The sequence below is a fragment of the Oncorhynchus clarkii genome, chromosome 5 (assembly GCF_045791955.1).
Source record: "Oncorhynchus clarkii lewisi isolate Uvic-CL-2024 chromosome 5, UVic_Ocla_1.0, whole genome shotgun sequence".
NCBI lineage: Eukaryota > Metazoa > Chordata > Actinopteri > Salmoniformes > Salmonidae > Oncorhynchus > Oncorhynchus clarkii.
The window spans coordinates 38,819,966-38,964,144 of NC_092151.1; the positions used below are offsets into that span (position 1 = coordinate 38,819,966).

The 144,179-nt window shown below is 42.5% G+C and overlaps 5 protein-coding genes and 4 non-coding genes across 10 annotated transcripts; all 9 read left to right on the forward strand.

Moving 5' to 3' along the window:
* Window positions 1-7,595: 7,595 nt before the first annotated feature.
* LOC139410001 (protein phosphatase 1 regulatory subunit 3B-like) lies at window positions 7,596-12,105 on the forward strand. 2 transcript variants are annotated; one of them, XM_071155421.1, is made up of 2 exons: window positions 7,596-7,669; window positions 9,596-12,099. In XM_071155421.1, exon 2 carries the CDS (start codon window positions 9,627-9,629, stop codon window positions 10,479-10,481), a length of 855 nt encoding a protein of 284 aa, XP_071011522.1. In that variant the 5' UTR covers window positions 7,596-7,669; window positions 9,596-9,626; the 3' UTR covers window positions 10,482-12,099. The 2 variants fall into 2 exon arrangements, with proteins under 2 accessions (XP_071011522.1, XP_071011521.1); XM_071155420.1 differs by lacking the exon at window positions 7,596-7,669 and adding an exon at window positions 7,678-7,932 and having other exon boundaries at window positions 9,596-12,105.
* A 4,441-nt stretch (window positions 12,106-16,546) lies between these two features.
* On the forward strand, window positions 16,547-19,253 carry LOC139410002 (3'-5' exoribonuclease 1-like). The gene is made up of 7 exons (XM_071155422.1): window positions 16,547-16,946; window positions 17,067-17,239; window positions 17,407-17,629; window positions 17,778-17,861; window positions 17,983-18,092; window positions 18,204-18,318; window positions 18,427-19,253. Exons 1-7 carry the CDS (start codon window positions 16,869-16,871, stop codon window positions 18,667-18,669), a joined length of 1,026 nt encoding a protein of 341 aa, XP_071011523.1. The 5' UTR covers window positions 16,547-16,868; the 3' UTR covers window positions 18,670-19,253.
* A 1,628-nt stretch (window positions 19,254-20,881) lies between these two features.
* LOC139408792 (multifunctional ROCO family signaling regulator 1) lies at window positions 20,882-48,528 on the forward strand. Its single transcript, XM_071153123.1, has 3 exons — window positions 20,882-24,205; window positions 46,778-47,120; window positions 47,321-48,528. The coding sequence occupies exons 1-2, from the start codon at window positions 21,250-21,252 to the stop codon at window positions 46,906-46,908; spliced, it is 3,087 nt and encodes a 1,028-aa protein (XP_071009224.1). The 5' UTR covers window positions 20,882-21,249; the 3' UTR covers window positions 46,909-47,120; window positions 47,321-48,528.
* Window positions 48,529-53,446: 4,918 nt separating this feature from the next.
* LOC139408793 (ribosomal protein L17) lies at window positions 53,447-58,748 on the forward strand. Its single transcript, XM_071153124.1, has 7 exons — window positions 53,447-53,509; window positions 53,957-54,006; window positions 54,254-54,294; window positions 54,598-54,732; window positions 55,179-55,277; window positions 58,105-58,296; window positions 58,670-58,748. Exons 2-7 carry the CDS (start codon window positions 53,967-53,969, stop codon window positions 58,715-58,717), a joined length of 555 nt encoding a protein of 184 aa, XP_071009225.1. The 5' UTR covers window positions 53,447-53,509; window positions 53,957-53,966; the 3' UTR covers window positions 58,718-58,748.
* LOC139410322 (small nucleolar RNA SNORD58) lies at window positions 54,103-54,172 on the forward strand. The gene has a single exon (XR_011634485.1). It is a non-coding gene; the product is annotated as a small nucleolar RNA SNORD58 (small nucleolar RNA).
* Window positions 54,996-55,065, forward strand: LOC139410320 (small nucleolar RNA SNORD58). The gene has a single exon (XR_011634483.1). It is a non-coding gene; the product is annotated as a small nucleolar RNA SNORD58 (small nucleolar RNA).
* On the forward strand, window positions 55,403-55,463 carry LOC139410323 (small nucleolar RNA SNORD58). The gene has a single exon (XR_011634486.1). It is a non-coding gene; the product is annotated as a small nucleolar RNA SNORD58 (small nucleolar RNA).
* On the forward strand, window positions 58,507-58,576 carry LOC139410321 (small nucleolar RNA SNORD58). The gene has a single exon (XR_011634484.1). It is a non-coding gene; the product is annotated as a small nucleolar RNA SNORD58 (small nucleolar RNA).
* A 9,325-nt stretch (window positions 58,749-68,073) lies between the features above and the next one.
* Window positions 68,074-70,259, forward strand: LOC139410004 (NK6 homeobox 1). Its single transcript, XM_071155423.1, has 3 exons — window positions 68,074-68,626; window positions 68,991-69,163; window positions 70,014-70,259. Exons 1-3 carry the CDS (start codon window positions 68,074-68,076, stop codon window positions 70,257-70,259), a joined length of 972 nt encoding a protein of 323 aa, XP_071011524.1.
* The last annotated feature ends 73,920 nt before the right edge of the window (window positions 70,260-144,179 follow it).

Below are 144,179 nucleotides of genomic sequence, written 5' to 3' on the forward strand. Positions count from 1 at the left end.
CCATGGTTCCTTACTTTTTTAAAACTTTCCTATCTATCTAAAGAAGGTCCTCGTCCTACCCTTCACCATTTCCACCACTGTGCTTGTGTGTCAAAGAAGTCCTATAGCGTCTGTCACTGGCTGAACTGCTTCCTGTACTGACTAACTACTCTATCATTTTCTAAAGGGTAGCAGTTCAGTTTCCAGGGCCCTCTTCCCACACCCAAAGTTGGTGAAAAGGTGCACGTCAGCATTACGTGATCTGAGAAGAAAGCAGGGGTTATTCTAGCATCAGTTGGGGGACAGTCCCGGGTAAACAGATAGTCAATGCGAGAGGCTCTGGTGCCGTCACCACTGGTCCAGGTGAAGCCCTCCTCTCTTGGATGCAGTGTTTTAAAACAGTCAGTCAGTTTAAAATCCCTGCACAACCCTTGCAATAAAACACTTGACCTATCTACCTTCAAATCCTCTCCGCCCCTCTCCTATCTGCTCTACTTAAAACACAGTTAAAATCCCCACCCACAACTAGAGGATCCCTCCCTAGCATGTGGGACTGCAGGTCTTCTAAAACTGCGCACTGGTCATGTTTATCGTTAAAACCATACACATTTAGCACATTAAAATCCCTCTTCATAAAAGTGCAATTGGCTAAAAAAGAACACCCACCAACCACCACCGTGCTCCCCCTCACCACCACCTGTGGGGTCTTGATTAAAATGGCAACACCGTCATTTTTTGTTAAAATTGGAACCACTCCAACTGGAGGGCCCGTGCTGCCACTTATCCTGCCATTTACTGTAAGAGGACAAAAAGGGTAGACCGCACTCCTGTAATAAAAACACATCTGAGTTAAACCTTTCTAAAAAAAGGATATAACCAACTGTGCCTGTGTCTCTGTTTTAACACTCCTTACATTAATAGTTGTAAGGAGTGAGTAAAAACAGTGCTAAAAGAAAATAAGGCATTGTGAACAGTTAAAAGGGGTCACTTTCCGGGTACTTTCTCTCTCCCTCCGGGGTAAAGGGGATGGCAGGGAGAGGAGGTTAAAACAGGACTTAAAAAGGAGATTTGGTTGGGGGGGAATGTTCTAGATTCTTCCTCCCCCTGGGAGCTCTCCCATTCCAACTTGCCCTTTTTTTCCTCACCCTGTTCAGGGGTCAGAGAGCTCCTCAGCATTTCTTTTTCGTGGGGAAGGTGTTCCTCCAGAATCTCCCCCCGTCTCCTGTATCTCCTGACACCGTCCCCATGCTGTTTGACCCACTTGGGGAGCTCTCGCTCAAACTCTCCGGAGCCGTCTTTCTCGGCCCTTTCTCCTTTAGGGGTCACAGCAGTCTGGGTCAGGGGGATTGTGGTGGGGAGGGTTTTTTCCTCTCCTCCCACTTCTTCCACAGCCGCAGATGAGGTGTGACCGCTCACCACAGAGGTCGCATGACCTTCCGTTCGTGCATTCCTCGTAGCGTTGGCCCACCTCCCGGCACTTCATGCAGACCACCTTGTCGCAGGCGTCTGCTAGGTGGCCATGTTCATCACACTTACGGCACAGCTTGGACTGGTCCTGGTAGTGAACATGGCCCCTGTTCTCTCCGAGGACTATGGTGGATGGGATGGCTTTCAACCACCATAGCCGCCGAGATCCTCCCTCTGCTGGACAGTGACCCTCCAGGCCCCTGTCCAGATCCCATCGGGATCCTTCACCTGGACCAGGGGCCCCCTCACATTGCAGTACCTGCTCAGCCACACTGCAACGTCCTCCGGTTCTACAATTTCTTTGTATATACGAATAATAACGGTTTGAATACTATTATCCATCAGCTTGGTCACCTCAAACATTACTGTCAGGGACCCCTGGGTGTTCAGGGTGTTCTGGAGTTTACCCCAGAACTCCCTCAGGAAGCTGGCACAGGTAAAACTAAAATTGAAGCCTTAGGGGAGGGCCTGGAGATATCAGGAATCCTCTAGCTACAGAATGAAGCACCTTTGGGCTGCCCACACTGGGCAAACTGGGCGCATTTCACAAGAGCAAAGGCGCATTTCACAAGAGAGCAGATTCAAATAATTTAATGTCTCCATAGCGAATTGCTCTATTCAGAAATAAATGTTTCTTTGTCTCCCAAACATGCCACCTCCCTCTCAGCATTACATTGGTTCTCACTAACTAGCACCATCCTAACTAACTAGCACCATTTTGTCACACAAAATTATGAAATAGGCAGAGTGTGTTTGGCAGATTTATGGGCCACATGTCAATATTGATCCAGTAATTTATCAGCAGCCTGGTGAAGTTCAAAGAGGCCCAGGTTTGTGATAAGCCAAACATTTGCACTGGCAGTCAGCCGAGGTAGACTCTGAACTTGTCAGACTGTGAGCCTAAAATAGCCCCTCAGTAGCATGTCCCTTGGCTTTGGTGGGCTTGATGAAAGCAAAGGACAGGGATACATGGGTGTAGTTCTATGGTCACACGTTCCCTCTTGTGCAACCGTTACTGAGAGTATCATTCCAGTTTAAGTGTTCTGTTGTGTAATGTTTAAAAAAAGATATATTGTACACTGCCAATTATGAAGTCTGTGTCCAGTATGAAGTAAGTTAGCTTCTCTGCCTTTTGGCTAAGATCAAGTGTAGTTTCTTTAACAGTTGCTGCATTTGATCAGAGAGACGATCATAAGCCGGAGGGTGCCCGGGAAATTGTGTTCCAAGATATTTTTGTTAAATTTATTACTCTTGTTCTGTTTCACCATTGTTTTCTTTGGTCCTGGATTAGGTGGTGGTTTTGGTGGTGGAGTTAAGTTAAGGCCCTCTTGTCCTTTTTCTTTATTAATTCAATTTTTGTTTTTCCTTTTGCTTCTCCTGTTTTGCATCTCCCCTCCCCCAGTGTATCCTACAGTCTTCCCTTAGCTCCTCCCACTGTCTTCAGTTTTGTGTTGTCTGCTAGCTGGGGTGGCTTTCAGGCTTGCCGGCCTGCTAACTTTAACTTGGCTTGGCCTGCTAGCCTCCTGGCCCCTTAGGCGTGACAGGCATTGTTTGATAGTCTTTCGTTATCCCCATTTGACCACACCCATCTTGTACCCTTAGTTTATCCCACAAATTGCCCATTGTTTCAGTTTCTTGTTGTTTTGTGTTGTCAACTGAGGGACCTTTTTGCTGGCTGGCCTGCTAGCTAGCTGGTTAGCCTAGCCTGGCCTGCTGGTGAGGCTTGCTAGCTTTCTCGTCCCTTAAGTTTGGCAGGTAAAGTTGGTCAGTGTTTTTGTTGTCCCCTCATTCCCCTTTACCCCAACCATCTTGTTTCACTAGTTTTAACCCCTAGTTTGTCCCTCCTTTTGGTTTGTGTGTTTTGTTTGTTTTTGTTGTGAGGCCTCTTGGCTGGCAGGTCTGCTAGCTGGTTAGCTTAGCCTGACCTGCTGGTGTGGCGTCCTAGCCTTTATTTGGTTTGTGGTGTGCTTTTGTCTTTCCCCTTTGTGGATATTCGAAATTCCCCTCCTAGTGTCCCTTCCCATTGTCGATAAGATTAGTTTGGTGCTGCGCTAGATAGTTTGTTGTGTGTCACGTGGTGCTGGATGGCCCTGTTAACATAGCCTAGCTGATCCTGCTAGCTTCTTCGGTTGCCTACACCCCTCCCCCTTTCTCCCAACCCCCTCTCCCTTCCCACTCCCCTTTTTTCCTTCCCCTGCCCCCGCCCCCTTTTCCATTTCCCCTTCCCTCTTTTCACTGGTGTTTGGATTTAAAGGGAGTGGGCCTCCATGTCAGCAGCACAGGCTGGCATGAGGAGGCACCATGATGTGCGCCTCCTCTTAAAGGAGAAGGGAGTAAAATGTATGAAGTTAACCCGATTGGATTTCTCCAGAAAATTCCTCCAGAAAGAGCTCGTTTTCAAACCTGCGCATGTGAACTGCGTCCTAGGAGTAAGGGGCAGGGCAATTTGCGCTGATATTGTTTTGGTAATCAGAGGCTGTATTGGAGAGGGGATGGTTTCTCCTCTCATAGGCAATTAGTACCGGGAGGTGTGCTCTTTACCTTTGAAAAGCAATGTGTATGTTATTGTGGGTGTAGCGAAATGCATGTGTTCCTAGCTCCAACAGTGCAGTAGTATCTAACATTTTTTTAAATTTTACCTTTATTTAACTAGGCAAGTCAGTTAAGAACAAATTATTAAATGACGGCCTAGGAACAGTGGGTTAACTGCCTGTTCAGGGGCAAAACGACAGATTTGTACCTTGTCAGCTCGGGGGTTTGAACTTGCAACCATTCTGGTTGCTAGTCCACCGCTCTAACCACTAGGCTACCCTGCTCCCCATCCACACATGTGGAGATCATCCGTTCACCCACACCGTGTCTCACAAAGACATGGCGGTAGGAACCAAAAATCTCCAATTTGGACTCATCAGACCAAAGGACAAATTTCCGCCGGTCTAATGTCCATTGCTCGTGTTTCTTGGCCCTAGCAAGTCTTTTTCTTATTGGTGTCCTTTAGTAGCGGTTTCTTTGCAGCAATTCAACCATGAAGGCTTGATTCACGCAGTCTCCTCTGAATAGTTGATGTTGAGATGTGTCTGTTACTTGAACTCTGTGAAGCATGTATTTGGGCTGCAATTCCTGAGGCTGGTAACTCTAATGAACTTCGTCTGCAGCAGAGGTAACTCTGGGTCTTCCATTCCTGTGGTGGTCCTCATGAGAGCCAGTTTCATCATAGCGCATGATGGTTTTTGCGACTGCACTTGAAGAAACTTTCAAAGTTCTTGAAATGTTCCGCATTGACTGACCTTCATGTGTTAAAGTAACGATGGACTGTCGTTTCTCTTTGCTTATTTGAGCTGTTCCTGCCATAATGTGGTATTTTACTGTATAACCCCCTACCTTGTCACAACACAACTGATTGGCTCAAACGCATAAAGAAGGAAAGAAATTCCACAAATTATCTTCTACGAAGGCACACCTGTTAATTGAAATGCATTCCAGGTGGCTACCTCATGAAGCTGGTTAAGAGAATGCCAAGAGTGTGCAAAGCTGTCATCAAGGCAAAGGGTGGATATTTGAAGAATCTCAAACACAGTAGGGAGAACAAGCATTTGATACACTGCCGATTTTGCAGGTCCTACTTACAAAGCATGTAGAGGACTGTAATTTTTTATCATAGGTACACTTCAACTGTGAGAGACGGAATCTAAAACAAAAATCCAGAAAATCACATTGTATGATTTTTAAGTAATTAATTTGCATTTGATTAATTTGCATTTTATTGCATGACATAATTATTGTGTTCAAGTCCGGGCTCTGGCTAGGCCACTCAAGGACATTCAGAGACTTGTCCCAAAGCCACTCCTGTGTTGTCTTGGCTGTGTGCTTGGGGTCGTTGTCCTGTTGAAAGGTGAACCGTCACCCCAGTCTGAGGTCCTGAGCGCTCTGGAGCAGGTTTTCAACACTCTGTACTTTGCTACGTTCATCTTACCCTCAATCCTGACTAGTCTTCCAGTCCCTGCCGCTGAACAAGATCCACACAGCAGGATGCTGCCACTACCATGCTTCACCGTAGGGACGGTGCCAGGTTTCCTCCAGACATGACGGTTGGCATTCAGGCTCAAGAATTCAATCCTGGTTTAATCAGACCAGAGAATCTTGTTTCCCATTGACTGAGAGTCCTTTAGGTGCCTATTGAAAAACTCTAAGTTGGCTGTCATGTACCTTTTACTGAGGAGTGACATAAAGGCCTGATTGGTGGAGTGCTGGAGAGATGGTTGTGTTTCTGGAAGGTTCTCCCATCTCTACAGGGGAACTCTGGAGCTCTGTCAGAGTGGCCATCGGGTTCTTGGTCACCTCCCTGTCCAAGGCCCTTCTCCCCCGATTGCCCAGTTTGGCCGGGCGGCCAGCTCTAGGAAACTCTTGGTGGTTCCAAACTTCTTCCATTTAAGAATGATGGAGGCCACTGTGTTCTTGGGGACCTTCAAGGCTGCAACAATTCCTTAGACCTCATGGCTTGATTTCTGCTCTGACATGCACTGTCAACTGTGGGACCTTATATTTGTGCCTGTCCAAATCATGTCCAATCAATTGAATTTACCACAGGTGGACTCCAATCAAGTTGTAAAACATCTCAAAGATGATCAATGGAAACAGGATGCACCTGAGCTACATTTTCCAGTGTCATAACAAAGGATCTGAATACTTATGTAAATAAGGTATTTCTGTTTATTATTTGAAACACATTTGCAAAAATGTTTAAGAACCTGTTTTTGCTTTGTCATTTGGGGGTATTGTGTGTAGATTGGTGAGGGAAGACATTAATTTAATCAATTTTATAATACGGCTGTAATGTAACAAAATGTGGAAAAAGACAAGTGGTCTGAATACTTTCCAAATGCACTGTATATCCAGGTATCTCTGCCCTAGCACTTAATCCCATTACATTACACATAAATCATTGAATAAAAGTGTCTTCTGTAGGGGATGAGATTTGTTAAGAGCAGTGATGCATGGTCTGAATATTAACACGCATTGCTTGTGGTATGGTTTTGGAAACATCAGGACCTTATCTTTAATATCAGAGAGAAATACTTTTCAAAAAACAGAAGGTTGTTGATACACACCTTTTAAAAGGGCTAGGGTTCCCACAAGGCCATATTTCCATGTTTACAGTGCAGTGTTTACAGTGCTTGTTTACGGAAAACAGACAGAAGACCATGGACTACCTGTACTAGTTAGTGAATTTGGCTGTTTTGGCTTCCAGAGTCAATTCACCCTTTAAACAGAACATGTAAGATCCTTGGACTAAGATGAGTAACGTTAGGCTACTTTAGTCCAATATTGGGCATCCTTGCCTTAAAATGCTTAAGCAAAATAATGGTAAACGGCCTAAGTGGGACATCTTCATTGATCCACCAGCTTTGATTTAGCTTTAGGACCTAGACAGAAAGTAAGATGAGAAGCGAGAGGGTTTGCTCAGCTTAAAATCTGTCCACGATAATAAGACCAAGAAGTGAGGATTTTTTTTATGATAGTCAATGAGTGTCGAATTTGGTCAACAACCAAAAATGTAATTCCTAATTTGCTACGTGAGGTTTATTTGATCGAATAGAAGTTGTGTGCATACCTCACAAGACATGCCACAAGAGTGACTACATGGAACTCTATTCCACATCAAGTAAATCATGACAGCAGTAAAATTAGATTACAAAAACACCATATGGGACAGCGGGGACTGCGAAGCAACACAAACATTGGCACAGACACATGCATACACACACGATAACATACGCACTATACATACACATGGATTTAGTGCTGTATAAATGTGGTACTGGTGGAGTAGGGGCCTGAGGGCACACAGTGTGTTGTGAAATATGTGACTGTATTGTAATGTTTTTTAAATTGTATAAACTGCCTTAATTTTGCTAGACCCCAGGAAGAGTACCTGCTGCCGGGGATCCATAATAAATACAAATGGTTAGGTTGTTAATAAGACGCACGTGGCATTCCGGCAATTTACAACAAAAAAATACTATATTGGTGTTGTGCCAGTTGTTGACGAGCAAAACTGCCCTCTCATTTGCTAGAATGGTCCCGCCTGATCTTGCCTGCCTTCTATCTTCGAGGACATGTATTTCCATCGTTAGAGCGGTCATTCGACTATCTCTAGATATTCTTTCACCAAGTTGACGATTCACCGAGCGCTCCTCCACGGCCCACTTGTGATTGGCTACAGGTAGGCCTACATGTTCACTTGAACCCAGCCTGGTGTTTGAAACGGTGGAATGACCGAATCTGGATACAGTTTGAAGTTGCTATTTACTTTTGATTTGTAGCAATAGTAGAGTAGCATTGCAGCAAAATTTAATATAGCCTACATGTAAACGGCAAGGAAGAGGAGCTTTCACCGCTGAGATGGTGATTTCTGACTAGTAGACGTAGCCTATCTTGTCAATCCTTCCTGAATTCATTGCAAATGTTACAAACCAATTGCACAAGGTAAGCTTGTTTCATGACTAACGTTAGATAAACACAATTATCACTTTTGCAGGATTGTAATCCAATTCGCAGTGGTAGTTTATAACATTGAGTTAGTTCATAGCCAAGGAACTCAAACCTCAGCCTCTGAGGTCGAGAATACATAGTCTCTGAAGATGGCCCATAGACAATGCAGTCATGCAACATTCAACTAACCCTTTACCTTCCGGTACTTTCTTCGTTCTTGATTCAGAAAGCTGCGGTGTATTATAAACATCTGTTTCCAGTTGCAGGTGGAACGCCAAAAAAAAGAAAATATCCAGGAAAATCTTAAATCCACTTTTTGTATTAAGTGAGATGCGTCTTGCATGTGTGTAGATCTTTGTTTGGGTTGCGTGGCCTCTGCATTGTCACTTAAAAAAAACTGGATAGTTTATGGAAATAATTTGGAAACGTAAAATGTCTCCTCACTCTCTGCAAAAAGTGCTTTTAATATATTTTTGATGAATATTACCTCATTATTGGGGTTCTACTTGCAACTAGAACAGGAGATTGATTATAAGACAATGCGGGCTTCTGAATCGAGATTTAATAAAGTATCGCCAAGTAGTGTGAATGAATGGCAAAACATTTGCTGATTAGGCAAATCCTTAAGCAGCACCATCATATCAATGGCTATTCGCAAGCTTTAACATGTAATGTTGGGTATAGTTTATTGGCTAGTTAGTGTACCGTGTTTTTTATTTCACAATGAACTTTCAGAAAAACTGAAACCAGAAAGAGAGACAATTATGGGTCCTGTGTTGCTCAGTTGCAACACCAGGGTTGTGGGTTCGATTCCCACGGGGATCCAGTATGCAAATGTAGGGAATCACAACTGTAAGTTGCACTGGATAAAATTGTCTGCTAAATTGCCCTTGTTTGGCATATTAGAAATTAAAGGACAGCATGTGTGTAACACTGAGTAAGTAATGATCTGTAGCGTTTCAGTTCTGAAGTTCATGTTAGTAAAGTGAGACAAGTTTAGTGCAGTAAGAATGGGCTTTAAAGTGATATTTTGGCAATGAGGCCCTTTATTTACTTCCCAAGAGTCAGATGAACTTGTGGATACTATCAGATTAAATACTTTCTTAACTCTATTTCTGTCAGATATCAGTTGCGTGCTTATGCCTCACCTCAAGACAAGGCTATCCAATAAAATAGGTCAAGTACAAGAAATGTGGATATTATGGAGACCTCAAACTCATTTAGCATTTCAGAAGAACCCCCACCTCACCCCACAGCATTTCAGGATAAGGCTATACATGATCACCTTCCCTTTTCCAAATGATTGCATGATGGATTGTACAAATGCTAAGGCATACCCATGATTATACACATTGGGCAAGTAGGTTAGAGAAGACCTTTTGACAACTTAAACAGTGATATTATACGGCAGACAATCAAATGCATGTGATGGTTGGCTGAACATGAGTAACTTGGGGGTTGATCTATCAGCTGATGAAATTTATGCAATGTTTGCTCTGGCCATGCACTTAGCCTACGGTTGCTTAATGTTTCACATGCAAATTCAGCAATAAAGATACTGTATACATTTCACAAGAGAATGTGTATTCTGTCAAACATTGTTTGAAGCAACTGGACGAATGACAATGTTCTGGTATCTTTGTTTTTTTCCCCTCAGTCTATTCAGCCTCTTTCCTCACAAGTCCACCATGCCGATTGAATTGGCCATGCCGCTCTACCTGTCAAACGATGACTTCTGCTACACGAGGTCCCCAAAATCACTACGACCCTGTCTGAAGCCCTGCATGCGGTTCAAACCCTCTGCCCCTCCTATGCAGACTGAACCAGATTTGCTTCATGAGAAGAATGGGAAACCTAAAAGGCGAGTGTCCTTCGCCGACCACAAGGGCCTGGCCCTCACCAAGGTGAAGTTCTTTTCTCATTTTGACACTATTAACATCCCACTCAACATCACAGAGCTGTTCAGCTCTTCACTCAAGTTACCAAATGAGGAGGACAAACTGATAATGGGCTTCACCCAGCCCTCCTCTGATTACCTGCTGTTCCGTCAGCGTCTGGAGACTGAGCTTGTCTGCCTAGAGCACTGCATGCTGAAAGAGAAGGCACTGTCTGGAACCGTGAAAGTCAAAAACCTGTCCTTTGAGAAGTCTGTCAAGGTGCGTGTAACCTTTGACACTTGGAAAAGCTACACAGACTTGGAGTGCCAGTACTTGAAGGACACCTACACAGGCTCGAACTATGACACCTTCGCCTTCAAGGTTTCCCTTCCAGCTGAGCTGAGGCCGCACAAGCACATAGAGTTTGCCATCTGCTACGAAGTCAATGGCCAGACATACTGGGACGGTAACCAGGGCCGAAACTACAGGATCATCTGGTCTGCTCTGAAGATGGACGGCCAGGGCAGCTTCAGCAATAACCAGCAGAGACACTCGTTTGATCTTGGAATTCAATTAGACTTCTATGGCAGTCCTAGATGCTCCCATGGGATGTTCCCAGAGTGGCCAAGTTATGCAGGATATGAGGATATTAGACCGTACTACTGAAAAGCCGTCATCCTTAGAGTAAAGTGTTTTTTGTTCAGAGAAAGGGCTGTTCCCGAAAATGAGTGATTCTTTTTTTTCAGGCCAGGCCAGTCTTGACATGCTCGGGGGAACAAAAGCAATAAGAAAAAGAAATACGTTTTGGGATGGGGGTTGTATACTCTGTGGATTATCAGAACTAGAATATTCAGATGTGACATTTACTGATTGCATAGCAGGTTTAATTAACAGGCATATCTCAGTGTAGATGTTGACTGAACCAAGAGAAGAACATAATTAATATCTAGCTTTTGTACTTGATCTACAGTGGGTTCTGGAATTATTGGATCCCTTGATAAAGATTAGTAAAAAAACGAAAAATTCAAACTGGTCTCTATTCTATGCTCAAAAAATGTATAAATTATATTTTGTACTAATACAATTGCTCAGACAAAGATTTTGTTTAACAAGTAAAAAAAACCCGCAAAGATGAGGTCAAAATTTAGGGATCCCATGTTTTCAATATGCCATTACCCTTCCTTTGCGAGGATAATGACAATTGAGCCTTTTTTCAAAAATGTTTTAGCCCCATAACAACAAAGATGCACCACTATATTTTACAGTAGGGATTAGGTATTTTCTGCATATGCGTTGTTCTTTTGAAGGCTAAACCCACCATTGGTGTGCGTGGTCAAAGAGCTCTATTTTCATGTCGTATGACCACAGCACCGCCGGAAGTTTGCTAGACGGCAATGGCACTTGGATAGGAACCAGTGCTATTGTCATAAGACATGAAAATAGTAGTCTTTGGCCCGCACACCAATGGTGGGTTTAGCCTTCGAAAGAACAATGCGCATGCAGAAAATACCTCAGCCCTACTGTGAATTGTGTCGTTATCCTTAAAAAGGGATGGACAAACACAGGGATGCTGGACTATTGAAAACAGAGGATCCAATCATTTTGTCCCTTATCTTTTTGAGATTGTTTAACAAGTAATATATATATATATATATATATATATCTCTGAGCAATTGTATTAGTGTAAAATATACATTTCATGCAATATAGCTCAGTATTTATTTTATACAGTGTATTTTGCCCCTCTTTGTCAAGGGATCCAGTAATTCTGGACTCCACTGTATGTATGGGATAAGCCATTACACTAACTGGTAAAACTATGTACACTGTTATGTGTGATGCAGGTCAAAATAATTGGAAGAGCAATGTTTACGATGAAACTTTCAATGATTTTTAACAAATAGATTTGGAATCAAAATGTCTGTACTTTCACATCACATCTCTTGTACTGAGTTCTTTAAGTTGATTTATGTTAAGTGATATGACTTCAGAATAGACCGGTATTTTTAAGTCCCTTCAGGATTTGCACCATGTTTGTACTGAGCTCATTCTGGTATGTGGGTGTATTGAGTTCAAATCCTTCAATTTTTAAAGGGGTGGGAATGTCAGGAATTTACTTGGGACTGGAACCTTAGAAATACACATTTCTGTCTGCTCCTGTTGATGATTTAAAATGTTTTACCGTGTTCACTATGCTGCTCTATGTAAATAAGAGTCATTGGATATGTTTTTAAAGGAACAAGTATGAAGGATGGATTTTTGTATGTCAGAATTAAATATGTTTTGCAAGAATATTACATTGTTTGTTTATTTAAACTCCTTGTTGAAACCTCCAGCACAGAGGTGGTATTACTACTGTGGGTGATATGAAACAAGACTTTTGATGGCAATTCAGTGAAATGATAGGAGAGCTAACCAAAGGTTTGTTTGACTTATCAATCCCATGACCTCGTCACTATGAACTATGATACTCAAACAGATGTCTATAGAAGTGACTGATGAAGCCTGTTCAACGCATAGCAACCTGTACAAAGGTCTGCCAGCTGAACTATATTCAGCAAGACCCTTAGACACCATTCACCAAGCCATACATTAACAGATAAGACTGTTTACTGTAGAGTTCACTACTATATCAAACACACTAAAAACAAAAATGAACTGAGTGAGGGGTAAGAAATCTTTCTTGGTCACTAAGAACAATTTGCTGCCTTTTATAAAGGGTCTTATAAGAGTTGGCAATTTTAGCATGTCAATCTTGGGGCAAACAGAAAATATAAGAAATTTGAAATTATTTATACTTTAACTTCTACTTTTGATACTTAAGTATATTTTAGCAATTACATTTACTTTTGATACTTAAGTATATTTAAAATCAAATACTTTTAGACTTTTACTTAAGTAGTATTTTGCTGGGTGACTTTTACTTGTAACTTTCTATTAAGGTATCAACTTTTACTCAAGTATGACAATTGGGTACTTTATCCACCACTGACAAACGGTACCCACAAACTGTTAGGGCCCACATAAAGCTTTCCCAACTGTGGAGTACCAACATCAGTCCCAACACCTTACCACTGCCACACCTGGCAATCAGCGGAGCCTTGTGTGGAAGCAAAACAGTTCATTCAGCCTCATTTACTGCCTTTCAAAAAAAATCATGGCTGACTTGCATAAACAAATGTGTTTTCTACTGACAATTGAGATGTACAAACTATGGCATAAGGGGACGACAAGCGGAAAAGAGGCAAATACGTAATTTTAAGACATCAATGAGCGAGCTAGGTTGGAGGTAGCCATAACTATTTGTCCACCACTTTTGAAATGTACAGCGACAAAATTCAGAACATTGGCCATTGTTAGTGTTCTCCCTGTACACCAAGTCAGAACCGTAGGATAGATAAAGGAGGCATATAAGCAGACAATGAAGGCTCTTACAATATTCAATGATTACATTTCTCTAAAACTTGAACCCGAACGAACATGTCTGGAGAGACCTGAAAATAGCTGTGCAGCTACGCTCCCCATCCAACCTAACGGAGCTTGAGAGGATCTGCAGAGAAGAATGGGAGAAACTCCCCAAGTACAGGTGTGCCAAGCTTATAGCATCATACCACAAAGGCTGTAATCGCTGCCAAAGGTGCTTAAACAAAGTACTGGATAAAGGTTCTGAATACTTACACTACCGTTCAAAAGTTTGGGGTCACTTAGAAATGTCCTTGTTTTTGTAAGAAAAGCATTTTTTTGTCCATTAAAATAGCATCAAATTGTTTAGAAATAGTGAAGACATTGTAAATGTTGTACATTTCTATTGTAGCTGGGAATGGCTGATTTTTAATGGAATGTCTATGTAGGTGTACAGATGCCCATTATCAGCAACCATCACTCCTGTGTTCCAATGGCACGTTGTGTTAACTAATCCAAGTTTAGCATTTTGAAAGGCTAATTGATCATTAGAAAACCCTTTTGCAATTATGTTAGCACAGCTGAAAACTGTCCTGATTAAAGAAGCAATAAAACGGTCCTTCTTTAGACTAGTTGAGTATCTGGAGCATCAGAGGAGTGGGAGTCCCTGGTGCACAACTGAGCAAGAGGACAAGTACATTAGTGTGTCTAGTTTGAGAAACAGATGCCTCAACTATCATAAGTCCTCAACTGGCAGCTTCATTAAATAGTACCCGCAAAACACCAGTCTCAACGTCAACAGTGAGGAGGCGACTCCGGGATGCTGGCCTTCTAGGCAGAGTTGCATCGAAAAAGCCATATCTCAGACTGGCCAATAAAAATAAAAGATTAAGATGGGCAAAAGAACCCAGGCACTGGACAGAGGAACTCTACCTAGAAGGCCAGCATCCCGGAGTCGCCTCTTCACTGTTGATGTTGAGACTGGTGTTTTGCAGGTACTATTTAATGAAGCTGCCAGTGAGGACTTGTGAGGCATCTGTTTCTCAAACTAGACACTCTAATGTACTTGTCCTATTGCTCAGTTGTGCACTGGGGCCTTCCACTCCTCTTTCTATTCTGGTTAGAGCCAGTTTACGTTGTTCTGTGAAGGGAGTAGTACACAGATCTCGTACACAGCTTTGCACGATATCGTCAATTTGCTTTTCTTTCAAAAACAAGGACATTTCTAAGTGACTCCAAACATATGAACGGTAGTGTATGTAAATGTGATATTTCCGTTTTTAATTTTGTATACATTTGCAAACATAAAAAAAACTGTTTTTGCTTTGTCATTATGGGGTGTTGTGTGTACATTGAGGAGGAAAAAAACGATTTAATCAATTTTAGAATAAGGCTGTAATGTAACAAAATGTGGGAAAAGTCAAGGGGTCTGAATACTTTCCGAATACACTATGTACAGTACCAGTCAAACGTTTGGACACACCTACTCATTCAAGGGTTTATTTTTAATTTTTTACTATTTTCTACATTGTAGAAAAATAGTGAAGACATCAAAACTATGAAATAACACATGGAATCATGTAGTAACCAAAAAAGTGTTAAACAATTGAAATATATTTTATATTTGAGATTCTTCAAATAGCCACCCTTTGTCCTTTGCCTTTCTCTCAACCAGCTTCATGAGGTAGTCACTTGGAATGCATTTCAGTTAACAGGTGTTCCTTGTTAAAAGTTCATTTTTAATGTGTTTGAGCCAATCAGTTGTGTTGTGACAAGGTTGGGGTGGTATACAGAAGATAGCCCTATATGGTAAAATATTAAAAAGTCCATATTATGACAAGAATGAGTAGTTGTGTCCAAACCTTTGACTAGTACTGTATGTGGAACAAAGCCTTACAATTATGTTTAGTTATTAATTTAATTGGAGAATAATTCACATCCCACTGTTAAATCAACTTTCCATGCACAGTGTAAGCACCAGTATTTCTGCATGAGTTGTGCTGTGACCACCAATGTACTGTAGCTTCACCATTATTGTATACTGAAGGACAATATCAACTTAACATACAACAATTTCAAAGATTTTACTGAGTTCCAGTTAATTTAAGGAAATCAGTCAATTGAAGTAAACTCATTAAACCCTAATCTATGGATTTCACATGACTGGGAATACAGATATGCATTTGTTGGTCACAGATACCAACAAAAAAAGAGGTAGGGGTGTGGATCAGAAAACCAGACAATATCTGGTGTGACCACCATTTGTCTCATGCATTGCGACACATTTCCATCGCATGGAGTTGATCAGGCTGTTGATTGTGGCCTGTGAAATGTTGTCCCACTCCTCTTCAATTGCTGTGCAAAATTACTGGATATTGGCAGGAACTGGAACATGCTGTCGTACACATTGACCCAGAGCATCCCATACATGCTCAATGGATGACATGTCTGGTGAGTATGCAGGCCATGGAAGAACTCTGGTATTTTCAGCTTCCAGAAAATGTGTACAGAACCTTCTGACATGGGGCTGTGCATTATCATGCTGAAACATGAGTTGATGACAGCAGATGAATGACACGACAATGGGTCTCAGGATCTTGTCACGGTATCTCAGTGCATTCAAATGGTCATCGGTAAAATTAAATTATGTTCATTGTCTAGTTTATGCCTGCCCATAACATAATCCCACAACCACCATGGGGCACTTTGTTCACAACGTTGACATAAGAAAATCTCTGGCTCACACAATGCCATACATGTGGTTTACGGTTGTGAGGCCGGTTGGACATACTGCCAAATTCTCAAAAATTATGTTGGGTATGGTATGGTATGGTATAGAAATTAACATTCAATTTTCTGGTAACAGCTCTGGTGGACATTCCTGCAGTCAGCATGCAAATTGCTCACCCCTCAAAACTTGAGACATTGTGTTGTGTGACAAAACAGCACATTTTAGAGCTGCACCTGTGTAACGATCATCCTGTCAGTTTCTTGATATGCCACACCTGTCAGGTGGATGGATTATCTTGGCAAAGAGATGTAAACAAATTCGTTTACAACATTTGAGAGAAATAAGCTTTTTGTGCTTGTGGAAAATGTCTAGGATATTTTATTTCAGCTCATTAAACATGGGACCAAAACTTTATATTTTGCGTTTATATTTTTGTGTCGTAAATTAGATTGATTGCTTGTTACTTTCTAGTGCCTCCTTGTTTAGATTCAACTAAAAAGAGGAGCCTGGTAGTCGATTTACTGATGTAATGGTCTTCCCTGTCATTAGGTGTCGCTAATGTATTTTAGGCTACAAGTTTAACCGGAACTGCAACCGGAGATTACGTTTGATTGTTTATATTTTCCCACAATTTTATATGTATATGTAAAATGTGTATTGTCTGAATAAGGTTGGAAATATATGAATAAAGGGAAGTGTCTAATATCGTGTAACGTTAACCTTGTTCCGCGACAAACTTCGGATAAATATTTGTTTTAATCGCTGACCACGGACACGCGGGAAGAACGCGCGGAAACAGAGGACATGACAGGAGGATTGTTTGCTACAAGAGACCAGTTAGCTAGCAAGTAGCACGCAAACATTTTATTTCCAGTCAACATACTTGGATTAGTTGGTTGAGACAATCCTATCCCTCAATAATGGAGGAATACAAGGAGAATATTCAAGACAAGGGTGACAATGTGAAATTGTCTTCTAAACCCGAGGAAGATGACAAGGTGAGTAATTTACTGTACAGCTAACGTTAACTCTGCTACAGTAGGAATAACAGCCAGGTGATGTTTTAAACGAGTTACCTACTTGTGAGACTAACGTTATATTCCTTTCTCTACTTCAAGTCTTGCAACAAGGTGTGTAGTAACATTGGCGAACCTGTCCCTCAAGTATCTTCTACTCGTGGCGAGTTCAGTGATCCTGTTTACAAGGAGATTGCTCTTGCAAATGGACATATCAACCGCATGAACAAGGATGAGCTTCGGTCTAAACTGGCAGAGTGTAAGCTTGACACAAGGTATGTAGGAACACTTGTTTCAGCAGGAGATTGCTACAAACGTAATCCATTGGAGATCAGGATTTCTACGTTAGGAAATCCCAGAGCTGCTTGACATGTCACTGGAAAAATATCTGTATCACTGAACATGATCCCAAGTGTGTGTCTCTCTCTCTCACTGTGTGTAGAGGTGTGAAGGATGTGATGAAGAAGCGATTGAAGAACTACTACAAGAAGCAGAAGCTGTCTTTGATGCAGTCAGTGACAGAGGGTGGCCCAACTGATGCCTACTACGACTTCATCTGTGTGGTGGACTTTGAGGCAACGTGTGAACAGGACAACCCCCTTGACTTCACGCATGAAATCATTGAGTTTCCAATGGTCCTGTTCAACACCCACACTTTAGACATTGTAAGTGAGGAGGGGACATTGTTAGAATCAATGCATTGTAAGGCTTGCGTGTACTATCAGATGTATGGCCCTTTTGAGTTCACATTAGTAGTTGATGCAAATAATACACATGTTTTGTTATCATGAATGACACTTGATTTCATTGTAGGAGGACAGCTTTCAGGAATATGTCAGGCCAGAAGTCAACACACAGCTGTCAGAGTTCTGCATAAAGTTGACAGGGATAACACAGGTGAGACACCAGACAGATTGTTTTCTAAACCAATTTTGAAGGACTAGAACACTATGATCCACAATACTTCACACATTGTACTGTTAATATAAGAGTTTTCTAACTGCTTTTTTTGGGCCAGAAAATGGTGGATAAAGCAGACACGTTCCCCGATGTTCTTAAGCGGGTGGTGCTTTGGCTTCAGGAGAAAGAGCTTGGCACAAAATACAAATATGCCATTCTTACAGATGGGTACGTACGTGTTGTCAGAGGGCACTAACACTGCTTCTATGTATTAATGATAACTAGCGAGATATTACGTGTTCTCATTAGTACAACTATGTGCCTTTGTTATTTCCACAGATCTTGGGACATGAGCAAGTTCATGAACACCCAGTGCCGTTTAAGTCGGCTCAGATATCCACAGTTTGCAAAGAAGTGGATCAACATCAAAAAATTCTACGGAAACTTCTATAAGGTTGTGATAATAAGATGATCAGAAATATCTCTCTAAATGTAGAGACATGTTAGACACAATCTGTTGAGTAGAACAATAGAACTAGAATCCTCACTTTCTTTTTCACAGGTCCCTCGTACCCAGACCAAGCTGAGCAGCATGCTAGAGAAGCTGGGACTTCAATACGAGGGCCGCCCTCACTCTGGCCTGGATGACTCGCGCAATATTGCTCGCATTGCGCTGCGCATGCTGCAGGATGGCTGCCAACTGCGCATCAACGAGCGCATGCACGAAGGACAGCTGCGGACTGTGCCCAGCTCTGCCCCTGTGGAAGGAGCCCCACCCCCACATAATCCTCGCAGCAGAGTCTAGCCCCCCACCTCGACTTCAGCTCCACATCCCCTTGCTCTGACTTCCACATTGGGGCCTTCAAGCAGGCATCCCATGTCTGTTTTACTCCCATGACTTGAAAATAATTCATTGCATTTTTCCCACTCAATCTGAGTCTACTTTTTGTCCCAAATTGTGGGACTCTGTGGATAGTTTTTTAATTTTATTAGTAGTGCCACTTACCACAATAAAAATGTTGTTTCTGCCTTTTGACAACTTCTGTAGATTTCCACAGTAGCACTCAGACATGGTTTGCTACAAGTTTCTTTAAAGAATAATTGTTATTTCGCTGGGCTTTTGTCTTTCGTATTGTCTGAAAACAAAACAACCTTGCTGACCCTCAAATGTACTTAACTGTGTCTGTTAGAGGCCTGGCTTCAGTTTTTTTATTTTTATTTTACAGTGCATGCCTGTGTACTTATTGAACTTGAGTCCTCTAAAACAGGTTCAAGAAAATTGAGGATATGTTTGGTGTAAGCAATGCACAAACTCGTGGCCTAATAATGTATGAGCTATTGTCTTAAACCATTTCTAGTTTAATACTAATAAATATTTCCTTCGTTTTAGCCTGCTTTCTTTACTTTCTGGGGGGTAGTATATTTTAAATGGCTTTTGTGGGAAAAATACCCAATTGTCATACTTGAGTAAAAGTAAAGATACCTTTTAATTGAAAATGACAAGTGACAGTCACCCAGTAAAATACTACTTGAGTGAAAGTATTGTGCTTTAAATATACATAAGCATCAAAAGTAGATGTAATTGCTGACATATACTTAAGTAGTTAAAGTATAAATAATTTCAAATGTCTTATATTAAGCAAACCAGACGGAACCTATACATTTTTTTTACATTTACGGATAGTCGGGCACACCAACACTCATCTTTTAAAAACGAGCGTTTGTGTTTAATGAGTCCGCCAGATCAGAGGCAATAGGGATGACCAGGGATGTTCTCTTGATAAGTGTGTGAATTGGACCATTTTGTTGTCCTGCCAAGCATTCAAAATGTAACGAGTACATTTGGGTGTCAGGGAAAAATGTATGGAGTAAAAAGTGCATCATTTTCTTTAGGAATGTAGTGAAATATAAATAGTAAAGTACAGATACTCCCCAAAACGACGTATGCTGTACTTTAAAGTATTTTCACTAAGTACTTTACACCACTGGTCCTTAACATGTATCGTCTATCTCGGTTTTTGTTTGTGCTGCGTTTTTTAATCGGTTTGAACTTCATGGACTCAGAATGAAAAGTAGCATCGCATTTGCATAAAATATAATTTACAAATGGTACAATATCTAACATTACTGTGCTTCATGGTAACGGGTTCACGAGAAAATCATTATGCCCTTTTTATGTTATGTACAAATCCAATCAAATTTCAACTTTGGGGTCCCGAGTGGCGCAGCGGTCTAAGGCGCAATAATGTGTTCTTAACTGACTTGCCGAGTTAAATAAAGGTAAAATAAAAATGTCTAATTTCAACACATAATGCAATGTGATATGGTGACGTAATGGTTTTTTACCAAATCCTGTGCATTCACATCATTTCCGTTAGATGGAGACAAATCACATGTAACTCGCGGTACAAAGAACACGCAGTTTCCCGTCAAGGAATACCAAGAGAAAGTGGTACAGTATTTTGTATTTGCCCGCGATGAGACATCAAATCAAATGTTATTTATCACATCCGCCGAATACCACTGGTGTAGACTTTAAAGTGAAATACTTGCAAACGAACCTTTCCTTACGATGCCTTGAACTCATTACATCATGCAAGTTTCAATGTCTGCTACTAAAAAATACATTTGGAAGGGGGACATTAAATATGGTGTTTGATCAAAATAACATTCCAGAAACTTAATTCGGTACTATTTGGTCTGTATTTCTTATAAGTATGTTATATCCCATCTATGACCAGAATAATTATGGGGGAAATGAGCTCAATATAGAATCATTAATTCAACTTTTACAACTCATCAGTTGGTGGGGAAAATATATCTAAATAAAATGAAAAACAGTTGTCTTCTCTGGATTAAACATACGTAGTCCTTTATTTTTCTTGCCAAGCAATAATAATAGCTTTCCCTCATCATGGTCAATATAATCAATAACTTAACCAAGGTGTGCTCAAAGGCTGACGCAGTGTGTTCTAGGCGTTGTTGCTCTTTCCACACGTCCCTGAGCAGGAAGGACTGCAGTTCACGAGAGAACACGGACAGAGAGAGTAGCAACTAGCGAGACATAAGGAGTGACGGTTCCCGTTGTTTGATTTAATGCATTGTTTGTTTGAATAAGGGACGCGATTGGATGCTACGATACCAGCTAATGCGCTGGAGGGGCCAGCCGAAACGCATGGGTTTTAAAATAGACTTGAAATTGCGGTAGGTTTCCCTTTTCATTGTGTGGTTCGCGGCCGTAGATAAAAGAAGATGCGTGAAGCGCTGCTGCCCAGGTCCAATCGTCTTGATAGGATTGAAAAGCATGGTTTCTTGCTCCTACTCGAAATGGAGTTACTATCGATTTCCCCGTTGTTTGTATTGTTGATGATAAGAACAATAAACGATGAAACAAGCACCTAGACCACCATGCGACCAGGATAACAAGGAGGGGTCGGTCTGCAAAGCCATGGAGGACAAGGAGAACAATCTCAAAACGGCTACGCTGTGGAGAGATGCTGCTGTCCGCTCTAGGAAGCTGCGAAGCAACCTGCGTCAGCTCACTATCTGCTCCAAAGACAGGGAGAGGATAATTCTACCTGAAAATATAAACGAGATAGAGGTACTCAATCTGGGCAATAACTCGCTGCACGAGCTACCAGAAGGATTGGGGGCTACCCTCACAAACCTGCGTATCCTTATCCTCCGCAGGAACAAATTTGTCACAGTTCCTTTTGTGGTGTTTGAACTAGGTCAACTTGTGGAGCTGGACATGAGCCACAACTGCTTGAGCCACTTCTCTGAGGATATAGGCCTGCTGAAGGGGCTGAAAAAGCTCTGCATCAGTCACAACAAGATCCAGTACCTGCCGTCACAGATTGGGGCACTGCAGTGCTTGGAGGAGCTGGACATAAGCTTCAATGACATACGTGATTTCCCCAGGTCCTTCTCACAGCTCAAGAGGCTCCGTACTCTGGATGCCGACCACAACAACCTGGACCAGTGTCCCCCGGAGATTCTTGCCTTCGGTGACCTGGAGGAGCTCGACTGCTCTGGGAATACGTTTGCGTGTCTACCAGGGGACATCATGAAGCTGCAGTTCATCAAGATCCTGTGGCTCAGCAGCATTCACATCTCCTCATTACCTGACACCTTCTGTCAGCTGCACAACCTGGAGAGCCTGATGCTGGACAGTAACAACCTCTCAGCTCTGCCTCGTTCCTTTGGCAACCTTCAGAGACTTAAAATGGTCAATCTTTCATCTAATGAGTTTGAGGTGTTTCCCCAGGTTATCCTGAACATCACAGGACTAGACGAGCTTTACCTGAGCAGAAATCGACTGTCTTTTGTCCCAGAAGAGATAGGCCAGTTGCATAGGCTGGCAAACCTCTGGTTGGACAATAATAAGATTACCTATCTGCCTGACTCCATTGTGGAGCTAGAGAGATTGGAAGAGCTTGTTTTACAGGGTAATCAAATAGCCATACTTCCAGATAACTTTGGAAAACTCTCCAAGGTAAACATTTGGAAGGTGAAGGATAACCCCCTCATCCAGCCTCCCTATGAGGTCTGTATGAAGGGAATCCCCTACATCGCTGCCTATCAAAAGGAACTCACACATTCCCAGCTCGCTGTAAAGCCCAGATTAAAACTGGTCCTGATGGGAATGAAAAATGCTGGGAAAACACGGCTCAGACAGAGTGTGGTGAGTGAGCAGCAGGATGCCAACTCTGCTCAGGGGAACAAAGGGATTGATGTGACTAACTGGGTAGCGGACGCCGATCGCAGTCTTACATTTTTAGTGTATGACCTGTCAGGGAAGCCAAATTATGACCTCGTCAAAACGTTTTTTCTCTCACCCGGTGCTCTGTACATCCTTGTTGTGAATCTGAAAACGTACTCGCCCAAGAGCTTTTACGCCCACGTGGGGTACTTCCTCCACCTCCTCAGTGCCAAAGTGCCCCACGCTGTGGTCTGCATGGTGGGCACACATACAGACCTGTGCGGAGACATGGAGGTGGAGGAGAAGAGCCTGGATATTCACAGACAGATTGCCCTGCAGGAGAAGTGGGACAGCCATTGCCTGCGTACCCTCGCCCAACAGGTGGACCAGGCCCTGGAACAGGGCTACAACATCCGCACCTCCAGCCCTCACATCCTCTTCTACGGCGTCACAGACAAGAACCTGAGGCGGAAGAAAGCCCAGCTGCAGTACATGCTGAACCGCAGGCTGCAGCTCCTGTCCCCTGTCCTGTGTGTCAGCTGCACGGAGAGCCAGAGGAACATCCAGAGGCTGAGGGAGAAGCTCATGTCAGTGGCTGACCACAGGGACATCTTCCCCAACCTCCACCGCGTGCTGCCCAAGTCCTGGCAGATGCTGGAGGAATTGCACTTTAAGCCCCAGGACCTGTGGCTCTCGTGGTGGGACTCGGCCCGCTTGGGCCTCCAGGCAGGACTCACAGAGGACCGCCTGCAGAGTGCCCTGTCCTACCTGCACGAGAGCGGGAAGCTACTCTATTTCGAGGACAGTCAGACACTAAAAGAGTACGTCTTCCACAACCTGCCACGCTTCATCGCCATCCTCAATGTCTTCTTCCAGAGTGATGAGTCCACTCTGCTGGAGAGGCTACTGTCAGATGGGGAGAGGGGGGACAAAAGGAGGGCCAGTGTGGTTACGGAGGGGGAGAAGGAAGAGGACCTCCGGGCTACCCATCTACAGCACCATGTGGAGGGCTTCCTCAGCCACGGCCTCCTGCCTTCCAACGTCATCCGGCTGCTCCTGAGACCTCTCATCCAAACCCAGCAGGACCTCCACCTCATCATGGAGCTGCTGGAGAAGATGGGGGTCTGCTACTGCATCAACAAGCCCCGCAGCAAGCCTCTGAACGGGGCCACCGTCTGGTACAAGTTCCCAAGCTATGTCAGCAATGAGGAGCCCCATGCCGAGGCCTGGGTGAACGGGAGCTCAGTGGCTGCTAGTCCGTTCTTCTCTGTGGAGCAGCTGAAGATTGAATACAGCTTCCCCTTTCTCTTCCCACCTGGACTGTTTGCACGCTACAGTGTGCAGATCAACAGCCATGTGGTTCAGAGATCAGATGGGCGGCACCAGATATTTGCCTATCGTGGTAAAGTGCCTGTGGTAGTCAGCTACCGTCCGGCTCAGGGCAGACTGCAGTCCGAGACACTGTCCATAGCCAGCCATGCCTCCCTGCCAAATATCTGGACTGCTTGGCAAGCGATAACACCACTGGTTGAGGAGCTGAATGTCCTTCTGCAGGAGTGGCCCGGGCTCTACTACACTGTTCATGTTCTGTGTTCAAAGTGCCTCAAAAGAGGGTCACCCAACCCACACACCTTCCCAGGTAAATATGATTTCCCCTCTAACTCTCTGACTCTTTGATTCTCTGTCCCGCTCTTTCTCTATCACATCCCTCTCTTTCTCTATCACATCCCTCTCTTTCTCTCTCACATCCCTCTCTTTCTCTATCGAGTCCCTTGTCAAGCCTCCCAGAAGTAGGCACATTTTCATTGTTACACTTCTAATTTAGCAAAGATGTGTAAAGGACTTTGTAGTTTACATTGCCCCACCCTAATTTTCATTATTTTAATGACAATATTGGGGCTATATGTGGTGAGAGCAACTGGAAGTGTAAAATTACCAGTGGTTTAGGATCATCATGGCATTATGGAAATATCGCATGGAGGGGACATCTGATACAGGTGTTTTTTATGACATACTCCTCTCCTGGGATTCATTTGAATGGATGAAAGAGAATAATGAACTGCTAATAACAACAGATTTGAGTCAGCGTCACGCCGTGGAATTACCCAACAGTAATATGGTCTGACCTATTATGAATGCGTCAAGTAAACTTTGGAGGTTTGAGTGAGAAAGTGAAAGCCGTTCTGTACACTCAGTCACTGCTCTTGTGCTCTAGTCAATCGAAATAGGGGTTTATTGCTGTGTTTGTGTGAGGATGACTCATTAGGTTTAAGGTCAGTCAGTCAGTGGGGGATGGAGGCTACACAAAGGCTACAGTGCCGCTGTAGGTGACATTAGCTCAGCTAAAAGAGGGAGGGAGAAACAGCTCCGTGGGGCTCAAGCCCCACCTCTGATACACAAATTGGCCTCGGAGCTGTCTGTTCTCGGCCTCTGGCTGAGTTCATGGACAAGTTCTGACATGGTGGTGTAGACTGAGGGTTGCCATGGCAACACAATGTGCCTTTATTTTCTTGGAATGTGACCATAGTAGATGGATCATACAGCATGAGCAAGCCCAATCTCAGCTCTTTTGTTATGATGCACAATGCCACCCAGACATCAGTAGACCAGTGTAAGCTCAAATGGCGAAATCAGTAAAGGTCTCCCTATTCATGCATTCATTGGGAAGAAGTGTAGGCCTACAGTACATTGTCTCCTTACTGCTGCTAGTATGAGATTGATTTTGTTGTGATGTCATTGTATTACCTCCTTCGAGTGCACTCTTTTGTATGAGAGTAGAGCGCCTACTCATTTTCCTGATCCTATGAATGACAGAATATCTGCCAGACTGATATCTTTCCCTTTTCTTAAATAGTGCTTTTAAATGGGCCTTTTTACACTGCAGATCTTGTTTGTATCTTCTGCTGAAGCAGTCTGTAGTGCTGGAGCTATGCGCCAATCAGGATTGCTGATATCGTAAATTAGGTGTGGTCCTGAATTGAGCAGACAGCTGGGTCTTGGCTGGGTCTTACCCTAATTTTATTTCTCCCTCTTTTCTTCTCTCTGTGTCAGCTCCTCACACTCTTGTTTTCACGCTTCAATCCCCTCATCCACCTCTCCCTCTCTCTGGCCCATGGAGGGCTTTGGCGGTCTTTTGTGGATTAGTTCACGTCTGCGGCGTTGCTCGTTTGAATCATTAGACGTGAGACCGTGCTTTTTCAGAGCTGTTTCACTGGCATGCCTAGGCTTCCGGAGCAACCGTCTGTCTGACTGACACGGGAGCCGGGACACAGACCAGCGCCTGCTATACTAATACACTGGAGCTTAGCTAGGCACATAAACTGGCCGGTAGATTGAAGTAAGGCATTTCTCTGGCAGATAGACTAGATGTCATATACTGTAGTAGAGACCTAGGAGGAACATACGCACTGTTGTAGTTTGCCACATTTCGGAAGGCACAACATATAGGGATTAATGTTGTCCTGTAGACACCAACAGTTTATTTAACTGACTAGTAACTAGATTGTGACTGCTTTGTGCTTGTGTAAATGTGTCACATTTCATTGCAAGTGTCATTCTAATTTCTGCTAGATAGGAGTGAGAGTTACTCTACCACAAAGCTAGTCTTTCTGCTTGGGTATTTATTGAAGCAAGGCTGGATGTGATATCATGCTTGGGAGACTTTGACAAAGTGAATGGGGTGGGAGGGAAGGGAGGAGATGGTTTTGTATGGTGGGGGGTGGGGTGGGGGGGGGGGGGGGGGTGTAATGTGTTGTAGGTTAGTGATTTGGAATTCAATTAATGGAACTTTAGCCCTGTGCACTGTCGCCTTCTTCCGACCAACCCCAGCTGTGCGCTTCTTCATTTAGACTGGCCAATAGCTGAACTTGAACAACTCACTCAAGTAGTGACTTTGCAGGTGACTTTTGTTCAGCTGCACCTGCCTGTTTCCATGGGAATGTGCCCTCTTGTTGTGTTCACTGGAGCAACTCAATGGTCGCTATAGGTTTGCTCTCCTGTAAAAACATTGGTGATTCAACTCCTATAGAATGTTCCTTTACCCCTGCTTTGTGTCTGTGGAAATGAAAATGTTCTACCTTTTCCACAACCTGTGTTCCTCCTCCATTTAGCTGCACAGCTTTTCATATGTCCTAATATGGCCATGTTTTTGTCTGCTGCAGCTTGTTGACTCAGTGTTGGGGCTCCTCTCTTTCCGGCAGACTAAACATGGAGGACTCTTGAATATAATCTTTCTTCTGTGGAATCTAGAGAGACGACCTCCATCGCAATAATCGTTTCCTTGCATCTGTTTCGGCCTGACATCTCTGAATCAAACAAAGGCATGCACTCCCCTTTTTATTCATGACCTGATCTGCCTTTATATGGCTGGAAAAAATCTCAGCAATGCAGACTAATTTCCTCCATACACGATGCAACCCCACAAACCTTGTATTGTGTGTGTGTGTTTGTGTAAGTGAGTCTGTTTGTGCTTGTGTTGAATGTATGTGTAAAGTGACAGAGGGTGGTGAGTGAGTAATTAGTAATGTGCAGATAATTCTTTCCTCTTCCACACACATCCAGATTCGTTTGTTGCCTTCTGCTGATCTGACAGATAATGACACTTGTCGTAAGCAGAAAGAATGTGATCCTTCACAGGTTATCCTTAAAATTGATGTGCCCACTCACTCCTGACCACACAAATGGTGTTTTTAAATACTGTTCAAATAGCCCTCATTTTGGTGGCACTCTTATTGACCTCTTGAGTTTTTTTTTGCGGGGGTACAGTACACGTTCCTGAAAATCGTCTCAAAGTGTGTTTGTGCAGACATCCAAGCTGCCGTCAGTCGACCCTGAGTGGAAGATGTGTGAGAAACCAGAGCATGATCTCTGGCTGGGCGCCCAGGGTCTGCCCTTCTCCTGTACTTTGCTGTACCTCATGTAGCAACCTTCACCCCTGCCCAGTGCTTAAGCCTACCCTGTCAATTGTAGTACAGTAACAGCACAACAAATAAACCTACTGGCCTATATATCTGTTTGTCAACATGTGAACTTTGAAACATGCTTGGTGCAATTTACATTCCAAGCTGCTAAGTCCAATAGATTTATTTCAGGTGCTTACCAAGATGCCTTATCTCACAGATCATTCGTGCCCATCATACAAGTTCAAAGGAAAAGGATAGTATTTTGTGTACACCTGCTCTTTTCAAATCAAATTTGATTGGTCACATCCAAATATTTAGCGGATGTTATTGCGGATGTAGCGAAATGCTTGTCTTCCTTTTTACATTTTTAAACATTTTATTTTAATTTTTTACCCCCTTTTTCTCCCCAATTCCGTGGTATCCAATTGTTAGTAGCTACTATCTCGTCTCATCGCTACAACTCCCGTACGGGCTCGGGAGAGACGAAGGTCGAAAGTCATGCGTCCTCCGAAACACAACCCAACCAAGCCGCACTGCTTCTTAACACAGTGTGTGCATCCAACCCGGAAGACAGCCGCACCAATGTGTCGGAGGAAACACTGTGCACCTGGCGACCTAGGTTAGCGCGAACTGCGCCCGGCCCGCCACAAGAGTCGCTGGTGCACGATGAGACAAGGATATCCCTACCGGCCAAGCCCTCCCTAACCCGGACGACGCTAGGCCAATTGTGCGTCACCCCACGGACCTCCCGGTCGCGGCCAGTTGCGACAGAGCCTAGGCGCGAACCCAGGGTCTCTGTTATGCTTGTCTTCCTAACTCCAACAGTGCAGTAGTATATAACAATTCCCAACAATACATAAATCTCAAGTAAAACAATGGATTGAAGAAATATATAAATATTAGGACGCGCAATGTCGGAGTGGCATTGCCTAGAATACATATGAAATGAGTAAAACAGTATGTAAACATTAATGTGACCAGTGATTCCATGTCTATGTACGTAGGGCATCGGCCTCTAAGGTGCAGGTTTGAGTAACCGGGTGGTAGCCGGCTAGTGACAGTGATTAAGTTCAGGGCAGGATACTGGGTGGAGGCCGATTTAGTGATGGCTATTTAACAGTCCGATGACCTTGAGATAGAAGCTGTTTTTCAGTCTCTCTGTCCCAGTTTTGATGCACCTGTACTGACCTTGCCTTCTGGATGCTAGCGGGTTGAACAGGCTGTGGCTTGGGCCTGTCCTTGATGATCTTTTTGGCCTTCCTGTGACATCAGGTGCTGTAGGTGTCATGGAGGGCAGGCAGTGTGCCCCTGGTGATGCGTTGGGAAGACCGCACCACCCTCTGGAGAGCTCTGCGCTTGTGGGCCGTGCAGTTACCATACCAGGCAGTGATCCAACCCGACAGGATGCTCTCGATTTGTGCATCTGTAAAAGTTTGAGGGTCCAAGCTGAATTTCTTCAGCCTCCTAATGTTGAAGAGGCGCTGTTGCGCCTTCACCACACTGTCTGTGTGTGTGGACCATTTTCAGATTGTCAGTGAGGAACCTGAAGCTTTTCACCTTCTCCACTGTGGTCCCGTCCAAGTGGATGGGGGCGTGCTCCCTCTGCTGTTTCCTGAAGTCAAGGATCAGCTCTTTTGTTGACGTTGAGGGAGAGGTTATTTTCCTGGCACCACTCCACCAGGGCCCTCACCTCCTCCATGTAGGCTGTCTCGTCATATTTTGGTAATCAGATCTACTACTGTTGTGTCGTCTGCAAACTTGATGTTTGAGTTGGAGGCGTGCATGGCCACACAGTCATGGGTGAACGGAGTACAGGAGGGGGCTGAGCACGCACACTTGTGGGGCCTCAGTGTTGAGGATCAGCGTAGTGGAGGTGTTGTTTCCTACCTTCACCTGGGGGAGGCCCGTTAGAAAGTCCAGGACCCAGTTTCACAGGGCACAGTTTAAACCCAGGGCCCAAACTTAATGATGAGCTTGGAGGGTACTGTGGTGTTGGAAGGCTGAGCTGTAATGAACAAAGTATCTGTTGTTGAAGGACAGAGATCTAGGGAGTGGTGTCCAAAGCCGGCTTTGATTCTTAGTGTCGAAGGCGAGCCCTCCAGCACTTTCCCTCTCTGTGTGGATCCTCAAGCCCAACTTGACTCTGTACTACTGGGCAAACCCCTCTAATCCAGTTAGGGGATCTGCTCGGATCAGGCTGCTAGTGATAATGGTCATGCAGGGGACTGGCCAAGAAGGCAAAGCTGAGTTGGTTAGATTATCACAGAAACACAGACACACGAACAAACGCATTCATCATTTCACTTACCCTCAAGCTCCTCACAGCCTCATCCACCCATACCTTTAGAGGTATAGTAGTTACATTGAACTTTACCCAGTTTTTCCTGTATAATTGCATCGTTCTTTTGTATTCTAAAAATGAAAGACATGAGATGACTGAAAGCTCACAACTTTAGGCTGCCTGCCCAGCAATGACAGTATGAAGACATTTCAGTTCACTGGAACATTTGTTGGGACATGTTCCGACATTATTTTAATTTCATTATGACTTTTTAGTGAATAAGAAAACTGACTTTTCACTGTGGACGAGCTGCTAGCTGCTTGCTGAGTAATTGGATGAGTAGTGGTGAGCCGTAAGTGCCCATAGGGCTCCCTGCTTGCTAGTTATTATAGTCGCACAGGCAGTATATCCTCTTCGTCCCAGTACACCATGGATATACTGTATCAAGGAGGAGCATAGATCAGTCATACAATCAAGTATTGTTTTCTCACCACATGGCGGTCAATTTAATTGGACTCCTTACATGTTATTTAGATCCCCTGGGGAATATCTGGAAAATTCTTAGGCCAACTTTAGATAAATTATTGCGCTTTACCCCAAGAGACAGAACTGGTGGGTGCTCCAAATATAGCCAAAGGCCTCCAAGGCTTTACAAGAAAGTAAGACGAGCCACTACATTGATACCTGTCACAGGAATCACAGAGAAGATGTGGCAGTATCGGCTAAGTTTCATTGTTCATTGTTTAAAAATGTAGCAAACCACCATCTTGAAATCTTGAGCAATATGGAGCTGTCATTACCAGTTATGGAGTACAGGGATTGGCGATGAAGTCTAAATGAGGAAAAAGTTGAAAACATGTCTCTTGCAACTCTTCGGCTGGAACTTCTCTGTCCGTTTATGACTGTGTGTGTTTTGCCCATTAAAACATGCCACTGGTGGAAGTGCTGGGAAATGACGCAGCTTAGACACTTTGGCCAAGGACTGACAGCAGGGTCAAGAGGAAACTCAGAGGCTGGTGATGATTATTAACTCAGTAACAGCCAAGCACAAGGTACTCTGGAAGAATGAGACTGAATCTAACAGCTAAAGTAGAGCTGTTTTCAGGTACTGTTCAGAGACTGGAGATCTTGAGAGGCACAGACTAAACTACAAATGCAGTGTATTGGTTAATACAAACTTAGTAAGCTGCTGAAGGGCCTGACTTGTTGCTGAGTGGCTGTATCTAGTGAATGTGGGCCAGTCACAACTGTTGATGCAGAGAGAGAGTAATCATATTAGTGATTGTGGCAGGAAACCTGCTGGTTCTGTTATAATGGAGAGGTTCAGATGTCTTGCGCTCAGGGACAAGGCTGGAAGTGAAAGTGATAGAGCTCATATTGCCCCTCTGACTGATGTGCTGTTGTGGCCTTCTGAATTGTCTGTCTGTTCAGTACAGTTAGCCTAAAGTGTTCTTCTCGGTTGTGTATGTTCGTGTGTGTCTGTGTTGGGGACGTGAATGAGCTGTTGACCTGAAAGAAGGTTAGCCTAAAGGGTGTTTTGTTTTTAACTCTGTGGACATCACATGGGAAATGGTCTTCTGGATATCTCACATTAGATGTGACCCTCTGATGACCTGACCATAAAGTTAAATAGGCCTACCTATGATTGTCTTCCTGTACAGCTCATGCTGACATGGTTTTATTTTCTACCTGTGAATTCTAATTCTCGCTGTATTCTGAGGAATTACTCCTGTCTGCACCTACCTGTGCACTCTCTACCACACACTAACTACACTTAGGTGGATAAGACACTAGTGAGCTAAATTCGTTTTTCAGAGTTGCTGTGTGTTTTGAATGGTTTGGTCTGCTCTAAATGTTGTTTTCCATATCACCAGCTTGTTTTTTAAAAATGTATTGTGCTGTATGAAATCTGTCCTCAACGCAGCCTAGTAATCTCTAAGAGAGGACGTCAAATCCTGTTATGTCACCAGTTGGCTGCCCAACTGGAGTTGTGTGCAGTAAGCCTGTCCACTGTATTATCTCTTAGACATGTGACAGACAGTGGCTGTCGGGTTTGGATGGGTTCATCGCTTCTATCCTGTGGGAACACAGAGTCAATGGTCACCTGGCCTCCACCGAGCCCCCAACAACCGGCTGTTCAGGTTTTGTTGCTGCATTCATAATGTATGGGTTTTGCAAGCCTGGTTGCCAGCCCTCGTTTTGTGGTGATGATGTATATCAAACCCTTTTCAGCTATAGCTTTCCCCTTTTCCCCGCTAGCATCAGTCAACATCCTGAATGTGTTGACCAAAGCCATCAAAGCTCAAACTTGTAGTTTCCTAGAAGGGAGCAGAGTTTAAAAAAATAAAAAATAATAATTCTCCATTTGGCAGGCCATTGTCTGCCTTGAAAGGGAAATGGTGTCTGGAAATAAAATTAGGGCACTCTCATTTATAGTTCTTCACATTCAGGCTTTCAGGCTTTTCTTCCGGTCAGCGCACACTCCTTTGACGTGGTCAGAGGTCTAGAGCTGATAGCAATGGTGGAAATGGGCTGTTTTGGTCACCGTCGGACAGTTCACGTCCTGGATGAAGCATGAGCACAATGTTCCTCTAGGCCAGGGATAGACCACTTTGATGGGGCTGGGAGCCATAAAAAAAAATCTGAACTGATGATGAGGGGCCGCAGTTGCTCACGGGTTAGCCTATCCACAACCCCCTCCCCCCACTGCAAGCAAAACATTTTAGTGACCTCCCCCCTCTTGACAGCACAGATATTTTGGGGTTTGTTTTAGAGTTTTTTGCAATTCCACATATTTTGCCATGGGATGTAGAGAAATGTTTGGTTTACAGCTCATTTCCTGCAGTTCTACACATTTTGCCGTAGGGTGGATAGAAATGTTTGCAGTTTTAAATATGATATCGATGTCAGGCTAACAAAATCAATAGGGGCCCCCTGGCTGGTAATTGAACCATGCTAACACGGAGAATGAACCTGTCCTCAGATCAGTTCAGTTCCTGGCAGATTGCCTTGCCAGCTGCCAATTACTCAGCTCCGCCTGAGGAATGATGTGGGGGGTGATGATCAGGCTGTCTGTTTTAATGACCATGATAACCTAGCTATTACTGTTAGCTGCTAATTAATACAATGTTCAGCAGCATCCTGCCTCAAGGAATGGACAGCTATTTTAGGAGCCCCTCTTGTTGGTTCTACTATTTTCACCATTGGTGGACATATACAGTTGAAATCAGACGTTTACATACACCTTAGCCAAATACATTTAAACTAATTTTTTCACAATTCCTGACACTTAATCCTGGTAAAGATTCCCTGTCATAGTTCAGTTAGGATCCCCACTTTATTTTAAGAATGTGAAATGTCAGAATAATAGCAGAGAGAATGATTTATTTCAGCTTCTATTTCTTTCATCGGATTCCCAGTAGGTCAGAAGTTTATACACTCAATTAGTATTTGGTAGCATTGCCTTTAAATTGTTTGTGTCAAACGTTTCGGGTAGGTTCCCACAATAAGTTGGGTGAATTTTGGCCCATTCCTCCTGACAGAGCTGGTGTAACTGAGTCAGGTTTGTAGGCCTCCTTGCTCGCACACGCTTTTTCAGGTCTGCCCACAAATTATCTATGGGTTTGAGGTCAGGACTTTGTGATGGCCACTCCAATACCTTGACTTTGTTGTCCTTAAGCCATATTGCCACAACTTTGGAAGACAGAACGCGTCTCCTTCCTGAGCGGTATGACGGCTGTGTGGTCCCATGGTGTTTATACTTGCGTACTATTGTTTGTACAGATGAACGTTGTACCTTCAGGCATTTGGAAATTGCTCCCAAGGATGAACCAGACTTGTGGAGGTCTACAATTTTTTTTTCTGAGGTCTTGGCTGATTTTCTTTTGATTTTCCCATGATGTCAAGCAAAGAGCCACTGAGTTTGAAGGTACATCCACAGGTACACCTCCCAATTGACTCAAATGATGTCAATTAGCTCAGATGCTTCTAAAGCCATGACATAATTTTCTGGAATTTTCCAAGCTGTGTAAAGGCACAGTCAACTTAGTGTATGTAAACTTCTGACCCACTGGAATTGTGATGCAATTGTGATACAATTGTTGGAAAGATTACTTGTGTCATGCACAAAGTAGATGTCTTAACCGACTCACCAAAACTATAGTTTGTTAACAAGAAATTTGTGGACCTGACCCCAACCTATGTAAACTTCCAACTTCAACTGTATCTGGTTCTCTCATGTTGTGATATTACCGTGTAATTTAATGTATCCATGCTCAAGCTGATTTTTAAGAGGATACTGGATGTGTCCATTTTCAGTGTTTTGATAAGGGCTACATTTGAATGTGACAGATTTTATGAAAGACATTTACACACTGGAATTTTTTATTTTTTTGCTCGAGTGGACAATAATTGCAAGAATTTTTGCTGTAGGGAATATATATATATATATATATATATTTTTGTCTCTCCTGCTCTCTCTCCAATTTTCCTGGGGCAGACTGAGGCATATTTGCCTCACATCACATGGTGTATTTTCCTGCGTTATACAGTCGCCAGGTGTTACCATTAAACCCATATTTAGTCATTTTCTTGTTTGCGTATATGACCTTGCTACAACAACCCGATATACAGCACACGTTGTTTTAAAACGGATATCCGTTTAATATGCATTACTCTATATTAGCGTTCCTTTAGCTAAGCCCAAGGATTGTCTCATTCAAAATGAACATGATTGTGATTTAGGGCCTTAGCCCTAAATCCCCACCAGCCAGGCCCATCAGTGTGAGTGGGCTGATAATGTGATTGGACAGCTTCACTGTCAAAGGAAGAGGAGGGCAGTGGGGCTGGGGCTGTTTTTGACTGCTGTGCTGCATCAGGGTGATCATCTCATTATGCACCAGATGTTAACATCTGTCCCTGCAGCACGCACACACACACGTTCGCTCGGGCATGCACACACCACTGTCCGAACAGATGAGCAGCAGCTGTCTCTGTGCGCACAATATACAGGGGAGAATATAATGGTCTGCTAGTAGTTATTCCATATCCTGCCCTGGTTATAAGAGCCTGTCTGCACTATGCTGCTACCCTGGCTATGATGGGAGCCTGTCTGCACGATGCTGCTACCCTGGCTATGATGGGAGCCTGTCTGCCACTATGCTGCTACCCTGGCTATGATGGGAGCCTGTCTGCACTATGCTGCTACCCTGGCTATGATGGGAGCCTGTCTGCACTATGCTGCTACCCTGGCTATGATGGGAGCCTGTCTGCACGATGCTGCTACCCTGGCTATGATGGGAGCCTGTCTGCCACTATGCTGCTACCCTGGCTATGATGGGAGCCTGTCTACACTATTCTTCTACCCTGGCTATGATGGGAGCCTGTCTGCACTATGCTGCTACCCTGGCTATGATGGGAGCCTGTCTGCACTATGCTGCTACCCTGGCTATGATGGGAGCCTGTCTGCACTATGCTGCTGCCCTGGCTATGATGGGAGCCTGTCTGCACTATGCTGCTGCCCTGGCTATGATGGGAGCCTGTCTGCACTATGCTGCTACCCTGGCTATGATGGCAGCCTGTCTGCACTATGCTGCTACCCTGGCTATGATGGGAGCCTGTCTGCACTATGCTGCTACCCTGGCTATGATGGGAGCCTGTCTGCACTATGCTTCTACCCTGGCTATGATGGTAGCCTGTCTGCACTATGCTGCTACCCTGGCTATGATGGGAGCCTGTCTGCACTATGCTGCTACCCTGGCTATGATGGGAGCCTGTCTGCACTATGCTGCTACCCTGGCTATGATGGGAGCCTGTCTGCACTATGCTGCTACCCTGGCCATGATGGGATCCTGTCTGCACTATGCTGCTACCCTGGCCATGATGGGAGCCTGTCTGCACTATGCTGCTACCCTGGCCATGATGGGAGCCTGTCTGCACTATGCTGCTACCCTGGCCATGATGGGAGCCTGTCTGCACTATGCTGCTACCCTGGCTATGATAGTGCAGACAGGCTCTTATGTTACTGCCTCCTCTCTCTTTAGTGCAGATGTGTTCATGTGCAGGATAATGCTGCTGTGATTAAAATCTCTTCTCTGCCTGCCAGGATTAAGCTCCACTTTAACCACAGCCATCTTAAACACACAAGTGCTGCTGGCTGGTTCTCCCGTCTTCACCTCTTCATCCTAAAGGACCCCAGAAGGCTGCCTTTGACACTGCCAGATTCTCGTCTGGCCTACTTGCTGTTTGCCAGGCAGGCCCAACTCAGTCTCCAAGGCAACCCACTGTGGAATGGCCAGAATGGGTTATTTTTGTGCCATCTCCTCTGGCAGAGAAGTAGGGCACACATTCCTCAGGCTGTGGGCCTGTCCGTGTCAGGAGGCAGGAGCCACTCGCTGTTCAAAAGGGATTAGTCTAATTTAACGTGTTTGAGAGACTGGTCACGATATCTTCCCGTCTCTTTGTTAAGCTGCCTCTAAGATAGAGGGAGATAGTCATGTCTCCAATCTGTCTGTGTAACCCTGACTCTTATCAGACTAGTCAGCAAAGTGTTTCTACATTTGTGTCTAGTGTTTGATTTACCCCACATCTTGTTCTATAGCGAACTGCAGTGCTTTAAATAACTGATAGGAGCAACTATTTTATGATTTGGTCAATATTTCCCTCCTTTTGGATTTATGGAGTTTGTTAGAACTAGACTAGAATGCCAAGCAGCAAACTCTGATGTGTAATTATCCTCCCCCCACTTTCTGGCAATGTGCATTGTTCATAAACAGTCAGTTACCTCATCAGACAAATGATGATCTCATCGAGGTGGTGGTCCAAATTGATGCAGCAACTTAAACTGGAACACTTACATGTGCTGGCCAAGGAAAGCCACTTCAACACTCAAAGCCAATCAAATTGCAGGCTTTTTTGTTGTTGTGGAGACTGAGTTAGGTCTTGGCCGAGGCTACCAAGACCAAAGTTTATGCTCCACACCAGACGTCACAGACATAGGCTAGTAACAACAGAACGTTAAGTGATTTAAAACCCTTGTTATGCAGTACGTGTAAGGTAATGACTGACCCTGGTGATCAAAATGTGTGTTAAAGTGGAAAGAATGTGGTTTTCATTGGGACATTTTAAATGGCGTTCTGTTTGGGCCTCATCCTGGGCCTTCTCACCTGCACAGCACAGACTGGGCAGAGCAGACAGCTGCCTATGTGGAAATCTCATTCGCACCCAGCCCTAACTCAAACGCATCTGACCACCAGACGGCTGCTAGACTCTGTGTGTTTGGGTGTCATGGAAAACTGAATTTTGTGTGTGTGTGTGTGTGTTTGAGTATATTTAGCACTGCTATATGTCGGTCTGTGTCAGTGAGACAGAGTGAGTTGTCTGGCCATGTTTGTTGATCATGACCAGCTGCTTCATGTGACGTGCTTGGCCTGACTGTTTTAACACACTGTGGTGCTAATCCTCTGACTGAGCTGTTGGCCTCTGGATCTGAACTCAGGGCAGCTGCCTCTGCCCTATGTCTACCACTGACTCACTGCTCTCTCTCTGCCTGCCCTGGGCACTACCGCTTGGTCTGACGCTGCACAGGTGGCAACCGGAGAGCTGTGTCTACTGTCCAAGATGTCTGATCTGTTTACTAGAAACTCAAAAGGTCAGTAGTATGCCAGTACTCTGGCATCCAAACATCATAAGTTCCTGACTGTACGAGCCACACTGTCTTTACTCAGGAGGAACCTGAACTGATCGGACTATGTACAGGCAACCTGAGCTCTCTTTCCCTGTGCTAGTGTAGATTTCCGTTACTGTTCTCTGTGAGGGGTCAAATGGTAGGCTGCTGATGAGGGACATATAGTTGAAGTCAGAAGTTTACATACACCTTAGCCAAATACATTTAAACTCAGTTTTTCACAATTCCTGGCATTTAATCCTAGTAAAATTACCTGTCTTATGTTAGTTAGGATCACCACTTTACTTTAAGAATGTGAAATGTCAGAATGATAGTAGAGAGAGTTATTTATTTCAGCTTTTATCTTTCATCACATTCCCAGTGGGTCAGACGTTTACATACACTCAATTAGTATTTGGTAGCATTGCCTTTAAATTGTTTCACTTGGGTCAAATGTTTCAGGTAGCCTTCCACAAGCTTCCCACAATAAGTTGGGTGAATTGTGGCCCATTCCTCCTGACAAAGCTGGTGTAACTGAGTCAGGTTTGTAGGCCTCCTTGCTCGCACACACTTTTTCAGTTCTGGTCACACATTTTCTATGGGGTTGAGGTCAGGGCTTTTTGATGGCCACTCCAATACCTTGACTTTGTTGTCCTTAAGCCATTTTGCCACAACTTTGGAAGTTTGCTTGGGGTCAATGGAAGAGCCATTTGTGACCAAACTTGAACTTCCCGACTGATGTCTTGAGATGTTGCTGCAATATGGCCACAATATTTTCCTTCCCCATGAAGCCATCTATTTTGTGAAGTGCACCAGTCCCTCCTGCAGCAAAGCACCCCCACAACGTGATGCTGCCACCCCCCGTGCTTCACGGTTGGAATGGGGTTCTTCGGCTTGCAAGCCTCTCCATTTTTCCTCCAAACCTAACGATAGTCATTATGGCCAAACAGTTCTATTTTTGTTTTATCCGACCAAAGGACATTTCTCCAAAAAGTACGATCTTTGTCCCCATGTGCAGTTGCAAACCGCAGTCTGGCTTTTTTATGGCGGTTTTAGAGCAGTGGCTTCTTCCTTGCTGAGCGGCCTTTCAGGGCATGTCGATATAGGACTCATTTTACTGTGGATATTGATACTTTTGTACCTGTTTCCTCCAGCATCTTCACAAGGTCCTTTGCTGTTGTTCTGGGATTGATTTGCACTTTTCGTACCAAAGTGCGTTCATCTCTAGGAGACAGAACACGTCTCCTTCCTGAGCGGTATGACGGCTGCGTGGTCCCATGGTGTTTATATTTGCGTACTACAGTTTGTACAAATGAACGTGGTACCTTCAGGCGTTTTGAAATTGCTCCCAAGGATGAACCAGACTTGTGGAGGTCTACAACTTCTTGGCTGATTTCTTTTGATTTTCCCCTGATGTCAAGCAAAGAGGCACTGAAATACATCCACAGGTACACCTTATGTCAATTAGCCTGACAGAAGCTTCTAAAGCCATGACATACTTTTCTGGAATTTTCCAAGCTGTTTAAAGGCACAGTCAACTTAGTGTATGTAAACTTCTGACCCACTGGAATTGTGGTACAGTAAATTATAAGTGAAATAATCGGTCTGTAAACAATTGTTGGAAAAATTACTTGTCATGCACAAAGTAGATGTCCTAACCGACTTGCCAAAACTATAGTTTGTTAACAAGAAATTTGTGGAGTGGTTGAAAAACAAGTTTTAATGACTCCAACCTAAGTGTAAACTTCCGACTTCAACTTTTTGTGTGCCAGTTGAACTGTAGGATAGAGGACACTCCAACTGAAGAAAGGAAATCTTCTGAACTAATTTGAGGTTGTTGAAAGACTCGTCTTCTGTCATGATAAATCACACTGAAAATACCACAATTATTTAGGCCTGGTGGGGATTGCCTCTGAAAATATGTCTCTCCTCATGATCAGTGTTGGCTAACTGTGAGCTGAATTTAGACAGAAAATAGAAAATTGTTTGAGCAACTATATTCCAGTCACGCATACGGTACAGTTGTTTTTGTCCCATGAACACTTAAGGTACATACCTGGAGAGCTGGAAATACTTGACCCAAATTTGACTGTAAAAAGTTTGACAGAAGCATGTTTCTACTTGGATGCGCTGGTGAAAACGTAATGGTATGTCAGGACTGGATAGTTATAATAGGATATTATTACAACACAAACATTACAGTAGTAGCTCTGCCATTATCTCAGCTTTGTGTTTGTGGGTCCTAGTTCAAATACAGTAGGTTTACAACACAGTTAGTCAGTTATTGTGTTGGGAGGTCTGACTCATTTCTGTAAAATCATATAAAATCAATTACCCTGGTTAGTCGAGGTTATTAAGGTAATATGTACAGTACATGTAGGTAGAGTTATTAAAGTGACTGCATATATAATAACAGAGTAGCAGCAGTGTAAAAGGAGGGGGCAATGCAAATAGTCTGTGTAGACATTTGATTAGATGTTCAGGAGTCATGGCTTGGGGGTAGAAGTTGTCAAGTAGCCGTTTGGACCTAGACTGCGGTACCACTGTTGTGTCACCTGCAAACTTAATGATGGTGTTGGAGTCCTGCCTGGCCATGAAGTCATGAGTGAACAAGGAGTACAGGAGGGGACTGAGCACAGACCCCTGAGGGGCCCCCGTGTTGAGGATCAGTGTGGCGGTTGTGTTACCTACCCTTACCACCTGGGGGCGGCCCGTCAGGAAGTCCAGGATCCAGTTGCAGGGGGAGGTGTTTAGTCCCAGGGTCCTTAGCTTAGTGATGAGCTTTGAGGGCACTATGGTGTTGAACGCTAAGCAACTAATAGCATTCTCACATAGGTGTTCCTTTTGTCCAGGTGGGAAAGGGCAGTGTGGGGTGCAATCGAGATTGCGTCAACTGTGGATCTGTTGGAGCGGTATGCAAATTGGAGTGGATCTAGGGTTTCTGGGATAATGGTGTTGAGATGAGCCATGACCAGCCTTTCAAAGCACTTCATGGCTACAGATGTGAGTGCTATGGGTCGGTAGTCATTTAGGCAGGTTACCTTCGTGTTCTTGGGCACAGGGACTATGGTGGTCTGCTTGAAACATGTTGGTATTACAGACTCGGACAGGGTTGAAAATTGAAAATGTCAGTGAAGATATTTGCCAGTAGTAGGTGAGCGCATGCTCGGAGTACTCATTCTGGTAATCCATCTGGCACTGCGGCCTTGTGAATGTTGACCTGTTTTAAAGGTCTTATTCACACCGGCTACGGAGAGCGTGATTACACAGTTGTCTGGAACAGCTGATGCTTTCATGCATGTTTGTGTTACTTGCCTTGAAGCGAGCGTAGAAGTAATTTAGCTCCTCTGGTAGGCTCGTGTCACTGGGCAGCTCGCGGCTGTGATTCCCTTTGTAGTCTGTAATAGTTTGCAAGCCCTTCCACATCCGACGAGCACCGGAGCCAGTGTAGTACAATTCAATCTTAGTCCTGTATTGACACTTTGCCTGTTGGATGGTTTTTCGGAGGGCATAGCGGGATTTCTTAAGTTTCCGGGTTAGAGTCCCGCTCCTTTAAAGCGGCAGCTCTACCTTTTAGTTCAGTGTGGATGTTGCCTGTAATCCGTGGCTTCTGATTGAAGTATGTACGTACAGTCACTGTAGGAACGACGCCATCGGTGCTCTTATTGTTGAAGCCAATGACTGGTATAGTGTACTCCTCGTTGCCATCAGGAGAATCCCATAACATATTCCAGTCTGTGCTAACAAAACAGTCCTGTAGCTTAGCATCTGCTTCATCTGACCATTTTTTTTATTGATCTAGTCACTGGTGCTTCCTGCTTTAGTTTTTGCTTGTAAGCAGGAATTGGGAGGATAGAATTATGGTCAGATTTTACAAATGGAGGGCGAGAGAGAGATTTGTACATGTCTCTGTGTGTGGAGTAAAGGTGTTTTTCCCGACTAGTTGCACATGTAACATGCTGGTAGAAATTAGGCGAAACGGATTTAAGTTTCCCTGCATCCCTGCAAAGTCCCCGGCCTCTAGGATCACCCCCTCTGGATGAGCATTTTCTTGTTTGCTTATGGCTTTATACAGCTCATTGAGTGCGGTCTTAGTGCCAGCATCGGTTTGTGGTGGTAAATAGACAGCTACGAAGAATATAATGAAAACGTCTTGGTAAATAGTGTGGTCTACAGCTTATCATGAGATACTCTACCTCAGGCGAGCAAAACCTCGAGACTTCCTTAAATTTCATGCACCAGCTGTTGTTTACAAATATGCATAGACTGCCACCCCTTTGTCATACCAGAGGCGGCTGTTCAATCCTGCCGAAACAGTGTACAACCCGACAGCTTTATGTTATGTATGTTATTCATGTCTTATTCAGCTGTATGTTATTCATGTTGACTAATAGGATTGATGGTAAAGGCAGATTACCCTCTTGCCATCGGATCCTTACGGAACCCAGACCCTGATATCTCCGTGTCTTTCTCCTGTGAATGACGGGGATGAGGGCCTTTTCAGGTGTCTGGAGTAAATCCTTCGTGTCAGACTCGTTGAAGGAAAAAATATATATATCTTCCAGTATGGGATGAGTAATCGCAGTCCTGATATCTAGAAGCTCTTTTCGGTTATAAGAGACGGTGGCAGAAACATTATGTACAAAATAAGTTACAAATAACGTGAAAAAACATTCACAGTTGGTTAGGGGAGCGTAAAATGGCAGCCATCTCCTCCGGCGCCTTTCTCAGATAAACCTATATGTTTTTTAAGTTACACGTGACGTGGCGAATTCAGTGTGTAGGTCGATTCTCTGTCCGATTATTCTGGCTGTGTCAACAGAACTGCAGTCAGTCCCGTGTGACTAATTAGAGCCCGGGAGCTGTTGGAAATCCTCCTCTGGTGTGTGTGCATGCTAATGATGGTGAGTGTGGATACAGCGGCGGGGGTTCCAGGAACTCTCACACACAGCCCCTCCCAGTTGTAGTGCCATTGTGTCCACACAGCCCCCCCCCACCCCCACCCCAACAGGACTAAAGCTGCAGGGGTGTAAGCTTGAATACAGCCACTGCCGTCCTTTGTCCCCCTGCCTCAGAGAGGCTGGTGCTTCCTCCCTGTTTCAATCCACTTGAGTCTCAGTGGTATCTTTGTGTGCACAACACACACACATACACACACACACACAGAGACATTAGTTATACATCTAGAAGGCTAGACCTGTGGGGCATGTTGTTTTGTGAAAGGGGCGGGCAGTGGCAGGCTGTAGTGTTGTTCTGTTACCCTTTGTGTGGATATGCTCCAAGAGCATAATAATGTAATGCTGCAGTAGACGGGTGGGGCTGGGACATGTGTAGATGCTATCACGAGGACCATCATCCTTGGGGTTGGGGATTCAACTGTGGAATTGGTTTCTAAAACCCCTTTTCTGTGACCTAAGCTGATTTCTAGTATTGAAAACAAATATGATCTTTTGTGCTTTGTCCAATCCCCCCTCTGCCCTGTTTATCCCTAAAGGTGATTATGAATATGGCTATGACATGCTCACTGTGTTTGTCCTGTGTGTGTTCTTCTGTTTGGTGTAGTGTATGTATTCCATGGCGGTTGTGTTAGCTCTGAATAGGCCAATGAGGGAAGAGGAGTTCTCCTCTCTCTTTACCCTTCATTAATATGGAGTAACCTAATGTAGCAGGCGTAACATAAATGCCTGAGTCGGGTCGTCAGAACCCGCATGCATCGGGTTTTCAGGCTTCACCTCTCCTTTCCCCCTGAACTGGGTGCTTCCAGTTTCTACCGACCCCCTGAGGGTGAGTGTGGATACTGGGCAGAAGGCAGCTAACTGCCCGCCCTGTTTGCTTTAGACCTGGGCACACTGCAAGCTTTGTCACGGCATTGGCTGTTACTCAGTCCGCGAGGGAAAGTCGCCTCTTCTCGGTGGCGTTGCCTTTGTTTCTGTTAGAACAGCTGTGAAGAACTCTGGCTCTTTATCGATCTCCTCAAACCCCAGTGTGAGTTCTCACCTACCAGTGTGGAGCGTGGCAGATGTGGAAAGAGGGAGGAACCCCTCCTTTTTGTTGTATAATGAATGATGTCACCTGATGAGTAAGAGGAAATTAGTGTGTAAGAAGATGATGATTGAAACTTGGGGAAATGTTGATGTGGTGACAGAATGGAGGAGGGACAAGGCCCGTAAAATCAGTCTTGATTGGATGCTGAGGGTCATTCCCTTTGCGGGGGATGGGGGCTGACTACAAATGGCCCATTTGATCTTCCTACAGAAACATTGTGTACAGAGAAAGATGTATGAACGAGAAAGTAATTGAGTCCGACACCCTCCGAAACCAGGCCCTTTCATGTGTTCATATGCCCCTCCACCCCTCTGAGTGTGTGTTGTTATCGATCATTGTCAATAGCCTTCTTTGAAATGAACCCCCTTCTACGACCCCGCCAACCCCTCTTCGCCCCTCTCCCTCTCTTTCCAATGAAGCCCAAAGCCGGGAAAAAAGGGGAAGTGGAAGCGAAGGACTGAGTCCATTGTGAAAAGACCAGACGTGGACATTCTCAGCTAGACTCCTCCTGTGTTTTTCCAAACACATCCAGCATCCTACTGGGACATTCTTGGAAACAGGAGAATATATAAATATTTTTTTCTTTTCTTCTAGCAAGCCTGGAGAAATAGCAGTTTTCCTTTTATGGTGGTAGAGTTCAGTGGAGAGAAAAAGAGCAGAAGTGGACAGCCTGGCAGAAGATCAAGCCTAGTAGAGCAGGGCAGCAGCACAGGAATGTACATGCTCATTATCCTACCTGCTTGCTGATGCAATTGTGAGTAGGGGGGAGTGGAGGTGAATAGCACATTCCTAGTCCTTGATGTCAGGGCCAACAGAGTCCTCTGTCCATCTGCACACTGTATAACTAGCCTTCACCCAGTGAGCAGTGAAGGAGGTGAGACTGGAGTGAGCGTTTCTTTACTGTCCTCTGTCTGACTCTCTGACCCAGATGAGGGGAGCGGCAGAGATGACTAACTGGCTGTGTGATTCAGCACGTATGCTTCCTGTAACAGACTCCCCACTGTTTCCACACAGAGAGATCTGGTGCCGGCAACATTCTCAGGAATGAACCACTAATACATCACATGTCAGGACGTCCTGTATATAGCAACACTGTGATGTTATACATTCCGACTGTATTGCAGTGAACAGCAGCACTACAAGCACAATACTGTAAAAATCACATATTTTTAACCAGGACAAAAAATACCATGACTTTAACCTTTTTATTCCAGTCTGTCTGTTTCCGGTGCTAAACGACTCCAGCATGCTAGTTGGACCCCCTGCTTTGTCCTGATGAGAAGAGAAAATCAATGGGTTAAGTGCTGCTAAGGACAGGCTATTAGATAGGCCTTACACACCCAGAGGGAAGAACAGGCATTGAGATGAATCCTATACATTGTGTTGAGTGTAGGGAAGAAAATCTGTGTGAACTAAATTGTTTCAGGACTAAGACACGCTGAGAAATGAACAGTGCTTGAAATGATCAGACATACCAAGACCAGAGCAAATATCAACCATGGTAACAAACTATATATTTTTTGCCATATCCTTGGTAACAAAAAAAAACCATTGCCTTTTGGATAGGGTTGCCATGAAGGTTTTAGTTTTACAGCATGGTGACAGTCATGGTCACACAGACACAGCCTCGGAGACCATACTGGATCTGAACAGTGTTGATGACGATATGAGGTGCAGATAGTAAAACCAGGTCAATCTTTTTGTGTAGCAGATAAGCCCAGATCAGACCCTGCCGGTGATGGGGTAGTACAATATTAGTGAGCTATCTAGGCAGTCTAACAAAGACAAACAAGAGGGGTGCATCATTATTTAACCAAGGAAAAGGATCATCGGGCCTAATCCATTCTTACAGCTAAACCATTCAAATCATGTGAGCTCTGAGCATGGTACACGTCAGTGAGTATAAATGATTCTGTCAAAGTAGCATGCAACATCTCCCCCCACCCTAACATATTGATTGGGGTTGCCTTTATATCACACAACAGAGATTTTATAATAAAACCATTAATGATAGAGAATGTATGTGACATTGTATTACTGATGGGATTTAACCACTGTTTGTCTCATGGACTTCCAAGCACTATGTGACTACATTATCCAGTTGGCTATAGTAGCAGTGCGTGGTCAGGCTGTCTGTGTACAGACAGAGCATGTACTAAACCCACTCACTGTCTGATGGGTGTAGTCCAGTGCTGCACTGCATTACTGTCAGAGGCGGCCAGCCAGGCAGGATGACCGTAATCTTATTCCGTGACGGATGATGTAACAACTCATTGTTTCTGCCTGCCTCAATCGGACCGATACCCCGCCATCATCACAAACAGACCTATGCACAGCATCCCAACATGCCCTGTCAGTTGCGAACTGGCTGACAGTGTTTGGAGGAACCCTGGCTGTGCCACACAGGACTTCTTTTAGAACCATTAAGGATGCAGTAGAGAATGAAGGAGACTTGGGATGTTTGTTTTCACCTTTTTAGCTGCCTTTCTGATTCTGTTCGTGCTGCACCTGCTCTGTTTCCTGCTATTGTGTCTGAAAACGGAAAGAAGAGGTCTTTCAAAAATGTTCTGCATAGATAGATCCCTCCACTCAAACCAACTAAGGCTTTAAGGGCAATAATTAAGGTTTAGTTTTCTAGAAGATGGCGAGTAAATTGACTATCCTGGATAGAGAATGAAGTTCAGGCATGTTTTTCTGTACATTCGCGATCACACAACACAGTGGTTAAAAGGCCTGCAGATGGCCTGTTAGTGAGGCAAATGGGGCGTTTTTGTTTTCCCCATAATTAGAAGGCCATAACATGTGACGTACAGCCTGTTCTGTGCTGATAGTCAGGAAATGGCCTTGGTTACAGAACATGTGGTGATAAACACCCATGCACGTTCACATGCACGCGCATATTCAAACACACGCAGGCATCCACGCACAAGCTCTTTCTCTCACTAACATACATTCCCCAACAAACTGCTAGTACCTTGTGATTTTGCTGACGAGGACACACCCTTTGAATATGAGGGGATCTGCAGCTATTAAACAAAGCCTGTTGGAGCCCTCCACTCCACAGAGGTCTCAAGGGAAATGAACATGCAGTTATTTTTCTCTGTAGCAGGCTCTGGCAATCAGTGGTAATGCAGTGAAATTGCCATCTAGTGGACAAATAGAGAACTATTTTGTTACAGCTCAAATCTTGGCAAAACATTGATTTTGGATCCTGTACAAAATCCACTATATCCTGATATCATTGGATAAATAATCTCTGTCGGTTGGATAATTTGAGTATTATTTTTAAACTAACTCTCCCCCTGTCTTGCTCTTTCTTAGGTGAGCTTCTAAGCCAGCCACGCCCTGAGGGGCTGACTGAGATAATCTGCCCAAAGAATGGTTTGGAGCGGGTTGACGTGGCGCTGGTTTACCCACCTACGCCCACTGTGGTCAGCCCCTGTCTCAAATGAGCCACGAGGCCTGGCCTCTACTGTCCTGTCTGACTGTACCCTCACGCCCGACTCTCTAGCCAACACCTGCTGCACACCTGAGTCTGAACCCCACAACCCAGCTCTCCCTCGGAATCCCCTCAACCCACCCAGGCAGCAGCCAGACTGGACACACAGCCATGCAAGGTCACAGAGATATGCACCGTCAGCTGGATGCAGTAGAGCTGATAACTGTAAGTATCTTCCAGAAAGGGTCATAGGTTGGTAACTAGAGGGTTCGATGCTTAGAAGCTTCTATATACTGTGTAAATGGATCAACATCTAACCTATAATTGAATATACCTGATAAAATTGATGATAGTGAAGCTGTACTACAAATGACAAAGTATATAAGTAAGAGAGTGTTATATTCTTTGTATTTTTTTATTTGCAGGTTATCCAACTGTTCTTACACTGCCTCGCTATGATGACAAAGGCCATATTACAGGACTTTGGCTGAAAGCAAACCTTCACCTTGGTCGTTTTTAAGACCCATCAGCAAGCAGTGTCTTTTCCAACTCTCTTACTCCACGCTGCCCTCCAGATCTATGACAAACCTCTGCCTATAACCTAACCAAGACGAAACACAGGAAATCCACCGTATCAACTATCAATTAAACAATCGAGAGATGAGTGGGCAAAGACTTGGACGGATTTCTCTCTTTACTACTTAGTGGAGTCATGAAATGTTGGAAACCTCTTGGCTGGACTGCTACCCCATTCTAATTTCCCGTAATGCTCATTTTTAATGCTCATTTTCCACGTGTCCACGTGTAAAGGCTGTGATTTGAAGAACATAGAAAAGAGAACTGACTGAACCTCCTACTATATCAATCTATGACTGACAGTTGTGGGGTCTATCTGCCTGTCTGTTTCTATGTCTGTAAACCAAATACAGCCTTGTATAGCCAAACACATGAACACCACCTACTCTTAAAGAACACAACACACGTTACCCATGTACGGACCTTAACCTTTGCTTTAGCTTGCAAAGGGGCAGATGTATCATATGAAGTAAATACTGGAAAGACATATTATGTGAGGTCAGTGGACTGTGTTTATGCCAAGGAAATCCCACTTCAGCTGTACTTGTTTCTTTGTAGCATATCCTGACTATGGTGTGATGTATTCGTGATTTGCCATTTCAGCTTTAGCAAGAAAAGTACTCAGTTTCACTTTAGACTCGTTCAAAAATGATCATTGTATGTAAATAAAAGATGATCATGTTCTCTAAAGGAAACAGAAAAAGATGTCTGTAGGTATTGAGTCTGAAGTCTTCACAGCACCTTTGGTCGTGTTGGAATAGAGGAATTTATTTCAAGATGGTCTTCACTGGTATGGGGGAGATACTGCAATATGTTTAAAACATGCAAGAAAAAAGTTTATAACTTTTGTATATAATATCTTTATTTTTGTATATTGACTTCAGTTGTCACCACCCTCTTTCAACATTATTTGCAGTGCAACGTTGTGCATGGCCTCACTTAGCCATTGTGAGAGTGTAGGCTACGCACACTTTTATAAGTAGCAGGTCAAACTGTCTCACAGCACAACGTAAAAAGCACCAAATACAAAATAAACCAACTACTGGTTTAAATATGACCACGTTGTCTTTTTCATTTGTCTTTCTCTACACACTAATACTGATTATACATCTTTATGGGAAAGATACTTTGCTATTGGTCGCTGTGTTTAAATGACTGCATAGAGTTATGACTGATGGCAGCAAACGGTCTCCCAGCACTGTATATCACGTTTGATTAAAGTCAGAGTGTAGTCTCTGTATGCTCTCTCTTAGTAAAACTGCTCTAGCAGTAGAGCATGGGCGCTTAGTTGCAACACCGTGATAGTGGGTTCAGTTCCCAGGATGACCCAATATTTTCAAGTGCACAACTACGTTGCTTTTGAATAAAAGTGTCTACTAAATGGCATATATTATATTGAATGACCACTCTCATCTCCGCCAACTACACACTCCCAGTTTAAATAGCTGAGGTCACGTTCCTGACCTGGACTCCCAGTCCAGGCCAGAACTCAAGGATATTACACCGATTAGATTGACTAGAGTAAAAAAAAAAAAAAGATGACCTGCCATTTTTGAACCTCCTAATCTATAATCTAGATTAGATCTACTTAGAGGGGGCACCTCCACTGCAGACTGATCAGGTCAGAGATCAATAATGTTCGAGCCAGGGCAACAAGAGAAGAGGGGGTGAGATACAGGATATTGTGCTGCTAAGGTGAGGTATTCCACACAACATATGCGCTGGAATCATATAGGTGATCGAGACAGTCTAGAATCAAGGGGAAAAATATGACATGCTGCATAGACCATCTATTTTACAATCTGAATTTCACAGACTAGTTCACAGCACTTTCTGATTAAAAGGAGCTCTCTTGTATATCAGTTACTTACGTCACAGTTGGTCCAATGTTGACTATTTGCCAAGGTAGCAGCACCACAAAATCAGAGACTCCTACAAGAATTTGAATGGTTAGCCCCTCTAGTGATAAAACAGACCTCAGCAGCACACCTAATCATTTGAGGTAGAGATGAGAGGTCCCAAAAACTTAGTGGTGGAAAAGGTACCCAATTGTCATACTTGAGTAAAAGTCTAAATCATTTCAAATTCCTTAAATTAAGCAAACCAGACAGCACAATGTTCTAGTTTTTTTTAAACAGAAATCCAGGGGCACACAATGTTCTAGTTTTTTTTAAACAGAAATCCAGGGGCACACAATGTTCTAGTTTTTTTTAAACAGAAATCCAGGGGCACACAATGTTCTAGTTTTTTTTAAACAGAAATCCAGGGGCACACAATGTTCTAGTTTTTTTTAAACAGAAATCCAGGGGCACACTCCACATCATGAAGCATTTGTATTTAGCAAGTCCACCAGATCAGAGACATGTTCTCTTGATAAGTGCATGAATTTTCCTGCTAAGCATTTTTATTTTAACCTTTATTTAACTAGGCAAGTCAGTTAAGAACACATTCTTATTTACAATGACGGCCTACCCCGGGCCAAACTCAAACAATGCTGAGCCAATTGTGCACCACCCTATGGGACTCCCAACAGCCAGATGTGATAGAGCTTGGATTTGAACCAGGAACTGTAGTGGCGCCTCTTGCACTGGGATGTAGTGCCTTAGACCACTGCACCCCTCGGGAACCCCAGCATTCAAAATGAAACAAGTACTTTTGAGTGTCAGGGAAAATGTATGGAGTAAAAAGTACATTATTTTCTTTAGGGATGTGGTGGATTAAAAGTAAAAGTTCTCAAAAATATAAATAATATAAAAAAACTACTAAAATAGTACTTTGAAGTATTTTTACTTAAGTACTTGACACCACTGCAAAAAAAACTCCAGTACAAAAACATGAGCTTATATTAAATACATATAAAGGTAGTTAGAGAAATGTGTGGTTTATGAAAAACAGGGCATGTTGTCCCCCACGAATGATGCAGCCTCCCACCTTATAGCCCCTGCCTTGTACCAATCAGTGGAATTTAGTAAATGCCAGATCTCTATGGCAAGATGCATCATTCACCCAAGTTTCGTCAAAATCCAGATAGTGCTGTCTGAGATATCACATGTGACTCACATACAAACGTACTAAAGAACGGAGACAGATGCACAGTTACCTCCCCGATTTCATCGTGGGGGTTAATCATTGAATTACTTACAGTATATGAACCCATCAAAATACTAGACTATTGGTCCCATCAGGCCTTTATGCTTATATTGATTTAGACAGGGGTCCTGAACTGCTTTGACTGAAAAACAGAAACCAAAATATATATTTTTAAAGGCAACAGTAAATCTGTTGCATCATTCGTCCCCCCACGAATGATGCAGCACCCCCTTTGGGCCAATCAGTGTCATTGTCTAAGTGATGGATCCCCTTGGCAAGACGCATCATTCACCCAAGTGTCATCAAAATTGAGCCAGTGGTGTTTGATATATCACATGGGATAGCTAGACTTGTAACCCTGAGAATGTGTGCCAAATTTCAGCACTCTGAGTCAAACAGATCAAGCGATATTAACATGTGCCCATTATAGCGCCACTGTGTGGTCGATATTAATGTTCTGTCATGTACTGAGTCTTGACAGTGTTTACAAGATGCGTACCAATTCTGTTGACAATACGAATATCCTTGACTGATTTATATGCATTTATGTGCCAGACCACGCCAACTGGAATGTTTATTGGTCAATATGTTGTTTTAGGTACTAGTCTGTAAAATATTGCGTTGAGAGATCTTTGTCCATAGATGCCACATAATCAAGTTTAGATTATTGATTATTTGGTGCCAGAAGAGTAGAGTTTAAGTGTTTTTTACAAAATAAAAATCCATCATGGCGGACCTTATGGCTCACTGAGGCAAATTTGTTCCTTGTGAGGAGAGGGGGCTATGTATTGAATTTCATGACTTTAGGTCAAACGGGGTGAGGGGCGTGACCTTTCAAATAATTTTAAATATCTTGTTATAGTACCACCATCTGGCCAATCAGTGTATTTTAGTAAATGCTGGATCTCTATGGCAAGACCCATCATTCACCCAAGTTTCGTCAAAATCTGGCCAGTGCAGTCTGAGATATCATGTGTGACTAATGTACAAATGCACTAACGGACGGAGACAGATGCACAGTCCCCTCCCCGATTTAATCGTGGGAGACAATAATGTCTCTGTTGATGGTGGTACTGTACTTGAAATAATCAGAGAACATCATTTTCCTGCTCTTTGAGCCCATCTAGTCAGGGGGCGACTTAGTGATTTGGAGGGCCCAGGCAGAGGATTGAAAGTAAAGACGTAATTTAACTATAATAATGTATTACCTTTTAATGTGCCATGAACAGAACCAGTCATGATATTTTCATCTGATTGTCAAACAAATCACTTAAAAAAGTAAGTTACCCTTGCACGTTCATCCAAAATAATTCCAGCATCCGAACAGTGTGCATTGTGCACTTGCCAACTTTCCTTCAATTCGCAAGTGGCTGAAACTATCTCAGTGTAGTGTAGCAGCACCCCTCTGTCTTACTATACAGTATGTAGCCCATGTATCTGAAGCTGTCTGGCCAGAAAGAGTCTGGTCTGGGATTAATTTTTTTAATAAATTCAATAAAAATAAAGGACAAAACACGACAAGAGACAACACAATATTACATAAAGAGAGACCTAAGACAACAACATAGCATGGCAGCAACACATGGCAACAACATGGTAGCAACACAACATGGCAGCAACACAACATGGCATGTAACATATGGAATTGTTTTAAGATTTTTATACCAAGGATAATTTAGCAATACCTGTAAATATAAAAATATATATATTTGATGAAACATTTGGCCTTACCCCTTAGTACCTTGTCAGCTCAGGGGTTTGAACTTGCAACCTTCCAGCTATTAGTCCAACGCCCTAACCACTAGGCTACCCTGCCGCCCCAGTATATGTATATACTGTAATCTATACCATCTACTGCATCTTGCCTATGCTGTTCGGCCATCGCTCATCCATATATTTATATGTACATATTCTTATTCATTCCTTTACACTTGTGTGTAAAAGTTAGTTGTTGTGAAATTGTTTGATTACTTGTTAGATATTACTACATGGTCGGAACTAGAAGCACAAGCATTTCGCTACACTTGCATTAACATCTGCTAACCATGTGTATGTGACCAATAACATTTGATTTGATTTGATAACTTTTTACGTGGAAATTCCCTATTCAAATCAAATCAAATCAAATGTATTTATATAGCCCTTCTTACATCAGCTGATATCTCAAAGTGCTGTACAGAAACCCAGCCTAAAACCCCAAACAATGTAACACGGTGGCTAGGAAAAACTCCCTAGAAAGGCCAAAATCTAGGAAGAAACCTAGAGACGAACCAGGCTATGAGCAGTGGCCAGTCCTCTTCTGGCTGTGCCGGGTGGAGATTATAACAGAACATGGCCAAGATGTTCAAATGTTCATAAATGACCAGCATGGTCAAATAATAATAATCACAGTGGTTGTCGAGGGTGGAGCAAGTCAGCACCTCAGGAGCAAATGTCAGTTGGCTTTTCAAAGCCGATCATTAAGAGTATCTCTACCGCTCCTGCTGTCTCCAGAGAGTTGAAAACAGCAGGTCTGGGACAGTTAGCACGTCCAGTGAACAGGTCAGGGTTCCATAGCCGCAGACAGAACAGTTGAAACTATTCAATTCCATTCATTTTTCAGCCCGGTATTGGTTTACCTTCAGACGGGCCCCGTGACCCTTATTTATTTTTTTGATGCCCAGATCATGAGGCCCCTTGATGATGTGAGGCCTCTTCTGACAAATGTCCGCCAGTGCATCTAGTTCATAAACGTTTCACAGTGCTTGTTCAAAATGAGAATGCAATATCTTTGTAATACAAATGGTGGCGGTAAACTCTTTCTATTGGAATAAATGCCTGTCAGAAATTACACCAAAGAAGAACACCTAATCTCTTTCAAAGATCTCTGAATATCTCGCGAGACGACATTTACGATTTCCACTCCCAGAATGCTTCTTTCTACCTCTTCCCTTCCGCGGCCTTAGAAAGTAAGTGAGCCGATACACATCTGCGGCCGAGAATCCATGTAATCGCTTTAATATCTATGGCATCCCGACTCTTAAACGTTCAATTTACATGTATTTAAACCACTACTTAGAAACGCCGGGGTCTAATCGTGTATCGGTGGCTATTTTCACCAAAAGTCATATTTGTGATATGCTTGGCCTCCAGCCACTTTAAGCATTGCTAACGAAACCATGACCATGATGTCCCCGGCCCTACGAATGAGTCTTGATGAAATACATAGTCCCAGTGATGTAGTCGTATGTGATTTGCTCGATGTCTTGGGTTGGTTTAATGTTTGCTAGCTATCAACTAACACGTAGCGCATCCTCCAAGGTGTCTGTCTGACTTGTTTCTCAGTCAAGCAACACACTAACACGTTCTCCGACTAGTTTTAGTTAGCTAGTTAACAACCCGTTTATCTTTTGCAGATCTCTGAAAATGGTCCGCTACTCGCTCGACCCCGAGAACCCGACTAAGTGTGAGTACCGGTGTGATTGTTGCCCTGGATTTATTCATTAGCTCGCTAATGCAAGTTAACTAGCTAAATTAGCTAGCTTATCAGACTTAACCATGGTTGTAATGATGACTTTCTTAGGACACCTTTAGATTACCCATGAAAAGAAATATGAACGAGGCTGAGCAACCACACATAAATGGTTTATTCACCATGTAAGGTTATTTCTGTCTTGTGACCTTACTGATCATTGCTGTATTTTCTTCTGAAGCATGCAAGTCGAGGGGCTCAAATCTCCGGGTTCACTTCAAGGTAAGGTGTTCTCTTTTCTGATTCACATGAGAAGTTGCCTTCAGACATTTTGTCTACTGTAGTTGTATCCGTGTGGGAGTTAGTTGCTGTTGGTTGATATGTATTGGTAGTCATAAATGTGTGCAGGCTGAAAGGTATGATGCTTTGCTATGATGACAACATTGGAGACCTTTGGAATCAAATGTGACAATATCTAACAAATAACTGAGCAATTTTGCATTCATGCCTATCAAGACAGTTATAACAATATGTTATTGATATAGCTAGCTACTTCAGTAATGCTTCTTGTTTGTTTCCCATCAGAACACCCGTGAGACAGCTCAGACCATCAAAGGCATGCACATCCGCAAAGCCACCAAGTACCTGAAGGATGTTACCATCAAGCACCAGTGTGTTCCCTTCCGTCGCTACAATGGGGGTGTCAGCAGGTGTGCCCAGGTAAACGCCAATCCAATTACATTTACTCTAGCCTTAATTTAAATATGTATAGGGGACTTTGGTTGGTTATCTTCTGACAATGTTTACGCTTTATTATATTTCCTATGTAAAGTATTGGGATTAGCAGGTATGAAAGGGATCCCAATAAAATAATAATACATTTGTTCAACATGGGCTTTGGAGAGGGGCACAAAATGACTTAAAATCTTTCTGGCTTATCAGACCTTGCACTTATGGTTTTAATGCATGTCTGTATGAAATGGTTGCAATGATGACTTTCTTAGGACACCTTTGGATTACCCATGAAAATAAATATGAACAAGGCTGAGCAACCACACATTTGCGCTTATGTCTACATACATTTTCCCCGATGTTGACCAGAAATGAGGGCACCTATTCTGGCCCAGTGTTGTATGCACACGACTGACCCAACTGTTCCTCTGCAGGCCAAGCAGTTTGACTGGACACAGGGCCGCTGGCCCAAGAAGAGTGCAGAGTTCCTTCTCCACATGCTGAAGAACGCTGAGAGCAACGCGGAGCTTAAGGTAATGTTGGTATTTTTGTTGGGCCTGCCTCTTATTGTGGCATGCCTGTAGTGGAGAGATTTGTGAAAAGTATGATGCTACCAAGCTTGTTGGGGTTCAAACTGTGAAATGGGCACAATTCATGATTGCAACGATGACCGTTTAGGACACCTTTGTATTAACCATGAAAAAGGACATCTAAGCCACCGTGATGCTTGTATGAACAATATAATTTAAAGCTGGAATCCTTCATCGAGAAGATTGTTTTGGTCAAAAGCTGCATGATGGGCCTGAAATGTTAACCCTCTCAAATTCAAAGCGAGAGCTTTGAATGCATGGACTGACATCCATGATATAAGCATTGGTTTCAACCATGTTTTGAGGCTTTAGTATTTGTTTAATATACTTTTTCAAACATTGGACCATAACAAGCTTATTCTGGGTTCTGATTGGGTACAGCAGTTGAATTAAGCTCATGAGGCATTTAGAAAATATTTTCTTCCTGAATCAATAAGTACATATTATTCATCCTAAAATTGATGTAGTAATTAAGGATTCTAGCTTTGTCATTTTCAACACTTGTACGAGTGTAAATAATTAGATTTGTGTGTTGATACGCCCCTAAATTGGAACGTAGTGGCTGTACAGTGACATGCGATACATGCCACTGCGCAGAGTTCTGGCTCTGCGCTTCACAGCGCTGTATGGGTTTTGACTGATGGCCGTTCTGAACTTGAGCACCACGAATGACAAGTTGCTCCATCCCTCCTGCTGTTTGAGGAACTTTTGCAAATTTTGCTTGAACGAGGGAATTGCTTTAAACTAAGATGACTACGTATTTTGACAGATGAGATGTTGAGGATTATAATAAATACCGCTTTGATGTCGCGAGCCAAACAGATGTCCAAATGTGCACTTCACATGTCCAAATCATAAAACTCATGTCTTATAGTGTCAATGTTTATGATCACTATTAGCTGTAAAGTTACAAATATGACATGTCTTTGAACAGAATTAGCTTGTTGATTGAGAACAAAATTAGCTGCAGCACACACACCTGAATGCACTCATGACTCCTTTCTACTGTGCATTAGGGAAGTATTCAGGCCCCTTCACTTTTCCACATTTTCTTACATTACACCCTGATTCTAAAATGGATTACTTTTTTCCCCCCTCATGAATCTACACATAATACCCCATAATGACAACGCAAAAACAGGTTTTTAGCGCTCGGGTGCATCCTGTTTTCATTGATCATCCTCGATGTTTCTACAACTTGATTGGAGTCCACCTGTGGTAAATTCAGTTGATTAGACATGATTTGGAAAGGCACACCTGTCTATACAAGGTCCCACAGCTGAGGATTGTGTCGAGGCACAGATCTTGGGAAGGGTACCAAAATATTTCTGCAGCATTGGAGGTCCCCAAGAACAGTGGCCTACATCATTCTTAAATGGAAGAAGTTTGTAACCACCAATACTCTTCCTAGAGCTGGCCACCTGTCCAATCGGGGGGGGAGGGAGCTGACCAAGAAACTGATGGTCACTGACAGAGCTCCAGAGTTCCTCTGTGGAGATGGGAGGACCTTCTAGGAGGACAACCATTTCTGCAGCACTCCAACAATCAAACCTTTATGGTAGACTGGCCAGACCAAAATTGATCTCTTTGGCCTGAATGCCAAGCGTCACGTCTGGAGGAAACCAGGCACCGCTCATCACCTGGCCAGTTCTATCTCTACGGTGAAGCATGGTCGCAGCATCATGTTGTGGGGATGTTTTTCAGTGGCAAGGACTGGGAGACTAGTCAGGATTGTGTGGCAAGATGAACAGAGCAAAGTGCATAGAGAACCCTGATGAAAACTTGCTCCAGAGCACTCAGACTGGGGTAAAGGTTTACCTTCCAACAGGACAATCCCCTAAGCACACAGCCAAGACAATGCAGGAATGGCTTCGGGACAAGTCTCTCAAGGTCCTTGAGTGGCCCAGCCAGAACCCGGACTTGAACCCGACCGAACATCTCTGGAGAGACCTGAAAATAACTGTGCAGCAACGCTCCCCATCCGACCTGACAGCTTGAGAGAAGAATGGGAGAAACTACCAAATACATATGTGCCACGCTTGTAGCGTCATACCCAAGAAGGCTCGAGGCTGTAATTGCTGCCAAAGGTACTTCAGCAAAGTACTGAGTGAAGGGTCTGACTACTAATTTAAATGTGATATTTCAGTTTTATTTTTAATTAGTTTGCAAAAATGTCACCTGTTTTTGCTTTGTCATTGTGGGATATTGTGTGTCGATTGAGGGGGTGCAATTGAATCAATTTTAGAATAAGGCTGTAATGTAACACATTTGGAACTCGTGAAGGGGTCTCAATACTTTCCAAATTCGCTTTATGCCCACCAATTACGATGTTTCTCTGAATTACCTTGTGAAAGGTTAACACCCAAAATGTTATTTTATTACTTAGCTAGTCATGTTGGCAATGGAACAAGCTTTCAAATCATGCCCACCTTACCCAGATTGGGACTTAAAATAGACCGTTGTTGTGTTCCAAAAGAAACCACTACAAGTGTGCCTGCTCTAGTTCAACGGCACAGCTAGGATAGCTCAAAGTACTTCATAAGCTAGGTTCCTATCTAATTGGCAACATAATTTTATGCAAATATTCTCAAATCTTTACTTTGCATGTACTTTTCGTATTTATTTTGTAAGAAACATTGTAATTTAGCTCTATACTTATAGGCCAATTCCCACAAGTGTCAAAGTTAAGTACTGTATCCCACAGACAACTGGCCATGTATGTGGATTATTTGACTTGCTAACCAGTTTAATCTGTGCTCTATTCTGACAGGGTCTGGATGTAGACTCCCTGGTGATCGAGCACATCCAGGTCAACAAGGCCCCCAAGATGCGCAGACGCACATACCGTGCCCACGGTCGCATCAACCCCTACATGAGCTCCCCTTGCCACATTGAGATGATCCTCACAGAGAAGGAGCAGATCGTTCCCAAACCAGAGGAGGAAGTTGCTACTAAGAAAAAGGTACGCATGCCAACGCATTTTGCAGAAGACTGCTTGGTATCTTCCTGAAAATATGCACTCGTCCCCAAATTTCCTGTGTAAAAGCAGTGTGATTAGAAGGTACAAGCTCTTGAACAAGAGCTCTGTAGACTGGAACGAAAGAGTTTACTATCCTTCTGGCATTACTCGTAAAATCTTATCAGACCTTTCACATAAGTGTGTTTGAAATGGTTGCAATGATGACTTTCTTAGGACACCTTTGGATTACCCATGAAAATAAATATGAATGGGGCTGAGCAACCACACATTTGCATTTAAGTCTACATCATTCTGTCCCCATGAGGGTATTATCAGAATCGGTATGGTGGCCTAATACAATCTCTTTGTCCTGCAGGTTTCTCAGAAGAAGCTGAAGAAGCAGAAACTCATGGCACGGGAGTAATGTAAATTAAATGGAACCATTCTTACCAAAATGGAATGTCTCTGTCTTTTCATGCTTCTTCATAAGTATTATGAAATCCCTACACCTCATGTAAAGTTGGCTTTAATCCATCTAAAGGCTCCGGGTTTGATACGACCCAAATAGATAGGATACATGATTCATGACTAAGGACAATCCTGTTAAAACGTTGCAGGTGAGACAGGTTATTTGGGTTACTTACTGAAATGACACGTGCTGAACTAATATTCTGGTTTAAAGAGATATATATTATTCACATCAGTATGGACATTGTAAAATCAAGTTGTTGACACTTGTGACTCCAATGCTGTCTTTCATATGAGGGGCAAATGGATGTATGTAAAAATGGAAGTGCTAGGCCACAATGTGCTATGAGGATTACATTTCAGATTAGTGCACATGACATTTCCACCTCATTTTCATTATTTCTAGAACATCAGTGGGAAGGTGTTTATTTTAAATAGAAACAACGTGTTAAACATGTATACTTGACGACATCAAAAGTTTAAACATTTTAACCTCTACGTGATCTCCAGCCGCCCCTCCCCCCGCTGGACGGTCTTATATGGGCAGAAAGCTTAAATTCTTGTTAATCCAACTGCACTGTCCAATTTACAGTAGCTGTTACAGTGAAAAAATACCATGCTATTGTTTGAGGAGAGTGCACAACTTTTATTACGGCAACTGGTTTGATGCATTCGCCTCTGAAGGTAAATAATGTACTCAAGTCATCTTGCTCTGATTTGTCATCCTGAGGGTACCAGAGATAAAATGTAGCACAGTTTTGTTTGATAAAATACATTTTTATATTAAAATGTAGGGACTGGGTTCTACAGTTTGAACCCATGCTGTGTCTGCCCCCCCCCCCCCCCATCTAACTCAAGGTTGGTGTATTTTCTGTAGGGAAGCTAATTAGCCATTTATGACATTACTGAGAGTATAAACACAAATGTATTATCATATTTGTATGTTCTCTAAAGTTTTGTACTTAAATGTATCAATTAACCAATTTGGCACATTTGGGGGGACTTGATACATTTTGAACAGTAATGCAATGGTTCATTAGATTAACATTTTGAACAGTAATGCAATGGTTCATTAGATTAGTCTAAAACTTAAATATACAGTGCTGTTGTCTAGTGGCCAAAATCTAAATTGCGCCTGGCATTTGCATTTCAAAGATGGAACAACAAATAGAAAATGCATGTTTTTTTGTTCTATCTTATACCAGGTCCAATGTGTGTTATTCTCCTACATTAATTTAATATTTCCACAAACGTAAGTGTTTCCTTTCAAATGCTATCAAGAATATGCATATCCTTGCTTCAGGTTCTGAGCTACAGGCAGTTTGATTTGGGTTTGTAATTTTAGGTGAAAATTGAGGGGGAAAATGATTGTCAAATACTGATTCAAGGTTCTAAAGTTGTTGCAGGTTATGAAAATTTACTTTTAATCTTACCATGTGATGTCAGACAAGCATTGTTGAAGGACCTAATCCTTTTTAACCACAGATCATAGAAAAGCTCTGTTCACGTGTAGATACTGGAGTTGATGAATGAGGATATTGGCAGAATTGGCCTTTAATCCATTGACTTGGAAATGAGTCTACACCAATGATTTATTTAAATGAACAAAAAAAACAACACGTAAAGTGTTGGTCTCATTTTCATGAGCTGAAACAGTGAGTAGTTCTCCTTTGCAAGATAAACCATCAACTTGACAGGTGTGGCATATAAAGATGCTGATTAAACAGCATGATCATTACACAGGTGCACCTTGTGCTGGGGACAATTAAAAGCCACTCTAAAGTGGATGTCTCAAGTTTTGAGGGAGTGTGCAATTGGCATGCCGATATCAGGAATGTCCAACGGAGCTGTTGCCAGAGACTGTAATGTTAATTTCTTTACCATAAGCTGCCTCCAATGTCGTTTTAGAGAATTTGGCAGTACATCCAACCGGCTTTGCAACCGCAGACCACTTGTAACCACTTAAGCCCAGGACCTTCACATACGGCTTCACCTGCAGGGTCGTTGGGGGAAGGGGGGTGCTAAGGAGTATTTCTGTCGTAATAACCTTTTTGTGGGGAAAAACATATTCTGATTGGCTGCTCTGTCATGGGAAATCTATAGATCAGGGCCTAATGAATTTGGTGGTGGCAGCATCATGCTGTGGGGATGTTTTTCAGGGACCGGGAGACTAGTCAGGATCGAGGGAAAGATGGAGGGAGCAAAGTACAGAGAGATCCTTGATAAAAGGTTGCTCCAGAGTGCTCAGGACCTCCAACTGGGGGTGAAGGTTCACCTTCCAACAGGACAACAACCCTAAGCACACAGCCAAGACAACACAGGAGTGGCTTCCGGACAAGTCTCTGAATTTGGAACAAGTCAAGGGGTCAGAGTACTTTCCGAATGCTATATATACACTGCTCAAAAAAATAAAGGGAACACTTAAACAACACAATGTAACTCCAAGTCAATCACACTTCTGTGAAATCAAACTGTCCACTTAGGAAGCAACACTGATTGACAAATTTCACATGCTGTTGTGCAAATGGAATAGACAACAGGTGGAAATTATAGGCAATTAGCAAGACAACCCCAATAAAGGAGTGGTTCTGCAGGTGGCGACCACAGACCACTTCTCAGTTCCTATGCTTCCTGGCTGATGTTTTGGTCACTTTTGAATGCTGGCGGTGCTTTCACTCTAGTGGTAGCACACAAATGGCTCAGGTAGTGCAGCTCATCCAGGATGGCACATCAATGCGAACTGTGGCAAGAAGGTTTGCTGTGTCTGTCAGCGTAGTGTCCAGAGCATGGAGGCGCTACCAGGAGACAGGCCAGTACATCAGGAGACGTGCAGGAGGGCAACAACCCTGCAGCAGGACCGCTACCTCTGCCTTTGTGCAAGGAGGAGCCCTGCAAAAGGACCTCCAGGAGGCCACAAATGTGCATGTGTCTGCTCAAACGGTCAGAAACAGACTCCATGAGGGTGGTATGAGGGCCCGACATCCACAGGTGGGGGTTGGGCTTAACAGCTTGGCATTTGCCAGAGAACACCAAGATTGGCAAATTCGCCACTGGCGCCCTGTGCTCTTCACAGATGAAAGCAGGTTCACACTGAGCACGTGACAGAGTCTGGAGATGCCGTGGAGAACGTTCTGCTACCTGCAACATCCTCCAGCATGACCGGTTTGGAGGTGGGTCAGTCATGGTGTGGGGTGGCATTTCTTTGGGGGGCCGCACAGCCCTCCATGTGCTCGCCAGAGGTAGCCTGACTGCCATTAGGCACCGAGATGAGATCCTCAGCACATCTGGGACATCATGTCTCGCTCCATCCACCAACGCCACGTTGCACCACAGACTGTCCAGGAGTTGGCGGATGCTTTAGTCCAGGTCTGGGAGGAGATCCCTCAGGAGACCATCCGCCACCTCATCAGGAGCATGCCCAGGCGTTGTAGGGAGGTCATACAGGCATGTGGAGGCCACACACACTACTGAGCCTCATTTTGACTTGTTTTAAGGACATTACATCAAAGTTGGATCAGCCTGTAGAGTGTCACTCCAAATCCAGACCTCCATGGGTTGATACATTTGATTTCCATTGATAATTTTTGTGTGATTTTGTTGTCAGCACATTCAACTATGTAAAGAAAAAAGTATTTAATAAGAACATTTCATTTATTCAGATCTAGGATGTGTTATTTTAGTGTTCCCTTTATTTTTTTGAGCAGTGTATAGTTCTGAAGCCACCGGCAGCTATGTTGGCACTCCATTGTGAAAAATATTTTGCAAGCTATAGAAATGCATTTTAATGTCACATTTTTTGCCACTTTTTCTATGAGCTAATCATGAGAAATATACATTTTCCTTAAGCTACAATATGTAACATTTTGGCCAACTGACCAAATTCCCCTAGAAATATGAGTTATAGATGTCACTTATTAAAAGCTTCCCTTGCATAAGTTTCGTTTTTGCGTCTCCGTTTTTTACACCAGCTTCAACAGCTGAAAATAAAATATTTTTGGTTATGGAAAAGATTTCACAATGGTTTAGATGGTACATTGATTATATACACTATAGGTGCTTGTGTTGTCACAAACTGAAAATAGACCAACTATTAGAATTTTTGGACCAGGAAATGGTCGAGCGATTTCTGCGTAGTGCAGCTATAATCTCAAGTTCTAATGTTGCTGTTGCCACTACAACAAAATACTGAACTGTAATTTTGTCCTTAACTTTAAATTAAATGCTATATAATTACATAAATTCCTGTGGTGGAGAGCCAATAGAGAGAAATATTAATGGCGTCTTTTTGTAGGCTCTAAATCGGACATGGTTCGTTGGACAAAGCTTATGGGATAATGAATGGCGTTTGATAAATGCCGAAAATGTCTGGCAAACACAGGTTTAGGAGATCTTATTTGTTTTAATCTATGAGAATCTTAATCTGCTAACAACTTTTTTTTGTGAATTCTGACATTTATGTAAAAAATAAAAAAATAAAAGCACAAAGGCTTCATAATTCATAAAGGTTGTAACTGACTGCTATTATCTTATAGAACGATCTTATTTTCTGCATTTATTCCAAACCCTATTCTTTCCCCATTCATTTTTCCCATAGGGATGGATTCACGAACCAGAGGTAACTCATTTCTGGGTTTTAGAACTACAAACTGAAGAGCTCTATAAGGCTGACAGGTGGCATCAAAGCCTCTTTGGTCAATAGAGCCCCACAGTGGAGGTGTCATAATATCCAACAGGGAAATGGTTCCAATTGTTTTTCCACCATTCATTTTTCCCATAGGGAATTTTAGAAACACAAAATAAGGTCTGTGTTTCATGTAGGCTTACCCTGGAGTGGCATTTTGATTACCATGTAAATCTCTCTCGGACAAGGTAACTCAGTATATTCGGCTCTATTTTCTCTGATTCGAAAATGTTAACTAGCATCAAAGTAGACATCATGCAAGACTACAAATCTCTGCAAACTCGCATGTAATCTCTAGCTGACACCTTTGATAACAGGTATTGTGTCAATTTAAAACTAGTACAAGACAGTTCACAGAATTGTCAATTTAAAGAAATGTAGCCAATTTATTCATTACTAAATGTAGCTAACATTAGATAGTTAATCCAGAGATTCTTATCCTTGCCTCGATTTAGCAGTCTAGTCCAGATCATCATTACATTTATAGATCTTTATGATAGCCACATTAGCATCTAATTAGCATTTCATTTTTGGGGGGTAAATACAGGTGTTTTGATAGCTGTGTAATTCTCTCTTGGATAAGGTGAGTTTTAACAATATATTTGCCTCAATTTACTCTCAAATTCAAAATGCTTATTAGAAACAGAGAAGTCCTCAGCAAGACTATACATTCCTACAGGAAGCTCCTGCACGTCATCTCTAGCCGACACTGTCAGCTACCATTCGCCAGTTCAATCAGAGGGACCTGTGCTCAATCCATGATGAATCCATGTGCTGTATTGAAATTAATTGAATAAAGTGTTGAACTTCTTCCATTCCCTGCTCTCTTATAGCATCAGCAATCCAGGGTTTACATCAGAGATCTATATATAATGACGAGATGCTCATGTCTCTGCCCTAACAATGGGAGTCGTTGTCCCAAAGACGAGAAGGCAGGCGACAAGCGCAGTGAAACCTCTCGCTTCGCCTCTCGCTTCGCCTCTTCCTCTCCGTTTATATACATCGTTGGTCTACACTGGGATAAAATCTCAACTTGGTTGTGCCCATGTCCAGACTTCTGATCCCTACACTGGATGTAGGCTTCAATACAGGTTTATCATGGCAAAATTGTTACCTTTTTTTATTCAGAGAATAAAGAAACTTGAAAGAGTCACATCACATGAGTAACATCTGCCCATGAGTAAATAGGTCTAAATCATTTCTGCATTTTGTCTACAATTAGTTTTCAACTTCTCATGAATCTGTCTATCTGTTAACTGGTAAAATGGTATAGAATCAGCTTGATCCGCTCTGTCAAATGCGCTTAGACCTTTTTTTTGAAGGAAAATGAGAATTAAAAACAGGTTCAGTCGTGATCTTGCAGAGTTACTCCACCTCAAGAATTGCATTTGGCAAAAGGCTTGGCACACGCATACTCAGGCTGACTGGCTATAGTTCAGGCAAATTATAAATAAGTGCACTCAGGCTATCCGGAAGGCCAAAATGAGTTACTTTAAGGAGCAGTTCTCTCTCTGTGGGTCTAACCCCAAGACGTTCAGGAAAACGGTTAAAGACCAGGAGAATAAACCCTCCTCACAGCTGCCCATGTCCCTTAATGTTGATGATGTGGTTGTTACTGACAAGAAGCACATGGCTGAGCTCTTTAATCACCACTTCATTAAGTCAGGATTCCTATTTGACTCAGCCTTGCCTCCTTGCCCATCCAACATTTCCTCATCTCCCACCCCTTCTAATGCGACTATCCCCGATGCTTCTCCCTCTTTTTCCCCTGCCCTGCTACAAAGTTTCTCCCTGCAGGCAGTTACTGAGCGAGGTGCTAAAGGAGCTCCTTAAACTTGACCCCAGAAAAACATCTGGGTCAAATGGTTTAGACCCTTTCTCCCTTAAGGTTGCTGCTCATGTCATTACCAAGCCTATCTCCAACCTTTTTAACCTGTCTCTCCTTACTTGGGAGGGTCCCATTGCTTGGAAGGCAGCCACAGTTTGTCCTTTATTTAAAGGGGGAGATCAAGCTGATCCTAATTGTTATAAGCCTATTTCTATTTTGCCCTGTTTTTCAAAAGTGTTGGAAAACTTGTCAATAATCAACTGACTGGCTTTCTTGATGTCTATAGTGTTCTCTTGGGTATGCAATCTGGTTTCCGCTCAGGTTATGGATGTGTCACTGCAACCTTAAAGGTCCTCAGTGATGCCACCATTGCCCTCGATTCTAAGCAATATTGTGCTGCTATTTTTATTGACTTTGCCAAAGCTTTTGATTCGGTAGACCATTCCATTCTTGTGGGCCGGCTAAGGAGTATTGGTGTCTCTGAGGGGTCTTTGGCCTGGTTTGCTAACAACCTCTCTCAAAGAGTGCAGTATATAAAGTCAGAAAAACTGCTGTCTCAGCCACTGCCTGTCACCAAGGGAGTACACCCAAGGCTCGATCCTAGGCCTCATGCTCTTCTCAATTTACATCAACAACATAGATCAGGCAGTAGGATGCTCTCTCATCCATTTATATGCAGATGATACAGCCTTATACTCAGCTGGCCCCTCCTCGGATGTTGTGTTAAATGCTCTACAACAAAGCTTTCTTAGTGTCCAACAAGCTTTCTCTGCCCTTAACCTTGTTCTGAACACCTCCAAAACAAAGGTCATGTGGTTTGCTAAGAATGATGCCCCTTGTTCCACAGGTGTTATTACTACCTCTGAGGGTTTAGAGCTTGAGGTAGTCACCTCATACAAGTACTTGGGAGTATGGCTAGACGTTGCACTGTCCTCCTCTCAGCACATATCAAAGCTGCAGGCTAAAGATAAATCTAGACTTGGTTTCCTTTATTGTAATCGCTCCTCTTTCACTACAGCTGCCAAACTAACCCTGATTCAGATGACCATCCTACCTATGCTAGATTTTGGAGACATAATTTATAGATCAGCAGTTAAGGGTGCTCTCAAGCGGCTAGGTGTTATAGGACACATCACTGCACTCTATACTCCTCTGTAAACTGGTCATCTCTTTGTACCTGTCGCAAGACCCACTGGTTGATGCTCATTTATAAAATAAAATATTAGGGAAATGCAGCATTCCATTAAGTGCAGCATAAGATTCTACCACTGGGTGTCACTAGTGTCTGTCTTGCAATCCTTCAGTCGTTCTTTAGGAACAGCTTGCAATGTGGCATAGGGAGGCCTACTCAAACGTTGATCCATATCATCCATATATGAGCCATTTAACTTTTTTTCCAATGCAGAATAATATTATTCGATTTTTAAATCGTCAGTAGACAATTTACTTAATGGTTATTGGTGCATTTGATTTTGCCACTCTGGATTGATAGGCTGGAAGACTGGGCATAGGCTATGATTGATTTCAAGTCAATACCTGTTGAACAATATCCCAATAGATAATTTTACAATTTTGTTGGCAAAAAGTCCTAGTATGAATTCATATTCGAATAGTGGAAGTGTTGTACTCAATTGATCTTATTAGGCTGATCACAGACACACGCACACACAAACTCGTGCCCTGTTTTCTCAAATAGGAAGCAATCAAATAACCTATTGTTTCAAAGTAGTTTTGAACCTAAATAAGTGGACTACAAAACTGGATACAAACGGCTAGGCTACTCAAGGCTATATTTATTCCAAATTTTGTTTGGGCTTCATTTTCATGATGGCCCTCCAACATAAACGAAAACGTTAGGGCTAGCCTACTATTTGATCTTGTTGAACGGAAAATAAATATGTCATGAGTCATATTTAGGTCTATGGCTGAAAGCATCTGTCAATAGCCTAAGCTACAGCTTCTTCAATATGAATAGGTATGGATAGACAAAAGCTACATTTGGATATAGTTACCTAGGCTACTAGGCTATGTCACATGATGAGCACATGCAGATAGATGTCCCTTTATCTAAAAAGTAGATCTAGAATTGACTGGATTGATTCTGTTGCTTTTGTGTTTTGGCTAATAGTGGGTCGGGTGGCAACTCTTTTAATGTGCAAATCAAAGCTATGATGGAGAGCCAATGAGGACACACTCCTAAATCCTGTTGGCGCTCACGCTTGACACACCGACCACGTCACCGTTAGGTTACCCAATCGCAACAGAAACACCCCGTCTACTTTCTGTTTTCTACTCTCAAAGTTTTTACTTTTGCGGTAAAAGACAGCGGAAAGTGATGATAATGTTTTATTATCTCAATGATCGTCTTGTGCATCGGAAAGAAATGGTGGCGTTTTATCAATAGATTTCAAATATTCAGTAATATCATCTCTAAAGCAGTCTGTCCAAGTTAGCGAGGACGACGTGGGAAATTCATCCTATTTGAACGACTTTATTCTCAAGATTTGCAAGGTTGAAGAAGCGGAGTTATCCCTGTAATAATGGGTATTGGATCTCGGCTAAATTAATCTGGGATTTCGTCTAGCATGGTTTCGTTTTAAAACACGACATTTTCATTTTAGAGACAATTTTTCAGGCGCTCAGTTTGCAAATGTTGAAGTTGGGCTAATATAGGCCTACCTCCAAGGAAACTTGTATTATTCTGTCTGTTTAATGAGAAAAACTTTGCATTATCACTTGAGAGCGTGAGCATTGCGGGTATTTTTGTTGTTGACCAAACCGTCGCATTTACCTATTCTCGGTTATGTTAGCCGTGGGACAGATGGACGGGTCCAGACAGAGCGCTTTCCTCTTAAGCACCCCACCTTTAGCAGCTCTGCATAGCATGGCGGAGATGAAGACCCCACTCTACCCAGCCTACCCGTTATCTTCCACCGGGCCGGCCTCTTCTACCTCACCTACTGCCACCTCTCCAAACCCCGGTGGCATCCCGGTGTCCTCACCGGGGATCAAACCATCCTCCGGAATGTCATCTCTCGGATCCCCCCATCAATGCAGCGCGCTAGGAACACCTCATGGAATAAACGACATCCTCAGTCGTCCCTCGATCCTTTCCCCAGGAGCTGCTGCTGCCGTTGCTGCGTCCTCTTCTGCCGGAATCTTGTCCGGAATGCCCCGCTTCAGTAGCTTGAGCCCCCCGCCACCCCATGGGCTCTACTTCAGCCCCAGCGCTGCAGCAGTGGCAGTGGCTCGCTACCCCAAGCCGTTGACAGACCTTCCAGGCAGGACCCCGATATTCTGGCCAGGAGTCATGCAAAGCCCACACTGGAGAGACGCCAGATTCGCATGTTCACCCCGTAAGTAACTAGTCCACGTTTTTGAGCTATCTGAACTTCAATTTAACTTATTTTATTTTTTATAGTTAATGTATAGGCTACAGGGGTTATTAATAATTCCCCAGTAGCCTATGGTATTTATTCCTAAAAACCGAAGCTGATCTGACTTGAATGTCTAGCTGCAATGTGCATTATTATAATGTCCCGAACAAAAGTTTATATTATAACAGCTCAAATTCAATTGATTATGATATCACATGAGAACATTCTAACATTAGGCCTATTCTAATATCATATACATATTAAATAGCCTACTATTGGCATATTCTATCAATAGGCTACATTTAGTTTAATGGACTAGATGCTTTATGTTTTACATTTTCAGATCAGAATTCTGTACTGCTCGACAAAGATGGAAAAAGAAAACATACACGTCCCACCTTCTCTGGACAACAAATCTTTGCCCTGGAAAAGACTTTTGAGCAAACGAAATACCTCGCTGGGCCAGAGCGAGCACGACTGGCCTACTCGTTGGGAATGACAGAGAGCCAAGTGAAGGTAAGACATATTCTGAAATAGTCTTTATAAAATCCAACAATATGCATAATAATATTGTTTGATAAGTAGCCTATAGTTAACCTGCAACTAAAGGGGAGCACACTAGCCTCTTGTAGACTGCTACTCAATTTGAACATTTCTCAATGTGAACATTTCTCAGTGCCTCAATGGTTTGTCTTTCGTTTCAACATTCCTATATAGAAAGATATAGCCTACACTGTCAGTTGAAGTGCCTCGTGTATTTTAGACAATGGTTTGTCTTTCGTTTCAATATTCCTAAATAGAAAGATATAGCCTACACTGTCAGTCGAATAACAGCGGTCAACGAATCTAAATATAAATGACTGTCTATTGCATTTCATATGAATGCATCGCCAAATAGGCATAATTGTTGTTATAGGCACAACTATAAATATTTCTAAAATATTAGTATGTATATTTAATAAATTATTAATAAAGTAAACTACAATTTAACGAAGCATTTTGTTAATTTTTGTCATGCAAATGAGTAAATAATGGTAGCAACGTTTTGCAGTGCAGAGCAGCATGTAGATGTTTGCCAACAACATGGATGGACGCAAATTAAACCTATATTTTCTCTTTAGAAAAATATTTTGTCAATTTTTCTAAACGAACGATTAGAATGAAATATAACCTACTATTATTTGGACATGTGGTGACTTCACGTGACCTAGGTATATGCCCTTTTCATTTGGCATATCAGCAACGTTTGTAGGCCCAGGCTACATAAATGATATGCAAATTATGTCTGATGCTTGTTAATCAATATCTTTGCAATAGATTAAGAGGTTCTTTATTTGCATGTAATCAATGAATATCAACTTTTTAGGTGTGGTTTCAAAACCGAAGAACTAAATGGAGAAAACGGCACGCGGCTGAGATGGCTTCGGCAAAGAAGAAGCAGGATTCTGAGACCGAGAGGCTGAAAGGGGCTTCGGAGAACGAAGATGATGATGATGATTATAACAAGCCGTTGGACCCTAACTCAGACGACGAGAAAATAACACAACTACTGAAAAAACACAAACCAAACTCCTCACTCCTTATTCATACGTCAGAAAACGACAGTTCGTAGACAGACAAGGGGGAACGACTTTTGACGCAACATTTCAAAGTGGAACTGGTGCAGGTTGTCCCTTTTCTCGTCCAAGTTTTGAAATTAATAAATTTGCACGAGGACGGAGGACGCATGCCAGATCAAAGGAATAGACCGCTATTTTGTAGTCTGGATCATTGGCCAAAACATGGACTCTTCAATTTATAGAAGTTTCAGCATTAAGAAGATGGTACTTACATGTAAATATAAACGTGAGTTGTATTAAATAGAAATTATATTACTGTGAATATTTATGTGTAAAAAAAACTTTTTTTTGTATCAAGCACTGCTGAGTCTCTTCTGCTCAGTTCTGACGTCTGACATTGTTATAGCTTTGTCAATTGTTAAAAGCGTAGCCTATATTTTCATCTTCATTTTCCTTTAGTTTTTGAAATTTGAAATTTACATTACATTTCATAGTGAAGTAATAAGATACACCTGTTTATAGGACCCAATTTTCAACCTTTATGGACTCCGAAACAATATCAGAACAAGCTTACCTAAACCTATTGCCTTTGTATACTGAGTATAAGAAAAAAAAATGAAATGAAATTAGCCACATATTTTACGTGTAAAAAATACTGGTTGTGACACAATTGAAGTAAATTTGTAATATACATGAATACTGTTTGTCTCCCTAATGGTAAAATGTTTTTTCCCCCCACATGTTACTTAATTTATATAATGTTTTAAGTTTGTAACAGTGATTGAATCCTGCATAAATGTGTAGGCCTAACGTTACCGCAGGTTCATATGTAATGCACTTTTATTTAATAAAAGATAAAATGCATGAACGTTGCTTTACTCTGGACATAAAACAATTAAATGTTGTTCTCGGCAGCATTAAGCTAATGGAGAACATAATGGAAAAAGCATAGGGGGAGGGTCAACTAATTTATTTAATTTAGTTTTATTTTATCTACCTATAGGCCTACATTTCTATTTGTGTACATTAACGAAAGACATTTGAAGATATAAACAGGATTTGAGACACTGTTACTATTCATCTTAATGTAGGGGTAATCTCTCTTTGCAGGGCAGCGTTGTATATTGTATATTTGTTTATGTAAACAGTGAATATATGAATCATTATTATTGTTATTATTATTATTATTGCTGGTGATGTCATGCCACGTTTCCTTGCTATGATATTGCACCAGCAATATGCACATCTATTGTTGTAGGCCTATAACCATGCTATAATAATAATAATAATTTATAGTAAATCAATAACAGTATTCACTTTGCAGTGCTTTTATAAAAATGATTCTGCACTCTTTCCCTAGATTACTGGATCATAGAATAGATTTTTGAATATCGAATCGAATAAGTAAGTTTAGACCCCAGAGGGTACAACTAGTATGGACTTGCGTTCACAGTATCGTCTGACGCCGATATTAATGAATTATAATTTTCTATCTGGCTGAAATTGTTCATCGTGCGATGGCGTGAAGATACAGTCGATGGGCAGAATATTCCAACAGTCACAGACAGTTAAAACATGGCCTGAAAAGTTCATAATTAATTTATCTGTCGAATAATCTAGAAATCTCTCCGCAGTGTCTATGCGTCTTCAGATTCGCATGATTACATCAGCATGTTCTTTTAAAATTGGAAATCACTCAACCGATTCACAGCGCTAGTAAATATTTAATTTATCAGATGTGGATATAAGTAAATTGAGGCATTTGCAAAGTCATTTTTGGAGAGACTCACTGTTATTAAATGCTAGATTTAAGACTTTAGCCTATTGAGAAGGGTATGTGATAGTGTCATCAACATTTGGTCTAAGTTATATAGACTAGGTCTAGAGATAAATGCTAATTTTTAAATCTAATCGGCAATTTTATTGTACATTTGCAATATGGTAGTCTTAATAGCAACCTACATAGATACAATGAACAGTTTGAAATAAAAGTAAGTTCAGGAAACTGAAAGAACACAACGATGTCTCTCAGTTAGATATGATTTCGAGTGCAGAAATGGTTAGTTACTCTGATGTAAACCTATACGAAATATCTGCTACCAGACAGAAGGACCTGTAGCTTATGGATGTAGTTTATGGACTTGAAAGGTAGGCCAATGCGTGCCAGTAGAGGCTGCTATTTGTATAACCATTTGAGATTCAGGCTATAACCTACTAAGTAACTTTCTCAATTAACATCATGTTAAAAATGTGGTGGCAGTGTATTTTGGTTGACCACTTTTTCTGTCCACTTTCTCTTTGAATATGTAGCACAACTACAACTGCAGGATTTCAATAAATACATTTTGATCTGCCATTTTGTCTCAAGTCTGCAGTGCCACCACATTGTTTAACATGAAGTTAATTGTTAAAAGTATGCAATGATGGAGAACAACAGCTGACAATGAGGATTTGTATGTCTCACATTATAAATATTATTGTGGCATATTTTCGAACGTCATTAGCAATTTTTTAGCCTACTAATTCAGCCTATAGGCGATATATTTGATGCCATTTATAGACCGCACTAGGGCATAACAGGAACGTAATAGTTCCGACCTTCATGTTGCACAGTGCACAGCGTAGCCTCTTCAGGGTTTAAACTTTTTTTTTATAGCTGTCCGGTCGCAGTGGCGGAAAAGTCGAATGAAAACTGCACAGGTAAGCATGTTTTTATATTTTCACAGAAATTATGTGATCGTCAAATGACAAGATCATGAACACGTGAAACATCCGACCCGTTCAAGTTAGATATTTGGGCAATAGGCCCACTGTAGGCTATTGTCGATCCTATAGTCCTATACAGAGCATCATGTTTGTAGGCTATGCCAATATGACTGGAATGCATTTTCTATGTGTACTGGAGTAAAATGCTTACCATATTATATTTTTTTGTTTGATGAAAAAGGCTATATTTAACTTTTAGCCTTTTTACTCGGTTCCTCCTATTGCTCCCATGCTGCTTTTGTTCACACTTGCAGTGAACATGAATCTCTCTAGCACAAAACTGGGATTAGTTCCTTAAAGGCATCCATCCCAATAAAGGAAACTAACTCCAACCTAGTCCATCCATGGACGCTCACTACCTTTAGCGCCTAATGACGATAGTATCTTCTGGCCGTGTTTTTTTAAGAGCCCCGATACTCGTTCGGGACATTAAAACGCATCGCATGCAATAAGGGTTTGGAAACATAAGGACAGTATATTTTATACCAGCTATAAATAATTTAAAAAAACAAAATGTTCAATTATCTCACACCTTTATAGGGTTAGAGTTAGTGTTCCCACACGGCCATATGATGTCTACCTACTCCATTATTATTACATTGAGTAGCTAGGTCCTTTTCAGTGGCCACACTCAATGGAAGTATTTCAGATTGGGGGCGGTATGGCGATGTCAAGTCATGGCGTTTGGGGATAGCTCCTCCATATAACTGGCATCTCACACTGCCACAGGGGTCAGTGCAGCCACTGCATTGTGTGCTACTTGTCATTCTTAGCGGCTGCTTTTCAATTTGCTGCCTGTGCTATAATATCAGTCAGCACCAAAAGCACTCAACATGGGCTTTGTCCCGTCCACCTCTTCAAATGGATTTTGAATGAGGAATTAAATACAGACTCACTCTGGGTGAGATCTAAAGAGTGCATGTTTGATGACAGAAATGGAGTTATGCTGAGAAGCAACAACAACAGTGGTTATCACTGGACATGGTTTTCAAGTTGTCACGATAAGGCCACAATATTCTAACACTGGTGATTTTATTCTTGTGAGATTTTGATAAGATGTGATTTTTTTTTTTAGCACAGATTGTTTTATTTGGGGGAAAATACTATTTGTTGATGCACCAGATAACACTGGTTCTGTGGATTCCAGGTGTAGGCCTAGTGAACACTGGTTCATTGGTTTGCATTGTGGGTACCACCAGACCTATATTATTTAGGGTATTTCAATTACTTTCAAAGTATTTAGATATGTTTTATTTGAAGAAACAAGTTGGCCTAGTTGAATATTGAAATGTATCTTTAAAATAATACTAAGTACACTCGCATGCATTTAACCCAGGTATTTGAAAATAGTATTTGAAATAAGTATTTGAAAATACTTTCAAATAGTTGGCTATTTATATGGAATTATTTGAAAATACTTCAATAGAAGTAGTTGATTCGGGACATATTTGAAGATATTTAAATACACAGAAAGTAAGTATGTAAATAACAAATAATCAAAAACATTTTGAACCCAGGTCTGGAGAACACTGGTTCGGTGGTTTCCAGGTGTGGAGTACTTTGGTTCTGTGGGTTCCAGGTGCGGAGAAGACTAGTTCTGTGAGTTCCAGGTGTGGAGAATGTGGGTGGTGTTCCTCAGGGACTGGCGGCAGCATCTGTTGACCAACTGCTCTGCCAGACTGCCAGCCAGCATGCTCGCTGACAACGCTCACCTACACCATTCTGCCAACCACAGCTATTCTGCTACATCTACCCAGATGCTACGGAGTCTCCAGCTTCCCACATGAAACACATCCTGGAGGAGAGGTTAATTAGTAGAGAAATAAATACCCTGCTTCTAAAAAGGGCATTTGCACTGTCTCACCTGCACAGTCTCGCTATGCCTCATCCCTTCATGTACACTGTTATATACAATAGTGTTATTCTTATGCCACTTAGTGAATTTGTGGTATTTTGTCTTCAAAAACATTTAGCTTGGAGCAATGTAATGGCAGGATGACTAACTGCATGGTGTTGAAAATAACATGTTTTTGGGAAAGTGTTGCTGAGGTTCAACAAAACCCCCAAATGGATTCATCATAATACCTCAAATATACAATACAGTTGAAGGTTTTAACTCTGTCTTCATATCCCTGCCTGTTGAATTCCCAATTGGCCAAAATAATTAGCTATTTAGTGGTGCAACTAATGTGTTAGCCTTACCCGGCTATCTTTATAAAGAGCCCATTGATGGGGCTCTCAGTTGACCATGTACTACAAGAGATTACGCACAGCGACATGTGTCAAAGGGGACTGTAGATCCCACACTGTGAATTGTGGCTCACATTTGCCTGCAGCCTTATCTCTCCCCTCTCCCGTTTGGAGGCTTGTGATAAGGAGCGCCTTGGGAGCCCCCATTATGAAAACCTATCCGGCCACACAGTAATTGACTGTCAGAGAGGAACAGAACAGGGGCTTTTCACAGTGTTCACATTAGAGACTGATTCCCTTCTTTATGTTGTAACTTCTCCCCTGTTTCTTCCCATTTATGCTTGAATAAAAACTTTGTGTGGTCTAGAGCTCTGATTGCACCTCGTTCCATAAGAATGTAACTAATTCATTCTTGCAGTGTTACACTGCTCAGTGAGCGTAGTAATCAGTGGCCCATAGGGCCTGGAAATAAAGTAAATGTTAATTGCTCTGTCTGCTTGAGCAAATAAATTACAACTTATGTTGATGATTAACTTGATCCTACAGTGGATGAGCGTTTATGCAGGTGTCAGGTGCTTCTGGAATCTAGAAGAATTTACCTGGTGTTGTGAGTGTGTGTGTGTATTTGGTCAGTCAGATAAAATCTACCGTCTTTAGGCTTTGTGGTGTTGTCACCATGTTCCCCGACTGTCCCCTGACTCTGTTTTTGGGGAAGACACCCAGGGGGGGAGGTTCTCTCAAGTATTTATTCTGAGATAATCTCCTCTAATGATGTCTCTCCTCTGTGCTTCGGTCAATGCCACCGCTTCTTCACAGGCTTATGAACAGATGTAGATGCTCAAATATAGAGTTTTGTGTAAACATGATTATAACCACACTTCAGCCTAATCCTTACACAGAGACACCAGCACAGTGACTGTACAAACTTAGAAAAAAAGGTGCTATAGGAGAACCCTCTGAAGAACCCTTTTTGGTTCCAGGTAGAACCCCTTTGGGTTCCATGTAGAACCCTTTCCACAGGGGGTTCTACATGGAACCCAAAAAGGTTATCTTATGGGGATATTGTGTACGTGTACTAGTAATAACAAATTCTCACTTTGTTCTGTCGGTGCACAGCTTCCCATTGCTGTAATGTTGTTTCTTATTAAAAAAGGGACACAAACTGCTGTGATTGATGAGGAGGCTAAAGTTTGTTATGGCCTTATTCAAAGGGCTCTGCGCAGACGCTCGCTGCTTGGTGAAAGACTGTGTCATTTCTCCTGCTTTGGAGTAGGGGAAGGAGGGCAAGGGTAAGACTGGGCTAAGTAATGACACAATGAGCACCTTCAGTAGACTCTGGCTGTGGAAAAACCTGCCCTCATCACCCAAGTATTTTGTTCTGAATTTTATTAGCACTAGCCGTGCTAAAATAACCTGTTAATACGTATCATAGTGCAGCAATAATAACCTCTTCAATCATATTTTAAAAGTCACGTCAAGCCGGCCCAGTATAATTCATCTCTATGCAAATACATCAGTGTCAGCCCATTAATGTATTGCAAAGGGGTTTTAATAAAATGCATTCTTCCTTCTTTTTTTGCTCAGGAACAATAAAACACAAGCCCTGTTGCTCAAGAATTATAGCAACTATTACAGTAACACATGGACAGCATGCACTCTGAAAATAAAAACCTACAGATAAAGTGGCAGGGTCATGGTGGGGTGCAGACACTTAGGAAAATGGCAGTGAAGTAATAGATTGCGCCCTTGCTGTCTGAGGAGGCCTTAGCCTGCCTTGGAAATCAAAGCCTGATTATACATTCATTTGGGTCTGGATCCCCGACGTAGGATGCATAGCCCTCACTCACCAAGGTGGAGTTATTGCCAGCACAAAGTATATTGAGGGTAATGAATTAAGGAGGCAGTAAAAAGGTGATGAAGTGCATTCAGAATGTGTTATGCCCCTAATGAAATTAAAGCAGCAGTGTGTTGCGGGATATGGAGTGTATAGGCTCTAGGTATAGAGAAGGTAGGAAGGGAGGGAAAGTGTCCACTGGTTGGTGTAGGTTGAATAATGGGTAAAAGCTTACGTGTAGAGTTCCCAGTTTGGCGTTGTTAATGGGAGGTGTTATTTTATAGCAGTAGTTGCTAAGTCGTGTTGGAGGAGTCCAGGTCGGGAACGTTTACCTTCTGTCTGTCTGTTGTAATGCTCACACCATGCTGTCATAAGACTGCTCTTTTCTTGTTTCATATACATAATGATTGAGGCTCAGTTAACCTATCAAATGGCATGACCCAGCCCAACTGTACTCCAATTGGTGATGGAGTTTCAGTGATTTAGCATGTGTTGTTCTAAGAAGATCGTTGTATGTAACCCCCAGAATAGCTTCACAGCATGTGTTCTCTGACTTATATGGCCTGATGATGAGACGCCCCACCCCCTGATTATCTGTCATTTAACGGTTTATCAAAGTCCCAAGATCCTGTCATGGCTGTGTGAATGGTGGATTTCTCTTTTTTATGGAGTCATTAATTTCATGTGGATCATTAGCTTCTATACACATCCTGTGTTTTGACAAATGCAGCCTGGGAAATAGGAAATATGTACATAATGTCCCTCCCACGGCCGTCGTCGTAGGCCCCCCTTCCCATCCGGCAAATGCATCACGTGATAAACAGGGAAGTGCCCCCCCCCATATTACCCAAATGTGTTTCGAGGGGTGTCTCTGCTCATGCCCATCACTCCATTGCTATAGACGGCTCATTCAATAGCAACCGCGGTGTCGCTGTGACACATGTGGCCATTGACAGTGTTTTCATTGTGACTATTGGTGCGTTTGGGGGAAGCAGCATTAAATATTAGGTCTGTATGATAAATGATGAAACGGTGAACATCCTCTGTAGCCACAGTAATATTATGATCACATCTGATGTTGCTTTACTGTGACCAGTGATGTTTTGGGGGGAATAAGGGGTTCACGTCTCATTCAAGATGCATTTGGTTGGTTTTAGAGGATTGCTCAGATTAGTAATTTGTCTGTGGTCCCAAGGTTGTCGCGTCTGCATGAATAACTGCATTTGAAAATAGTGATTTTAAAACTTTCCCCCTGAAATTCACTCTGTCCCAAAAGTATTATTGGGCTAATGTCTTTAAAATCCCTTTACTGTGAATAAGTCATTGCAGCAAGTAATGGAATTTTCAGGATGAAAATGGAATTGAAACCATTGCCTCTAAACACCTCCACTATGTTATTGAACCTGGGGTGGAGACGATTGTTGTAATGTTATATTTTTTGGCGACTCATTGTAAATGTGGACGATTCACCTATATGTTCTCAGAGTTTATTGCTCTGGTGAAAGCTTAAGTGAGAGGCAGGAGCATGAACTCCAGACAGCCTCACTTTGTAAAGCGCTAATATCTAAAATGCTTCTTATGACGTACTTATGAAGTCAATCTGGGAGAATCTATTGATCTGAATGCCAAATCATAGGATGTCTGTCTATGCCAAATCAGGCCGGACCAAGAAGAGAGGGGTACTTAAGTGCATGGGCCTGACCTGGCTCTCCTTCCTGCGACCCTCATGACTACTGCTCCAGACGCTCCCCAGTGTCAAAGGGCAAAGGTCAAACAACCCGCCCCAAGGTCACCTGACATTAACATTGCTGGGCATTTCATTTCATTTTCAAGACAACATAGTGTATACACAAAAAATGAAATCCTTTTTAACAGTGGTGATTTCGTGCGTTGAGGGGGAGAGGCTAATTGAATAAAACTCTGATTTAACTGCCAAAGTATTTTCTCTGTTGTGTTTAATCAATACTTAAGACTCATAATACCCCAGTTCATCGGGAGAGACATTTCCATAATCAATGATAAGAGGCTCTCAAGTTCAGCAGGTTATTGTGCTCTCCCTCCTTCCTCATCTTTCATATACTTATTTATTGTCAGGCTGCCTGTCAGATAGATAGGGAAAACACTACAGGAGCCCAGGAGGTATCTCAGAGGACTCTCAGCTGTGCCAGTTGCCTGGGTAACCAACCACTCTCACTCTCTCTGTGTGGCCCTCTCACTCAGAGGTCAGAGTGAGATCACTGGTGCTGTGGACCTTGGTTCAGGCCTGACCTGACGTAGTAAAGGCTCTTTCTGTGAGGACTTGGGATGACCTCATCTGACACTGTGCTTCTATGACCCCTCATTCTGGTCAGAGTGGTCATTTTGGTGGGGACAGTTTTCTCAGACCAAGTAGCAGTAATGGAAAGGGGTTTGTTGTCAGATGGTTAATGGTACCCAGGTAAAGCCACTCCTCTGTTAGGCACTTGAAGTGCTCAGTATAGTGTACCTTTTGTAAAAAAAACGGAAGAATGTGTAAAATATGATATGGTTTTGTAAGATGGTAATGGTGGCATTGTAACACAATGTTTTCACACAAAGTGCATATTCAGTTGTTACGCATGTCGTTTAAGGTATGAATTGTAGATACATCAGCATATACAGTATATCAACAGCAGCTGTGTATTCCTGTTGTAAGTCATCACCTAGTGTAAGCCCCATGTCCTCTCTGTCTGTTTGTTCTCAGTGGACGTCATCGCATGTCCCGCTCCTGACTGTTGTTCTTTACATTTTTATTTCATTTCGTTTTATTTTTACGAGAGCCAATAAAACACACATTGATGCCCCGAGCTGTTAAACTCGTAAGAGCTTCAACAAAACTCCTCAGTCATTGGCCTGCCAATAAAAAATGAAAACCCATTTAACCCAGTGGAGGTGCTGTGGTCAGTCAATAAACCAAACAAGGCGGAGTGCAGGTTGGACCGGGCTGCGCAGGCCTCTGGTGGAGATGGCAAGGTCAGAGAAGAGATTGTAGTGAAAGGTTCAACAGACAACAAAGAACAATCCGATTCTAATATGGATATGTGCGGACCTAGTCGTGTGCCAGGGGAGTGGCGAGGGAAAGTTGGGAAAGTCGTGCTTCTCTTGCAGTTACAGAAACATTGACGCATATCCTTTTGGTGTACGGTGTGTTGTGTTTGTGTGTCAACGTGTGGGCGGGAAGGACACTAGAGAGATCCGTGAAGTTGATTCGGCTTTGCATTTTCGAAAATCAACTGCAAGCCCAAATGACTTCGTTGATAAAGACCAATAGCAATTGTTCCTCTGTACATACAGAGAGAGAAAAAAAGCACTGGGCTTGGCTGTGGTCTTTAGTATACTCTCTGAGGTATCTAGGCTAATGGGGCCTGCAGCTTTTCCCTCCTCATGTATGAGAGGAATGAGGATAGGGGCATATGATCACATTCATTCACTAGTCTTTACACTATCTCTGGTATCATTGACCAGCAAACCTTAACAAATGATCTGTAGCTAGATGTGGTCACATGTTCTGTGCTGTAACTAGAAATAAGCCTCCAGGATGCTGTTTGATTTCATTACAGAAGGATGTTCTCTGTTTGAGAGAGAAATAGGGAAATAGTGACACGTTTCTATCATGCATAGTAACTTTCCCAGGCAGAATCAGGTCCATATGCTGTAAGGCCCTGTTCCTGTGTGTGAGGTGATGCATCAGGCTTACGGCATCTTGCCTCTCTCTCACCTCCCTCTCTCCCAGCACAAACAACAAGCAAACAGACACAGCTCCTGTCTATTCTCAGGGATGCACGGCCCTGCAGGTCTCTCAAGCTTGTGGCAGAAACTAGGCCACCATCTCAATCCTGCTCTGTTGACCTACTCACTTACGGACTTACTGAGGATAGATTTAATTGCTACTTTTTACTCAATTTCTAGATACAAATTCACAGGTGCCTGTTCATTTATCTAATTTATTTATTCTCAAAATATCCAAAGGCCAAAACCTGTAAAAAATGTAAACGGTCACTTAACAACGTCCTCTAAATCTTTATGGCATCATTGCAATACTTTTACTCCTCAAGTCAATATCATAAGAGTATACCTCAGTAACAGCATTACCAGCATTAATGTACCATTGCACGTCAGGTTGTCAAGGATCAGAGGTTGTCAGTTGTCCTGAGGTGTCGCCGTATGGCCTGGTCTGGCTGCAGGGTAAGGAGGGGACTGACCCTGACAGCAGTTGGCAGCTAATTCCCTGAGCCTCTTTGTTCATTAACAGCCCGTGTCTCCCTCCCTGCTGCTGCTGCTGCTGTCTGCTGGTTCTGTCCCATGGAGACGACCGTTAGGGGCCCTTTTGTAATCCTATAAAGAGGAAAAATACCAATTTGTCACAATTTGTCTCACAGCTTTGTAGGATGTTAAAGAGGGGGTTGATAACTCCTCTCTCTGCCCACCACCAGCTCACATCTCACAAACTCAACATGGGATCCTAGTTGACTGTCACCTACTACAGATATACACTGGGAAAGTCATTGGAAGGGTTAAAGTGGCGGTTGGTGCCATTCAAGATTAGGGATGACAAAAAACATTTTTTATGAGCATGGCCTTATTTCTATTACAGCATATTGGATGACTGTCATTCATATTCCATTCACCCAGCTCAATTTAACATTGATATGTTTAGGCTACTATATATTAAACTAGAATTTGCTGTATCCCCATCATAAGACAAATTGGAGAAGTCAAGGTGACAGAGAGTGACACATTCAATATCGCCTTGAACACTCTTGCGTGCATCTGATCACTCGCACACACAGTTCATTTTCATAGCAGCCGTGTACAGCACCATCACTTTGCTCACATCTACGCGATCTGCCGTTCCCTTCACTTGTGGACTTCACAGCACAACAGAACAGCTGTCTGTGACAAGGCGCAATAACATCTCCAAGCCAAACCTTCATACCATAACCGCTAACCTCTACACAGCCTACAGCATAGTTGTCACCATATTAATGTTATAGTCAACAAACTAGAACTAACGTGTTAGTAAACACATGTAACGGATGTGAAACGGCTAGCTTAGTTAGTGTGGGCGCTAAATAGCGTTTCAATCAGTGACGTCACTTGCTCTGAGACCTTGAAGTAGTAGTTCCCCTTGCTCTGCAAGGGCCGCGGCTTTTGTGGAGCGATGGGTAACGATGCTTCGAGGGTGACTGTTGATGTGTGCAGAAGGTCCCTGGTTCGCGCCCGGGTATGGGCGAGGGGACGGTTAAAAATTATACTGTTACATTGATGCTGTTGACCCGGATTACTGGTTGCTGCGGAAAAAGGAGGAAGGTCAAAAGGGGGGTGAGTGTAACGGATGTGAAACGGCTAGCTTAGTTAGCGTGGGCGCTAAATAGCGTTTCAATCAGTGACGTCACTTGCTCTGAGACCTTGAAGTAGTAGTTCCCCTTGCTCTGCAAGGGCCGCGGCTTTTGTGGAGCGATGGGTAACGATGCTTCGTGGGTGACTGTTGTTGATGTGTGCAGAAGGTCCCTGGTTCGCGAGGGGACGGTCTAAACTTGTACTGTTACACACACAATCCAATCCATGTGTACAATCACGCAGGACAGTGTACAGCAAGCAGTTTAACAGTTACACAGGCAGTGGCAATACCTTAATAAAACCGAAAGCTTACCTTGACTTGAAAGAGTTTCAGTGTTGGATAGCCTTAGCCATCTAGCTAACATAAATTGTATTCCTCGCTGTTTGAGTCAGGTTGTTGAGTAGGCTAAATTAGCTGCATTACTTAGCTAAGTAAGTGAAAGGTAAACTAAGAAGAATAAAATATGATGAAATATAGCTCTCCCTATCTCTCTCTGCTCTCTAGCTAGCTAGCTGTAGCTTATGCTTTCAGTACTAGATTAATTTTATGATCCTTTGATTGGGTGGATAGCATGTCATGCTGAGCAAGAGCTCTAATAGGTTGGAGGATGTCCTCCAGAAATTGTCATAATTACTATATAAGTCTATGGAAGGGGGTGAGAACCATGAGCCTCCTAGGTTTTGTATTGAAGTCAATGTACCCAGAGGAGGACAGAAGCTAACTGCTACACCATGGTGCTACCCTACAGAGTGCTGTTAAGGCTACTGTAGACCTTCATTCCAAAACAGTGTGTATTAATCAATTATTTGGTGACGTGAATATATTTATTATCGTTTCATCTAAAAAGGCTAACCTTTGTAATGTTTCACTATTTTTATTTTTTGAAAATTCACGATGGATGATGATCCTTCCATTCCTCCTCTGAGGAGCCTCCCTGGTGTGAGGCTACTGTTGACCTTCATTGTAAAACAGTGTGTTTTATTCAGTTATTTCTTGATGTGAATATAAGTTAGTATGGTTTTATCTAAAAAGGATAGCTTTGTAAATGTTTCACTAGTCAAATGTTTATGAAATTCACTGAGTTAGATGGTCCTCCCCTCCCTCCTCCGAGGAGCCCACTGAAGGGTTATGTATGGCACTACTTTTGTTGAGTACGGGCGAAGTAAGTTTAATATGAATGTTACATTGTCTTATAAACTTAAGATCTTTACAAAATAAGCTAAATATAGAATGTGAATGAAAAAAGAAACAACACAGCACATTGGTCTGTTGGTCTTGCGAGTGAAAGAGGTCTCTGTGGAATGTTTCTGTATTTAATTACAGCCCGTGTCGTCTTTCAATGGACAGATCATTTTATATTTATTTATGTTTAATGGAGGGCTGCTTCATAGCTTTCTACTTAATTCCTGAATTCAGTAAGAAATAGAGTATACGTCACATGGAATAAGGAGTGCAATGAAAGTATATGAGGCAGGGGCTGTATTTATAGAATTGGTCATTTGATTTCCATACCAATTTAAGGACAGATGAGGAATTTATAATATAATGATAAACAAATTATAATGATAATGGCATAAGGAGAAGCAGAAGCAGGCCAGCCAGACATTCTTAAAGTAAACCATTATAGAATTACATACTTAAGGATCAATCCATTTTCCTTCCAGAAGACCCAAGACTCAGGGAAAACACACGCACGCATGCACGCACGCACACACACACACACACACACACACACACACACACACATAATCTAACTTTAAGTTACCTCTATTCTCTATTAAAATACAGTAGGTCCATAATAAAGGCACAGTGGGACACAAAGCAATTTGTACTAAGAATTAAATGCAGAATGAGCTTTCCAGAGTTATTGGAGTGGTGCTGTTGACTTATTGATCAATAGACAGACCAAAACTTCAAACCGTGTTGCAAACAGCATGGATCTCCTGGAATGATCTGCAACTGTGACACGCTGACTCATGAGAATCAGAGACATTTCATTGGTTTTTGTACCACAGAAATACTCAAAGCTGCCAATCAGCAACATGTAGAACACGGCAGAACATCAGCATAGTTAGGAGCTGTATAGATGGAGCAATCAATCTATCAATTGGTCATTCAGAGCTACCCAGACCAGAGAGGAGGTGTTTAGGCTGGTTCAATACATTGGACCCACAGTGCGATAATTAATGTGACAATGACCTTAAATAATTCAGTTTGCTGTATATGTTTGCGGGGAACGACGACAGGAGTGTTAAAAGCAAAGCAATCCACAGTCCCCACAAAGCAATACTTCACATGTTCTAAGCAATTTCTTCACCTGGTCACTCTCAGGCAGATTATAATGGGTCTATAAAGTCTGGTGACCTCACAGTCTCTCTCATTTACAGCCAATGACTTTAAGTGTGTCCAATCCAATCCTCAGGTATTTATTGAGAGGGAAGCACAGAGCTGCTATCTAAGTAAATTGAAATCTTTCCTCCCCCTTGGGATATCTTTTCAACTGAATCTGATGACTTGAAAATAGCCTCAGGACTTGAGGGAGGCAAGGGATCATGCACTTCAGTGCCTGGAAATCTAAATATGTGTATATTTCTACCAATATTTGAATGATTCTATATTATTAAAAAAGTGAATATTGTCGTTTTAGGAGCTGTGTTTGATCGTCTTTCGAGAAAAACCCCCACATTTGAACAATTTAGATAATACTCAATAGCTAGTGTGACACAAATTCTGTTGTTAAACATGCATTTAGACCATACAAGAAAATGCAACTTGATGTATATGAGCCACTTCTCACATGATGTAAAGTGTGGGTTTGAACCATATAAATCTGTACACAAACTCCCTCAGCTGTTGGGAGTGAGTGTCCAGCTCTGTGGCCCTCCAAGGCACTCTGCTGCAGCTGTATAAATGGGTTATGTGTGAAATGTAAGCTATGCAGGTCAGAATGGGAAAGAGTCCTGCTAGGCAAATAAACAGTGTGATGTAATAACACAAAGAGACTTTCTCAGCCCTTCCAGGTTCAACCCACACTTCATTACCAATGAAACAAGTTTAACCCCATACAAGAACTCTTATGTCCCCATGGCCCCTTTCAATGACGAGGCATCAATCAAATAATGGTAAATATACTGTTCAAGAGGTGCACTTTAGTGTGTCTATGGTGGGTTATAATGCAGAAAGATGGATCCTAAAATCAATACAGGATATTCTGTAGAATGGTGTCAGCATTTAGTATTATGGATCATTTTGACAGATAAGCTGTGGCTATTTTAAAATGAAAACGTTATGGTTTTGTCAATCGATGAAGGGTCCACTCCTTTTAGCATGGCCCCTTTTCACAGAGCATTCATCTTTTTAAGTATACTTAAACAGGTCACATCCGATTCTCTGGATAGACTAATGGTGATTTCCGAGGCAGAATTCTCTGTCCATTTAAGGCTAATTGAGGATATCTGTGTAAATGTAATATGCTTTATGCTTCGTTTTGCATTTTGTCCCCTCAACCCCTCAACCCATAGGTTAACACTTGTCCTGCTTTCATCTAATCTTTTGTCCAGGGCATTACCCTGGAAGGATCGAGAGAGAGAGCAAGAACTAAGGGGAGAGGAGAGGGTCAGGTGGTCTGGTCCCTATCCAGAGGGTCAGGTGGTCTGGTCCCTATCCAGAGGGTCAGGTGGTCTGGTCCCTATCCAGAGGGTCAGGTGGTCTGGTCCCTATCCAGAGGGTCAGGTGGTCTGGTCCCTATCCAGAGGGTCAGGTGGTCTGGTCCCTATCCAGAGGGTCAGGTCGTCTGGTCCCTATCCAGAGGGTCAGGTGGTCTGGTCCCTATCCAGAGGGTCAGGTGGTCTGGTCCCTATCCAGAGGGTCAGGTGGTCTGGTCCCTATCCAGAGGGTCAGGTGGTCTGGTCCCTATCCAGAGGGTCAGGTGGTCTGGTCCCTATCCAGAGGGTCAGGTGGTCTGGTCAGGTCGTCCTATCCAGAGGGTCAGGTGGTCTGGTCCCTATCCAGAGGGTCAGGTGGTCTGGTCCCTATCCAGAGGGTCAGGTGGTCTGGTCCCTATCCAGAGGGTCAGGTGGTCTGGTCCCTATCCAGAGGGTCAGGTGGTCTGGTCCATATCCACTTATCTGCTTCTTTCATTCCATTTTATCGATCGCACAGCCTCATAAAACACGTCTTTTTTTGGGGGGTCCGATTCTTTGAGAATCAGTGATTGCTGTGTGTATTTGACATCCTGTTTCACACTGCCAAGGAGAAAAACATCCACCAAAGCCATGGAGGATGAAGTTGTTTCAGCACCTGTGAATTTGATTTGACGTTGAGTTCTCGTTTGGGTGCTTGTGATAGTGCTTGGCATTTCCACACGTTGACACAGTTCTCTCTGTCTTGTGGTTCGAGAGATGCAGACATGTATATGAAGACATTAATGGTCCAGCACCTCCTTATTGTGATATAAACCAAGTGTAGAGACAGACAAGCCAATCTCAGATTGATTATGCTGTTCCTCTCCATTGATTGTCCCGCTGATCTCCTCTGAAGTGTGTAAAAAAACAAGAGAGAAAGTATTATTCAGAAAAAAATGACAAAAACACTCATTTCTATTTGTATTTATTATTTTCTACCATGAAGAGAGGCAAGTGATTGAAGAATAGTTTTTTTTATTAATTTCATGGATTATTTGCTCATTATGCATTAATCATGGTGCCCCATCTGGAGGGTGCAGGCGTGACTGTGTGAGAAACAGCCATTCTGATCTCAATTAGATTATGCCTCTCCTCTCCGTCTAGCCATAAATCACTTCTCCAAAGTGAAATTAACAGTTACTGGAGCGCATTAATAACCCGCGTCAGGCATGAGGGAAGGGCAGCCACTGGAACCACCACCCATCTCTCACAATGTTGAAAACATAATTTTGTTTGTGAAATATCAACATTTCACGCCAAGGTTGCTGCCCCCCTCGCTCGCTCTCTCTCGCGGCGCTATGACAGGGAAAAATGACGGTACGTGGAGCACCAGACATCCACTTACCCGGTCACCAGACACTGGCTGCATGTGCAGCGTGTGGTGTGCGCAGCAGCTAAACCAGACCGCGGTCCATATGGGCTCGTAGCTGAACATAAACTCAACCCACATAACAACCTCTGGATGGAATCCCCATCATTGGTGATGTCTTAATCCCAATGTAAAGTCATTAAATAGATCATCATTATTTGCCCTAGAAAATAGCTAATACTTATTTGCTTAAAGCTGGAATCCATAGCGGTCAAACTGCCACGTCCGTTTGCGATATGTTACTTCAAACAATAAGCACTGTTTTTCCCATCTGCCGTCATCGAACATCATTTCACGCAATAGAGCAGCAGAATATTTTTTTAAACCACTATGCTGGATTCTAATTTCCTCAAAAATGAAAATAATAACAAATGCTCCTGGGGCAGCCAGTGAGGCTGCTTTCGCATGTGACAGATCTCAACTTGAAAGAACTAGTATAAATAATATTAAGATCGACATCAACAACCCAAGAATATTGTGTGTTGTCATCATTATGGGCCATATAAATAATCCTCGTGGGTGTAAATCCAGAGATAGACATTGGTTGCATTCAAAACACTTAAAAGACACACCCTATCCCCAGCCCTCAAATTAAGTGGACACTTCTGATGACATGACTTCTGACCAGTATACACTTTCACTTCTAATGATGTCTGACCAGTATACACTTTCACTTCTGATGGCATGACGTCTGACCAGTATACACTTTCAGGGAAAAGGGCGAGGGAGGGAGGAAGGAATGATTTTTAAATGTACCGTCCTTGCCCGGAAATTCGTCACTAGTTCATCCCGCGATTAATGCGTTTTCAGCCATCGGTAGCTTGTGGGTTTATTTGCGCTACAGTCAATTATGATTGCATGTCTACTTATATTAACTATATAATTATTAATACACGCCCACTGCATGATCGCTAGCAAATAAATTAGCTGACTAACGTTAGCCTGCCCAGCTGGAACTTCTGAAGAAGGAAAGTGTTTTATTTCTACAATTTCCAAAAGATAACCAAACAAAACATAATTACTTTTACGAGATGTATTTGTGCAGTAGTAGCACAATTTAGAACCTTTTTACATTCGTTTTTACTTTGTATGTTGACTTATCCATATTGACGTTGAGGTTTTAAGTTTCGGCAGATTTTTCTTAGCGATCATCGCAAATTGAATTAATGGTGCGATTCAGGCCCCCGAAGTGAACGTAATTGTTCACTCGCAAACTCGATCAAAAATGAGGGCCGAGGGGCTTACATTACGAACTTCCCTGTTTGGCTAATCGTTTGGACCTTTTGTCCAAGATGGAGACGGGGTTTCCCACAAGGGCATAAGGTGAGGGGAAGTGAACGAGGGTGTGTCTTATACTGTATCCTCTATCACAGGGGTGTAAATTAATGGCGTTTTGACAGTGAGGTATCCTCACACACTTCCAATGCCTCGGAGGCAGTCAGTTGTGGCCTGGCCAATAGTGTTACTACACAAGGGGCAACAGATAGTGAGATATGAGGGGTAATTCTGATGACTACCCAGGTGAAAGCGCAGGGGGCCCTGTGATTTATGAAGAGCACTTAAACCCTTTGTGTCATGTACATCACATCTTTGATAGATTAGAAGTGTGACATTAAAATGGAAATTACTTCTGGGAAGCTTGACCAGGGACTGTGGACCACCCCTGACCTCCCAGTGAGACCACAGGCTGACCGTGCATCCCTCAGAGAAAGAGTGACAGAGAGAGAGAGAGAGAGAATGGAGATGGGGTAAGATAGGTGAGCGAGTGTAAATAATGTATGATAATACCTGTTTGAGATCGATGAGATTAAGACCAATCTGCCAATCAATCAATGAAACCCGACGCAAGTTATTTTTAGTTCTCTCATGCTAAGGGCTCTCCCTTGCCACCACAACGGTTATATTTCACCAACTGGTATTTCACCAGCTCAACAAGAGATTACTTATTTCATTATTTTAACAAGAGCAGAGCATCATGTTTCTATCAGCTTAACGAGACCTTTCAGTCACATAGGATGAATGAGGAACAAGAGCCAGGAACCAGGGACCAGAGACATTGTACAGTACAGAGAATGAGAGAGAGTATGTGTGTGAGAGAATAAAAGGGTGATAAAGAACAGTAGATAGAGAGAGAGAGAGAGAGAGAGCTGGATTCTGGGACTGAGGAATTCCCCAAACCGCTGATTGGTCGTCTTACATCTGCCATGTGAACCAGAGGGCCTTGTTCTGTCGTTCTTTCCCAGCAGCACTCTGACACCACCATCCATAATTAATGGCATCATTTCCATTAGACTATTGACTAAACAAATACATAAATCACACAGGCTTGAGTCTATAGACGCAGACATATTTAATCATGTTCCAAATAATGAATACGGTTCCCATAATACAATTATTTTCAGCAGTTGACTTGAATTAATCCTCTGTCACTGTGCCATCAAATACAGAGAGAGAGGTTTAGAGCGAGAGATGCAGAGAAAGAAGGAGAGGCAGAGGAAGAGGGAGAGGCAGAGAAAGAGGGGGAGAGAGAGAGAGGGAGAGGCAGAGAGAGAGAGAGAGCGGGAGAGAAAGAGAGTTTGGAAGGCTAACGTGTGAGTGACAGTGATAGAGAAAAAAGACATGAGCATTTGGAGGCCGCTTGTCTCTTTATGTGGAGTGGCAGGTGAAAAGTGGCTGTCAGAAATGCACTGGATATTTGCTGTTTTGTTTATCAGCTGGCTGGCGCTGAATAAAAGAGGAGGAACATGTATTGCCTGTCCGTCTGTCTTTTCATCTGCTCCCTAAATGGGTCTGGGGATTGGAGAGTGCAGTTTATCCCCTCCATTCCCCCTGACAGAGAAACCATTTAAAGCTCACCGCCAAGGAGACAGCAGTCTGTCACCAGAGACACCGCTCAAATCAACTCCTCAAACGCTGCTAGCCTGTTTAGCCATGGCACCGCACGGTGCTCAGAGTTTCATTAGGTTGTCGCCCCCCGCCTCATCTTCCTTGTCTTACCATATGTGAGGGATAAATTACCATGACTCCCATGGCTTCTCTCTCCATTTTATCTCAATAGTCATTGGGAAACTGTCATGATGATTAACCAAATATATTGTTTTCCTTTTAATTTATTTAATTTCCTGCTCTTTTCCCTGTGGATATAGGTAATACATTGTATTTGCGGTGAGTGGACTCTCCCGAGCACATTACAAACATGAATGGAGATTTATACAGGTTAACAACTGTCATTATCACTGTGAAGGTAAAGCCAATTTGATGAGCCCATTTCTTTCTGAAACCTCCCAAAGCTCCTGGGAATCTCCTTTTCAAACAGTGGGATGAGGAGATCACCATCCCCCAGCCTGTGATCGAGCGAGGCCAGAGGTTAATGACTTTGTGTTTACCATCCGACCCGCTCTTTGATAACAGGACAGCCCTCCCGTTTCTACTTTTCCACTGTTTTAATAAAGACGCTCAGTATAGCAACATGGAATGTGATGCCAGAAATGGCTTTGTGAGGAGAACAAGCACCCACAAGCTGGAGGGAGAGTGAGAACCACTAATATTTATTCATGATAGAGAGAAAGTAGTGGAGTGTTGGCACAGGCTACTTCATTTACATGTTGTTATAGACTCTGTCTCCAAATAGATGAACCTGTCTTGCTCACTCCCTTTCCTTGTCATCCTGTCTTCCTGCTGGGGAAAGAGAATGTCTTCAAAACTCCTTGTCCCTCCATCCTCTTGCATCCGTCGCCTGGTTGTTGTTCTCAGTAATGGGGTTGAGACGCCAAGGTGAAAATATTCTACCGTAATCATATTAGATCATCACAATAGGTTTGAAAATCAGGCAATTAACTGATGCACAAATAGTTCTCTCTCAAGAATATGATTAGCAATGCGTCGGAGTGCTTCAACTTGAGAGCTGATGAATCATGGGAATCTAAAGATATTTCACTCATTTCAGTTCCGATTGCGTGGGAACCAGACATCATTGACCAAGTTTCTCATGATAGATGTGACAATGACGATTGCTCTGGCTGGCAGGATTAGATTTGGACACTGAATCACTTGTGTGTGAGAGAGAGACTAGGAGGGTAGTAGATAAGGCAGATGGGAGACCTGTGGCGTTGAACGCTGGATATATTGACTACCACGGACACCAACTGCAGTGTTTCTCACCATTAAGATAGGCTTATCAGAGTCTTAGGACAAGGCTGAATATCTCACTAACTAGAGGGGCAACTGGCCGTAGACTAGTGGAATTCTCTCAGTAACATTTGTCGGCGTGGTGGGTGTATTGTTTGACATGCCGTTTAAACGCATTACAACAGACAGATACACAGAGCCAGAAACACACGGTTAAACATAGCCCTAGTCCTTCGATTGTTATAGGTGCAACTCTGAAGGAAGCTCTTTATTCGGTTCAGTTGTCTGAGAAGGTGTATCTTAGCGTTTACCACAAACCTCTAGCTGAACAGGGGCTACCTGAAAGGGAGCTGAGTCTGTTTGAATCCACCTTCCCTTCGCTGCGTGTCAGCAGAACTCTAACCTGTGCATCCATAATGACACGTTTGATGTGCACCGCAAACAGGATCATTTTCTTTTTCAGCCTCAAGTTGTTAAATTGCCCTCTTCCTGGTAAAATGTATTGCCATTTAAACATGACAAAGAGGCCGTTGAGGTGATCATTACAATAATCCATCATGTCTACCACTACTGGTAGCCAGTGTTGCGGTAAATCCCATCTGGCCAAGGTCAACAGTGGGGTTTCTCCCCAACATGGCTGCGCGCTGTGTCTCTTTGAATGTCATCCGTTTGCTTTTGTCAACAGAAGGCCAGCAGCAAATTAATGCTGCAGATGATCTGACGAGCGGCTGAGAACAAACAAACCCACGAATACCTGTTGATTGTCAGATTAGCTGATTCAGAGACACTCTAGCTATTGCCTTACGTATGCATAACATCAATTTACATGGTTAGAAACTGGCCGGCCATTAACATCATAATACTGCCATATAGCCTAGTACATACTATACCTAGCATGCTTCAGCGCCACTGTGTATGTGGTGTGAATTAATCATATTGTAGTAAGTACACAAGGTGTGGGCTACAGTACCTATGCCCATAAATGAGGTATAGAGATATAATGAGGAGACATATCAATAGTATGTACTCATCCCTTACACAGCACCTTTTGTTTAAGGATTGTGTGTCTTCCTATAGCATTACCAGAGTCCCAGACATCCTCAGGGCAGCCTAAGGAACCCCCGCATAGAGTTAATCATTGCAACCCAACCCCTACCCCCATTGATTACCCACATAGTGAAGCCTCTTGAACAGTCAATCTTGCCTTCGATGCAGATTGCAGTGGCAGAGCAGTCGCCTCAGCCCTTAAAAGTGCTTTCATTTTGTGTGGTTGTGCTTAAGAAGTATCGATCTGCCCATTGGTTCGACTCAAGACGTTTGTGTCGAGTCGGTCTTCAGCATAACCGTGCTATATCAAATACTGTTTTAGCACCCGCATCGCCATTCTTTCCAACACATGAATGCACACACACGCTCACGCACACCCACACATTCCTATGTGAATTGAGTTTTCATCAAAGTTTAATTGACTTTTTCTTTTCTCGCTGCTTGTGAGGCTTCAGCTGTCCGCTGAGACCTGTTTGTGATGTGGCCTCGAAAAATGGTGAGGCAGGACACACAAGTTTAACTGAGCCCGATGATGAACTAGATTCCCATGGCTGAAACCCTATCCTGAGGCATACGCTGTCGACCATCTAAGAATCTTTCTTTTCACAATCACAGAATCCCATTTGCATCCCCTGGAGCTGATTGGCTGTACACAAGCATTTCTGCATGAATGTGTAAGCATCAGCACCTTATGACATCGTAGTATATCCCCATATCACATTATCTACCACTGACAATGAAATATGCTTGTTTACTTTATTGAGAACATGAACTATTTCATTTGATCTGAAATACTTATTACTATAAGTGCCCCTGCCTTTTATCAAAAATACAGCTTCGGGTTAATCAATTCTGTAGAATGGCGGGCAGTCACAGGCAGAGCTAGTCTTTCCTGACCGACGGCAGGCAGAGCAACATTACATTCTCCAGTTGTAAATCTGAAGGGTCCATACGCGTCAATGGAGACGCTATAAAAAAAACAACCCTGCTCAGACAAAAGAGAGTGAAATGAGCGTTTTACATGCTTTTTCCAAGTCAAGAAAAGGCTGACTGGTGTTTCAGGCAATAGTTAAATACTGGAGAGTCTGTGTTGACCCACAGCTGTTTGGATAGGGCCACGCCACCTCCACTCACTGAGTGTTACAATGACTCTTTGCTTAGTTTCAAGAGAAAAGGCCCCGCACTGTCTCCAAGTGCTGTGCACAACTGTCAAGTTACAACTCAATAAACTTTGACCACAGCTGCAGCTAAATGAAAAACACCCAGATAACAGAGAAAGAAGAAGAGTTGTTCCTTTTTCAGAGCAATTTTTCTGAGCTGAAAGAAATGTCCAGTTTCAATAATCGTAGTCAACAACGGAGGATGTATTTCTTTATTCCGAGAAAGACAACTTCACTCTAAAAGCAACTTCACTTTAATCTCTACTTAAACCACAAGAGATAAAGACCATCTCCTTTGCCATGGCATTTTCCTCTGCAACATCCTAAGAGTGATCAGTGTCTGTCTGTTGCAGGAGGATTTGAGTAGCTTAGCCTTGAGATGGCAACATCTCCTTATGACTTCAGCTCCGGTTTATAAGATGTAAAAGCTTTGTTATAGATGTGCTAGCTCAAGATATGTTCCCCCTCCCTCCGGCTCCCTCGAGACATTAAGCAAATGTGCAAAAAGATGAATCTGTCTTGATGAATATTTCCTCCCAGGGAATGAGTTACAGGGCTTTAAAGTCCCTGCTATTATACCCCCGGCACAGTTATAAGAAATGTTGGAGGACTTATTTAAGTCTTTTGCAATTTTTTCTGGTTTCCCATCATATCAGCCAACTAATGTACATGCCCTGGTTTGGATGGAACAGATAATTGTATTAATATATATGTTTTATTAGGTCATTTTCTGATATGAAACTATTACAAATCTGATATAACAGGAAGACCAAGCTGAATCCAACATGGTAGTACAGCTTCATGAATAACCCTATTATTTGTATAGATTGTAGATGAATTGCAATGTTTGATGGTGAATTAATATTACTTTGTCTCCAATAGGCTGTATGGTGAAAAAGTGAATCACAATAAAGACATATGTCAAACTATGACAATAATAATTCTCAAACCGTACTGATCCGTCTTCCATTGGTAGTCTACCTATAAAGGATCCACACACATCACTTTCATCCGTTGTGGTTTATGTTGATCTCAGCCAGGCCAGCAGGGTTGTTCACCTTGTCCCTGTGCTTATCTGATGTTTACAACAGAGATGTAAAAGTGCCTGAGTAAACTCCATTTAATGTGCCCGGCTGTATCTGAAATACATAAATATGCCAAGTAAAGGCGCCTTAATAGACCTGCGTAGGCTGGTAATTGCAGCAGTATTGTTTCCTCCTGATTAGGACAAAAGCGGTCCCAGAGGACCTCCCATCCTTCAGCAGTTTCATCTGCATTAGCTTGCTCTTCCTCTGCTTTAATCTTGTCCATGCTCAGGTATTTAGAATAAATCAATGGGAATACATGATTGTTTAATGATTTTTGGAGGAGCTCTCTTCGACCACAGCTGCATGATTTAGAATGACTAATTCCACTTTTTACCATTGATCCACCGCTATGGGAACCATGCATCCTTGCCAGGGAATGTCCGCAGAGAGAGAGAGAGAGTGTTTGTGTTTGTGTGATGAGATTGCTGAACATTATGGAGAAAGTAGGAAATAATAGATTTACTTCTGCGTGTGTCGTGAAGTGAGACTGTGTGTGCGGAGATCTTTTCTCCAAAATACTAAGACACATTTAATGATAAAATTATTGCTTGCAACATACACTGAGTGTACAAAATATTAAGAACACCTTCTTTTTCCATTACATAAACTGACCAGTTGACTCCAGGTGAAAGATATGATCCCTTATTGATGTCACCTGTTAAATCCACTAAAATCATCAGTGTAGATGAAGGGGAGAAGACATGTTAAAGCAGGATTTTGAAGCCTTGAGACAATTGAGACATGTATTGTGTATGTGCTCCATTCAGAGGGTGAATGGGCAAGACAAAATATTTAAGTGCCTTTGAATGGGGTATGGTAGTAGGTGCCAGGCGCACCGGTTTGTGACAAGAACTGCAACTCTGCTGAGTTTTTTCACACTTAACAATTTCCCGTGTGTATCAAGAATGGTCCACCGGCCGCGACCGGGAAGTCCGTGGGGCGACGCACAATTGGCCTAGCGTCGTCCGGGTTAGGGAGGGCTTGGCCAGTAGGAATTTCCTTGTCTCATCGCGCACCAGCGACTCCTGTGGCGGGCCGGGCGCAGTGCACGCTAACCAAGGTTGCCAGGTGCACGGTGTTTCCTCCGACACATTGGTGTGGCTGGCTTCCGGGTTGGATGCGCGCTGTGTTAAGAAGCAGTGCGGCTTGGTTGGGTTGTGTATCGGAGGACGCATGACTTTCAACCTTCGTCTCCCCTCGAGCCCGTACGGGAGTTGTAGCGATGAGACAAGATAGTAGCTACTAACAATTGGATACCACGAAAATTGGGGAGAAAAGGGGTAAAATTCAACAACAAAAAAAGAAACAAAAAAAAGAATGGTCCACCCCCCGAAGGACATCCAGCCAACTTGACACACCTGTGGGAAGCATTGGAGTCAAAATGGGCCAGCATCCCTGTGGAATGCTTTCAACACCTTGTAGAGTCCATACCCCAACAAATTGAGGCTGTTCTTGGGGAAAACCCAGAGATTCACAATATTAGAGTAGTGGGCTGTACAGTGAAGTTAAAACCTATGCCATTAAAAAAAAATGAATCATACCTACCTGCCTTGGTCATTTGTGATAAAGGGATTAATTAACTACATGTTGTTAACATGCATAGGCTGTTAATTTAATACCATGCCAGTTACAGGTTAATGAATTATTCCGGCAGGTCTGTTTGAAACGATGCTACAGCTCCAGGGCAGAAGGGCTGCAGGACAGGCACTGTGACACAGTATCCTTGCTCGTTGATGGACACCTTAATTACACTGGAAGCTGATTAATTATGGGTCTGCCAGTTGCCACTCATCTCAGCCCAGGTCTGCTTCCTGCTCAACCTCTTAGAGTAGCTGCTTATGAAAGGTGCTTCCCCAAAAACCTCACAGTGCCAGTGAGATGAATGCAGCGTGCGGTGCTTCCTCTGTGTCTTATCAGTGCATTCCGCTGTGTTAAGAGCATATAAATCCACAACCCACTCAAAATGAATGGAAAGAAAGACATGGATGTGTTAACCTTTCCAATCAGTAGCTTTGCTCTGCTTTGCTTCAAACAGCCTCCACTGTAAAAAGTCATTCGATCTGCTAACAAGATTTTTGGGGTGGAAACCCGTTGCCTAGAACCATTCGAGTAACCCAACTCAAAGTAGGCCGTGTTCAATACTTCAAGTAAAACAGTGACATCATCACCCATATGGTTTTTAAGTTGTAAATACTTGACTGTTTTGTGTTTTAACTTTTTGACACTAAATTGCATTATGTATTCTGAGCTATAACAATTAAAGTTACTTGAACATGAATATTTGTTGTATTGAACATGAACATTTAGGGTCCCTTCTACTTAAATATTCAAGTGTAAGTAGTAAGCAGTTCTGATTAGTCATTTTCAGTGGCCGTGTATAACGTGTTTTGTGTATTTGACCATTTGTCATTTTAACCCACCTTAGCAGGCTTTGTTGAGCACAGTGCTCATTCCTCTAGTAGTAACTGGAGGTAGAGCTGTAAACATGACAGGATTCGGCATTTGCCTCTGTCATTAAGAGTGGTCCCCATCTTGTTGATAGTGGGAATGGCTGGTCTCATTATTTAACATCATGATCAATTACATCTCATAGCACAACAAACTGCTTAAAACTATTTTAGAAATGTACATTTCTTTCTTCAAACATGCATACAAAATTGTTTAAAAGACTCTTAAATTCTAAGCATTTTGAATTACCCACAATCCTTTAACAACAGAGCCACGTGGCACTATTAAGTATTCACAAATGGCAAAAACCTAATAATTCTATATCAGCACAAGACAGATAAATTAAGTGTTTTTTACTCAAAATTCAATGTCTGACTGCTACTTTTATTATTTTCAGTTAAAACTTAAAACGTAATAGAATTAAGTAAAAACAACTTATTTAATACGTTAGATTGACTTTAAAATATTAAATAATCATAATTTGTAAGAACTCAACTTTAGATTAGCAGAACACAAATAGATAAAGTTATACTTACTCAATAACCTAATATTTGTTAACAGTATTCAAAAACATTAAGTCATAAGAAATCTTATTGATATCTGAGTTAGTACCACTTTTATTATGATTTGTGTTCTGCTAACCGTTGGAGATTTTATGATTTAGGTAGTTACTTTTTACAGTGTATGGATGTTATCCTACACCCCACAGGAAGCCTGTTCTCAATGTGTTACAGTGTAGTATTAAGGTGTTGAAATGAGGTTAAGTGACCTGGGCTGGTCTGGCCTGGCATCTGTCCTGGTCTGTCATCCCTGTTTACCTGTAGACGTGCCTTGAAACTGGGGCTTAAAATGGCCGCCAATAGAAACTTGTAACGTAGAAATCAGCACCTCGGACCTCCACTCTTGCCTGTTAACCTCGTCTGCTTCGGGCTCATAATGCAGCCAGAGACAGAGGTTCCATGGACTGGTGGACCCTTCTGCCCTCCCACCCAGATGCAGCTACTGTGGAGATCACAGCTGGGTGTCCATGGGGATCCTAATGAACTGTTGAATATTCTCAAGGATATTCTGGGAATTTGTGGACTGACTGGTATGGGATTATGAGGACTTTACCCTGGTCATTTGGGGATGGGGTTGTCATGTACATCTTGGGTTTACTAAACATTGATGAACAGTAAAGATGATATTCAAATACAATTGTCAAAGACGGCAATGTTTTAGGTGTCAATTATATGCTTTATTTGACATTAAATATAGCACAGTCATTTAAAAAGAACACCACCAAGCTAAAACTATAAATGAACTCTGCATTAGGATCAATTTAAACTCATTTGGATTCTAATTCAAAAAACATTCAAATAATTCCATCCTAAATCCTCATTATACTGCTTATACCTTTTTCTGTGGGCACAGCAAAGCACAGCACAGTACTCCCTATTCATCCTAACATTTGCTTTTCCAAAGTGAAGGGAGGGAGCACAGCATTTAAAAGTCACTTCCGCTCACCGACCAATGCTCTTAGCCCCCCTTCCCTCCCAGACCACCCCTTTCTGTCGCCTTCCCATCAGAAGAGCCCCAAGTCAGACTGTTTACCCACAGAGTAAACTTATTAAGTCAGTGATGTCAGATTACTGGAAGAATGGAGGCTGAATCAAAGCTGTCGGTATGTCGGAGCTTAAGGGACAGAGCAGCAGGAACCAGACTGTCCAGTGTTCAACCCCATCGTTTGCATCCGGTGAGCAGGGGGCAGTTTGCCACTGGCTGTCTTCATGGTCCTTTACTTACTCGTAATACTGTTGTGCAGTGTTGGATTCTCAACACTCTCATCCTTCTCGTGACAGGTGAAATGGAAAAATACATCAAAGTTATACTCTATTTTGCGAGTGCTACCTATATTTCTCATATTCTCATCCCACTTTTTGTTTTGACAGGAACTGGCAAAAGAAAGAAAGCTTTAAAGTCTCGGCTGGCAATGAAAATGTCCTTAGCCTTATTTCAGTTGTTGGCCTTCAATCAAAATGACTTTGTAATTGGTGTGTATGATTAGATTAGTTGGAATAAAGCCAACCTTCCCTTTTTAAAAGGATTAAGGTGAATAAAAAAGCTGCCATTGAAAAGTGTTCATTCTAAACTCTGTAGAGGAGGGTGGGATGGTGGGTAGAAATGCAATCTTGTTAAAAAATAAAAAAAACGATGAAGAAAAAACGTTGACTTGTTGGGAATGCAAATCAGCCCAATCGTATTTTATGCTAATAAAAGGAATGGCAAAACATTTCAATGTATTCTTGTCTTGTTACAGCCAGGCTAAGAGCTTCTAAATCCCTACCATTTACCAAATTAAACTAATTTAAAGTGCTTCCAAAAGGCACATCTGTAGGCTGACGTTTGTCCCGAGCCTTGAGAGTGGGCTGCGAAAGCATTCGACATTCCATTGATCCTTGAATAGTCATGCCTGTCATGGAGCCATATCAACCATTATCATTCTAATTTTACTGCCTTTCTTGGCCCCTAATCTAATTTGCAATGATGCTGGAGCATTTCCTGAGACCACTGCACTTTCTTCAGAATTTCAACAAGGGCATTAAAGCCCCCCAATTTACATTAATGAAGTGCACATTTAATTAAACAGTGACTGCCCCTAAAAACCAACTAATCCCTTTGAATATATATATATTTTTAAATGTAACCATTATTTAACTAGCCAAGTCAGTTAAGAATACATTCTTATTTACAATGACGGCCTACACCTGCAAAACCTAGATGACGCTGGGGCCAATTGAGTGCCCCCCTATGGGACTCCAATCATGGCCGGTTAAGATTCAGCCTGGAATCAAACCAGGGTGCCTGTAGCGACACCTCAAGCACTTTGTGGCACCTCCTCCGTTGATGCCAGTCTCCCTCGACTCCTATGAAAAGGCCACGGCATCATGAGGCCTCTGATAGTGACCCGAGTTGCTGCCCTGATCCACAGACAACTTCATCAATAACGTCAGGTAATGTGTATTATGTGAAAAGTTCCATTAAAAAAATACCCGGCTTGAGAAACTAGTAGGTTAATTCCCCAGCCAAGCAGATACAACTAGTACAGTCATTTTGGTTGTGAAGTACATTAGCAAAACACTTTTGTCCTTTCTTATTATATCACCATATCACAGGCCCTCCCAGTCAACACCACCTCATATGACTGCCTGCTGCAGTTGTTCGAGAGATGTCCAGTTTGCAGCTGAACATGCAGCATAAAGAAGGCCAGCAAGGGGCCCCTCATCCAGCCAGAAACCTGCACCTGTCAGCAGCAACAGCTTTCACAAGCTCATCATTCGTACAAATACAGAAGGTAACCCACTTCATTACTTTTGATACATTCGATAACCAATTGTGAAACGTAATTTATGTAAACTGACATTATTTGTTGGTAATTATTTGCTTCTTGGATGCACATAATGTCCAGAGCACTACCTAGCCTGGTTGAACCAGCCTGATCGTTGTGTTCACCATTCTATTTCACTTCACATTTGATGATATCTGAAGTGAAATAGAAAGGCGATCAGGTTGGTTCCACCAGGCTATTCATAACCACCATTGATAATGTGATCAGTGCTCTGTGTGTGTGACCGACCCGTATCTTTGATGAGGGGTCAGGAGCCGATCTACGCTGCTATACCCATCAATAGGGCTCTGGCAAAGACCTCAACTCCAGCCTCACCTCGTGCCGGTCGTCGATGGGGAGAACAAAATGTAGGTAGGTTTAGTCTGACCTGTTCAAACTTCAACATAGTATGTATTTGTGTGTCAGATATCTACCTATCCCGAACTGCCACTGGTAATAGAACAGTGACTGTGTGTACTGTATGTGTTCACAGATGCATGAGATGCGGAGAGACCTGGCGCTCAACCCACCCACTCAACACACCCACTCAACACATCCACAATGAGGAGATTACTAATAATACAGTACAGCACAACTGTCCAGTAAAAGCAACACACTTTTCATTCTATGTGTCTCTGATGAACACGGACTCAACTCTGCCTATTTCTACAGATGGACCGGAGGGGCTTTTGCCAGACCATAATTGTGTCGTTTTTACCTGACCTGTTCAAACTTTAACATAGGATAGGTAATACAGTAAAGTACTAACTGCCATTGGTAATAGAACAGTGACTATGTGTTCACAGAAACATGTATGGAGCCAGCACCTGGAGACTTGCAAGATGATGTGATGAAGTCCAGACTGACAGATGGTCTCGATACTGGTGTCTCTGAATGGAGAGATACCTATCACTCTGCATATACATCTTGTTAAACACAACTTTGACTTGTTTTGTCTTTTTTTTAAATTATTGAATTGAATGGTATCAGTCAATATGGGGAGGGAGAAATCCTGGGATTTCTGCACCAGGATCAGGGAACTCCTGTTGTATACGGGACGTCACACAGGAAGGTATGACCACTCTGACATGTTTGCCAAGGTAGCCCCATTACCACCAGACAAAATGCAGATAGGCACAGTGTCTGTATCAGCTGGGAACGACATTGTTACATTATCAGAACACTGCTTCTATGGTATTATGTAAAGGGTAGTTTATTCTTCATGGACCTGTTACTACATTTGAAAGTTATCACTTAGAATATCTACATACGGTAAATTAAGCAATTTCAGTCTTCTCATATTACTCTGTAGGCTACTGACCTATTTAAAGCTTCTTCCCGCATCTCACCATACACCTGTAGTTATTGAAATCAACCTGCAGGAGGTTTGTTTGTTGTGATTGAGTGGAAGGAAACAGCTGCGGGCAAGGTTCTGACAGATAGGCATGTCTTGTTGGTGACACTCCCAAGAAACAACCACATCAAACCACACCCTCAAGCCAACTCATGTTTGGCTTCTGTCATGGCCGCTCATTTCTTGAGGAGCAAGCCAAAAAACGAGGTGAAATCAGCAGGTGCAGTTCCCCATTAAGGGGGAAAGGAAGGAGGAGAAGTGGTGGAGGAGGAGAGATGGAGAGATGGAAGAGGAGAAATGGAGGAGGAGTTGAGCAGGTTGAGGAGAGATAGAAGATTGGAGGAAGAAAGATGGACAAGGAGAGCTGAAGGGCTCAAATGGGGTGGGAAATGATCTCCTTTTCAATTGTTCCATAGTAATGTCAATGATCTCCAGCCACTGAGGACCTCAACGCGTCCCTGTCTTCTCTCACTATGTTTCTCCAGGAACCAGATAATCCCATAGAAGGTCATTGGGGGACTGATCATCTAAAAGAGAGTGTATTGTTTAATTTTAAAAGTATGTAGTGTCTGTCTCAAGAGTCCTAAGCAAACACCTGCTATAATTCAATACTAAAATTCTTTAACGAGATAATGTTTTTCACTACCCTTGATGAGAACATTAGCTATCCTGTCCCATGGAGTTGAATAAATTGTTTTTAGACATTACTTCCTGTCCATTGTGATTGGCTTAACTGTGACTATTCTGTTCGATGTCTGGCATCTCCTTCAGACAGGGATTAAGAAGAGAACGCCTTGGTCAGGGCTGTCTGCCAATCAACAGGGGCTTGGACCTTTTTGGACTCCCCCCCCCCCCCCCCCGCCGCCACCAACCTCTTCTGTGTGTCAGAATTTTCCCCCTTTCCCTCATCGCTCTCCATGATAGGGCTAGGGGGAATAAGGGAGGAGGGCCAGTACCAATGTCCAGGGCTGCTGAGAATGGAGGAGGCCAGATTCAGTTTGGGTGGTATGGAGGGGGAGAAAAGGCCCTGTTTTGAGACTGAGTGGTGCTCTCTGGACTGGAACAGCGGGGGGGGGGGGGGCAGACGGGACACAATATCCTCCGCTCCACTCGCAACGTGAAAAGGCAAAAGTTATAAATTCATCTATTTGCTCTCTGCTGACCCCAGCTTTCAGGCTGATCCATGCAAGGAGTGGAGGCTCAGACACAATGCATGAGCCTGTCACAATATTGAGCAACATTGAAAAGAGTAAGAAAGACCACCAGATGCTTTATTGTCTTTGCCATTTCCACATAATTAGCTGGGAAGAAAAGTTCCTGCTCTGGTTTAATCGCGCCGAATGAACTTGAGGATTGCCATTCTTCCTGACGACACCAGAAAGGGCAACCACTGTTCGGCCCCTGTCCTCTTCCTCCTCATCCACGTCGCCTGTACGTACCCCGTGAGTGTCCTGGGGTCTCTCTGCCAAAAATGTGTTGCTGGAAAGTTTAACTGTGCGTGACAGATGGGCGTGAAATTGGTTATCACACACGCTCGCACGCACACACACACAAACACTCTCACACAGAGGCTACTGCAGCTGACCTGCACCATGCTGACTGTTGGTGTAGTTTAACAGATTAGGCAAATCAATCTGTTAACACCTCCCAACATTAACTTGGGCAGGCTGATTTAATGGAGCCACACTGATGGCTAGGCCCTGTCATTAGTTAAGACTTCATATGCAGCACAATCAAAGGGACGTTAGTGTGTTGATGATGTATAATTTGCTTTTGATATGCGACCTGAAAGTTGTCCTCAGTTGATGATCTTAATAGTTACTAATTATGAAGAAATTATGAATAGATTAAAAATGCATTAACTTCGTTGACTTAAACTACTCAATCACTCCGGCTGGCGTATAGTTCAACTTCTAAGTAACTTTGGGTTGCTGCTAAGTCGTCGTCTCCAACATTGTGACCTTCCATTATGGAACTTTGCTTTGGTGTGGATTAAGGCTAGTAACCGAAAGGTTGCAAGAACAAATCCCTGAGCTGACAAGGTACAAATCTGTCGTTCTGCCCCTGAACAAGGCAGTTAACTCACTGTTCCTAGGCCGTCATTGAAAATAAGAATTTGTTCTTAACTGACTTGTCTAGTTAAAAAAAGGTCAAATAAAAAAAAGGGCTATACCAGGGTTCCCCAACAGTTGGCCCACAGGTGGTTTTAACTCGCCCCCCCCGAGCAAAAATATATAATTTTTTTTTGTACATTTTCATTGTAGGACATAAAAGACTGTAAAAACACCAGGAAATCAACTCCAAAAGGTTTTAATTTCAGAAATCTGTTCCCAACTATTCCCACGCATAATAGAGAGACACGTGATCTTATACACACGTAAGCAAAGTATGAAATTATTATGTTTTAGTCAAAGGATTATTATTTTGGGCTTTTTGCAGTCAATTTGCAATCTAACAAATTATTTTATGTGACCATGTTCCGGCCCCATGACCATCCACTCAATTTAAAATTGCCCCGTGGCTGAAGCGGGTTGATGATCCCTGGCCTATGAATTCATATACATTGTGTTCCTCCACAGTATTCACCTGTCCTTATTTCATATGGGGATTGTGTTTCTGCTTGCTGATGAAAAGTCTATTATCCTATGAGCAATTGAGCCTATGTGTTGAATACATGGAATTGTCTTATGATGATACCAGTGGTGAAAATTCTCCACACAATGTGCTGATTTTCCATTTTCCTCTTCATTAGGAATAGTATTTAATTTGATGTAGACGTTTGGTGAAATATGCATAAGAGGAGAGTAATTACCCATAATTCTGCACCTTTTGATAGTTCGAATTTTGATCATCGTGATTTAGTGACTGCAAATAAAATGTATTGATCTACTGGGATTTTTAAAAGACAGACTAACTTTGCGTTTTGTCTGCTTGGACTGAGGTTGAGTTAATTGTTTTGTGGGCAGTTGGGTTCTTTTGATGAATGTATTTGCAATTTTTACGGTATAATATAGTTTTGAATAACGTATTTATGTTTTTAAGAAGGCAACAATATTTTGAAAACACATTGAATGTTTTGAAAAAGGCCACAGAGTGCTTTTTTTTTTATACAACATTGTTCCAAAGAATTCTTGTACGCGATTGAGAAAAACTGGAATATCTTATTAACTTATTGCCTAGAAACCCCAGCGTAACAACATTTCAGTGAATCCAAAATAAACATGACGGTACATATTCAATAGATTTACAGCAAATTGTCAATATGTAACAAAATATAAGGGAAGATCTGCTAAACCTTTGTAAAGGTTTTGCTTCGGGTGGTCAGTATTTTAAGATGCTAACGCTTTGAGGCAGCTCTCCTCCTCTGATCCGCCTGCATGGTGTTCAAGTGTTGATGACTACTTACTCCACCAATGCAAGAGTGGCCAGTCATCCTCATAATCTCATACCACAGCTCTCCCTCTGACAATAGCAGGAGGAAGAAGAGCCAGGAAATGGGGAACAGAAAAGCCACCTTAAGATGTGTGTGCATGAATCCAAAAGATCAATTCAATCTATTGCAGCTGGCTGTGCTTTTGGCACTCCATACACAAGCACCCTACCCTAAACTTCCCCCTCAGTGAGTCAGTGAAAGGGAGCGTGGGATGAATGGGCCACTTTATTACAGCGTGCCATGATCGGTCAAACGGCAGTGCCGGGCCCATTCTCTCCCCTTCAGACCCATTATTAACCAGGCTTTAGGGGGGCTTGTAAAAGTGTTCTCTCCACAGGGGGAAGTGGGGGGTGGCTGCATAACAAAAATCAGTCTCGAATTAAAGCCCCCGCCGACAGACCGAGCCCAAAAGACTGTGGGTGGGCTAGCTACTGTAGCTACCCGCATGACCTGAACCCCGTTGTGACAGAACATTCCCACCGTCTTTTAGCCAACCCTGGCCTAGCCAAACCGCCTTTATGGGGCTCTATGGGCCCGACAGATTCATGGGCGAAGAAGATGCTAACTATTCACTAATGCTACAACTTCATGCCAGTTCTCCATTATAAAACATACTGCATGCCTCTTCAAACTCCAATCATACATTGTGGTTTGATTACTGGTGAAAGGAACATGACAGTTTCACATTAACATATTAGATGTTTAGGACAATATTGTGGCTCGTCTGACTGATGGTTCCAGTGTGTTTAGGAACAGAGGGCTTACCACAGAGGTGAACATGGCATGAAATCAGCCACAAAAGGAGAGGCAGCGGGTGAGCAAACACCAAGCAGGCAGTTATGAGAGCGACAGAGGGAGGACAGAGGGAGACTGAAGAGACAGATGTCCACAAAAAAAGACCTGAGAGGAGGAGGTTAACCTGATCAGGACAAGGATGAGCAGATACCAGGAGTGAGAGACAGAGAATAGGAACAAATTGAAAAGATGTGAGGAGCTTGAGGCCAGACAGACTGACTGACTCACAGACTGACTCTGGGAGGTCTGGATGAGGAGAAGGGGAAGATGAGATATGGTGGCTGAGTAAAAAGGTGGAGGAAAGAGTGGAGGAGGGTTTTTTGGGGGGGTGAATTTGGGAATGGAGGGGGGGGGGTGTTGCATGTGTAGGGGGTTGGGGTGGTGGTGGCGGGATGGGGCAGGGTGTGTAAAGCCAATGAATAAATCAGGGCCTGGTAACAGTAGCAAAATAATAGGGCGGTGGGAGGGGACCGGGGCTGAATATGCTAAAGTGTTTTTCTTTCTGTAGAGAGAACAGGACTGGTCCTTTGCAGCTGTAACACTTAGCAGACAATGGCAACTCAACAGATGGGGAGAGTTTGGTAAAAGAAACTCAGTGTGGCTTAGTTAAGGAGAACACCGCCCCCGAATCCTCTCCAGCCAATCCCACAGACAGACCTGCTGTGTTGCGTGTCTGCTTTGGCAGGTGTCCTCTGATGGGGAACATCACTCAGCTCAGGCTCATGCCTTTCACCCAGAAGGTGTAACAGTTTGTCTCCTGATTTCACAGGGGTGTGCCTCATTGTTTTCAGAGGCTACTATTGGTAAAGGCACTGAGGTCCAGGCAGGGGCTTTATATGTCCCTTGCTAATCCTTATCCTATTTTCTGAAGACATGTAAGGAAATGATAAAGCCACAGCTGTCTCATCATGATATTCTCATTTTGAACACACTGAACGTTTCTACTGCAGGAGGGGTTTGGACAGACACATATCCATGGAAGAACTTTCTTTTATCTGTCGGTTCTGGAATTGCATATAAAGTGCTACAATTTTCCCTGAAACGAGGCTGGATCTGATTTTAAACATGGAGACTTAGGGAAGCTTAAATTATAGCAATTTAATCAACACTTTTATAGTTTTACAAGTCTTCAAGCCCAGCCCCTAATCTGTAGCGTGTCATAGAGTATGCGAACAGAATATTAATGTACGAATGTGGATCATTGTACAGAATCAGAACCAAAGTTAATGTATGACTTCTTGATGGTACATGAGCCAATCTGTAATTTCACAGCATAACAGATTGCTGGAAAAAAAGATCTGTGAGCCATAGTTTGTTCATTTGTCTTGTGCATGGTCACACACTTACCCTACAGATGGATTGACCCAATCTGACATCCACACATTCAGGGGTAATATTCTAGATCTATGTCTGAACACCTTCATAAAAGCACTTGGGATGACATACTACAAGATAAAGACCCCCCCCTCTCTTGATGATGTATATTGTATTGCAATAGTTGAGTAGAAGCATCAGATCCACATTTTTCAGTTTTTTTTTCTCTCCCATTTGTCCCCTACAGTGGTAGTTCACACTGTGAAGATGAGAAAGGCATTAAGTAGAGAGGTCTGCGCTCAAGAAAAAAGACAGGTCAAGTGTTTTTGCATGGTTTTATTTATATTAAAATATACAAGAAACCAATGTACTGTATCACATATAATTAATGTGCTTATCCTCGTCTGTTATATATCACACAAACCACGAACAAAGCAATAGGACTAGCCTTACATTCTCAGATGTTATTGTCATGGAATGACTTCTATCCCAGCGCTTCCCTTACAAAAAAATGTAAATTCACATATACAATGTTGAATAAATAATGTTGACATTTTCACATCAGACACATGGTTTTCAGACACATGGTTTTCAGACACATGGTTTTCAGACACATGGTTTTCAGACACATGGTTTTCAGACACATGGTTTTCAGACACATGGTTTTCAGACACATGGGTGAACTTTCACATGTACATTTGTTTTCTTTTTTTCCCCTCATGATTTTTTTTTTCTTCTCCACATTATTTTTCACCATTTACAGCTACATCTGGTCTCCCATCCAGGGACCGACCAGGACCGACCAGGACCGACGCAAACCAGCAGTGGGATGCAGGGTAATATGTTTCCGGAAGGAATGTGCCAAAACTTGCAACTGGAAAAATGCCAGCAAAAGCAAAGGCCAGGGTAACATATCCAAAGATAGGGAAAATTGCAGGAAAGTGGGAGGTATTTAATTTAATTGTGTTGTCATAAAAATCTATTCACAGATTTGTCTTTTTTTTGCATCCATTTACAACTTATTTGTTCTCGTATTTCGAAATGATTTCCTTGCAATATTTTGTTTTGCTATCAATACTTTTGGGGTTTATGCTTTGTTTTCAATATCATTATTTTTGTTAGCAATGCTACAAATCTTGCTCTCGACTTCACAAGCTTTGCTCGATATGAATTTTGCTTGGTATTAATGACACAAAGGTAACTCACTCACTGAAGTATTGCGCCATATAATAACACTATCACATCATTAAAGGTGTTTAAAGCGACATTCCTTAATTTAAACATGAAAGGGGTTCTCCACACCACAGTTTCAGCAAAAAGCTGAGGGATGGGGCTGGAGAAATGCAACCCCCGTCAAATCCATAGACTACGACCATCCATGATATAAAATTATAGTTTAAACCGTTTTTAGTGGTTGTTTACATTTACTTTGTTTACAAACATTGGAGCAAAACAAGTTTATATTTTGGCAGTGACCTTCATACAGGCAGTGACCTTCATATAGCAGAACTGCAATATGTCGCCACATGTTAAAGTGCGATTTTCACATGTGGGGTTCTTACATGTGAACCTGCAAATTTGATTTTCATGTGATTGATTTTCACATGTAAACTTGTGATTCCATATGTGAAAGTTAGTTTTTTTAAATGCAATTCACAAGTGAGGTAAAAACATGTAATTCTCCTCACGTGAAAAGGCGGCGTTCACAGGTACATTCTAAATGTAATACTTGGGAAAATATGGTTTCATGTGTGAAATTTAACCTCAACATGTGAAAACAGCTATTTCACATGTGAAATCTGTAAATTTGATATGTGTATTTTTTTACAAGGACTCTTATGCTCCCATGCTGCTCTCATGCTGCTAAATCTACATCTGTGAGTCTAGGGACGTTGAGGACATCTGAGTTAATCACTCTGTCTCTCTGCTTTTGGCTTGCGCCGTGCGCTCACTCGTTCCCGCTCCAATATCGCTCAAACCGATAATGATATTTCCCCTCATTGGGATAAGGGCCTCTTACTCTTCCCTGTGAAGGTTGAAATTAAAGTGTGGTTGTCGTCAGAAGGAAGGACAAACCTTCCGGTGTTATCCCCCCGTTCCTCAGTTGGTGATTGTCTTTGAATGAATTATGAATGAATATTTTTTTTAAACTGAATTAGCCAGGATGCATGGGCATGAAGGAAAGCTTGATTTGGAGCTTTATAGAATCCCATTAAAAACAGCTTCGTTAGGGCGGAGCCCCGCTAATGACATGCAGAAGGCTTGGAACGGCCATAGGTCTGCTTATAATGTGGCTGATTCATGGAACTTTGATTGCTGTGTAGAATTGGATTAAAGGATCATCTTGGTTCCTAAACACTGCATAAAAATAAATGGCTTATGCCCGTGCCAAACTATGAGCAGTTGCACAGCCGCCTCCTGCTTTGCATACATCAGCGCGTCGCACAAGGAGAGGTGAAAGGCAACTTAAAGTTCATGCTTCCACTGTAAAATGGCACTGCTGGAATGATCATGTTGTACCCCTTGTGTTGCACCTCTTGTAATGTTTGTTCCTCAAAGGTATCTTTCTTGCACTTTTTTTTGCAATAGAAAATGGTATAAAATGTTGACAAAAACTACAGCATAGAAAGATATGATACAACTAAATGCCCAGTGTATTCATGTCATTCAGTGAGGTTGATGAAAGTGATTACGATCAGTCCAATGGTTTAACATACTCTCCGCTCTTTGCTTTAAGGCTGGGCCCTCAAACCACTGGCCTGCCTCTCTTCAGGGTCTTGGGACTCTTTAAAATGAGATGATTATGATCAAACTCACTGAATTAATGACACATTACATACAGGCACGTGTGGAAAGTAAGCCACACTACCACACTGGGCTTTGGCATGAGGAGCAGTATCTCCCAAGGGTCAAGGGTCAAACCAAAATCACAGATGGGTCATCAGCAAACCACCGTCCCCATTCAGAGACCCACCCCTCCTCTCTCCTATAGCCCCCCCACCCTCCAATTTATGAGCGATATATTCATTACCCACCATCCCTGCGCACTTGATTAAAGATCAGGCGTCCATGACTGTCACCCCTGCTCACCGTGACATCTCCCTCCCGGCCTAATGTCTTAACGTGGATCCCGGACATCACCCCCCCCCCCCCCCCCCCCCCGGTAACCCTCCCACCCCCCACTTCCTGTGTGTCCCTGCGTGGCGGTGTGTGTGGATCATGTGACAGGGGTTATTAATGGCCGTAGTATCTCCGCCACTTGACACGTTGCTCCAGCTGTCACTCTGCTAGTGAGGCCGTATGAGTCTTGGTCTGGGGTAGTGCCAGTGGCGGGCTGACCCATCCGTCACTGTCAGCGCTAGCCTGGTGATGAATGGTTCGGGGATCCACACCGTGGACAGAGGGGAGAGGTGTGTGTGTGGGGCTTGTGTAGGGGGTGTATGTTTGGGACGTGCGTGTATGTGTGTTTCGGTGTGTGTGTCGGCATATATGTGTGTGTGTATAGGTGGGGTGGACCCAGTGATGAATTGGTCTGGAATCCTTAGTGTGGACATTAGAAAGGTGCATTATGGGTAAACACTACCTGATACTCCCAGGTCTTTTCTGCCATACACATGGCAAATACTGTGTGCCTAACCACTGTCCACCACGCAACATCTGTGATGTCCACGCAATTCACACGCTATAGTCACTTTCTCTTCATTCACACATTTTTTTTTAAGTTACCCATAATATTTACACTTACTTACCAAAATCCTCACCTGTTGGCAACTACCTGACCGCTAACTTCCTAAACCTCACACTCTTCTCTAGCGCCATATCCAGTCCCATAATCCATATCTGTATCTTCTCTATCTCACTCACTAGCAGTGGCATGCTATCCCTGCATCTCTTCCTCCCTCCATTCCTCCCTCCCTTTCTTCTTCACTCGCGCACAAACACAAAGGATTCCATACTAATGTAATTGTATCACTAATTATGCATTTAATTCAGTTATAAGGAGCTAACAGCTCCCTCAGTGGCAGCTTAGACTGCTAAAAGGCAATTCATCCCTGAGATTGAGAAATCTAATTAGGAGGAAATGCTTAGTGGAGAAATCCTTTCTGAGGATAATCCTGTTTGCTGGCATTAACATCCCAGCTGTGGCTGCTGTTTGCCCATTATGAGAGTGTGTGTGTGTGCATATGGGTGCATTTGAGTGTGTGTGTACGTGTATGTGTGTGCACTGATATGTCTTGTTTTTTTCAAGCAGCACTTGAATGCCTATGGGATGGATCCTCATCCCCAACACATCTGTTCACCTTATGGGTTCAGACCCAGGCTAAGGCAGGAGGTGACCTCTACAGGACCAGGGTGTTCGTATCCCTAACAGCTATCTATCGCTGGTGTATTGACACAAGCAGGACATTCAAGAGTTTCAGGCCTGAACTTCACTTACGCTCTATGAGCTGCTGATATCATCTGTAAACATTGGAGGTGGGCCAAGTATGACTATAATTTGACCCAGAGTGGATATGAGAGGAGAAGAAGGGAAACAACAGGCTGGAACTTAGTGATATCTTGATATTGGTATTTTTGTCTTTGCCACATTCTCTCTACTCTAACCTGGATTTCATGCACATTGTCAAATATGATGCTACATTACTCGAAGATATGTAACATGCTACTGCTACATTACTTTAGGATATGTAACATGCTACTGCTACATTACTTTAGGATATGTAACATGCTACTGCTACATTACTCAAGGAAATGTAACATCCTACTGCTACATTACTTTAGGATATGTAACATGCTACTGCTACATTACTCAAGGATATGTAACATGCTACTGCTACATTACTTTAGGATATGTAACATGCTCCTGATACATTACTTGAGGATATGTAACATGCTACTGCTACATTACTTTAGGATATGTAACATGCTACTGCTACATTACTTTAGGATATGTAACATGCTACTGCTACATTACTCAAGGATATGTAACATGCTCCTGCTACATTACTTGAGGGTATGTAGCATGCTACTGCTACATTACTTTAGGATATGTAACATGCTACTGCTGCATTACTTGAGGATAAGCAGCATGCTACTGCTACATTACTCAAGGATATGTAGCATGCTACTGATACATTACTCAAGGATATGTAACATGCTCCTGATACATTACTCGAGAAAATGTAGCATGCTACTGCTACATTACTCGAGGATATGTAACACGCTACTGCTACAATACTTGAGGATATGTGACACGCTACTGCTACATTACTTTAGGATATGTAACATGCTACTGCTACATTACTCGAGGATATGTAACATGCGACTGCTACATTACTCGAGGATATGTAACATGCTACTGCTACATTACTCAAGGATATGTAACATGCTACTGATACATTACTCGAGGATATGTAACATGCTACTGCTACATTACTTGAGGATATGTAACATGCTACTGCTACATTACTCGAGGATATGTAACATGCTACTGCTACATTACTTGAGGATATGTAACATGCTACTGCTACATTACTCGAGGATATGTAACATGCTACTGATACATTACTTGAGGATATGTAACATGCTACTGCTACATTACTTTAGGATATGTAACATGCTACTGCTACATTACTTTAGGATATGTAACATGCTACTGCTACATTACTTTAGGATATGTAACACGCTACTGATACATTACTCAATGATATGTAACATGCTTAAGCGTAACTCTGTGAGATATATAAAAAAGCTGTGGTATTGTTGTGTTCACCATAAAACCAGGTGGCTAGTACCAGACCAGTTGGTGCAGACAGAGAGAGAGTATGTGTGTTGTGGCATGTGATGTGTGCATGCCTCCCTGCCTCCCTGTAGCTTAGTGACACAGACATGCTCCCTACACACATGTTCTAACAGCCTCTAAATGGCAGCCATCCATAAGCATCCCCAGGCTGGTCGGGAGAGCATGGAGAAGTCTCACATTCATTTGAATGTGTGCTGAGCAGAGGGGGCTTATTGCAAAGTTACAGTCTGCTGTGCGTATGTGTGTGTGTGTGTGTGCGCGCCCGTGCGCCAGTAAATGTGTGTGTTTTTTCCAGAAAAGGGGCAGCATGGGTAGAGGCAGAACCTCCCAAGCTGAGACTTCTGGGAACCCCCGGCCCTATTCTCCCTATCCTCTCCATCTCTGTCAACATGGAGGACCCCTTACATAATTTCATTTACTACGTGAATGATTACATAGCTCATTGCCTGGCCATTGTCTCGCTGATGGATTTAATTAAGTTGGGATTATTCACGGCAGGTGATATTTAATGTTTGGGATGAGAGAGCAGGAAAGAGGGCCCATGGATGGGAGAAATCCACTGCAGTATCATCTACTGTCTAGCCAGTCAGAGGTTGGATGGGGAGAAATCCACTGCAGTATCATCTACCGTCTAGCCAGTCAGAGGTTGGATGGGGAGAAATCCACTGCAGTATCATCTACCGTCTAGCCAGTCAGAGGTTGGATGGGGAGAAATCCACTGCAGTATCATCTACCATCTAGCCAGTCAGAGGTTGGATGGGGAGAAATCCACTGCAGTATCATCTACCATCTAGCCAGTCAGAGGTTGGATGGGGAGAAATCCACTGCAGTATCATCTACCATCTAGCCAGTCAGAGGTTGGATGGGGAGAAATCCACTGCAGTATCATCTACCATCTAGCCAGTCAGAGGTTGCCGTTAGATTAATGCACTTTGTGGACAGGGGTTGGAAAAGAAATGTCACCCCTGTTCTGGTTGTTAGCTTTTCCTTTTCTCTCTGAATTCTTTCCACATCATGGACTGCTGGTTCCCTTCCCATCCTGTCTGTTACTGTGTGGTGATGACTTATTTTAAGTTGGGAAGAAATAGATAGGTCAGAGGAAATAGAAGCCCTTTCACAGGTCCACATGGCACATGCTGCTCACACTGGAGCTAACCCACCGATCTTATCAGGTCACAATCAGATTGATCAGCTTCATGCCTGGCTGAGCCCTCCACAGCTGTATAGACGCGTTCAGGTTTGAACACAAACACAGTAGAGGTGGATCCCAGCTTTCTCTGCTCGGGGATCCCCTCGGCTTGTGCCTCATATGTTCCAAACACTACAGATCCTCCTTTGGGATGCCATCTTTGGCCTGGCAATGCTTCTGATTGTTATCTGGTAGAAAAAGCTTTGAATATGATCATCTGACCCGGGGCCTACTATCATTAACATTGTAATAGGGCATCTGTCAGTGTTGTGACCTGCTGCTCAGGGTTGGATGGCAGGCCCATGTCTTTCTCCCTGATTCTGGATTAGTTCATTAATTAACCCCGCTCCCCACGCCACACGCCACACACGCGCAGAACTCATTACCTCCCCATTTGGAACCCCCAACACTGTCACCTGGAGCTCATAGCTCCAAATGTACAGAGGTGCAACCTGGCAGAACCTGGCAGAATCTGGCACAACCTGGCACAACCTGGTACAACCTGGTACAACTCGACACCGCGGCTTAATACAAGGCTGTACACCATAGGGGCATTGACCTTTTTTTTATACCGTCCTCGACACTAATTTAGTCAGCCATGTAAATCAGAAGAGTGCAATTCGGGCGACAACAAAACACCTGTCAGAGTCACGCATTCATTACCAGCCCTTTAATTGAAAGAGGTGGATCATAAAAGCACCTTATAATCAGCATAATAATTCACATTACGGGAAGTCATGAATATGCTGAGGGATAATGGTTTAACAGTGGCAGTAAGGATTATAATGAGGCAGCTTACACAAACTAGACTCTCACCCTCTCTCGTCTCTAGCGCCTGAGAACCAATGGCTATGTGCTGAATCACATGGCGGGATGGTGACGTGGCCTTCTGTTGACATTAGAGCTTTTTCCACAAATTAAATATTGTGCGTCAGTTGATTATATTCCCATATAAATAATTGGCGAGTCAGAATCATTCTGGACTCTTTGTTGGTGTCCAAATGAGTTGTTTTCCATGGGCCATCTGTCAGTGCTATCACCTCTGGGACTAGCCTCTGACTCACACAGACAACAACGCAGCATTGTAGACTCATGCAGTTTGGCACGACATCGAATCCCCCATCTCCATCACATATCACAACACAATTACACAGTGCCGTATGAAATATAGGCGATATGAGCTTTTTAATAGTCGTAAAGGTACCGTGTTTGTGGAGACAGGATATTCACATAGGCTATATGACCTGTTGCGAGTGATTGGCTTCTATTGTGCACAGCAAAATGGAAGGATACAGTGATTATATAAAACCTACTGTATATTGGCATAGTAATGCAGATGATGTTTTAACTAAGGGCTCTATTCAATCCGTATTGTGGAAGTTTAGCGGTGGAGCGTGAATTACATTTAAAGGCAATGTTCTGCGTTAGCGGTGAACTAAAATTAGTGTGTCGACTAAAATGGGAACTTGCCTTTCCATTTCTATCGCACTCCAGCGATACAGATTGAGCAGAGTCACTTCCACTGAGATGTTTCAGAATGTTTGAATCAAGTCAACACTGTTTTAACCTGACCATTGAGAAGAGGACAAAGAGAGGACATCCATTCCTAGTGTGTTTAAAGGAGGAACGGGACAGCGGACTGTCAACCGGACAGGCTGTGGAGAGAGAGAGCCAGGGCCAGGGGAGAGGAGAGGTGCCACACTGGATTACCTGAGAGATGGAACTTCAGTTAAGGTAAAGGGCAACAGAGAAAAAGTTCCCCTCACTGCACAAGAAAGAGAGTGGATACCAATTCCTGTTCCGGATTAATCTCAGAATAATTATTATGCATCTTGTATGTGAATAATTTTGAATGTGGAATAGGGGAGAGGAAGGATACATTTTGGGATTAATTTAGCCTCCAGGGCAGCCGACTGCATGCTGAGTTCCACGCCGGGGAGATGGAGGGAACCGGGAAACAGAGCATTTACAGAACAGTGGCTGAAAGATTAGAATATATGTGTGCATTTATATTGCCTTCTTTAGTGTCAGCTAAATTATTCATGTCATCCAGATCAATTCAGTCCCAATGTGTTTTCTGCCAGAGGTCATACATCTAACAGCATTTTTCCTCTGCATTCATTTTATTTTAATATAGATCTCTTCCCTCCCTCCCGGCCGCCACCAGGCCAATAACGGGGAGCGGTATTTAAGCGACATACTGATGGCTTGACATTAATGTGTTGGTATACAGTATTTGTCATTGTTTTGCGGATCCACACGGTGATGTGTCGTTGGGTGGATGTAGACCTTAAGGGCTTTGAATTACCAGGGTATAGACATGATAATGTCAGATGTCAGGTAGGAGGTTGATTTACAAAAGGAAACATGGGGGGGGGGGGGGGGGGGGGGGAGTATGTGATTTTTCTGGAGTGACTTTCCCTGGTGGGAAGACTGGCTGTTCATCCAGTGGGTGAGGTTTCACTAATGAGAAGCAGTAAAAGGTGTTGCAGAGGGAGACACATTTTCCAATGCACTTATAGTTACTGCTGCAGTTACATTATCCATGCTTAAATAGACAAACCATTAGAATACAATATCTTTACAGAGCCAAAGCACCGTGGTAGCTCTATGTTTTATTCAGTTTATAAGAGACGCTTTGAGCTGTACCTTAAATGTCATCAATGATGTTATCATTAGACCATTGCAGTGGTAACTGCTGTGGCCTGGTCCCTGGCCCATTCAGAGCAGGGATGCCTACCTTTACCTCTAAGCCTGTGCTTAACTATATGCCTTCAGATCTCCCTGGATGTGTTTGAATCAACTGTTAGTGTTGATTGAGCCTGCATCCCTCCCAACCTCCGACCCCTGTCCCCCTCTCCCTACCTAGTCTATATCTCGGTGGACAGCCCATTCTGAGCCATACCCACACTCCTCTCTGGCCTAGACGTGCGTGCGTGGGTGTCCTCCAGGATGTGTCTGCTGACTGCTCTGTTCATTACTCTTGACCCCAGTTTGGTCATCAGTCACTTAGTAAAACAACCCAGGGATTGGACCTGACTGAGCTGCAACACGTCCAGGGCGCACATGCTTCACATCCAATCGACCCAGCACCGCTCCCAGGCAGACACCTGATAGAAAAACCTCCACAAATCACTCTCATCTGTCCACCTGACTTTACACCTGTTCCACCGCTTTCTCTCACCCGATCGCTTTATCTCTTCCTTTCTGTCCTTTTTCTGGGTCCCTTTTCCCTTTCCCTGTCCCTTCCACCTGTCTGAATCCCTCTACCTTGTCTTCTCTTTGTCTGTGTCTATGCAATGTTACTGGGTTCTAATATAATGGGTCCTATTGCACAACACGTGGCCCTCAAACCTATATATTTACACAGTGTTATTACAGTGTAGGGACACATACACGTGAACCTGCATATTAAAAATGATAAATATCCAACATGAAAAGTCCAAAGTAAACACGCGTGAATTATCCCATTATGCTGTTTGTTGTGGTGTGAGCTGATTATTTTAGGTCCTCTGGAGTTAGCCATGTAGCTAATACTGATCAGAAACAGAAACAGGTTGAAAGGACACCTCATCGCGTCTCTTCTCTACACAAGAACAATTGTAAGACAAGAGGTTGTTTCTCTATAAATGCCTTTCCACTGTCTTATGCACAGTTCATTAAGGGGTTTAGTCAACCCAGAACGTTTGCCCTTTTACAGAATCCCTCACTTCCAGGAAAGGATGTATTTTTTTTCTCCTCCCTCTTTCATCCAGATATCGAGGCCTCCAAGTGATAAATTCACAATTATTGATGGCTTCATATAAGCAGTGAACTTCTCCAATCGGCCCACATGGTAATTGTTACGGAAGTCATATGCATAAAATTAATTATACTGTGCAATAAGGGCCATAAATCAGTTCACTTTCAATTCACTGGAAAATGTTTCAAGGCACATGCTCTCCTCAGGGTTCAAGGTAAAATGAAAAGATCCCCCCCCCCCTTTTTTTTTTTTACCAAATCATGAAACTAATCTGGTTGAGAAGGACAAAAATACTTGCCTTTTTTTCTGTGGTTTGTAATGGTGAAACACTTTAAAATAGCTTTTATCAGTAGAATTTATATTTCTGTTATTGGGAAAATATGATTATATGATGCATTTTTCTCAGTATATTAAATGTTGTAGTCAGAACAGACGCCTCAGTACAAGTCTCTGTGGGCTTTTACCACACATAATACATCAATAATCTGAATGTAAACAAATGATACACTCGTGCTTTTTGTACCATAGATATTGCTATTAAAGGCAATTGTTATGTTTATTACGCTATGAACTGTGTGCACTATGTGTAATCTGGCATTCGTGGTATAATTATCATCCACGCTCTGTCAGAGTGTTTATTGATATTTAAGACAGGAGCATTTTCTCATATGAAGAAACTTCCTGCTCCCTGAGTCTCTTTATCTGAAGGGTCCTCAGTTCAAAAGGTTTCAAATAGGTGTGAGTGATGCGGGGCGCAGAGGGGAGGGGTGGGAGACTCCAGAGAGACTAATTTCAGTTAACAATTACACATGCTCAGTTCATTTATTTTTCATTGGATTATTATTTGATCTATTTATTTTAATGACACTGTGTAATTCAGTTCCTCTCAGTGCTCTAGCTGACTGCTAGCTCCAATTACCAGCCAGTCATTTATAACGCTGGGAGACTAACAGGGAGGTAATTGACCAGATGGAATGCCTAATGACTGGTTAGACAATTATTTCCCCAGCTAGTGAGATTTGTATTTTTGGTTACTTAATTAATTAAACAGCTTCCATTTCAACAGGTCTCTCATCTCAACCAGGAAGCTCGAGTTGATGGAGAAGTTGTGGGGTTATGACAAAGTCATTGTGGCATTGTGTTTGAACTGAAGTACATGCACACATCATTCTGACAAATAAATGAAACACAATTTATGTTTGTGTGGCTTTTATGAAAGCCTAGCCCTTTTAAAAATGAAAAGAACTTGAAAAGCAATGTCATTCTAAGTGATTGTAAATGGATACACTCTAATGGTATAATGGTAAATTGTTATCAATTAAAATAGCCACTCATCACATAACAAAATACGTAGCTCCCAATATAAAGTCAAAAAGACCATTGCTATGGACACATTTCCTCCATGTAATGTATTTGCAACACGCAGGTCTCCCATCTGAGAAGTAAGAATATTGTTGTCTCTGTCTTTCATGTTTTACAATAATATTAGTTTAACTGGCTAAATGAGGCCATTAATGTGAGGCTTATCAGCTAACACAAACTCTAGAGTTTAGGCCTTCAGGACTGCAGCTGCTGGTATTTTAACGAGGTGTCAGAGCATGGAGTGCCTCAGCCCTGCTCCAAGTAGAATTGAATTCAAACAAATTCAAAGAAATTCAACTGAGACATGAAACATACAGTATGAGTCTCATTCCTTTGACAAATATTTGACCAAAGGCCATCTCTTGCCACTTCTTACTGAAGAATAGAGATACCATTTTAAATAGTAGTTTGATTATAACTCAAAGTTGTCAAACAATATTTTGTTTGTATTTTTGTCATGAGTTTGTATTTTTGTCATTCTGTTCCATCCTCCCATCCTGGAATATTAATGTAATGCATTCTGGGAAATGTGTATTTAAAAAAAACTTTAATAACATGTAAGTGAATTATGAATTATTAACCTACAAAATAATCTTTGTATGTTTCCAGACCACTGTAATAATTAAAAACTATTTTTAGGAGGATGAGTTAAAATGAGTTAAAAAGGATAAGATGTAGCCTATGGGGGGCTCCCGAGTTGCGCAGTGATCTAAGGCACTACATCTCAGTGCTAGAGGTGTCACTACAGACACCCTGGTCCAATTTCAGGCTGAATCATAACCGGCCGTGATTGGGAGTCCCATAGGGCAGCGCACAATTGGCCCAGCGTCACCCAGGTTTGGCCGGTATAGGCCGTCACCCTAAATTTAGTTCTTAACTGACTTCCCTATTTAAATAAAAGGTTGTTTTTTTTAAGAAAAAAAAATAGATAAATTATCAATTAGAATTTCAGTGGTTTCATTGAATTCAATTAGACTTCCTTTAATTCAAATTCAATTCAAATACTGCTTCCTGTGGGGTGTGGCCAATTCATATTCAAGAATTGAATTAGCATTAAAGACCAATTCGCAGCTCAATTCAGAATTGGTTCCAACCCTGGCAGAGACATTTAGAAGGTGCTTGAAGTTTAAATAGGGAACACACACATACATATACATATATATATATATATATATATATATATATATATATATATATATATATATATAAATATATATATATATATATATATACAGTGCCTTGCGAAAGTATTCGGCCCCCTTGAACATTGCGACCTTTTGCCACATTTCAGACTTCAAACATAAAGATATAAAACTGTATTTTTTTGTGAAGAATCAACAACAAGTGGGACACAATCATGAAGTGGAACGACATTTATTGGATATTTCAAACTTTTTTAACAAATCAAAAACTGAAAAATTGGGCGTGCAAAATTATTCAGCCCCCTTAAGTTAATACTTTGTAGCGCCACCTTTTGCTGCGATTACAGCTGTAAGTCGCTTGGGGTATGTCTCTATCAGTTTTGCACATCGAGAGACTGACATTTTTTTCCCATTCCTCCTTGCAAAACAGCTCGAGCTCAGTGAGGTTGCATGGAGAGCATTTGTGAACAGCAGTTTTCAGTTCTTTCCACAGATTCTCGATTGGATTCAGGTCTGGACTTTGACTTGGCCATTCTAACACCTGGATATGTTTATTTTTGAACTATTCCATTGTAGATTTTGCTTTATGTTTTGGATCATTGTCTTGTTGGAAGACAAATCTCCGTCCCAGTCTCAGGTCTTTTGCAGACTCCATCAGGTTTTCTTCCAGAATGGTCCTGTATTTGGCTCCATCCATCTTCCCATCAATTTTAACCATCTTCCCTGTCCCTGCTGAAGAAAAGCAGGCCCAAACCATGATGCTGCCACCACCATGTTTGACAGTGGGGATGGTGTGTTCAGGGTGATGAGCTGTGTTGCTTTTACGCCAAACATAACGTCTTGCATTGTTGCCAAAAAGTTCAATTTTGGTTTCATCTGACCAGAGCACCTTCTTCCACATGTTTGGTGTGTCTCCCAGGTGGCTTGTGGCAAACTTTAAACAACACTTTTTATGGATATCTTTAAGAAATGGCTTTCTTCTTGCCACTCTTCCATAAAGGCCATATTTGTGCAATATACGACTGATTGTTGTCCTATGGACAGAGTCTCCCACCTCAGCTGTAGATCTCTGCAGTTCATCCAGAGTGATCATGGGCCTCTTGGCTGCATCTCTGATCAGTCTTCTCCTTGTATGAGCTGAAAGTTTAGAGAGACGGCCAGGTCTTGGTAGATTTGCAGTGGTCTGATACTCCTTCCACTTCAATATTATCGCTTGCACAGTGCTCCTTGGGATGTTTAAAGCTTGTGAAATCTTTTTGTATCCAAATCCGGCTTTAAACTTCTTCACAACAGTATCTCGGACCTGCCTGGTGTGTTCCTTGTTCTTCATGATGCTCTCTGCGCTTTTAACGGACCTCTGAGACTATCACAGTGCAGGTGCATTTATACGGAGACTTGATTACACACAGGTGGATTGTATTTATCATCATTAGTCATTTAGGTCAACATTGGATCATTCAGAGATCCTCACTGAACTTCTGGAGAGAGTTTGCTGCACTGAAAGTAAAGGGGCTGAATAATTTTGCTCGCCCAATATTTCAGTTTTTGATTTGTTAAAAAAGTTTGAAATATCCAATAAATGTCGTTCCACTTCATGATTGTGTCCCACTTGTTGTTGATTCTTCACAAAAAAATACAGTTTTATATCTTTATGTTTGAAGCCTGAAATGTGGCAAAAGGTCGCAAAGTTCAAGGGGGCCGAATACTTTCGCAAGGCACTGTATATATAGTACCAGTCAAAGGTTCCAGGGCTTTTCTTTATTTTTTATTATTGTATACATTGTAGAATAATAGTGAAGACAAATAACACATGGAATAATGTAGTAACCAAAAAAGTGTTAAACAAATCAAAATATATTTTATATTTGAGATTCTTTAAAGTAGCCACACTTATCCTTGATGACAGCTTTGTACACTATTAGCATTCTCTAAACCAGCTTCACAAGGTCACCTGGAATGCATTTCAATTCACAGGTGTGCCTTGTACAAAGTTAATTTGTTAGAATTTCTTTCCATCTTAATGTGTTTGAGCCAATCAGTTGTGTTGTCACAAGGTAAGGGTGGTATACAGAAGATAGCCCTATTTGGTAAAATACCAAGTCCATATTATGTCAAGAACAGCTCAAATAATCAAAGATAAACAACAGTCCATCATTACTTTAAGACATGAAGGTCAGTCAATCCAGAACATTTCAACAACTTTGAATGTTTCTTCAAGTGCAGTCGCAAAAACCATCAAGCGCTATGATGAAACTGGCTCTCATGAGGACCACCACAGGAAAGGAAGACCCAGAGTTACTTCTGCTGCAGAGGATAAGTTCATTAGAGTTACCAGCCTCAGAAATTGCAGCACAAATCAATGCTTCACAGAGTTCAAGTAACAGACACATCTCAACATCAACTATTCAGAGGAGACTGCTTGAATCAGGCCTTCATGGTCGAATTGCTGCGAAGAAACCACTACTAAAGTACACCAACAATAAGAAGAGACTTGCTTGGGCCAAGAAACATGAGCAAATACTCCGTTGGAAATCTGTCCTTTGGTCTGGTGAGTCCAAATTTGAGATTTTTGGTTACAACCGCTGTGTCTTTGTGAGACGCAAAGTAGGTGAACAGATGATCTCCGCATGTGTTGTCCCACGGTGAAGCATGGAGGAAGAGGTGTGATGGTGCTTTGCTGGTGACACTGTCAGTGATTTATTTCGAATTCAAGGCACACTTTACCAGCATGGCTACCACAGCATTCTGCAATGATACGCAATCCCATCTGGTTTGCGCTTAGTGGGACTACCATTTGTTTTTCAACAGGACAATGACCCAACACACCGTCAGGTTGTGTAAGGGCTATTTGACCAAGAAGGAGAGTGATGGAGTACTGCATCAGATGAACTGGCCTCCACATTCACCTGACCTCAACCCAATTGAGATAGTTTGGAATGAGTTGGACTGCAGAGTGACAGAAAAGCAGCTAACAAATGCTCAGCATATGTGGGAACTCCTTCAAGACTGTTGGAAAATCATTCCAGGTGAAGCTGGTTGAGAGAATGCAAAGAGTGTGCAAAGCTTTCATCAAGGCAAAGGGTGGCTACTTTGAAGCATGTAACACATAAAATATACACTTTTTTGCTTACTAAAGGATACCATATGTCTAATTTAATAGTTTTGACGTCTTCACTATTATTCTAAAATGTAGAAAATAGTAAAAATTAAGTAAAACCCTTGAATGGGTAGGTGTTCTAAAACACCTAAAACTAGTTTTTCAAACACTCCACAAATTTCTTGTTCACAAACTATAGTTTTGGCAAGTCGGTTAGGACATCTACTTTGTGCATGACACAAGTAATTTTTCCAACAATTGTTTACAGACAGATTATTTCACTTATAATTCAATGTATCATAATTCCAGTGGGTCAGAAGTTTACATACACTAAGTTGACTGTGCCTTTAACAGCTTGGAAAATTCCAGAAAATTATGTCATGGCTTTAGAAGCTTCTGATAGGCTAATTGACATAATTTGAGTCAATTGGAGGTGTACCTGTGGATGTATTTTAAGGCCTACCTTCAAACTCAGTGCCTCTTTGCTTGAAATCATGGGGAAATCCAAAGAAATCAGCCAAGACCTCAGAAAAACAATTGTAGACCTCCACAAGACTGGTTCATCCTTGGGAGCAATTTCCAAATGCCTGAAGGTACCACGTTCATCTGTACATCAGTCAGGAAGTTAAAGCTTGGTCGCAAATGTTTCTTCCAAATGGACAATGACCCCAAGCATACGTCCAAAGTTGTGGTAAAATGGTATAAGGACAACAAAGTCAAGGTATTGGAGTGGCCATCACAAAGCCCTGACCTCAATCCCATAGATAATGTGTGGACAGAACTGAAAAAGTGTGTGGGCACAAACCCACCGTCGCTGGACCAGACAGGACTGGCAAAAAGTGCTTTTCACTGACGAGTCACGGTTTTGCTTCACCGGGGTGATGGTCATCCTGACATGACTTTCCAGCATGACAATGCCACCAGCCATACTGCTCGTTCTGTGCGTGATTTCCTGCAAGAGAGGAATGTCAGTGTTCTGCCATGGCCAGCGAAGAGCACGGATCTCAATCCCATTGAGCACGTCTGTGACCTGTTGGATCGGAGTGTGAGGGCTAGGGCCATTCCCCTCAGAAATGTCTGGGAACTTGTAGGTGCCTTGGTGGAAGAGTGGGGTAACATCTCATAGCAAGAACTGGCAAATCTGGTGCAGTCCATGAGGAGGAGATGCACTGCAGTACTTAATGACCTCAGGTTGCCACACCAGATACTGACTGTTACTTTTGACTGACTGTTACTCCCCCCTTTGTTCAGGGACACATTGTTCCATTTCTGTTAGTCACATGTCTGTGGAAGTTGTTCAGATTATGTCTGTTGTTGAATCTCGTTATGTTCATACAAATATTTACACGTTAAGTTTGTTGAAAACAAACGCAGTTGACAGTGAGAGGACGTTTTCTTTTTTTGCTCAGTTAATATATATTCTGTTTTTGCCATCCAATATGTAAAAAGTAGATAAATATTGTTTTGAGGGGCACTTTCACTGGGGGAGCACGTATGGGCAGGTGCTCTGACTTTTTGTAGATCCTTATCTGCGCACGTGCCTGACTGACAGGCTTCCACGTATGGGAATCTCATAGGCCTCTATGGCTGCTCAGCTCTGAGAAAAGCAGGTGTTCAGGAATGGGATTTCTGAAGTTTTTTTTTGAATCTATGAATTGTTTGGAAGGGTAATTCAAGGTATCACTTAAGAAGGTGTTGTGATCATGAATAGCTTAACTCCGGTAAGGACATTTACTCAGTGTGTGAGACTACATCCTATGACATCAACGGCATCATTCCCCCCCCCCCCCCCCCCCCTCCCCCCATCCATTATTAAACGTATTTATGGTCCACTTTGGATGAAATGTGTTGCCAACTTTGCTCCGTATGCTTCATAATCCTCTGACACAAGCATTTAAAGCTGGCTAAAGATCTTATAAACTCTTCCATTTTCTTAATGACACAATTTATCGGATTACTTCAAACCCTGTCATTCACTTCCCCTGGAAAGGGAACAAATGCCAAAGGATCTATAAAAGTACCCGTTTTAAGGTGACACATTTCCGTCAAAATTGGATGATGCCTATCTAATGTAGATCGCCTAACAGAACGTGTGGCTCTGTTGTGTAGGGAGTGTGATTACGTGTTGGCCCTAAAGTGAGTCAAGTAAATCATGTCAATTCAAAAAATGCTTTGTTCCAGTGATTCATGTGCGCCGTGATTTTATGGGGGATTCGTATGAACAGTGAATGATGCCTTCTTTTATTATTGCATTCAAAATGTTTAGCATTTAACATGAATGTTAAAGCCGCTATTTAATCATACATGACAGCTGTGTAATTTGTCATTTAATTCAGACACATGCAGGGCTGCTGTGTCAATACCACAGGGGCTGGGCTCCTACAAAAGGCATGAACACCTCATCACTTAAATGAAAACAATGAAATTAAGCAGCGATTTCTCAGAGTGATTGTCACATGGTTTATGTGGGCTGGTTGCACGGTGCAGCAACGAGGTGCACACCCTGTTAGGGCCCCCAATAACTGCAAGGTCTTCTAGAAGTTGTAGAAATGTAGACACGTTATAGTGTTTGTCCTCAACTGAACAACATGTCTCTCTATCTGACGAAGACAGGCACATTGGATTAACCTGCAATACCTTAAGCAAGGATTCGGATTAACCTGTCACACCACAGTCACTCAACTCTGGTGACTAATAATGTATGTGATGTCACACAAAGCAAGCCAGAAAAATGTGTTTCTATGCAAACTACTGTGCTGAATAAGCAATAGGGATTTACCAGAAATGCAATTCAAAGAATGAGGATAAACTAGGGACCATTTAAGGGAATTGTGTGGATTGTGTGCGGTCTGCAAATCTGCACATCCATGCTGTGGTTATTACTACCGTCTTATATTGTTCTGAACCAAATGGCAACACTTGTTCCTATAAAACAGGCAGTTTTACACCATGTTGTCATAGTAAGCTTTTATTTGACTGCGATAACAGTGTTGGGAATTCATCAAAAGCATTTACAACTCTCAGTAACTCATGAATGTCTCTCGCCAGCTGCAGGGAAACCTGTTAAATAGTGCCCTGCTGTCAGCCAAGTTCCACTTCTCTAATATCACAGGGTACACCACAACCATTTTGATCAAAGAGTTTTCTAAGTGGAAGAGGATAAGGCCGGGCTTCAATCCGATAGCGCTTTGTCTCTATGCACCTTTTAAAGGGAATGTTCCCACGTTAGCGGAAAGCGCATTCACGGTAAACTCTGTTTATGTCGGCTCAATCGGAAATTACCTTTAAATGTCAAGCACTATAACGCAGATCTACCTCTAATCGGATTGAATCCTGGCCTAGGTCAGACACCATTCACAATAAAGACAGAGGAGAGAGCAGAGCAATAACAATAGATAAGAAATTACATCTAAAAACATTGTACGATTGTGGGAGGGTGATGCATAAGACAGGCTCAATGGTATGTGTACAATGTATGCACACAATGCAGCCAGTGGGAGGAATGAGGATAGTTTGAGAGAGAGAGTGTGGGAGAGAGAGAGAGAGAGAGAGAAAGAGAGAGAGAGAGAGAGAGAGAGAGAGAGAGTGTGGGAGAGAGAGAGAGTGAGAGAGTGTGAGTGAGAGAGTGTGAGTGTGAGTGAGTGAGTGAGTGAGTGAGTGAGAGTGAGTGAGTGAGTGAGTGAGTGAGTGAGTAAAAGAGAGAGAGTGTGAGTGAGTGAGTGAGAGAGTGTGAGTGAGTGAGTGAGAGAGTGTGAGTGAGTGAGTGAGTGAGAGAGTGTGAGTGAGTGAGTGAGTGAGTGAGTGAGAGAGAGAGAGAGAGAGAGAGAGAGAGAGAGCCCTGACAGTAAATCTCAGTAAGACAAAAATAATGTTTTTCCAAAAAAGGTCCGGTTGCCAGGACCACAAAAACAAACACTGTTGCCCTAGAGCACACAAAACACTATACATACCTTGGCCTACACATCAGAGCGACAGGTAACTTCCACAAAGCTGTGAACGATCTGAGAGACATGACAAGAAGGCCTTCTATGCCGTTGAAAGGAACATAAAATTCGACATACCAATTACGATCTGGCTAAAAATACTTGAATCAGTTATAGAACCCATTGCCCTTTATGGTCATACGGTCTGGGGTCCGCTCACCAACCAAAAATTCATACAATGGGACAAATACTAAATTGAGACCGCATGCAGCATAAACAACATAAAACACCAAATAATGCATGCAGAGCAAAATTAGGCCAATACCATCTAATTATCAAAATCCATAAAAGAGATGTTAAATTCTACAACCACCTAAAAGGAAGTGATTCCCAAACCTTCCTTATCAAAGCCATCACCTACAGAGAGATTAACCCGGAGAAGAGTCACCTAAGCAAGATGGTCCTGGGGCTCTGTTCACAAACACAAACACACCCCACAGAGCCCCAGGACAGCAACACAATTAGACTCAACCAAATCATAAGAAAACAAAAAGATAATTGCTTGACACATTGGAAAGAATTAACAAAAAAAACAGAGCAAACTAGAATGCTATTTTCTTTTCACCTTTGTTTAACAAGTCAGTTAAGAAGAAGTTCTAATTTTCGATGATGGCCTATGAACGGTTTAACTGCCCTGTTCAGGGGCAGAACGACAGATTTTTACCTTGTCAGCTCGGGGATTCGATCTTGCAACCGTTCAGTTACTAGTCCAACACTCTAACCACTAGGCTACCTGCTGCCCTTATTTGGCCTACACAGAGAGTACACAGTGGCAGAATACCTAACCACTGTGACGCAAGAGAAAACAGGCTATGTGCACACTGCCCACAAAATGAGGTGGAAACTGACCTGCACTTCCTAAACTTCTGGCAAATGTATGACCATATTAGAGACACATATTCCCTCAGATTACACAGACCCACAGACCCACAACGAATTCGAGAAAAGGCCAACTAGTGAAGAATAAACATCATTGAAAATACAACCGATACTGTATTGACAGTGCCTTCGGAAAGTATTCAGACTCCTTGACTTTTTACACATTTTGTTATGTTACAGCCTTGTTCTAAAATTGATTAAATAAATACAAATCCAGAGCAATCGACACACGATACCCCATAATGACAAAGCGAAAACAGAAATACCTTATTTACATAAGAATTCAGACTCTTTGCTATGAGACTCAAAATTTAGCTCAGGTGAATGCTGTTTCCATTGATCATCCTTGAAATGTTTCTACAACTTGATTGAAGTCCACCTGTGGTAAATTCAACTGATTGGACATGATTTGAAAAAGCACACACCTGTCTATATAAGGTCCCACAGTTGACAGTGTATGTCAGAGCAAATACCAAGCCATGAGGTCAAAGGAATTGTCCGTAGAGCTCCGAGAGAGGATTGCGTCGAGGCACAGCTCTGGGGAAGGGTATCAAAATTGTCTGCAGCATTGAAGGTCCCCAAAAACACAGTGGCCTTAAATTGAAGAAGTTTGGAACCACCAAGACTCTTCATAATGCTGGCTCTCCAGCCAAACTGAGCAATCCGGGGAGAAGAGCCATGGTCAGGAAGGTGACCAAGAACCCGTTGGTCACTCTGACAGAGCTCTAGAGTTCCTTTGTGGGAGAAACTTCCAGAAGGACAACCATCTCTGCAGCACTCCACCAATCAGGCCTTTAAGGTGGATTGGCCAGACGGAAGGCACTCCTCAGTAAAAGGCACATGACAGCCCGCTTAGAGTTTGCCAAAAGGCACCTTAAGACTCTCAGACCATGAGAAACAAGATTCTCTGGTCTGATGAAACCAAGGTTGAACTCTTTGGCCTGAATGCCAAGCTTCACATCTGGAGGAAACCTGGCACCATCCCTACGGTAAAGCATGGTGGTAGCAGTATCATGCTGTGGGGAAGTTTTTCAGTGGCAGGGACTGGAAGACCAGTAAGGACCGAGGCATAGATGAATAGAGCAAAGTACAGAGAGATCCTTGATGAAAACCTGCTCCAGAGCGCTCAGGACCTCAGACTGTGGCAAAGGTTCACCTTCAAACAGGACAACGACCCTAAGCACACAGCTAAGACAACGTAGGAGTGGCTTCAGGACAAGTCTCTGAATGTCCTTGAGTAACCCAGCCAGAGCCCGGACTTGAACCCGATCGAACATTTCTGGAGAGACCTGAAAATAGCTGTGCAGCAACGCTCCCCATCCAACCTGACAGAGCTTGAGAGGATCTGCAGAGAAGAATAAGTGAAACTCCCCAAATACAGGTGTGCCAAGCTTGTAGCATCATACCCAAGAAGACTTAATGCTGTAATCGCTGCCAAAGGTGCTTCAACAAAGTACTGAGTAAAGGTTCTGAATACTTATGTAAATGTGATATTTAAATTTGTATTTGTAATAAATTTGCCAAATTGTATAAAAACATGTTTTTGCTTTGTCATTATGGGGTATTGTGTGTAGATTGATGAGAAAAAAACAACAATTTAATCAATTTTAGAAAAAAGATGTAACGTAACAAAATGTGGAAAAAGCCAAGGGGTATAAATACTTTCAGATGGCACTGTATGTTTATTTATTTTCCCTTTTGTACTTCAACTAATTGCACATAATATGACGTTTGAAATGTCTTTATTATTTTTGGAACTTCTGTGAGTGTAATGCTTACTGTACATTTTTTATGTTTCCCATTTCAATAAACCCCTTCAATTTGAATGTAATTGAATTGAGAGAGAGAGAGAGAGAGAGAGAGAGAGAGAGAGAGAGAGAGAGAGAGAGAGAGAGAAATATGTGGAGGTGGACATGCAGATGTCTTTACAGTATGGCTAATTTCCTTAATGAATGCCCTTGTCTCAGTGATCCGGTCATGGACCGCCCTCTCACCCTGTAACAGTGAATTGAGGGACCACCCAGGAGGACTTGCATGCAAGAGTCCAGGCGCGGTCCAAGGTTTCACAGGCAGGTACTGTACCCCTGTCAGGGGTTCTGAAGTTCATGCTCTGGCCAATAGTTAGCTAGCCATATTGACAGCTGGATATACTCTGCTGTCTGATCTGCTATCAATGCACTGTAACAATCTAAAAGGATGCTGACTAAGGAGCACAGAGATCAGATGTAATTCCTCCACACTACATCAGTGCATGATTGAATTAAACATTTGCACTCAACAAAACAATGTTTACCAAGTGAAACAAAATAAAAGTCAAGTTGTATTTTTGAGGGGAATTGAGTATTGAGTATCTACAGTATTCATTGAAAATGGATGGCAACAAGATGGGAAAAACGATCAGTGAAATAATACCGAATGCACGTTGGTTATGCCAAGTGTGTTTGCTTATTATTTTCATATTTTGAAATTGTCAAGCTGCTAATGAGATGCAAGTTGGATGTTAACTGATGTTATGAGCTGGAGATGGCGTAAAATTCTGTGAAGAAAACATTTGCCTTTGTTTGTCTACACCAACAAACAGAGTCATCTTGGAAAGAAAAGTATATGATCAGATTATATATTCAGAGTCTCAGACTCATTTGACACGTGGCCCTAATGTGACCCTTGGATTTTAATGGAGCATCAATGATTCGTCTAAATTATTCTGCCTCTTCCCAACACTCACAAATTGCCGAAACCAATGGAAATGATTGCCTGGCTGCCAGTACACAATGGCTTTTCTCTCTCGAAAAGGGAAGGAAACAGGCCAAATATGCACCAAAGCCAAGCTATTGGTGGAGCTACTCCAGAGGGCTATTAAAAACTTTTCAGTCAAATGCTGATTTGCCTGAGTGGATCACAACACCATAGAGAGAGGGGGAGAGAGAGAGAGAGAGAGAGAGAGAGAGAGAGAGAGAGAGAGAGAGCGAGAGCGAGAGCGAGAGCGAGAGCAAGAGCGAGCGAGAGGCAGGCAGCTTGGCCTCCCTGTTTGGCCACTCTAATTTCATGACTGGTTAACATTCATTACAGAGTGAATTCCCTTTCACTGATAGGATGGGGGCCAGGTGGGGGGTAATGTGGCAGAGGGAGGGACCGGGGGGGGGGGGGGGGGGGACGAGACAAAGGGGAAAAGGTTTTTATTAATGTGACCCTATTCATTACTCAGTCTTAATTCAGCCAAAGAAATAACATACAATGTCTGAGAGCTCTAGAGACCAAGACTTCATTTAAAAGGCTACATCGATGGCCCTTGCTCATTCTGCTGGTCTCTCTCTCTCTCTCTCTCTCTCTCTCTCTCTCTCTCTCTCTCTCTCTCTCGCTCTCTCCTCTCTCTCTCTCTCTCTCTCGCTCTCTCTCTGTGTGTGTGCCTCACATTATGTGATTCTAATTTCATTATATAACCCCCCAGACGCAGTATAGATGCTGGAGGGTGTGTTTGTGTGTATGTGAGTAGGGAGTTAACTTGAGTGTGTGTGCATGTGTGCATATGTGTGTGTATGCGTGTATGGATGTGTCCCCAGTCTCTGTGGGGGTGTGTCCAGTTGGAGGGGTGTCACAGGGGTACCCCGACATCTGCCTCTCCTTTGGACGACGGCGAACACAAAGGCCATCAAAGTGACAGAGGTTAAGTCAATCCCCGACAGACCAGCTGCTCCCCCCCCCCCCCCCCCCCACACAGCACACACACCATGCTTACCTATTCATACCCTGCCCACACACACACCCTCCTTAACCATTCATAGCCCTAAGCGGAACGCCCTCCAACCTGCTTGATGGATTGACCCTAATATCATTACCTTAAACATTTAACAAATTTTACAAAATCTCATTCCATCTACACACTTAAAATCATATACAGTAAGTCTCCTTGGCCTTAATTGATTTATCAAATTTGCTGCAATAGGATTTACATACAGTTCCATCTCACAGAGGAGCCATGGATGAGAAAATCAATTATGCCCTAAACTGTTAGCTGTTTAGTTAACCAAGGGGACAAGCCAAGCATGCATGTGTGTTAAATCAACTGCATGCAGGGGACATTGCAAATGGCAGGATAAGGAGAATAGAACTGGACTTTAACATGGACAAGCCCTCAGGGTCCTGACGCTCTCCAACAGCATGTACTTTTAAAGGATTTATTCCCTATGAAGATGCTGAAAATAAAATAACTACTATTCTAAAGCTTCTAGATTGTTTTACTAAAAGACTCCAACATTTAGATCACTCTCCAGATGATTTAAAAAATATTGTCTCTGCTGAAAATGCTTTGTAGACATACAATATTAAAACAAATGACAGCATCCACTTGTAAATGAATCACAGTAAAGTAAGTTACAATATATTTCAGCCTACACTACATACATTTTTTTTCCTCAGAACTATATATATTTTAAATGTTGTCTAATTAAAATAGCTTGAGGACTGTAGATTTTTGAGTCTCATACACATCTACAGTATAATCGCTATCTAACCTGTAATACCGCCACCTATGGGACACAGACATTCTCTTGTGAATGAGCATCCACTCCTCAATTACATTTCCAGGATTTTTCTAGTAGTAACAACAGCATTAGATCTTCTTAAGTAATCAGAGTGGCAACATTTAATATCCTCCTGTTTTGTGTGAGTATCCGAAGCTCTATAAATAATTTGTGTTGCAGTTCACTTTACTGTCTCTACTTGCCTAGAGAGAAACACCACATAAATTGAAAACTGGGAACATACACCCTGCTATATAAAAAAATACTGAATAACATTTCGATTTTTTTTTTGTACAACAAATAGCTACGACAATTTTAGTCACAAACGATCAATCTGGCACTGCAGTTAACATATTCAACTCATTACTAGGTTTATCCCACAGTCGGCTCATCTAATGTGCATTTTAACCAGTGTCATACTATTGATTTATTGCACGTAATAAATTGTTTAAATTGATTTCAAATATCAAATGCTGTGTGCCACACACGCTCACTCATAGACTGAACGTTATAAAAACGTTAGTTTTGGCACAGAAATTGTCATTGAAATATGAATTTAATAAAATGTCACATTTTGAGGACAGAAAAATGAAGTGAATTTACAAGAACGATCGTCTATTAAAAGAATAATTGATTTTTGTCGCAACTTATCATTTGTCTAGAGATAATGTTTCATGAGTCTGGAATCATACAAATATCAATCAGTGTTTTGCACAAAATCTATTACTGTTTGTCTCACTCTAAGAAGGTATTGTGTCCTCTCGTAATGTGAAATGCACCTGTGCCTGAATAGAATTATACATTTATTTACCAGAGAAAGACAACACAAAAAAACATCATTATACTGTATATATGATATAGGCTTTTTTGTCAACTCCAAAAAAAACAAAGGCCGATAATTATAATTAACAAAGAATGAGACCAATGCCTCCTAAACACAAACATAACATTATACTGATTATGAATATCATTGGGATTTGTTTTCTATCGGCTAATGATGACGTGATTATGATATAGATTTCCCCTTCATTTAGGATCACTTGTATTGCGGCTCGTGTTTTACCTCTTTGCCAGATAATGGTGCTCGTTATTATAACACATGACCATCACCTACAGCAGGGTTCTGCAACTGCAAATGAAGTAACAGGGTTGATTTACTATAACAGGGTTGATGATTTCATCTTAAATCAGCCATGAATCCCCATGTGACAGGGGGAATGGAAGCTTGTTGTGTACAACAGGGAGTGGCAATCGAATGCAAGCTACAACAGAAACATGTCATTGTTAAAACCTTTGTAGCCTGTCTATCTATGAATAACAGGGTTGACAGTGTCATGCTCCACTCGCTTCGTTTCCCAACACAAAACACCGGAATACTGCCAAAAAGATGAGAACCAGCTCGTCCTGGTTTTACACTATGATTTGACGACCAGATGTTCAGTGTTTTAAAAAATATATATATATATATTTTAAAAGGAATAGTTTCATCGTATTATATCGAGAGTTCAGTTCACATAACAAGGTTGACCTTCATAATAAGTGGCAGACATCATTGAATCACTAATCACATTAAATAAATAATTGATGTTCAGGAATGACTTTGTCAAGGCAACAAAACTAACCAGGACATTACAAGGATGGTTAAAACATGGAGAAATGTTGGGGTTCAGTGGGTGCAAAGAGGGACATATAGAAATGTTGAAATTTGTCACTTTAGCAAGCCTTCATTCATTTCAAAAAATCTGATTTATTAAATGATCCATGTGGTCTGTATTAAAGAGCACTTCATTTAATGTAATTTGCTTTTAAAATGCAATATTGGTGCATAATATCTACTTAAAATATCAAAGGGCACTCTTTTCGTGGAATGACCATATTACTAGGGTACTACTAATATTTAGACCGACTACTACTCTAACGGTTGATAATAATAATCTGAAATGTAATCAAAACAATAGAATCATCCTTGGAATATAAATCATACATAATACAATTAATACAATTAGATTTATCAATGAAGAAATCTCAGGCAGTTTATCACTCAAAGGCCAGGTTCACACAGTCAACTCATTTAACCTCTGTCACATATGAGATATTAGTTCCTTTAAATATTTGGTCACGCTCATAGATGACAGTAGTTTCCCGGTAACAAAGCGGTTCGTTGATGAGCTATCATTTAGCTGGCTGATCTGTAATCAGTCAGGAGCCACAACAACAACCTCGCTCACCAACCTCCCATTGGTTCTGTGAAGCTGGCAGGTGACACACAGGTCTCCATGACAATGATCTTTATACCCAGAAAGTCATGAGATGACAGCATCTGACAGGATTGCATAATTGAAGGCCCGATCCATTGAAATCAATTAAGACGGAATGTCTAAATGGCCTATATGTTGACGTTCTTAACTCCTGTGGTCGTAATCGGGGTCTTTTCCCTTTTCTCAGATCTGGCTGTGTGACCCTATTGATAGGTCAAATCCTGTGACTGTATCTGTGACTGTTCCCACCAGGTCAACACTGTACGGTGGCTGTCTTCCACTGTTGACAATTGCCATGCCATATTTCCCACATTAGCCATTCCAATAATGATTATAGGGACTGTTTCCTGGGAGTGAGTTGAAGAGCTGTCCATTAAATGAATATCACATGAGGGGAGTATGTTGTGATACAGGCTGACCTCTGGAGATCGCTGTGACTACAGTGGACTACATAAGTATTCACCCCCCTTGATCTTTTCACATGTTGTTGTGTTAAAAAGTGAGATTGAAATAGTTTCAATTTAGATTTTTCTGTTGTTGTCATTTATACTTTATGTCAAATACTCCATAATGTCAAAATGAAAAGAACGTTGTAGATAAAAAAAAATAAAAAAATGAAACAAATTCAATATAGTTGTTGCATTAGTATTCACCCCCTTTGTTTAGGCAATGAAGCTTGTTGTGTACAACCGGGAGTAGCAATTGACAGCAGTGGGTTAACTGCCTGTTCAGGAGCAGAATGAGAGATTTGTACCTTGTCAGCTCAGGGGGTTTGAACTTGCAGCCTTCCGGTTACTAGTCCAACGCTCTAACCACTAGGCTACCCTGCCACCCCATCACTTTAAGCATGGCCACGTTTATAATTGTGCTGTGGATGATGCATTAAACCACCCAGACACGTCAAAGATACAGTCGTCCTTGCAAACTGAGCTGCATGACAGGAAGGAAATTGCTCAGGAATGTTACCATGAGGGCATTGTTGCGACTCCACTAACATTGTAGTGATTCTACAATAATGACCTGAATGACAGAGTGAAAAGAAGATACAAATATACAGAAGAAAAGTATTCCAAAACATGCATCCTGTATGCATCAAGGCACTAAAGTAATACCGCAAAAAAAAACACAGCAAAGGAATACACTTTTTGGCCTAAATGCAAATCCCCATGTTTGGGGCAAAAAAATGCTTGACAGCGGCAAAGAATGGGGATAAAAAGAAACGAGATGGAGCTAAGGAAAAATCCTGAAGGAAAACCTGGTTCTTTCTGCTTTCCACCAGTCTGCTTAACACGTTGCATTTCGAATCACATGACAGACAACTTTAGCATTTTAGCTAATTAGCAACTTTCTTGTTAGCTAACCCTAACCCCAACCTTAACCCTTTAACTACTTAACTTTAGCTAGCATGTTACCTAACCCTAACCTTAACCCTGCCCTAACCCCATAGTCACAGGAAGTAGTTTGGGGTTGGGAGGGCTGCAGCACCCCTACTTTCTGCGGCTATGCCTAACCCCAATCTTAATGTTAGCCACAACAAATTGGAATTCGTTATGAAGAAAATCATGTACTGGACACAAATGCGTTATGAAGAAAGTCGTGTGATGGACAAGAAGAAAATAGCTTTTTTGTGTGCCTGTCACAAATTTCAAATACTCTAAATAATTTGTGTCTATTTCATGATAATATGTGAATCTGTTGAGTCGATAGAATCAGGCTATTTACCATCCTTCATGACATTCAGTATTTTCAGTAACCATGGCCAACTATGTCTGACCAGCAACACATTGATACAGTGTTAAACATGTTTATCGCATGAAAATGCATAAGCATGGTAGCAATTGAAAGGGAAACCTATTAGACCAAAGGTGAGGACACAACAGTTCACCTGACACTAAGACTGAATCCAAACATTACACTGTTGATGTTATGTGCATTTTACATTTACTGTACTTTTCTCCGAATTTGTTGATAACGATCTCTGAAAATACTCTGGATACATTCAATAACATGTTAAGAGTATTGCTGGAAAATGTGGGGTAGTTGCAACATAAGACAAATAAATTACAAATATTTGAGTGAGATGTCTCACTGGTGTCTCCAAGTGGTCACACTATAAAAAGCTGTGCCGTTGAGGAACTAGAGCAAGGACACTTGTAGTTGTTTCGTTTGGAACACAGCCCTGCATCCCCGACAGTCCCACAATTATTGTAAAAATTATCAAATAAATTTGATGTGTTGTTGTTTACGCAATCCAAAAATGGTCCATTATAAATCGGTAATCTGGGTCAGGTGGGCATCATTTGAAAACCTGTTGTAGTGCCAACATGACTAGCTAATTTATAAAATACAATATTACAGTGTTAAGCTTTCACAAGGCAATTCAGAGAAACAGAGCCTGATGCTGCTGCTCATAGAAAGGAGTTATGGTTCAGGTGCGCGTGCCGCGGCAAAATTTCTTCAAAATAGACAAACATAGGCTTGTTCCATTCAGAACAACCCAGAGTATGACGCCATGTCATCTTGTAACTGTATATCAAACATAGTGATCATAAATATCGACACTGTATATGATGTGAGTTTTGTGATATGGAAATGTGAAGTATACATTTGGATTCAAGGGTCTTTGGCTTACTTGTATGACATCAAAACGGAATTTATTCTAATCCTCAACGTCTCATCTTTTAAAATACATATTCCTCTTAATTTACAGCGTTTCCCTTACTCAGACAGCAACGATAAAAATCATTATTTTACTAGGCAAGTCAGTTAGGAACTAATTCTTATTCACAATGACCACCTACACCAGCCAATTCTGGGCCAATTGTGCTCAGCCCTGTGGGACTCCCAATCACAGCCAGTTGTGATACAGTCTGGATTATGAACCAGGGTGCTTATTGTGCCATCTCTAACACTGAGATGCAGCGCCTTAGACTGCTGTGCCAATTGCCCATTTTCAACCCATATACAGGTACGAGTGTAAAGGGCTACCTGTTGCCCTAATATTGTTTTCTGTGCAGTAGATGTAATGTTGGCTCATTCAGGGACAGATGTGACAATAAAACCACATCATGTTACACCAGGAAAAACATTTTATCAGAGTTCCTTGAAATAAACAAAGTCCCCTCCATCGCCCCATGTCTACCTCCTTCTCTCCTCAGCAGCAGCCGATAGGCTGAGGAGAGTGAGCCGAAGAAGTCACACTGAGTCTTCAAATATACTTCCCAAGCGGTTCCCTGACCACAGACACACTTTGATGTGGATGGATGTTCATCACGAGAGCATGGTCTAAAGCAAACACATCTGGCCAAACGAGACAAATAGAACAGGGCCCAGTTTCCCAAAAGCATCTCAAGGCTAAGTTCACTGTTAGAACAATAGGATCCTAGGGTTCTTAGATGAACTTAGCCTTAAGAGGCTTTTGGGAAACTGGGCCAGGTCAACAACAAGTTCATGGACAATTTTGTTATATAGAAAATAAATGGGGAGAAAACATTCCAATACTTATTTAATATTGGAAAACATTTTACACGTCTGAAGTTGTCCCTTCATCTTTCAAAGGCCTTTATAGTAAGCACAAAAGCCCAAGAGCTGGACTTGCACCTGCCACGCGTCATCCACTGTCATAGCCGTGGGAAGTAGGGGTGCTGAGGGTGCTGCAGCACCCCTTGAAAAATCTGATTTCAAAAATATATATAAATAAATACATCTATACATATGTTCCTCACAAAAGTAGCACGCTGGGATTTTCCACTCAGTACCACCTACACTAAATTGGGGTGGCAGGTAGTCTAGTGGTTAGAGTGTTGGGACAGTAACTGAGAAGTTGCTGGATTGAATCCCTGAGCTGACAATGGAAAAATCTGTCATTTTACCCCTAAGTAAGGTAGCTAACCCACTGTTCCCTGGGCGCTGAAGACGTGGGGGGGGGGGGACAATACAGTCTAGCTATAGGCAGCTCTCTGATTCAGAGGGGTTGGGTTAAATGCAGGAGACACATTTCAGTTGTGCAACTATACAGTCTACTATATAGCAGGATGGGAGACCACTGTAGGTGGTTTGCATCCTTTTCCCTCCAGAGTGAAGTCAGTATGTCCAGCTACAGGTCAGATCTTTCATGAGGACGTTAATATCTCAGGGGGGTCACAGAAAACACTCGCTTGGAACACTTTCAAACAGAGGTCAGTCCTGCAATAATATTTTCCCCTTGTGACATTAGCCCATTCCCCGAGCGGAGAGGCCATCTGTAAGATGTAATTCCCAAGCTGAGTAAACTTCTCAGAAGAGAGAGGGGGAAAGTATGACGCGCAGAAAGAAAGGCTCTGATATCTTTCTCAATGTGGATAGCTGTGCTTGTGGTTGTGCAGAGTCACAGTTAGTCTGTATTTTTGTATAGCTTGATGTGTGTTAATACAGTGACATGCCATTTACATTTGTATGATAGTGCAACATGATACTGTAGCTAGGTGAATTAGTGTGTGTGTGTTTGTGGGTTTATCCACGGGCTCAGATTGTAGCTGAACTTGAGTGTCTGTTCAACAGCCTCCTCATATTGTCCTCATCTCTCGTTTCTCAGCTGCTTGATCAAAACCCTCTGGTTTGGATGCTTGAGTAGAGATTAGCCCTCTCTCAGCAATGAGCTGCTCCTCAAGAGGCACACACTCATCACACACCCACAAACACACAGACAGATTTTGAAACAGTCGACACATGGAGCCAAACCTTCTGCTTCAGTGGAACACATCAACTCTGTTATTCCTGTTTTTTATCGAACATTTTTCATGGTAGGAATCAGTGTATCATTTGCCCTGAAACTCTTAACTGCACAAGCCAATAGCAGGAGAAGGAGTGAGGGGCTTTTAGAGAGGAATGTATCTGAAAGACTGACTTTTCCAGTGGAAGGAGGGGAAGGAGAGGGAGCGGCGAGCTGTGTGTTGTACGAGGGGTGTGAGAGAGTGTTTGATGTGGGAGGTCTCCCCCTCGTCCTGCTGGGCTGCTCCCTAAGACCTCTCATTAAGCGTGTCATCAAAGGCCCTCTAGCCAACCAATCATAACATTAGCGCTGACATTACCACACAGACACAAGTTTCCTCTGGGCTGTCCACAAACATGTCTGTGCTGAACGCTGAGTTGACCAAGTCATTCCTTCCTGCTGCAAGCGTAGGGGGCCATGCTATTCCTGCTATTCCCGCAGAACAGCAAGCCCTGGCCTGGCTGGTTCCCGGAGCTGCAGTCATATAAACACACTGACAGACATACGCTATCACATGTACATTGAACTGACGCACCAGCTCACCACCAAACACACACAGTTATGCACGTGCTCATGCAGGCACACAAATGAGCTTAGATAGTCATCCATTCACAATGTACATACACCTGCACACACACATTTATAAATTGGGCTGTGTGGGCAGTGTTAGTGTGTTCTTTGCAGCATTGTCCTTGATTAAAGCAACAGTGACTGCACAGGGGATCAAGTGACAGGAGGAGTGCAGAGATGACTGTCCTCTCTCCTCCCCATATATTACCCTCCTCTCTCCATCGTCCTCTACCCCCCCCCCCCCCCCCCCCTCCACACACTCCATCACGCGTGACCCCCATCTCCTGTCCCAAGGTCAATGGGTCTCCCGTGGCTACCTTGCTTTTAAGCCATCAGACACCCCCATGGGGCACATGAGGGAGATCTATCTGTGTCACCCTCCTCCAGGTGATCCCTGGGTAATGCACTGAAGGACATGAGTGCACCGATCAGCTCGGACCTACAAGGGGCTGCGCCACACTCTGACACACTCTCCACCCCCTTTTGGTGGGCAATTACAGGCAGGGCTCCCACCGCCATGGGAGAGGCAAACCAATTAGAGAGTGTATTTGCCGTTAAAGGACACTTCTACTGACAAACCTGGCCATAGGGTCGCATGTTTATTATGTCATCTGCTACCACACGGGGGCCATTATTACTGATAAGTGTCACAGTCTGGAGGTCATTGATGGAAATGGGATTCTGTTTTGGCCTCTGATTCTACATGCCCCCTGATTATGCCAATGGCTATCTTGAGTGGTTGATTAGGATCATTTGTCTGAGTTTCATATTTGATTCTGGCCCATCACTTATCCCTTTAAAAGGGTATTAACAAATGTCCTGCAAACGTCATTGAAGGACGGACAGGAAAGACAAGAAAGGTCAGCGAGTGAGTGTTTTCCTCATAGTGTTCACATAAGCTCTTCACAGAAGATAGATCACATACATACATTAGAGTGTGTGGGTCTTGAAGGTATCTAGCTACACATCTCTGTCTTATCCCTCCAGGCTGTTGGCCAGAAGTCTATTTGAAAGACAAACCCAGTCTCAAAAGGGTTTGCGTTGTTTCCTCACAGAACTCTGTGTGTGTGTGTGTGTGTGTGTGTGTGTGTGTGTGTGTGTGTGTGTGTGTGTGTGTGTGTGTGTGTGTGTGTGTGTGTGTGTGTGTGTGTGTGTGTGTGTGTGCGCTGCTCCAATGCACATTTAAAAGGTGATTAACCAGCAGGAGGTGTCCACCAGGGGAGCCATGAGTTTCACACCATTACCAGTCCTGTCTACATTAACTCTTTACTTACCAAATATCTAATGATTATGAACTGCAGTTAATAGGAGTGAGGCATTCTTATTTTCTCTAGAGGATAGCAAGCAGTAATAACAGATTTGACTGCTTGTGGAAAATCCTGAACATTTGAGCCCAAACGGATCAAGACACTTGGTCCTTGGGTTGGAAAGATTGGAAGAAAGAGTTGGTTTAGAGCCACCCACTTAAGTGCATAGGGCCCTATTCACTGAGAGCAAAATTCAGACCTGAGTTACTTGAGTGTAAATTGAACTTTACTCCCTTTCTACGCACTTTTCTTTCCACTCCTATTCTGACCTTGAACTTAAGCATGGGGAGATGGCCAGTGCTCGTGAGGTGCGGGTGTGTCTACAGATACGCTGTGTTCTGAAATCGACTTGATTCCCTAATAGTTCCACCACCTTTACGCGTGAGGAGACCATGAATAAGGTTGAGTGAACCTGCCGGTTCCAAGTGGAAAAAGCATCTACTTAATTTTTCCCTAAAGAAATAACAGCATTCTCCATGCATTGTAGTTTACTAATTGATAAGAGCTATTGATAAGAGCTACTGTAGGTCAATTAGTCATTTGTTCGGAGAAGGGGATTGTAAATACAGATAGCAATTGTTTTAGATGATTTGTCCTTATGATCCCTGGAGACGAATGTGAAACCAGTCATATGGAGCAAACTGAAAATTATATCAACATGACATGTATTGCGACCCTTTTCCACAGTGAAGTAGGCTATAAATAGTTGTGCCGTTATTCCGCATTTTAATTGAATGCCCTCATAATTTGAGGGGATGAAATTTGGAGACCCACGCTATAGGCTTCTGTAGCGCTGAACCTGCTGAGTTGATTTAAAGTTTTAATTATATGCTCAGGCTTTTCTCCGTTTTATATTACAATTTGTATCATGTTAAATAATAGCCACTATCGGGAGCCACCGTCAGTAATACCCACATACATTTATAACTGTCACTTCAGTGTTAGTTTCCTTCCATTTCTAGCCTCCATTTTGCATTATCCATATTTTTCTTTCCTCTGTCACGACTGTGCTGTTGTTCCTGAGGGTCGATAGCCATACTGGATCATATTAGGCTGACGTTAGGCTAACTTTTATTGCGTATCTGAATAGTTATGGAACTCAGATCACACATAGCAGTTTAAACCTGGAGCCTGGCGCACGGTTCACGACCAGTGACGTCATTAGGCCTGGGCTTCCGGGGCTTCAGCAACATATCATTTTGGTCCAGTCCCAAGCCTTTTGATGGTCCAATAAAAATAAGAATAAAAAAGTCATTATTTCAGTCTTATATGTTTCCATAACCAACGACATTATATACTGCGATTGGTCAAGATTACACAACGCAGTGGACCGATCATGTCCCTTGACCCCTCCCCCAGCCCTACAGTGCCGGTTAGATGTCTATGTCATCACTCAGCAAAATGCCTGTCACTCAAAGTCTGGAGCAAAGCACAGAGCAAATATGGATATTCAGAACTTCTTCTGAAAGAGAGGCAAAAAAAGCGAGCAGGTTGAGCATGAGCAGGCAACAGTGAATGAGGTGGAGAGGGCAGAACAGCCAGAAAGTCAAAGTGCATCAGCAGCAGAGTTAGCCACAGGTTTGTGCAGGGTTGACAGCAGTGTAGGACGGCTCATAATAATTTCAGTAATGGAGTCAATAGAATGGTATCAAACACATTAAAGACGAGGTTTCCATGAGGTTGATACCATTCGATTGACTCCATTCCACCATTATGAGCCGTCGTCCCCTCAGTAGCCTCCACTGGTTGACAGGTAGCTAACTAGCTAGTCTCCCTCAGCATAAAGGTTGGCTAACGCTAATATAGTTGCGTTAGCGCTCAACTTTCTTAAGCTATTGGGTGTCAGAGTTATTTAACAGTATATTTAGTGAATGGGCAAGCTATTGATGTTAAAATAAGTCAAGATACTAGGAAAAGTGTTTATTTCCAGCTAGTGTATTTGATGGGTTTCGTTTCTGTAGCTAGCTTGACTGACTAGCCACTTCGGTAGCTACTGGCTGGCTAGCTAGCTGAGAGATGAGAGAATTTTTTTCTGA

Coding starts and splice junctions, on each gene's coding strand:
- LOC139410001 (XM_071155420.1), top strand. CDS start 7,910: ATGTTACAAACCAATTGCACAAG. Junction 7,933..9,595: donor TTACAAACCAATTGCACAAG/GTAAGCTTGTTT, acceptor TTTTCCCCTCAG/TCTATTCAGCCTCTTTCCTC.
- LOC139410002 (XM_071155422.1), top strand. CDS start 16,869: ATGGAGGAATACAAGGAGAATATTCAAGACAAGGGTGACAATGTGAAA. Junction 17,862..17,982: donor AGTTGACAGGGATAACACAG/GTGAGACACCAG, acceptor TTTTTGGGCCAG/AAAATGGTGGATAAAGCAGA. Junction 18,093..18,203: donor TATGCCATTCTTACAGATGG/GTACGTACGTGT, acceptor TTATTTCCACAG/ATCTTGGGACATGAGCAAGT.
- LOC139408792 (XM_071153123.1), top strand. CDS start 21,250: ATGAAACAAGCACCTAGACCACCATGCGACCAGGATAACAAGGAGGGG. Junction 24,206..46,777: donor CAACCCACACACCTTCCCAG/GTAAATATGATT, acceptor GCTCTTTCTTAG/GTGAGCTTCTAAGCCAGCCA.
- LOC139408793 (XM_071153124.1), top strand. CDS start 53,967: ATGGTCCGCTACTCGCTCGACCCCGAGAACCCGACTAAGT. Junction 54,007..54,253: donor CCCCGAGAACCCGACTAAGT/GTGAGTACCGGT, acceptor TTTCTTCTGAAG/CATGCAAGTCGAGGGGCTCA. Junction 54,295..54,597: donor ATCTCCGGGTTCACTTCAAG/GTAAGGTGTTCT, acceptor GTTTCCCATCAG/AACACCCGTGAGACAGCTCA.
- LOC139410004 (XM_071155423.1), top strand. CDS start 68,074: ATGTTAGCCGTGGGACAGATGGACGGGTCCAGACAGAGCGCTTTCCTC. Junction 68,627..68,990: donor CAGATTCGCATGTTCACCCC/GTAAGTAACTAG, acceptor TTACATTTTCAG/ATCAGAATTCTGTACTGCTC. Junction 69,164..70,013: donor TGACAGAGAGCCAAGTGAAG/GTAAGACATATT, acceptor TCAACTTTTTAG/GTGTGGTTTCAAAACCGAAG.